At 37.9% G+C, this 144179-nt stretch overlaps 2 long non-coding RNA genes across 4 annotated transcripts; both read right to left on the bottom strand.

Annotated features, from left to right (window-relative positions):
* Nucleotides 1-72916: 72916 nt before the first annotated feature.
* On the bottom strand, nucleotides 72917-76336 carry LOC127016236 (uncharacterized). The gene is made up of 3 exons (XR_007766458.1): nucleotides 76275-76336; nucleotides 74445-74497; nucleotides 72917-73005 (listed from the first exon to the last, which is right to left on the bottom strand). It is a non-coding gene; the product is annotated as an uncharacterized LOC127016236 (long non-coding RNA).
* Nucleotides 76337-84582: 8246 nt separating this feature from the next.
* LOC127015785 (uncharacterized) lies at nucleotides 84583-142271 on the bottom strand. 3 transcript variants are annotated; one of them, XR_007766382.1, is made up of 4 exons: nucleotides 142182-142271; nucleotides 117181-117348; nucleotides 116110-116251; nucleotides 84583-84647 (listed from the first exon to the last, which is right to left on the bottom strand). It is a non-coding gene; the product is annotated as an uncharacterized LOC127015785 (long non-coding RNA). The 3 variants fall into 3 exon arrangements; XR_007766380.1 differs by lacking the exon at nucleotides 84583-84647 and having other exon boundaries at nucleotides 113906-116251; XR_007766381.1 differs by lacking the exons at nucleotides 84583-84647; nucleotides 142182-142271 and adding an exon at nucleotides 119599-119838 and having other exon boundaries at nucleotides 113906-116251.
* Nucleotides 142272-144179: the final 1908 nt, after the last annotated feature.

The raw sequence follows: 144179 nt of genomic DNA, 5'->3' as shown, positions 1-144179 counted from the left end.
TCACATTTGCATTATGAAGGAGCTTTAAAGGAATAGATAATTTATTCAGATAAGCAAACACATTTATTCTTTCAAAGAATGAAAGAATGGCTAATGAAATGAAATGAATGAAATACCAGATTTCTACCTGCAACTCCAAGCCCTTTGAAAAATAAAGGTAGGAGTGTCATGTTCAAATTAATTCTACAGTTATTTACAGGTTTGACCTTAACCTATGAATATCAGGTGTGGGGTGTATTTCCCACGAGCCATGTAGTTAGTTAAGTACTCCATCCCTCCCGTAAGACTCAACCCGCATGCCTTTCCACTCAGAATCAAAGGCTTTTATGCCACATAGCCCATCTGCCAGGCTCTGTCGGCAGGAATAAAGGGCTGTGATCAGCCGTGTGACAAGGACAACTGAAAGGGGCACCAGGCAGGAGGAAATGTGTGCAAACTACTGCTGCTCAGTAAAAGAGTCTGAGAAGGCAGCAGCAGCAGCAGGGTAAAACAGTGGCAGCCAACATAGGAGTTCAAAGGAAGGAGTTGCATGAATGCCAGTGGTGCCAGAATGCTTTTCTACACCACAAGCAGTCAGGCGTCTTTCTTAAAAAGAGTAAGACACAGCATAGACTCAAAACCCACCAAAACTTCTGGGATCACTGGATTCCTTCCTGTGCTTTTCCAATGTACAGAAGATATTAATTTATTTTACATATCATTCTCCATTTTCTCACAAAAATACTTTTGTGTTTCATGGGGCCACCTTGCTAAGATATATTCCTCATCAAAGAGGAATTTTTTAGGGAAGTGGCACTTAGAAAAGACAGAAAATAATTTATGCTGACAAACTGCAGTGGGAGTTTAAAAGCTCTGAAAAAGTCAGTACCTTCTAAAACTGCTCCTCACCTTATCAGCAGGCAAAGAAACAATCTGAAGCACAGATCAGTTCCTCCCACCACCTCTGCTGGGGAGGAAAAGTAAGGGCTCCACATATTTTGCACTTAGTGAAATAGCACACACATGTTATGGCCCAAGACTAAGACTATAATGTAAAATAGCAATTCTTGACTTCTCTTTTCTTACTATTTATTTGTCAGCTGTTATCTGACCATTGTGACAACGGATTATCAAAATATATTGGTGTGCTGGTTTTGTCTGGGATGGAGTTAATTTTCTTCATAGTAGCTAGTATGGGGCTATGTTTTGGATTTGTGCTGAAAACAGTGTTGATAATTTAGTGATGTTTTAGTTACTGCTGAGCAGTGCTTACACAGAGTCAGGGCCTTTTCTGCTTCTCACCCCACCCCACCAGCCAGTAGGCTGGGGGTGCACAAGAAGTTGGGAAGGGACACAGCTGGGACAGCTGACCCCAACTGACCAAAGGGTATTCCATACCATATGACATCATGCTCAGCATATAAGGCTGGGGGAAGAAGAAGGAAAGGGGGGATGTTCAGAGTGAAGGCGTTTTGTCTTCCCAAGTAACGGTTACGTGTGATGGAGCCCTGCTTTCCTGGAGATGGCTGAACACCTGCCTGCCGATGGGAAGTAGTGAATGAATTCCTTGTTTTGCTTTGCTTGCATGCACGGCTTTTGCTCTACTTATTAAACTGTCTTTATCACAACCCACGAGTTTTCTCACTTTCACTCTTCCAGTTCTCTCCCCCATCCCACTGTGGGGGCAGTGAGCGAGCGGCTGTGTGGTGCTTGGTTGGAGAGTGAGCGAGCGGCTGTGTGGTGCTTGGTTGCTGGCTGGGGTTAAACCACGACAGTCCTTTTTGGTGCCCAAATGGGGCTCGAAGGGTTTGAGATAACAACAGATTTGATTGGAAAGTGCTAGGTTGAATTTATAGCTGTTATTGCTGTTTAGCTGTTAATTGGCATGCTCCTGTGCTTGCCATGGGGCTTGCTTGCCTCACTGTATATTAGAGTCTAGTGCTCGTTAGTGGCTGCTGTTTGCTTTCGCTGCTTGCTGTACTGCTTATCGTCTTATTCTGCTGTGCCTGGGAACATTTTGATAACAGCAATGGCGATGCGCCTGGGCTGGCAGATGGCCAGGGCATTGCTGCTGTTTCTGTGCTGCTGTACTGGACAGGCTGGAACTCCAGTGTGAACTCGAGTCGAAGGGACTGTGACCTGTGGATGAGTCCACGCAGGAGCAGGACACCCTGAAGCATCTGTGGCTTTGGATAAGTCCACATCAGAGCAGGTACATCTTGAAGCATCTGTGGCTGTGGTTATGTCTGTGCTGCAGCAGGTATAGCTCTGAAGGGATTGTGGCCCAAGGATAAGTCCATGCTGGAGAAAGTACACCTTGAAGCATCAGTGGCTGTGCATGAGGTCATGCTGGAGCACCTCAAAGCTTGTGGCCGTGGATAAGCCCACAACAGAGCAGGTACAGCCCTGGAGGGACTGTAGCCATGGGTAAGGCCATGTTGGAGCAGGTTTACTTCTGAAGGGACTGTGGCTGTGGGTAAGGTCACAGTGGAGCAGGTATATCTCTGAAGGCATTGTGGCCCATGGAGAAGGCCACGCTGGAACAGGTTCACCTCAAAGCGACTGTGGCTGTGGATAAGTCTATGCCGCAGCAGGTATACCCCTGAAGAGACTGTGGCTCATAGATAAGGCTCACTTGGAGCAGGTACGCCCCTAGGGGACTGCAGTCTGTGGATAAGTCCAAGCTGGAGCAGGGGCAAGGGGAGATGTTCCTTGCAATGTTAAACACACATCTTCATGGGGCTTGTAGCTTGTGAATTATTGTTTTTCCTTTATTTAAAATAATAAAGTTGGTTTATCAGGTAAAAGCAGATGCTAAAACTAGATTGTCTAATTATCACATAAAATGGACCCATACATATGTATGACTTTATCAAGTAATAACAGGTACTGAATATTTATCCCCCCAGCCACAATGGCTACACATTACAAATTTATGACTGCACAGCATCTACTGTGCAGCCTCCTTCCAGCAGTCTCAAATGGACAAATCTCACTTATCTCTCCTGGAGCTGTGATGGTTTTTGGATTTGTTTTGTTTTTACTACCTTCAGCTTGTGTAAACACAACTGATCATGCCATTGTGGTGTCCTCAGAAAATGCATATGTATTAACACCCACCAAATTTCAGGTTTTGCTACCAAGGACCTGTGTAGGCTAGGAGGTTAATAAACACACAAATTAAAAGTATTAAACAGACAAGGGATTCTTCCAAATCAAATGGAGACATTTTCCAGGTCACCTTGAGATACAGCACTTTAAGCATCTCACAAATTTCCCATGATGATGGCCTGAGATGAAATCCCTATGGCACACTATGAAATTCAAATTTTTCTGTCCCTGGATAAGTATAGGATTATTTATGTTTCAGTGAGTGTAAAAATAGCTTTGTCCCTCCTTACTGAATGGAGAAACTTCACACTATGAAACTATGTAATTGTGTAAGCCAACCTGGTCACTACATAAAGAACTGAAAGTGAGGTATGCACATACTTTCTCACTTTATCATAATCACAGAGTACAGCACACTTGTAATACAGAACAGTTCAAGTTTCTGTTACCATGTTCTTATATAGCAGACCACCCTTGCTAGCACACAGCATACCTTCAGCTTCCTTTTTCCCTCCCTCTACCTCCTTGTGTCACTGCAGTGAGGAAGAATCAGCACATTCTGCAGCTGAGAGTAGCTAACTGAGTAGCTGACACATCTGTGCTGAGTAGCCAGCTGGCTACCATCAAGCAACATACAACAGCCGAAATTTGTGTGCCTTCCTTTTGTGGCAATGCTTCTGTTTCCATTTGTTACCAGTAGCTTCAGTTTTACCAAACCAGCATTCAGGCTGAAATTCTCTTGAAAATGTAATTGTCTGTGTTTCTGCTTCGGTGTTGCACCTGCACAGCTCCGCCTGAAGGTACAGGAGCTGGGCTTCGGGCTTCCCCAAAACATTTAGGACAAAACAAGGGAAGACAAGCCCTACATTTGTTAAACTGTTCAGTCACAATTTTAATGTATCCTTCTGACTGAATAGTTTCACATCTGTAAAATGGGAAAATATCATATTCCTTACTTCACAAAATGTTGTACAAATAAATTCATTTTTTGTGAAAAGGACAGTCTGGTGACAGAAAAAGTAAGAAATTCCTGGTTCTGTCTTCAAAGCATAGTTCAAACAAGTCTAATAAATCAGGAAAGGGTCATTCACAGAACTATGAGACAAAAAGCTGATCATTAAATGAGTGCCACGTATTTGTGTTCTTGTAAGCCAGGAGGCTTTGGAAAAATAATATATGAGCAAATAATTAAAGACTAAATTATGTTAGCATGGAGTATTTGTTTCCTGTTCCTAATGGAAACATTTTCCACATCATTTCAGTGAAGGCTGGCAATATCTGAAAATGGGCAAGCAAAACTGGCAGGCAATAAATAGCCTCAGCCACCAGAGAGAAACAAAGGGAAATCATTAACACTTGCAGCCACCTTCAGAATTTTTTTAATGCATTCATTCTCACTTGGCACTATAGACCATGAGCTGTCCTTCCCATTGCAAAGAAAAGGTGAGTCATACTGAGAGTGAAAAACTCACTCAGAATCAAAGATGAATGACAGCTTTCTATCCCTACACTGATTGCAAAAATAAAGCCCTCAATTAATTAAATATACATAAAAGCTTCCACAAAGAGTCTTCTTTGCACAGCATCCATTCCTCTAAAGCACCACATTTTTTTCTCTAGAAAGTAAGCAAAAAATAAAAGTTGAATCAGCTTTAAAGTGCTTAGGAATACCTAGAAATATGCTCACAATACAACCATATAGCCAGTCATTTCTCTGTCTCAAGGCTATCAGTTATTCTCCTTTAGCCTAGAAGACAGTATTCCAGATTTTCTAAATCAGGATTTTTCAGTAATGGATCAGGATTTTCCCGTCAGAAAATTAAAAGGCCATTCTGGTCCAAAGAGTGTTTGTTGATTCTCACCTGTTATCCTTATCTCTCTCTGTTCAAAATCCATTCTCTCGCGTTATGTTACAGTACAGAAATCCTTGGCTTTCCATCAAGAATGTAACGTCTCAGCTTTTGGAAGATTCTCAAAGTGATTATGCATGCATAATTAATTGTGAAGAGTGAGATCATCAGTCCTACAGAGATCATCAGTCCTACAGTATTCCCAGTTCCTCACTGGGATTAACAAGGCATCTTTTTGAATTGAACAAGGCAACCCTGTGAATGAACTCAGCATCCTTCTGCAGTCTACCACCTTCAAAATGCCAAACCATCTGCTTCTCCTAGATTTTTTAATTGTATTTAGCAAAGTGAAATGTGACATTTTTGCAGTGCATTAGATATCATGAAAAGGCGATTACAATAGACTTTTTAATTATTCAGGACACAAGCACTCTTGAACATAGGTATACAGAAAGAGGTTTTCCAGCTGAGAACTCTTCTATGAAATGACAGTATTATAAAACTGGAGAAAAAATTTGGCAAGCCCAGTTATTTTCATACTTACACAATGGGTATTGATGGCTTTTGCTCTTTATTAAATTTGATTGAAATGTCTCGTCTCCCTTTTTTGGATTTAAAGGAGAAAGGACAAATGACAGAAAACATATGACTGTCCCACCACCAGATACATGCAATTCTTTTTGATTTCACATGGCTATCCCTATCCTGTAGTACAAAACAGAGCGCAGGTAAAGAGAAGAAAGTTTGTTCATATTTGAATAACAGAACTTTAAACTTCAAAGCAAAATTGAGAGATTGACCTTTTGTTACTGAATGTCAAAGTTATTTGCTCAAATCAAAGTCGATACATAAATGTCATCTTCATAATATGACAATAATAAACAAGTGGATGTAATAAATTAAGTTAGCATTGTCTTATTATCAGTCAGTAACAATAGCCATTTTACTCAAGCTAGTATGGCACTACTCTAAAAATGTTTTCAATGTAAAAAGGGATGAGACTTGTTTCAGTCAATGGGTGCTCAATCTTTTCTTGGAAAGACAGCTTGGAGAGCTTACTGTTTTCATTTTATGCATAATAACCTGCTATCAGAGTATGCAGAAAGTCACAGACTTGCATCTGACTCTCATCTCAGCCTTAAACCTACAGATGCAGGAGAAATCTCTTATAACTCCAAGAGGAATCCTTCCCAAAGCTGAACACTGATTTGCAGAAAATCAGATCTTCAGGGCCACAGAAGATAAGACAGATTTGACCCTCTACCCATGTTCTGAGGAGTATACTCTGTTCCACAGACTGCATATTTTTCAATAAGGAGTCATTTCATAAAATACATAATGACATGACAGTCAGGGTGACAGTTAGGAAGAGCTTTATGATCTGCACACCCTGTCCTGATGCTGATAATTGGACCTTTGCAATATATAAAAGTGCATCATCATGTCAGGCGCCTTTTAAAATTCTGCAGTAATAATTTTCTTATTCATGTACATAACCCAATGTTTTTATTATTAATGGCCACGTTAAAATGCTAATAACTAAAGCTTAGTAATGAAATATGCATGTTGATACATGAAGATATCATTAAAACCAATCCACTTATAATATGTCATATAATTTGTGGCTTCGTATTTTATACCAGCGCTTGGCAGAGTAATTAAAGAACAGTCAAGCCCTTCTCACTATTTAACATTGTCAGTATGTCTGTATGATATGTAAAATGTGATAATGAGCTGAGAACATTCAGCATTTGGGATGACTTGTGTTTTTTTCTGTCCCCTGGAAGGAATTTAATAAAGAAATATCTGGAAGCGGGGGCATCGTTATATTTACTGGAAATCAAAGAAGGATAACGAATGGAACAAGACGTTAGAAATCAGGAGGCGTTAATTTATCTTCTTCATTTTGCTCCATTAACTGAATCCATGCTATCAAATAAAAATGATGATTTTGAGCGTCGATGTAAAATTTTTCATTCGTGTTTGAAATTATGAACTCCGAACAGCTATATTTACTTCTCAGCTCCAATATGTTTATGGCAGTAGTCTGGCTTTTCATGTCTTTTTAACTCAATTTGGACTGAAACCCCAGAGAGTAGTTAATATGGGTTAAGTATCTTTAATGAAGACATTTCAGAACTTTCCAGTAAAAGATTTTTTTTCCAAACAATTAAGATATATCAGCAATGACCTTTTGATAGGAACATAAAGTTTTGGTGAACTTTTACTAAGTCACAAGCAGGCTTCCATCAGAGACTATCTTAAGTTTTTATCATCCTGCCATGCACTATCCAGGTTCCCAGATTGGGTCTGTTATTTCAAAATAACTTCAGGAGGCAGACTAATCCATTCTTGGGAATTTACAGGCTTTCAAGTAGCCTCCTTCCAAAGAAGAGCAGATCAAAGGAAGCAAATAGCATTTGGGATCCCAAGACTACCAGCACCTGAAAGACTTTCTGTGCAGTCTGCCCTTGGGCTCCTGGCTGTCTGGCATAGCATCAGAAGGCTATGTCCTGAGCATTTCAGCTCCAAGCAGAACTTGGCGTCCAGCTTTACAGAAGCTGATCAGCATAAGTATCTGAGGTTTACCAAACCCTCAAGATCAGAGCCCCAAGCCAGGAACTCCTTGAACAAAAGAAGTGAGCAAGCTATTCAGGAAGAGAATAGAGAGAGTTTCAGATACCCAACAGCTAAACTTAAGCAGATTATCATTATAAATGTGATATCATACTGATATCTTCATTTCCTTCACAGGCAAGTAATTTAAGTACTTTATTTTTTCATCCAGATCTCTCCTGTAAGTAGCCCATATTGAAGAGTCCCTATTCCAAAGTCTACATGTCATGTTCCAGACCTTATGATCTGGGCATGTGAACCATAACTAGACTGCCCAAAGTATGTATCTATGCAAAAAAGATGTTTAGGAGGAACAGAGCTGGCTCCAAAAAAGGGATAACTGAGGGCACCTTTGTGGCAATGTAGAAGTTTGTACTAAACTAAGTCAGATGATAGATCAAAAATAATAATAAAAAAACAATGGTCAAGAAACAAGCCCAGAAAGATAAGCTTGAAAACACACAGACTGAGCATGAAGGGACAGTAGTCTTTTAAATGCCCACCTGTTGGCAAAATGTCTTCCCTTCAGGAATGGATGAATGTGAAAAATGCCTCTAGCAGCCTCTTATGTTCTGACATCTTTTATTTCAGTTTCCAGTGCAAAGAGAAATATCAACACTGTTCTTCCCTGACATCACCAGAAGATGAATGCTGCCATGTGGGAAAGGAGAAATCAGAAACCCATGATCCCTCTTCCCTACAGTGTCTGAAAACTAAAATGACACTGAACAGATGCATCTCATCTAGAGGAACAAACAGTATCTCCACTTCACTGTCACCAGACACTTTTGGGAGCTATTGCATTTTCGAGTGTTTTTTTTTTTTTTTAAAAACTTGAGTGCAAGTGGTGAAACTCAACATATAAATTGCAACACCTTGGGCTTGAGTATACCACACAGATAACACAGGTTCATAATTGTAATGGCAGTGCACTGTGGCAGCATAAATAATACAATGAGTCTCAAAACAATTAGCAATTTGCCATTATGAAGGCAGCTTTATTCTCTAAGTTCCCTACTTTTATTATATTTAGCTATGAGAAAAGGTTTCATGTTCTTCTTCACACATTCTTTCCTGTGGTTTGCATTATTATTTTCTAAATGTATAATGCTTTATTTACTCTATTTTATAGCCCAGAGGCCTTTTTGCAGTTTCTTCTTTTAATGTACTTTGCAGACAAGCCACTAGGATAGATCTATGGGTTTTTTCCCTGCCAATTAACACTAATTGTACTACTTTTGAAGATAAACAACTTTTTTGTGTGTGTTTAAATCATGTTCTTTACCACAGACACAAACAGCTGTAAAACCAGATAATCAAACATTCCTCCACTAGGGTCACAATTTTGCTTTGCTCAGGAGAGTATGCTCTGACTTTTTTTATGTTTGGATTGCCCATGCAACCTAATTTGGGTAGCTGGGTGAGTTATAACAGTAATTATATCTTTCTAACAACTACTAGGCTCTGAAATCATGTTACAGAAGCATAGGTATATAAAATGTAGTGTATTTCCTGAAGCGACATTCTAAAATCTGTAGTATCCAAATTAAACCCATGGAACATTTTAGGAATTTAACGTATGGAATTTTTGTTTGCCCCTTTTCCAAAGGAAAATGTCTAGTAATCTTCCCTGGAGAAGATGAACGGCTAATTAACAAGCTAAATGACAAATGGATGTTACAGCAGTATCAGAACAAGTCCTGCTAAAATTACTGTGTGATAGCAGTCATAAATTACCTCTCAAAGTGGCAGGTGAGTCTCAGTGTAGGACCTACCACCAATTCACTAAGCTCAGAAGTGTTTCTTAGGGAGTAGTGTTGAGAAGAACTGCGCTGCATTTCCAGATTCAGAAAGCTTCTGTTGTAAGCTTAAAACACCAAATATCTACAAGGAAAAAAAAAAAAACGACCATATGGCAAATGAAGCTGGTGTAACTTGGAAACTCTTGAGTATCTTCAGTCCAGCATGACTTGACTGCTGGGTACTTTCATACGTACTTCATAACAAATAGTTCTTGTCATACTGCAGTCCCTTATTTCACAATGTCAAGTATCTGAAACTCTGTCTTAAAAAGCAATACAGATCTTTCTATTCCCTGTGCTAGAATACCCAGACTGTTAAAAGCAAAAGAAACCCTGACAATTGGCCATATTACAGTACTGAATAATAGGTAAATGTGACTCATACTTTTCATTAGAGAGCTAGAGGACTGTGAGAGGGATTCATGGGTTACTGCACTGTTACTATGCACATTTGCTGAGGGCCTTGCAGAAGTGCTAGAAATTGCAGCTGAAGAAGGGCAGGGTTTTGTTTTTGTAGGATTAGTTCTTCCACCCAGGATTTAGGCAGATAGGACCAAATTTACATGCCTGTCAAAACTTTGATTATGTCAAAATAAACACCTAGTATAGAAATTTTTGAAATTCCTGAATTTTTGTTAATTTTAAAATAAACTAAGAATGCGAGAAAGCAGTAGGATGCAATGTGGAAAGCTACTGACACATTTTTGGAGAAGAAGGGTAGTATCTAGTGAACGAGGCAAGCGTCCAAAGAAGTTGAGGCTGGATAATGTGCAGGGAATGAGAAATGAAGCTTCACAGAGAACAGATTACATACAAAGAAGTGAGCAGTTGTCTTAACAAATGCATGTTATCTAACCTTCAGTCTAAGCAAGGCAAGGGTCTTTTTACAAACAAAAGCAAGTAGCTTAGCCTTTACAGGTAAATATCAGTGTCAATTTAATGTAGATCACTGATGACACATCTAATCTATAGCATTGCTTCACTGTGACACACAGGGAGGAAAACCAGCTTGCAGAGGCAATGTTCACTTTGGGAATTCTTTTCATACTGCTAATCTGCTTTAAAAATTAATTTGGACTTAAACTGTTAGTGTCCCGTGTCCCATTTGTAGTCAAATCTTATGAGATCCTATTGATACTATATTCATTTTCCTTACAATTCTATATTCATTTCCATTCAAGTTTCTGAAGAACTTTTATCTTCTAGATGAGCAGCATCCCCATTGTCCCAAGGTGCAAATGCTGTAATAGCCACCAAAAAACCAGCAACTCTTACCTGCCAGTCAAAAAGCTGGCATCAGGATCAGTAGTTATTAATTTGTGAAGTCTAAACTTGATTTCCAAGAGCACCTAGAAGCCTTTACTATCTGCCCAGAAAACATATTAAAGCCTTGAAAAAATTTGTTGTTTATCTATCAAAAACTGCAACTTGACAAGTCTGAAATCTGAACATACTACTTCTTTCTATAGCTGGATGACAAGATAAAATGAACTTTTCCTTTTCACCGTAATTAGTATGTACAAATGCAAGCACTGAAAAGGAGCACTTTTAAAACAGAAAAATAACAAATCTCTATGAAATCTGCCACCCTAAAAAGCTATGGCACTGATTTTATTCTGTCTACATTCCACAAGAAGAGTAAATGCCTGAATAGCTACTGCTGAATTCCTTGCTTTAAATGAACATAGCAAATCATCTAAACACTCTAGGGTTTTCTTTTTCATTATTAAAAAGTCAGATACATAGGCAATTTAATTATGTCAGTAAAAGCAGTGTGCATTTTCATGCATAAAGAGAATAATTTAGATCATATATTTTTGTCAAATCACTCTCTCATTGTTTCAGAAATGTTTCTGAATGCCAAATGTAAGCCCGTAGTATTCTACTCAAGTTGCTTTAAGCTGGTTAGATGGTCAAATATTACCTACTTAAATGAGATAATGACTATGAGATTAATCTAAGGCGAGGCAATATACCATAGATCAAAAACCAAAAGGCTGTGAGATGATTACATGTTACCAGGGCAATAAAATCAAGAGGAAAAAAGCATGTACCACTAGAGGTTTGCCAATGGGAGTGAAAGTTAAATTAGAGATAATTTAATGAAATATTTATTACTGACTGCAAGATATGGCTTTTGCATTTCCCAAATGAGGCTCCTTTGAAAGGTGTATTGATTAAACCATGTGCATTATCGTACTCATGTTCATAGCAAACTCAACTGGCTTATCAAAGTTTTTATATAATTATAGAGCCCCTACATATTTTTATAGTTATGATACACTCTTGAATGTGTTTTATTTATAAATGTGAAGCTTTAGTGCCTTACATGCAAAAAATGTCACCAAGGAAAGAAAAATATACCAAGGCATATTGAGAACATTTACAATAGAGCTTAGTTTAGTACCAATAAAGCATTTGGTAAGTATCTTTTTATGTGTATTTTGTGTATAGTAAGAGTTATATTGACTCAGTTGCTGGCGTAACTGCATCTTATTTTAGCAAAGCTCATGTTCACTTTCCTAGGATCCCCACAGACTGTTTTCCACCATAGACAGAGCCAGCTTCTGACACTCTTTCTACTTACATACTTATGTGAACAGGGGTGGATTTGCTGAGGACATGAGAAGCCCACAGTTGTATTAAGACCCTCATCACTGCAGTATCTGAGCATCACGCCAGGTGAATGCATCTATGCTCACAGGACCTTCATGCTGCTCTTCAGCATTTAAATGTAAGCTGAGACACAGTAAGCCAAATAAGTGCCTCTCTCAGATTTGCATTGCTGCTATGCATTTATACTTTTAGGAATAATACCAATAAGGGATTTAACGGAATCCATAAATTTTTTGGTACCTGACACAAAAAACTCCTCTGTGTTTAAGATGGAGAACCTCAAAAAGTGACATAAGCTGAGCTGTGTTCAGAATAGGTTCTCAGTAAACTAAAAAAATAGAAAGTTTTGTCAACAAGAATTTGTCTAAAACTTTGCCTCAATTCAAGTCTTAGATGCCTGACTTCAGTATGCAGGTCGGGGCATTCATCCACTTATGATTACAGCTCACTCTTCTGTACAAACAGGTAAGAGTTATTTTTTTTCCCAACCCAGAGCATGATGATGCCAATCTGCTAGGCAGCACACTGGTGACTAAGCTTGCTTTATGACCAGCGCATGACTCTGCAAACTAGCTGTTACATGATTTGAGGGAGAGGGAAGCCCTGGGATTGCTCATTTATTTATATCAAACATAAATCAGAATCCAAACCCTCCTTCCTTAGGCAGACAGGTGTATTGTGTCTAGCGGAGATGGAGTTAATTTTCCCCATAGCAGCCCTCCTAGTGCTGTGCTCTGTATCGGTAACTAGAAAGGTGTTGATTACACACCAGTGTTTTGGCTACTGCTGAGCAGTGCTCACACAGCATCAAGGCTGTCTCTCCAACATTGCCCCCCTCACCAGTAGGCTGGGGGTGGGCAAGATCTTGGGAGGGGACAGCCAGGACAGCTGACCCAAACTGACCAAAGGGATATTCCATACCATATGACATCTGCTCAGCAATAAAAGCTAGGAGAAGGAAGAGGAAGGGGGGCATTCGTTATTTATGTTTGTCTTCTGGAGCAACCACTACGCGTACTGAAGCCCTGCTTCCCAGGAAGTGGCCGGACATCGCCTGCTGATGGGAAGTAGAGAACAAAATCTTTTGTTTTTCTTTGCTTTCATGTGCAACCTTTGCTTTTGCTTTATTAAACTGCCCTTATCTCGACCCACGAGCCTTTCATTATATTTTCTCTCCCCTGTCCAGTTGAGGAGGGGGAGTGATAGAGCGCTTTGGTGGTCACCTGGCATCCAGCCAGGGTCAACCCATCACAACAAGCTATAGAGGTACATTTGCTTTTGCTTGCTCTTTCTGTTAAGTTTTTCTGCACTCTGATTAGGCAGCCCAATGTGCGGGAGTTTCTGGAATTCAGTTTTGGATCCACGTATCTGAAGTCTAAAGAAGTCCTACTTAAAGGCTCTTCAGTTCTTCTTTTCAGATCTGGGTGCCTAAATATCTTACTTTTTTTTGTCCTCGGTGACTTAGCAAAGAACACAATGAAGATTTGGAGTGAACTTGGAGATACAGGTAGTGCTTCCTGCATCTTAGCCTTGTCTTTAACACGTGGTCATTTTCCTGTTTTCACATTGAACTCTGAAATCTCACTGCCTTGAGTAGGGTTTTGTTTTTGGTGATGAACTATTGTACAGCACAATTAAGTTTAGTATAATCAAGTACTTGCTGGCAAAATGAAGAACAGTTTGTAGCCTGGTTTTATAAACAGCCACAAAGGGAGGTCTCAGGTTAGAACACTGTTGTTGGTCTAAAATAAAAGTATTCCATTAACAAAGCGTTACATAAAATGAACTCATGTTTAAACAACTGATATTCCCGAATAAATCAGCAATAACTGACAATAATGTTGGCCTGGGAATCTTTCAGAGTAAATCCCTCAAGAAATATCACCTAGAACAGTTATTTCTCCTTATGAATAGCAATAAAAAATTAGGACATCTCATGGGGCAGTGAAAATGCAGTGTTTTAATCACTTTCACCCATGACACAGCCCTACAAATTCCCTAGTGTTGCTTGCATTTAAAGTGATATGTAATCTGTTGATGGGTATGAATCCATACTCTTTCACCGTATTAGCACTATTTGTATGGTCACGTTAATTATCCTAAAATCTGATTGTACTGGGCACTGAACAAACATGGAATCTGTGTGTAAGACAGTACATAGAGGAAGACAGAATTGGAAACAACAGGCTTGTACTGGGCTCAGCCTAACACGTAGTGGAGAGATTGAGGAAGGTGGGGGGAGATGTGCAGATGTTTATGCGAAATCTTCAGGTTGCTCCTCCAAAGTGGGAAAGCAGTGCAGAAAAACTGAGACAGTGCTTGTTTGAAAACTTGGCAAACGGATGGTTCTACACAGAACAAGAGAAAACAAGTAGAACTGGAAGACTAAGAGCTGCAGAACTTAAAATAATCAACTTGTGTTTGAGGTGACAAAGAACCAGACAAGGGCATTGGGAGAGAGGTCAGAGGTTTGGAGGAGAGCAAACACAGTCTAGCTGAAGGTTGGAGTCCAGGCCTGTAGCAGAATTCTTCATGAAAACACATTTGCCAAGACTGAAGAAAACCCATGAGTGATGAGGTCCAGGAGACTTTAAACTTTGTGGATATCTTGGAAAGGAGATAACCTATGATACAACTCTACAATATTTTGCAAGCAGACAAGAATGATCCATGCTGGTCATTAATGAGGCACAGGTTAGAGAATAGTTTAGCAAACTGGACACAGAAATCCATGGGCCCTGATGGGATGCTCCCACGAGTGCTGAGGGAGTTGATGTCATTAAAAAGTCACTCTTGATTATCTTTGAATGATCAAAGCAATTGAGAGAGATGGTTGAGGACTGGAGGACTTCTATCTTCAAAAAGGGCAAGAAGGAGGACGCAGAGAACTACAGGCTGGTCAGCCTCACCTTGGTCCTTGGGAAGGTGATGGAGCAACTAATCCTGGAAATCATTTCTAGTCACATAAAGGACAAGGAAGTCATTAGGAGCAGTCAGCATGAATTTATCAAGGGGAAGTCATGCTTGACCAATCTGATAAACTTCTATGATGAAATGACTGGTTTGGTAGATGAGGGGAGAGCTGTGGATATTGTCTTCCTAGACTTCAGTAAGGCTTTTTTGATGGCGTGTCCCATAACATCCTCATACAATAGCCCTGCTTGAGCAGGGGGGTTGGACAAGATGACCTCCAGAGGTCCCTTTCAACCTCAACCATTTTGTGAGTCTGGGAAGTCAAAAGACTTTGATGAAGGACAGGATATATCGTCTGAGGCATAGCACTACACATCTTCTAAGATATGGCCACCTTTGATTCAGATAAAACTAAAACACAGCTGTCTGCAAACTACTGCATAGGTTACACAAAAAAACTTGTGAGATTAAATATAACCTCAGTCTCAAAAATCTACCATACATACCTCTACACTTGAAAAATGTCATTTGACAGCATAATAAAGTATGATAAATACAATTTTTTGTAAACCAAAGGCACATTTTTCTGAATTTGTTTTTCTTCTTTTTCTAGCATATTTAGAAGTGTGTTCCTTGAAAAGATTACCAAAATCAAACTGAATTCATTGCATTCTGAGAGGTGTATAAGACAACTTAATGATTAAATGCAAGCTCAGTACTAATTACCTCCTGAATGCATTCTGCTACATACCATGTTTCATCAGGTTTGAAAGGCTTTAGTCTAGAACACCGAATGCCATTTGTAAAGGTGAAATTTTAATTTTATCCATTTATATGTTCGTTTAGCCAGCCTACACTCACAATTGTGCTAATTAATACACCAAGGCAAAAAAATGGGGTTTGTCCCACACAAATGTCTGAGCAAATGAAAGTTTCTCAACACCAACAAAAACAAAAAGCTCTATTAATTTTCTTCTACAATATTTAAAATCCTTTTAAAAAATATTCAGCTCTAACAAAAAGTGTAATTTTTAATTACTTTTGCTGAAGTTGTACAGTATTTCTAAATAGCCCAAAAGTTCCAACAAATTATAATGATTACATATATACTTGCATCTTAACCTTTTTGCCCACATTTCTGCTACTTTCTTGGCATTTCAGGGCATTAATCAACAAATTTTCTCATTGAAAATGTCTGTCATGCTTTGTTGTTTCTTCCCCTCATGTTGTTGTCCCATTCTTTGCATAATCTTCAATGACTTCTGATGAGTTCCAATATAGGATCAAAATCTGCATTCATTTACAGAATGTAATTTTATTATATTTCTACTGCACAGTGAATGACTGCAGAGCAATGAGTCTAGGTTAGAGATGAAACTCTACTTGGGTTTGTAAAAGTCATTGGCTTTTCGTTCTGTGTTCAGAGTGGAATATAAATCCAAGATTCTTTACAAAGATGAGAATAAGAGAAGACTATTTAAATTTGTGAAGTATCATTGTATGATGGAACTGAAACATAGATTCACAATGTAGTTGTGTTAACAGCTGGGATTCAGTGATCTGGATCTGTGTATTGCTGATCTTCAAACTCCCAACATTTCTGCTATTTCTTAGGTGCAAACACTGTCTTCCAAAAGCTATGTTTCGCAGATATCATACTATCTATGTTATCTTATGTGCCACAGGATTACACTTTACTGTAAAACTTCCACTTAGCTTTAAAGGGTTAACAGATGTTTAATAGATGTTATATGGCACAGAGCCCAGCGGGTGAACAGCAGTGACCCTGAGTGCTGACATCCTCTAGTGCTGGATTCATGACAATTTATAATACAACCTATTCATGTCCATAATATGTTCATAGTAATTCTTTTACTAAGGCTCATTACCATTGACCAACATCCTTTTTTTTCCCAGACTCAGGATGTGGTAATTTAGGTATAACCATCTGTTTTCTCTCTTCTGAAATATGCTCCCATCTGGATACTTCTTGCTTCTTGTGCTGGAGATGTTTCATTCAATTTCTTAGGTATTATTTCCCTTTCCTCTGATGTTTCTCACTGCGTAAGACTGGCACGGCTGGCAGAAGACTCTTGAGCAGCATTTGGCTTGGAATATTTGTCAAATTCATATAGGCTGGTTCCTGGGTTTATGTTAGTGCAGCAGTATCAGTCAGTACAGACTGAACAGGTCAGACAACAAGAACAATTCAGCTTCCTGACGTTTACAGGAAAATTGGTAGGCAATGTGGCAAAACAGAAGTATCTACCTATTCACACTCAGCTAGTGGGAATAAGCAAGAGCAAGAGGCAGAGCGCTGGTTCCACCATCGTATTCTTACCAGTAGAATGTGCAGAGGCATATATAAGGAGATTACAAGATTCAGAGGAAAAGTTGCAATTCAGAGTTATTACCTCTCAGACACAATGTCTCCTGGCGTTACTCATAGATTTTCCTAGTTAAATCTAACCTCTTACTCATGACCATGTTTAAAATTTGAATCTACTCCGAAATACCTTGTATTTGTTCTTGTATGCCTGGTATTTTAACCTTTGACTTAACTCTAGATGTGGTTTGATGTTGATGAACAAATGGGATCTCTGATCACAGCCCAATCTACCTCCTTGTATTTGTAAATTCCTTTGCCTCCCACTTATTGACAGAAGAACTACATCAGGATCAGGAGTTTGCTGCTACCTCCATCATCATCCAGGATACTACTGGGAGCTGGTTCTTCTTTTATCCCATGGTACCCTCAGGCTGGAAGGATGACATATCATCACATCTCTCTTTTAAGTGGTGACAGTGTAATTCCATAGCAAGACAATACTCCATCACTCAGATTTTCAGAACAGTATCAGTGGAACTGCTGCCTTCCCACAGCCAAGTGTTCCAGAGGAACCCCTCTAAAACAGCTAGACTGGTGAGATCCCTAAATCTCAGGACTGATTTAGTTCTTGGTTTTAGCCTCTTCCAAGCAAGGTGTATAATATCAAGGCAAGCAGCTAAGGCAGAGACATTATTACCATCCATTCCCAAACTGAATAGTTGAGAGTTTCTGATGATCTGACCATCAGCATTTGGGAAAAGCACCAAGAAGGTGGCCCCATGTAATGCCCAGTATGTAGCTAAGTAGCCTACATAAGGCAAAGTCCTCGGACACTTTAGGGCCACCACTCAACGCCATTTCAGCCAGCCCAGGCCTTTAGTCTTACTGTCCTCACCCTCAGTCAGTGCCTGTATCAACAGTACTCACTGCTGCTGGGTGACCAGCACCAAGACGTTGTTGGGCCATAGTCACATATTAGTATTCCTGTTGTAATTCTCAGACAATGGCATGGCTGTGCTTGAGAAAGCTGAGCAGACCTTCCATAACCTTCAGCACAGAAGCAATGAGTTATCACACTTCGGGCTAATGTAGCAATGTAAAGGGATAACCTTTTCTAGTCAGGGCCATCCTGTCCCGGACCAGAAATTTGCCCACAGGCACTGCTACTGCCTGTTGTTTTTGACAAATACTGATCTTATTCCGTTTATGAGGCCTTCTTTGCAATTAACAGCTTTGAGAGAGGTTGTCTTTCTTTCCCTTGGTGAGTCTGCATGTGACCTCCTTAGGAACCCAATCTACTCACAGACTGGATTTTTCCAGATAGCTTTCTTCCCTTCCTAGTCTTCTGGCAGTACAGTATTCTGCAGATGGGTCCCTTTACAGCTTTACATTCCTAATTGCTGCTGGAGTTAATTCCTTCCCTGCTATACAGAGCTTATAGACCCATCATTCCAAAAAATGGTAATTTTACTGTAGACTGTATTAATCTACTTTGCTTACGAAGATATCAAGATCTATAACATCTATTATTTTTCTCTCTTTTACTAGACCAATTATTATGTCAAAGAAGAAAATCAGATGGATTTTTCAAAAACAAATCAATGCTGGCTTTTACTTATTTTCCAGATATTTGTAGGTTGCTTACTAATTTGTTCAAGTATCTTTTAAGTTAACAAAACAAAGAAGATGATTGATTCATAATTTTCAGAGACCTCTAACATTCCCTCCATCTGACCCCCAAAATCAGAGAGAAGTTCTACATTACAGCTGCTTTAGTTTTCTAGGATCTTATCTATTCTCCACTAGCTCCCCAAAATAATCACTAGAGGTTTTGGCAAGTTCCTTAAGTACTCTAGAGTGAATTTCATCAGGCTTTGCTAGCTTGAAGTCATATTTTCTAAATGTTCTTTCCCTGTTGAAGCCTATGTTTCCTCCTTATTGAAATGATCATGCTAATCTACGGGTCACAATTAGCCTTTTTTTAATGTATGCAGACAGATACAAAAAAAATCATTAAATACTACAGCCTTTCTTCTGCATTTCACTTTTCATCCTTTTTCCTTATTAACTAATGGGGCATTTCCCTTTGTTCTGGTTTCAGCTGGGATAGAGTTAATTTTCTTCTTAGTACCTAGTACAGTGCTGTGTTTTGGATTTAGTGTGAGAATAATGTTGATAACACTCTGATGTCTTAGTTGTTGCTAAGTAGCGCTTATCTTAAGCAAGGACTTTTCAGTTTCCCATGCTCTGCCAGCAAGCAGGTGTGCAAGAAGCTGGGAGGGAGCATGGCCAGGACAGCTGACCCGAACTAGCCAAAGGGATATTCCATACCATGGAACGTCATGCTCAGTATATAAATGGGAGGGAGTTGGCCAGGAGGGGTGGATTGCTGCTCGGGCATCCGTCAGTGGGTGGTGAGCAATTGCATTGTGCACCACTTGTCTTTTCTTGGGTTTTTTTCCTCTCTCTTTTTGTTACGTTCCTTTTCATTACAATTATTAATAAAATATTATTTTTATTGTTGTTGTTATTATTGTATTGTATTTTATTTTAGTTGTTAAACTGTTCTTATCTCAACCTACAAGTTTTACTTTTTTTTTGATTCTCCTCCCCATCCCACTGCGAGCGGGGAGGAGTAAGTGAGCAGCTGCGTGGTACTTAGTTGCTGGCTGGGGTTGAACCACGACACCCTTATACTAGTATAGACTTCCTTCTTGACTTTCGCATTTCTTAATAGCTGTAATCTATACATTCCCTACTTCCATAGGCTACCCCTTTATATTCACCCTTTAGTTATACATTATTGTTTATTTAATGGTCTTATTGTTTATATATAAATTACTGATCCAGCTGCAGATATCATCGGGCATATTTAGGTATAGTTTTCAGCTTAACGGAAAGATTAATTCCTTAAGAAGATGATCAAAATTTTCATATCTGTCCTTAGACCACACTGCCTTTTACTACTACGCCAGATCCTTGTGTGTTAATATCCTCCAGGGAAAGGGCCCCTACTGAGAATTACTAGATAAATACTTCCTTCTTTATCTAGTCTGAAACAGTTTATCTTTGTAAACTGTTTGATATTGTTGATTTTTTTATATTGGTTCTTTTGATAATTACCCTGCATTCCTGAGCTGCTTTCCCTGATCTGCTTTCCTGATCTCCCTTAATATTTATTCCCTAAAGATCCTGCACAAAAATTCCCTAAATAATTAATATATTCTATTGTCCTTATTCCTTGTTCTTCCTTCCTTGTGAAGACTGAGGTGTTTCTAAGACATGTTTTTGGATAAAGAGAAAATTAAGAAACTTTCATCACAGCTTGTAAGTATACATCGGATACCCAGTACTAAAGCATGATATTGCAACCTTCAGACACTTATAGCACGTGGCTTTTTAGAGAAAAAAAAAGCACAGTAGTGCAGTAAATGTTTGTTGTAGAGACCTACATAGCAGTATAAGTATTCTAATATCTTCAAACTGTTGGAGACCAACTTTTAATAAAAAGGAATTTTCCAGCTTTCTAGAGGTTCCTTCAAGCAGTCTTACCCATCTATCCATTACTGTCTTTGAAGACCATTACTCCTTTAGGATGCAATAAAAAAGACCAAAATTAAATATTTCCATTAAAGAAATTGTGCAATTATATATTATAAAGTGCTGTTTACATTCTTATTTACATTGATATACATTGTTTGGTTTTAAATGTTCTTTTAGTTTCCTTCCCACATTATAAATACCTAAAACCTCCTTCACCATAGTTTCAGATTATGCTGCAGGATGGGTGAACGTTGCAGCTCACATGGGTTTAAAGAGGTTTGTTTGCATTAGGATTTTTTCCCTTCCTTGCCTCAAAGCTTTTTATTACTCAAATCTCTGAAAATTTTAACAAAATAATAATTTAATCTTACATTTTACTCTAAGAAATAGCTTGGAACAGTTGTTTGTGGTGTTTTGTGGGTTTGTTTTAGTGAAATCTACAACTTCCACAGGCATCATAGATTTTGGGGTTTTGTTTACTGGCACGTTTTAGAAGATGGTATTTTTTTTAAGAAAAGTTTGAAATTTGTTTGCTATCATAGGTTCAAGTGATGTTCCATAATAAAAACAGATCTTTATGATCAACAAATGTATCTGGGATGGTCTTAACATAGTAAAAGACATCTTGTGAGAACTATGTGCTTTCAGGTACTTCTATTTAAAACAATTCCTGCACTGTAGCAGTTGAAAACTTCGATAATTAAAAGCACATCTTGTTTTGGCACAGCATCAATGAATGCCTTTCATTGGCTATAGAACAATTTTATCATCCTTGGCAGTGGAAGTTGTTGCATTGCCTTGATTAGTACTACTGAAGGTACCTTTGAGGAAAACAGAAGTAATTTGGCGCTGATTGGATTTTGAGTGGAACTACAGATGGAACTTTTTTCAGCATAAATACCGTTCCTTTTTAACTTTCTTTCCTTTGTTGTCACATAAAACTAAGCCACAGTTGGGGTGAGCGAAGGACTTAAGACTGGTTCATTAAGACTTTAGATTGTCTTCTGCTGGAACTATTTTAATGATGAAAATTTCAGAGAAGACAGTAGTGTAGTCATCTTCTTAGGACTGCCTAGAAAAATACTTCTCTGTTTCTTTATCAGTATATTTTTATGGCAAGACCTTGTACTCTGGTCAACAACTTCAGTATCAAATCATCAGAATCACAGTTTGTAGGTGCTTTAGGTACTAAAATTGTTATGTTAATTGGCATCTTCACTAGTAATATTATTGAGGACATCTGAAGTAAGCTTTGATAACATTACTTCCAGCACAGACACAGATGACTGAAGACATGAACATACCACCTTAGTTTAAAAAATGTTCTAAACTCTTGACGGTGCACATCCTACAGGTACCTTTTTTGTTTATGTGGCAAAATACAGTACAGTAAGCCCCAGAAAATAGACTTCTTTTTGGGATAGTTTCAAAGAATCCTCAGGACAGATCAACTTTTACCTTTCACTCACAAAAAGTAAAACAGAAGGTATATCAATCCTCCTTGGCTAGACCATGCTAGTCTACAAAGAAAGGGAAGAACGAGAAAGTAGAGAAAAAGAAGCAAACAGAAATGTACTAAAATGGTAAAGCCATAAATATTTAAGAAATCTATCTCTTTACTATCTTTTTTTATTATTTGTTTCTATACAAAAAGCTCTCTACTATTTTGGACCTTCTCAAGCAAGAAGAACCACAGCACACTTCAGTATTTAAACTGACTATGCAGCTTTGCTGTGTGTACTAAGCTGTATCTTCTCTGATGGACCTGTCAAGCTGGCAGAGGAGTATGTGAGGATAGTAGGTTAGCTATTATTGCAGATGAACTAACATATTACATGACTCATAAAATGCTTCTGAAGCAAGAATAAAAAGAATCATAAATGTATTGTCAGTATCATAGCATATATCTGAATTTATTCGTGTGGAGAAACATTTTCTGCTCCAAGAATTTGGTCCTATAATGTGTATGATACTGTGGTCATAATCCACTGATAGATCGGTGCTGGAAACTCCAGCTGGTTTCAACATCAGTTCACCTCTATTAAAGTGCAGGACTATGCTTGTTACAGAGCCTTAGTAGATCAAGACCTTTGGTTTAAGGAAGAAAACACGGAGAAATAAAGATAATGTGACCATGTAAACTGTCACTTTAAAGTCTCGTTCCTGACTCTCCTGGTTCAGACTTTACTAAATCTATCAGGCAGCTAGCTTTTGCTGAACCAAACACTATAACTGGAAGAAAGCAGGCTCTTGGCTGTGTCTACGCGGCTGCAGGAAGCCGGCCACGAGGTGCTGGGTGTGCAGCCTGCGCTAGCGACACGCGGGGCTGCCCGGCTGGGTTCCCAGGCAGAGCCCACCCAGCGCTGTTCACCGAGCCTCTCATTCACACCACATTCCTCTGAAAAGCTGTTTGGTTGTGTTTCAGACAGTTGCTGCTTTTATAAGATGTAGGCAGACTGCAGGATTGGTCCTGACTATAACTCTAACTGAAATATTTCTATACTTATGATTAAATATATATATGAATGCCTTTTTTGACAGGGTTATAAAGCCCTATACATTGTATGACTAAGGCCCAATCCCAGGATATTGGTTTTCAAATACATTTTGCACGTCCTCAAGAATCCAACAATAATATGCTATGCTAGTGACACCAGATATATATCATTCATTATTTCTCTTTCAACCTTATTTCATAAAAACACTTTTATGAAACACATCCTTCTAACCCCACAACTACAAGTCACATTTAATGTCTTCACTGTTGTGAAACAGAAAAAAATTGGTTTATGATCTGAAGAAATATCAGTTTTATAAAAGCTATACAGGGATATTTCTTAACAAATTTGCTTCTAAACGGCCACTGAAATGAATCAAGTACGCAGATTCTTGCCAGTTATTTCAATGAGTATATTTATAACTATTCAGTATAAAGAAGATAGAGTAGCTCCTTGACTTCAGCCTACAAAAGTTACATCTTTATCTAGCACTTATTACTGTAATAAAGCACTAATTTAATTTAATTGGCAGTGCTGGTAGGATGACTTCATAGTGTGATTCTTCAAGGCACAAAGCATTTTTAAAAGGTGGGTTTTTTTTTTCCTTGTTAAAAATGTGTAGCCCTTCAGACCTATGCATACAAAGTTTTGAGATCAAAAGTAGCAGTAAACTTAGTCTTTATGTTTTAATTCCAGTCTAACCAGTCTTCCAAAACTACATGACAGCCAGTTTCCTATATGATAACTATAAAACAGATAACAGAATTGTTTGGTTGAGTTTTTTTGCGAGGTGAAGAGCACCTCAGCTATATACATTACACGCACTGTGAATAAACAACTTCCATGTTCTCTAAACCCATAGAGAAACATAGGCTAATTCATTAACTGTGTAAGTTAATGAACATACTGCCTCTACTGGTTGTGAAGATGAGGAACACACACCACTCATAGACCAGCTTTTATATATATATAAAATTAAGATCAGGTCAAAAACTGCATGAAAGAGGATTTTTTTTACACGAAAATGGAAGTAGCTCATTGTTCCATGTATAGTAACTAGTGATCATACATAGAGATGACCGTATTTTACATAAAATGAAATCTTAATTTCAGCACTATGGTAAATAATGTCCTAGAAAAACAAATCTATGTATCAAAAATGTGTAATACTTTTTATCAAAAGGGTCACTCATATTTTTTAAAGAGGAAACATTTCCACTGTATCTGTTTGGGAAACATAATAAATTGTTTGGCATGTTTGTAAAACCATTTTTGTGGTTTTCATTCTAATTCACTTTAACAAAGACCACCATAGTTTGTTTTGTGAATCGTGTAATATGAAATGCATAAAAACCTAAAAGTATAAACATCAGAATAGCTTTTTGTGTTGTTGTTTTTCTTAAAGAGCATGTTTTCTAGTTAAATGGTACATTTATAAGCGAGTGAACATTTAGCCATCTTAATCCATTTGCATTCTGTTGAGATAAGTTATCAGTAGTTCAGTAATTGAATTTCTTTCTAATTCATACAGAGTCTGCCTGCAGGGGACACATTAACTGCTAGGCCCAAAATTACATAAACTTTACAACGTTCTGCTAGAAATCAAATAACAGAAAGCCAAAACAAACACACACACACCAGAGCTTTGAGACAACTGAATTTCAAAGTATTTTCAGGGTGGGGGAGGGGTGCCAGTGGCAAGTTTATTCTTGAGATTCAACTTACCCAGTTTACCAAACTGTGCTAAAAGCTGTTTAAAATCCCTGTCAGCATCAGTATAGACATGATGCTGACGGTATTCTAAATCAGAGGTAATTACTCTGTAGACCTGCACAACACCACTACTTTAATGGAGCGATGGGTCTGGAATACCACCCTTTCCGCTGTGGTTAGCTTGCCTAATGGCCAATAAAAGTGAGCCATCGAACATCTTGCGTGGGGAATGGATATATAAAAGGATAGGTACCTGCACAGACACAGTTCCACAGAAAATGCAGATTTCTACAGTACTACAGCCTAAGGGCACTATTTCTTAAGTGTAGCTATGTAAAACAGCTTAGACAGATAACATAAATTATAGACAAACCACGTCAGACTCTCAGCTGTATTGAACAGTGTTTACATGTCTCTCACCAGTACGATTGCATCAGTTAATGCTATTTGTGGATCCTGCCTTTTGAGCAAACCATCAGTGGAATTGTAAAAGAAATATGAATCCAGCTCCTCCTCTTCTCCTCCCCTCCACACCCACATCCAGGACTCTGTCAGGAGCACGCTGCACCAAGCAGAAGCTGTAATGTTCACGTGTGCATCCAAAAGCTACTACTTCCAGCTTAACTGTGCAATCATCACTTGTCCTCGCACTACAAGGGATTCAACTGACTTTACTCCTCCAGTGATGGCAATTCAACTTGTTTGACACTGGGCACAAGATGTTACTGCTGCTGATTTCAAACCCATGATAATGTATATGAAAGGTTGTTGTCTGTGAAGGTGATCATACTTGGATGGCATCCAACAGTTTACAAAGCTGACTTGGACCCACACTGTAATTGGGCGGGTAACTTATGATGGCTTATTGCTGGTATTTCCGTTTGTTTTTAAGATTTAGTGACAAAATACCACATTTAGGTTCACCAACCTAGAACTGGGAGTGACTACTGGGAAAATTTAGAAGCTACATTAATGAAAGCGTTCTCCAACCTGAAGAGTCAGAAAAGAGAGGGGTTATTTCCTGGCTTTGATAGCTCCTTCAAACCCACTGAGCACCAGGAAGAAGGGGTGGAGAGACTGTGGCCTTAATACATCTCCCAGATGAAATTTGACTGGACCTGATCAGTACTTTCACAGCAATAAGCTTTATTGCTTCTGGTAGAACAAAGCAGCTATGCTTAAATACATGGTATTGTCAGCATTTAATGTTACAGATCAGAGATGTGATACATCACTCTAGGATCACATGATGACCATCTGTCAACTTCAGTTTTTCTCATTAGCAGTTGTCTGTTGAGAAATACCGGACTCCCACTCCTACTATTCTCTCAAAATCCCTGGCTGAGGTATCTGGAAGTCATTCTCAGCCTGTGCTGCTGATGAATAGCGCTGTGATGCAGACAGTGTACACATCCGTGCATTGGCTGCAAAAGGGCTTAGGGATTTAAAGCCACGGATCTTTTAATAAAAGCTTCTTTCTCCCTACCTCCTCTGCCATCCCAAGCACTTTTGTCATATATAACAAAAGCAAGTTTCTTTATCTCTTGTAACAAAAGTATCAAAAAGTTATGGCTTTGCAAGAGCCCTAATGTATGACACCTGATTTTCTTTTTTTTATCCCAGTAAATATTTGCAAATGGGAATGTGAGTGATCTGATTCTTTACTTTCTTCTAATAAAAACAGGTGGTAAGCACAGATTCTTTAGATGTCAAATGCTGCCTTTCCTAAAGGGTTGCCAGTGCTCATCCTTACATCATGCAACAAATATTATTCAATGGACAAGTCACAGATTCAGTGAGAATAAACTGCAAAGGAAAGCACAAGGGATATGAAAAGCTCCAACAGTAATGAACATAATGCACTAAAGAAAAATGCTTTTGAAACTTTAAGTGTGTCGTTCCTGTGAACATCTTTCCTAGAATGTAAATCTCTATTGTTTTCCCACTTCTGTTGAAAAACGGAGCTGGAGCACACTGAACCTCAAGTTTGTAAGACAACAGTGTTATCTGTCCCTGAACCTAGACTGAAAACAAATGCTTCTCTAGAATGAGATTTCCATAGCCTCTACAGAGTAAATAGGCTGATCCATTGACCCTTCTGCAATGTTTTAACTACGTATTTGATGTTTATGGTTTAATTTCTCCAGCTCACTGTAACCCAAACTAAACAGTACGTCAAGAAATGAAAGATGAAAGGTACCCTTTAGAGTAGCAAAGGTTGTATCAGGGCCTCAGTACTAATCATTACAGCAGCAGAAATGTGAGATAAAAGTGAGTTGGTGTAAGGGATAGAAAAGCCTACAGAGATATAAGAAATCAGTAAACCATATTAAAGCTGGTAACTAGGTATTGATGAGCTGGTTTGTCAGTTATTGTTGAAGGATTTGGGGTGAAGAATCACTGAATAAGTTGCTATAACTGATAATGGGAAAATGAAGCTTGTGGTTTTTTATTGCCAGTGATACAAATCTACCTATTTACAGTTGATAAATTACACTGATTTGTTCTTTATATTTTCCTTAGTGGCAAAGCCCATAACTCAGACTGATTCATTTTAATGAATGGATTCTACATGACTACAAAGGACCCTAATTTTTTTTAGACTGATGGCCTGAGCATTACTCCTTATACTTGTTTGTTCAGTGTGGCTTTGTTTTTCACATCACTTGAAATACCATTCACTTAGATTGCTGCTAGAGTTAATCTACTGCATCTAGCAGGTTGCAGATCCATTTGAAATAATTACTCATCTATTTCTAGCCTTGCTATTTTCCTCTGAATTCCTTTAAAAAAAGAGACTGGGGCAGAGGGAGAGAGAGAGAGATCATAATTTCAGGTGAGTTGTTTAGTCTGAATAAAGTTGGAGACTAAGTGATCTGGATCAAGATGACAGTGACTGGAATATCAGTACTGATTCTCTTCTTGTTTACATTGACAAAACCAATGAAGACTGTGCAAAACTGGCAAGAGAAAAGCCTGAAAATCTTAATTTTATAGAGGATTTGAGAATATTTCTAGGGAAGTTAAAGGACAGGGATTGACCTCAGGAGCAATGGGAACCAGGTATAACATCACCCATAAGAAAGTGTAACTAGCAAAGATTCTTAAATCATGCTGGGTGGAAAACTATTAATATGACATATGGCTATACATTGTACGTACAGCCTTTTTGGTTTGAAGCTTACCTAAGCCAGGGATTCTCAGTACTGTGGTGGGTCACCCAAAACAGAACTACATGCACAACACAGCTTTGCAAGAAGTTATATAGAAAGGTCTCTCCAATTTAAAATATCTGCGTAATTCTATGGTGGACATTAAACAGCACAACACAAATCCAGAAAATTATGCAATTGGCAGGCTTTGGCTTGGAAGGCATTAATCAATTATTAGAAAAGGATACATGGAAAAAGCAAAGCACTGATCTCATCAGTACATAAGGTCTCAATGAGGAAAAGTAAGACAATATAAAAGACGTATTTTGTGCGGAACTTGAAAATGGGCTCTTCCGAATTTAAATTCTCAAAAACATGTCTTAGAAGTTGCCTATATGGACTTTAGTGATGACAGAGGAAAGGAAGATGTATGGAAATGAACAATAGGCACTGAATGGTTTCATAGTGTAACTAGCAACAGTAAAATTAGATTAATTAATTTCATCATCTATAAAGACTCTGTGAAGAGCACTATGTATTTTCATAACAACATATACAGGCATAATTGGATACTTACATCCAAGTTCACCAATTAGCTTAGCCATACTCTCATTAGTTCAAGACACATGAGTAATGTCCAAAATTATCATACTGTCAGAATCTAAGGAGGCTTAATTATGGTTAGGATTAATATCCTGTAAGAGCAACAGTATGCGTATGTGTTTCTGTAAGTCCTGTTATATTATAGAACAGAGTGAAACAGGTGAACCAAAGATAGAATATAGAATTTCTGAGGAATTCAAAATCTAATCAGAAATAACAATAATTAGAAATAGATTTGAGAGCATAGAAGATTGTCCTTCAGTGCTTAGGGAGAAAGTTAATACCAAGTGGAGATGATCAGAGACATGGCAAAGGTGGGATAACTTCAATAACTCAGAGTATAAACAACTAGACATTTCTTGATTGTAGGAAAACAATTACAAGTTAACTTGCAAAAGGACAGCACGCCTTCCACACCAAGCCTTTTGATGGAGAACAAAATTGTGAAGAAATCCAAAACCCCATATCAACACTCAGGATCCAAAAAGCAGGTATTGACAATTTTTTCAGGGAATTATTAAAAGAAGGAGAAATAAACAGAGTCAAAATCTTTTTACAAATTACTGTCGCTAATTTAGAGCTTCAGAAAAATTCCTGAAGTCATGACAGGAGGAAGTCCTGCAGCTGTTTTTGAGAAAAGGAGAGAAAAGTAAAATGTAACCATAGTGAAGTGTCCCATCTCATTATACTCTACAGAGTTTCAATCTCTCACTTTTTAAAGACTTACTCTTTGCTCAGCTAGTTTGGGAGAATATCTGTTGGATTCCACACAGAAAGCCTACCTGGGATCAAGTGTTTTCAGTTCCACAATTACCTGGTAGAAGATGGGAAGATATGTAAAGCGTATTTTCTCAAGACTTTTAAAAAAAGCTTATGATAACAGGTTGTAAGATGGTCTCCACGTTGAAGTGGCTTAATTTTAAATCATAGTAAAATTACTGGGAACATCTGTATGTCAATATAGAATGAAATCTCTTCCACTTCCTCTTTAAGTAATTTTAGAATAAGCACAGTGTCTGTGCTTTTCTTAGTATACCCTCACACAGACATGGAAAACTATTGTTATCAGCTTGTTAAGCAGTTTAAATACTAAAAAGTCTTGATTTCCGGTAACTATTTGATAAGAGAAGACAACAACTAATGGATATAAATCCATTTTTACTTACTTTGTAAGAAAAAGTTACTTTCTCTGAAGATTATTTTTTATCTGCAACACCTGAGAAAATCTAACTTCAGTTCAGAAAACATAAATCTGTTTCATGCTGGCGTGAGAATGGGGAAGTAATTATAAGGGGAGAAAAGTACCTGAAATTCTTATGAAAATGAAATATTAAGAAGAATTTTGTAGTAAAAAAGAATTATATGTGGACAAGAAAGGCATATAATAAATACAAGTGAGAGAATTTCAGTAGGATAGGTATGTACTTTTGACACTAGACAGATAAGGGAAAGAGATTTTATGCAAAATATGACCTAATAGCTCTGAATATGAACTAGTGTAAACAACAGTGAAAATCATATTAAAATAAACTAAGGCACGTTAGCCACAATATATTCTGTTAAGATTACCAACCTGCATCTGTTACAAAATGACAGACAGTCCTCTAGATAGCCAGGTTACACCTTCATTAAGATGTCTCCCTGGTCATTAAAACAAAATAACTTCACTGAAAAATACTAAAAGTAAACTAAAAAAAAATATATTCCAGTGTCAAAAACCATATTGTAACCAAGGGAAGAACCCTTACAAGGTTCTTTCTTTGCAAGTAACATTACCATTATTAGACAGATATTAACAGCATGTAGTCAAGGTAGTAATGTACACATACACATCTAAGAAATTGTTTCTGTGTCAAGTGAACTACCAGTGACTCTAAAATAAGATAGTGTGTAGAGTGAATGATTGCAGAATGATAGCAGAAGCCTTGGAAGCACAAAGCACAAACACAGGTTGAAACCAGAGGGGCTAGGACTATGAAGACAGATGGCCACTTATTGATCAATCTGAATGCAACCTGGGAAGGCAGTGGTTTTAGAGCAGAACAGAAGCAATGCCCGTGGCTTAATTGTGCTGATGAAGTTTATTAGCAGGCTCTCAGGAAGGTGTGTATCCTGAACAGTGGTGAGAGAAGATAGGAATCTCCAGCTGAAGCGGACTTTTTGGTTTGAAGAATGGTGAGGGAAATCAGGAACTTTCTCTTAAATTCTTTGTCAGCAACTGACCAGGGATCACATACCTTAATCACATCTAGAACTGTGTATCAGTCTGTGAAAACTGCCCATAACTGATCATCTGTACAAGTCCACAACAAAACCCACTGCTTGTGCTAGCTCCATACTTCAGAATCAGGTATCCAGAGCAGATGACTGCTAATCTGTACTGTATTACTACATAAGCAAGTGGCGTCTTATTATCATCAAAGGGAATTGCATTTTCATGTTTGGTCTAAGGTCTTGCTAATTGTGTTTGACTTGTCTGGTCACCCGCCTTTGAGGACTGGCTGTTAAATGTGGATGCAACAGTCAGGCTGTAATTTTTCTTTCTATTTTTCAGATGCTAGCTTTCAGTGCTCCAATAAACTGTAGGTATTGCAAGATTGAAAAGTCCAGCCTGCTATTTCACTGGAAATAAGAAATTACTGTATAACACTCTTTGGTAAAAATTGTATTAAGATGATACAGGAGTAGTTTTCAACACTAATGTTGGAAGTGTTTTATAAGCTGTATGAGTGTATTATAAGCTCAACTGTACCTTCTCCTTAAAACTCTCATTAAAAAGGTTATTTCTACTTCAGATATTGCCTCCTTGAACTGTGACAGCAAAATTTATTTTACCCACATTTAAAGTGATTTGGAAAAGCTATTTTTGATACAGAGGCCTCAAGAAAAGGTGCTGCTCATCTTGTTCAAAATTTCCTCTAAAACTTTTCTAACCTGGTCTAGCTCAAAAGCAGCTTATCTTAATAACTGGAAATGAAGGTTATTTGAAAAATGTGCTGACGTTTAGCATACAGGGCCATTCTTCAGAGGAAGGAATGTTTGTATAAGAAGTTATTCACTAGTAAACCAGAAATGTCAGAATAAAGTATCAGACACCAATATAGCATGTCAGTATTTGAACTTCCAAATTCAAAGAAAAAAGGCAATGTGTGCAGAGCAATGCCTCAGCTCTCACTGTGAGCTATGTCTAATCCCTCTGGCATTTTAGAAAGCTGATTTATTTGATTACCTAGATTACATACATGTTTTGCACCAGGAGATGCTGGTTCATTATGATCCCATTAAGAAAGGCACTCAGACCGTGTAGTAAAGTATCCCTTAAAATGCCATTTATCGGAGCTAAAACTATGAAGAAAACGAGGATAGTATAGACAATCCTATGTTCATTCACATGCTGGAAACCCTGAGCTGGGCAGCACTGAACAGACATCCAGCCAGGGCATGGCATGGTGTGCAGATCCCATCCATGGTAAGGCAAGCTCATTTTGGTCTTTTGAGCTCTTATAGGATTTTCTTAAGAGTAAAACATTCTAGTTGTCATTTCTACTGTCAAACAAAAAGCATTTCACACGATAACTTGTTGCTGCACTTTTAAAGGCAAAGACACGCAGGTGGCATAATCACCGGTACTGGGTGGGAGCTGCCTGCAGACTAAGTTTATCCTGCGGCCAAGGGATATGGACAGCACAACACTGCCTTGGGGGCCACTCTGGGCGTGCAGCACAGCACAGCGCAGTGCTGCACCTACACAGGCTCACTGTTATGGGGAACACTAGCTCCTCAATGTGCAATGGTCTCCTGGTCAGGATCACAGCAACACGAATTATTCATTTTGAATGCAAACAGAAAGGAGGAACAACCTTTTTGAACATGTGGTCTTTGCTGACTTGACCAAAGTCGGACAACTAGTCTTTGAAAAGTCCAAGTCTAGAAAACCAGTTCCTTGATTTCTGTTTTGCAAGAATATAGCAGAACTACAATTTTTTGCACCTATTGGAGCAACAGAGTTGTTTGACATTTAACTTGAGTAAAATGATATGTTCACAGGTATGTAAAAATCTACAAAAATCTTTGTCCTAGAAAGCAAGCTCTAGCACGCTTAGATTACTATTTTTTATCATGTTACCTTACTCAAGTTGATTCATGCTTAGTTAAGTGGACTTAAATAGGAACACAGACTATAGTCTGGGCAGGTACCAGCAGAATATTCCTTTTTCTATTTATTTTGCTATTATGTGATAATTTTTGAAAAAATACTCATAAAAGCAGTTTTACTACAACTTTGTACTTAGTTCACATGAAAATTAATCTTCAGGCTTTTTTTGTGATACATTATCTACTTGGGAAGGTGGGGGTTTTGTGGTTCTGGTTTGGTTTTCTCGGTTCGTTAAGTCACAAAATACTGAATAATTCTCTATACCCTGGCATGGCTCAAATCCTTGACTTAAAAGAGGTACTCTTTAGCTGTGCAACGTTGACATGAAAAGTGTCTTCTTGATTTTCTTGCTGAAATGTATTTGTGGTAGAGAGACTTTATATAGCTCTACAGTTTATGAATTACTGCACTGTTTCCATGGATACTTCTCTTCTCAATACAGGTACAAATAGTATCATTAAAGTTAAAGTTGAAATTCCCCAACAATATCACAACTAGACATTTTCGTACTCTGACACCCCATTATTAAATTTGAATAGGCTACTTTAAATGGAAAGGAAGTTTCCAGAATGTTAAATTAAAGCAGATAAAAAAAGCTACCCTTCTCCCCACCTCCAAAAAAATAATTTGCTTTAGCTTATGGTCTGTAGCAATCTTTAAATCATGGTCCTAACTAGGAAAGGTGATTCACTAAGGTAGCACTGTGTTATTGCACCTCTGTGATTTTTTTTATCTACCTGCTAAATGTACTTTGTATTATTTGTCATTAGCTATGTAATTGCATACACACTGAGCAGTGGAGCTGAACATTTCCCTAGTTTGGAATAATTCTTTGCTGCTATAAAATTTTCTTCATCACTTCTCTCTAAAGCCATCGGTGCCGGGAAGGAGCGCAGCCAGCAGACCTTTTAAGAAGAACATGATGCAATCTGCTGATCTCTGACATGGCAGAGCACTTCTGACTGGCACTGTTCAGGGCAGCCCTTCAAAGCTGTTGAGGGTATAAATATCTCAGACTTTCCCGTTTTTCTGCTGCCCAACAGAAGCTATTCACAAATGAGAAGGATGTCCCATGTGTATAAGTGTGTGTGGGAAGGGGGTTGGTTTTGTCTTCCAGCTGCCAGTCCTGCACACCCACCCCACACTCCAAGAATCAGCTAGTTTTTACCTCTTCCAGTACGTACATTTTGCAGCCCACGTTTTGCAGCCAGCCACATGTACACAAACCCTATATTGTTGTGATACCCGAATACTTTTATTGTCAGCAGCAAGCTTTCGTAGAGGAAAGAGGCTGGAGCACAATAAAGAATTGTGACTGCACACTAATGCAACACTGAGCTGGCCTGAAAAATAGGAAGTGTAACTGTTGCAACTGAAGTGATGGGTGCTAAAGAGGATGATTGATAAAATGCTAGATAATAGACTAATGAGCAACATGTGTATTAGCCGGCAGTGAATTAGCAAGGATCCACATAAAGACACCAGTCATATTGCACAATGAGGATGTGCATGATGGAAAACATTATTTATATAGCATTTGAAGATGTCTCACGTGAACTGAATGCCAAAGTGCTGCTAGCACCAAGAGCCTCAATATCTGTTTGGCTTTTGGCTAAATTAATTAATAAGTCAATAAAAGCATAAAAGTTTCGTGGCAGAAGACAACCTTTAGGAAATAAATGGTACAACATACAAAAGCCTGTTAAACTTAACTGATTAAAGATGCATAGGTACAAAGAACCTGTGGGCTCATTTCTTTGAGCTTGGTCTGCTGGAGAAATGGACCTTACCAAATGTTCTTTTGCCACTGGTATGTAGTGTTTTGCTTTTGTTTACCATTATTGCCTGAATAAAGATGCCTACATATAAAATTCAATCTTGGGTTGTAGTCCCTACAATACCCAGGTATAATTATGAATTCAGAGAGAGACAAGATCTGTTTAGAGTAATGCAACACATTTCAGAGGAAATTATAGAATACTTTTCAAAGGAAAGCTGTACAGGAAAATGTATTTTTATATTTTAATCGGGATTTCATCTTTGGTTTTGTTTCTTTTTGTTCTCTTCCTTATCAACCAAGCTTGATAATGACTCCCAATCTCTGATTGGACTGAAAACAATGCAAATATTTCTCTTCACTGCTGACTTGATACATCAGCCTTTCATTCTGTTTTTTCAAGTCTCTTTCAACTGAAAGCAAACTGGCTCCCTTTTCTCTGAGCATGAGGTAATGTTTTAGGAGCAATCTTCAGGCACTTACCCCTGCATATGCTAGGTCAGACATTCATCAGACTGCCTAGCTATATCAATTTCCATAGCACCATACTAACCTACCTTAACCACATACATGGTCTCACTGCATCACTGGAGAGAAGTATATAAACTTCATTCTCCAAGGGGTTGGTTGAAGGTGTGATACTAAAAAATTTTTTTGATTTGTGCTCTTCCAGCAAGCACACGACTGATGTTCTGCCTGACACTGCTGTGACCGTAATCTTTAATTCCTAGTGGTACATCACCTCCCTAAAACTAACAGAACTGGCTAACTTGACATGACAAGACATGGTCAAAGACGTGGTTCCAGCACCCTGGAATAAATAAGATCTAGCTAACTCATATGCAGCATTTGAGAGAGGCAAGTGTCTTTCCCTTGAGAAAAGTATCAGTGAAAGGAATCGGGGGGGGGGGGGGGGCGGGAAACAAACAATACCATGCTGTCTAACACTATTCTTCCCCTTCTTAATAATAGATTAAAATCTTGATTATCTCTTTAAGAGTACTCCCAGTTCAACCTCCACAATATTTCCTGCAACCTCTAATGCAATTTTGAATAGGTTTCTTTCTCTTCAAGGCATTTTTTTAACTTGCACTGTTACTTTGTCACTTTTTGAGATCCTTTGTATCCTCGGCAAAAGTCTGATCAAGTACCTGTTGAACATCTCCTCCCTCCCACAAACCAGAGTTGCAGCTGTTCTGTTCTCAGGTGTTTTCATTACTCCACAATTTATCAGTTATAAATTCAAAGAAAAGCTATTCTAAAATGAGTTAGTACAAAAAAAGGACTCGATACACAGCCAGAAGCTCTGAGAACACGTCTTCTTCTCTCATTCAGACTTCTGTTATTTTCCGAGAGAAAACCAAAGCTTTGAAAAATCAAATTTGAAAAGAAATAGTACAAGAAGCAGTTGTAGATTAATTTCATATAAAATGCCATTGGCAGGTATTTGCTTTGTTAATTTGTTATATAATACTTATGTCACCGGTATCATGACTTAGTATCACGAGTTGAATATGATTTCACCTGAGGATCCAGATTGATCCATTGATTTTTACCTGAAGATGATACATTCCTAGATACTCCATCTCTCTGTGTGCACCTGTACATCAGAGCTGTTGAAGGTTTTGTTTGTTGAGATTTACAAATATAGAAAACTAGATCTTCTCCTGCACCACTTGTTGTTTTGCTACTGGCTTTAACAGACTGTCAGTCACAAGGAATAAGCCTTACAGTCAGATGACTGTAAAAAGCTGTTTACCTATTCCTCCTTTTAACAAAGTGCAAACTGTACGTGATGTAACATAAAATCAAATCTCTCAGTAAATGAAACCGCAAAATAGAGATTGTATTACCTCCCGAAATGCAGGTAAATGAATCAACAATGCTCAACGGCCTCACAGGTGGTAGGATTATTCTGCTTCTTACCAGGTATCTTCCAGTCACTGCTAGGATCGCAGTGGATCATACGATCTTGGCTTCAGGTCAGTCCCATCTGGAGAATCCCCATTTCAACACAAACAACCCATATGCAGCTCTCATAAACTTACAGACAGATTTCAAAGCGCCAGAATGTTGAATGAGGACTACGATTTTCAGGGGATCCTGTGTAGATTTGGATCCTGTGTAGATCTGAAGTACAATGTAGATTCAAGTGCCTTTTTAGAGTTTAAGAAAATCCCATCCTGCATACTCAAGGAAGACTTCCAGGAAGCCTTTCAACAGCTTCACTTGACCATGACACCACTCTCCCCAGCAGGGTTTATGCAAAACAAAGCAAGTGCCAATGTCAGCTCTCAGAAATTTAAAGGAACTGTAATTAATAGCAATAATGCTTCCATGCTTTTAATAACTCAGAAGGGCTGAATTTACAGTGTTTACTCCAGCTTCGTTATAATCATGACATCTGTAAATAATAATTAGGCACTGAGTTTAGACCTGAATATTGCATCATATTTCTTTGCAACTTAACTATGTAATTATATTCTAAAATATGTATTATATTCAAATTGTGCTTTAATTTAGAGGATCTTTATACACTTGATAAAGTGATGATATATGAATACAATCCTCTCCACTAAGCCACCAGTTGGTCTTAATAAGGAGAGGTTTGAAAGCATCAAGTCTTCTCAACTACAGACATTCCAAATCCAGATTTCTCTCCTTTTTCCAAACTTCATCTTAGAGGTCAGGCTTCTGCTTCAGCTAAATTGAATGTTTTTCCGCTGCTACCAGCAGCATCATTTTCCCAGACATTATCAATGGATGCAAGAAAATGTTCCATATATTCTTATTCCTTTAACATACAATGTTTCCAAGGTAACTGTACCCAGGAGATCTACTAATCGCAAAAAGTGGAAAATAACGTAACTTCTATTTTAAAATTACTTTTCTAAAAGGAAGAGGAATTGCGTTCCCACAACCTTTTTCCTTCATAACTCTGTCAGTCTCTTTAACAAAATCAGAGAATTCAAAATGTAATGCTGAGGCTTTATATATAATCATGTTGGCAACAGATAGAGAGGATGTATTGTGAGGCATTGTATTATAGTGTTAAGCATTAGCTCAAAAGAAAGAAATTGGGTAAAATTTAGTTATGTTTTATGGATGGTCAAAATGTTTCAGATAAAATAGGATCCAGCACAAACTTCTGTCCAACTGTCAAATCAAACCTGCACGCACATTTTTTTATAAAGTTTAGTTTTTAATTGTTGTTAGAAATGGGTTTTAAAGTCCTAGAGAACATTTCAGTAAAACATTGAAAAGCAAGCTGGAAAATAAAACATGATTTAGAACTCTATCACTTAACTTTATGAAAGTTGGTGTTAGACTGCCTCATGAGAGCTTAAGACCATCACGTTGGCCAAGATTTCCAGCAGAGTTAACTCTCCTATGATACCTAAAGGCACATACAAACTAAACAACTGCAGATGCAATTACTTATGCAAACATTTACTCAATTGCTTTAGGGAAACATGACTTTTTATGCATACAATCACAGTGCTCATCTTATACCACAAGTCTATCAATACAGCCTACTGCAAATTCTTAATTTTGGTAAAACGACAAAAGTCCTCAGATTAGAGGGTTTTGAGGGATCCATGCTAGTAAGCAGCTTGACTTAATGGTACATAAAATGATCACACGTTTTAGTGAAATACTAACAGAGAATTAAAATAGACAAAGCATGCACTGCAAAATAAATGGTTTTTTAATAGCTTCTATGATAATGATTGACCACTTTGAAAAAAAAGATAAGAAAAAAATTAGTACCATCTGCAAAAGCAAGGCAGTAGAAATCCAACAGCTGAATCATTAGAAGTGCGCTAGACTAAACTTTATGCACATATTATAATAAGGACTATGGGGACTGAATGACTTTGGCAGAAGGAAGAAAATGATCTACTAGTCATTTATTGACTTGTCTGATTCTCTGATACACAATATTTAGGTATATTAAAAACGTGATATTTTAGTTGCTACATATTCACACATTTGCTGTTTGAAATATCCATCTGAAGCTGGTAACAGAATAAATTGGATTCAGCTTTCAATTTCAGCCAGAAACATCAAAACATAGCCTTAGATCTATAGGAGCTATACATACCTGTCATGTAATAAGAAGACACATTAGGTTGTTAAAAGAAATATTTAACAGCTAAGAAGATACTATGTTTTAGTTTTCCTCATTCCCTCTTCAGTCTGATCCACTGCTATTTACTATGTTTGCCTAAAATACAACTTTCCAACAGAGATCTTTACAGCTGATGAACACGAGCTAAGAGCAAGTGTCAGGTAGTCCGATGGTAAGCTGTGGCTCACACTTCACTGTAACACAGAGGAGGAAAACAAGCCACATTTTGCTGTCAGCCACTTTCAATTTCATTAATATCTCCACCGTGACATGACTCTATGCTGACTCACTTGGCACTGTTGAATTAAGTGCAGTGCAGTAGGTCTGTGATTTAAATACAGGAACAAACTGCTGAGTTTAAGCCACTGTGCAAGAAGAATTAATTTTTTTCAACTGAGATATTACACTTAACAGCCTAAACAGAAACTATACTCAAGCTAGACAGAAAATGATGCATTATAAAGCGTTTCCTACAAAAGGAGTTGAAACACACATCGGTTTTGCCTCATAAAGTTCCTTCTCGGTAGACTAGATTTTACTACTTTTGCCCTGGCTTCCTGGAGTCTGACAAATATTTATGATCCAGGCCTTTGCAAGAATATGTGATAAAAGTAGTGCAACAAATGTTCAAGAAAATGATGCAGTATTACATTTTTGAACCATGGAGACTTTCAGTGTAAATATCCTAAGAAAACAATATATCCAGTCAGACATGATAGATAGAGGAGGAAACTAATTGTACATAAGCTAGGGGGGCTAAATGTTTGCATCCCAGATTCTTACGAAAACATAGGTATTGCAAAAGCAATGTACAAGGGCAATCCAAGGCGATCAGAGCAGCAGTGAATAGGAGGGTTGCAGTGTTAGCTGTTCTTTGTTATGGTCTACAGAGACAATCATATGATTTACATTAACATCATAGGCTAGCAGGAGAATGAAACTTTTTTAGATAACAAAAAGGCTTAAATAACAAAAGGCAGTAACAAAGAGGCATGAATTAATTGGCAACCTGAGATTTTAGGCATAAGGCAAAAATAAATTTAAAGGCAGAAGGGAAAAAGGAAGCGGGAGAGACAGGAAGGCAGGAAGGACTAACTGACTTGAGGTTTGAGCTGGAACTTTACATACCCGTCCACCAAACTGGGACGTTCATGCATAGGCAGTGAAGTGATGTGTGCCAAATAAAGGCTACAGACTAGTGTATAGAAGATCTTCAGGGCATGTCTCATCAGGGATGCCGAGTCTCCATGATCAGAACGCTCCACAATCAGGACGTCCCCGCTGCAGCTGGCAATCAACTCCACAGGCAACTAATGCATCGTAAAAGCTCCTTTACCACTTTCAAGTGTGCAGCCATTCTCCTTGTTCTCAGATTAGGGAAAACTAAAGCTCTTGCTGTACATCTATAAGCCATACATTATTTTACTCACTCTGTCATGTTCCCTGCTTTTTCTGTCCTTCTTTCAAAGCCTGACTCCAAAACAGAACAGTGTCTCAACAAGTCCCCTCAGGATTTCATTGCCAAACTATGATGCCCTTGTGCACATGCATAATTTCACTAGAAGGGTAAGAACTGTTTGAGATGAATATACCAACAAGTCACCTGAGGCTGTAATAGCATATTATTGTATTATTTAAACATCATGATATCTAGCTTCCCTTCTCGTTGTAACTCAAATGAATAAAAGTTTACAATCCTTTATCCATACTGACTCTTACCATTTTTTTCTTGAGTTGCTACATATAATCTTGAGCCCAGCAGAGTTTCTAAGTAATTCCTAGCACTTTTTACAATGCACTTCACCATAAAAATCCATCTATCACTTGTTAATTTTTCTACATCTATCCCCCTTGAAGTTGTTCATGGTCTTCCCTAATCCTAACAATTAGCAGCTATCCTTTACCAGCTCTGTCATCTCTCCAGTTACTGTACTTTCCAGATAAATAATACACACCCTTAACCCCTTAAGCCTCATCAATCTCTAACAACAGGGTTGTATGCAAATAGCTTAACTTACTGCAGCCATCAGACTGCTTTAACACATGCTAGAAATGGGATCAGCAGGAAAATCATAATTGTTTGAAGATATATCTATATTCTATATCCCCCTTTGAGACTAAAATCCAAGCAAAATAATACAATGTTATAGATAATCACTGAAACATAATGATCTACTTAAAACTTCTTTGCACCAAGTTTCCACACCTTTTTCAGCTCTTTCACCTAGCACCTTACTTGAACTGACCCTACTGCCACTAGTACTCAGACCCTCCACCAAATCAGCAATGGTGGTGACAGCAGCAGTGACATGGAGTAAGGCATGGCCATGAGTCTCCTTCCTCAGAGAACCACTCAGAAAAAAAGTCCTTTCTAGAAAAAGTCCTGTGGACATTGTAGGTGATGGAAGAAACTGTCCATTACTGAAATCCAAAATGGTGTAATTCTATACACAGAAGATTCTTTTATACTATTTAAAGTCTGTTTTCACCACTTGTTACTGGTCTTTATCAGAGACTTGACATAAGGTCTTTCCACACAACTGTAAAAGATGGGGTTGCAGTAATACTATATTAGAAAGTAGATATAAATTGATTAGTTTCCCTGTTGTAATGGAGTTGTCAAGTAACTGGAGCATCCATATTGGTATCAGAGCTGACATTGAGCTTGTTATTACTCATAAGAGTATGTATAAATGTTTGGCTTTAATCAGACATGGACTTTTTTTTAATTACTTGATATCAAGTATCAATGAAATCACTAACATAGATCCTCAGCTTCTAGCTGAAAGGTTGGGCAAGTCTCCAGGACATATTATTCTCAGAGCAAAAAAGAAATTCAGCTGATCTAACACAAGAGGGAACATTTATTTATTTAAATTACAGATTTTTGGAGATGTTTCCCCTGCTACACATCAGCAACCTGTCAGCTAGCATGTCTATGCCTCACCAACCAAATGAACAGTGAAAGAAAAAAAAAATCAAAAGCTTTCACATTGAGAAAGTTAAGCATCCTTTAAAACCAGCTATTGTGTAAAACAGAAGCACTATAACGTACAAATAATATTAATGTATAAAATAATTTATCCACTTTGTAACCGAACATGATTCAATAGTTCTGCAATGGATCTTCATTAAGAACAGAAAATACATAGCATGGTATTTCACTCTTCTTCAAGCACTTTAAAATGAAGCTTCTCCACACTACCAGGTTAATGGGAGATCATTTGGAAATATCACTTACTCTTTGATGAAACTAGCAGCATTTTGCAAACTGGTCCTTAATTCAAAAATTGAACTCCCAGAACTTTAAAAGAGTAACGCAGAAAGCATATGGATGGGCATATGCACATGCTATTAAAAACAAAACCATATAATTCTACTTGTACTCAAAAACGGCAGAGAGCAAAAGTCTCCTGCAGAGATGTTTGTCCAGAATCATGACAAATAGAGCTAACGGGGCCCTCAAGAGGTCACCTAGTTTGTTCAGTTACTTCTTGTGTTTTGCAACTGTCTTTTGCATGCTCCAAACTCTCCCCTTGTGTTTCCTCATTCTCTTTTTTTTTTTCGTGGTTAAATTACGCCAGCTCTTCCACTCTCTGCACACAGTCTGCCCACTGTTTATTCTCTCTGCTCTCCCCTACACACTCTGTGGTGTGCTGCCTCAAACTGGATGCTCCACTCTTACTGATATCTCACCAAACTGGGTAGAGAAGAAAACAATTTTTTGTGTCACGGACATCCCTTTGGTTGTGCCCGTTGCTTATTGCAATGGCATGATGCTGTTGACTTACAGTCAGACTATCTAGAAACTCCATGTCCTTTCCGACAAAACTTACCACTTGTTCTCCAAAAAGAACTTGTGTAGTTGATTACCATTGCTTAAACGGAAGATTACACTTATCCATATTACATTAATCCAGTATCATCAATTTTTTTTCTTACGATTTTCCAAGAACATTTCTAATTCAAGTCCTGTCCTCTAATGTGTTTCTACCCTCAACAAGCATATTCTTTATTCCATTATTTATGTCTTTCTTATGGTCCCAAAAATGACCCTCCCAGAATGCACTGGATTTTTTTTTTTTTTTTTTACAATAAATCACTGGTAAGATCCTTTTGAGTACAGTTAATCAATGAGTTTTACATTTCCCTTCTAATAGTTTCATCCAGAATATGTTTCCCTAGCTTATTTATGCAAAAGTCAAAAGAGACAGATATCTCTTACTGCATTCAAGATGAATGACTTCTATGGCTTTGTAACTCACAACAAGGCCTGTTAATCTGTCAAAAGGAAATTAGCTGTTTTTTGACAAATCCATGTTGCCTGGTACTGATTTCTTTGCAATCTCCAGGTGCTTGCAAATAGTCTGATTATTTTTAGAGATTGAAGTTGAGTGGTTTGATCTAAAATTTCTTACCTTGGCTCTCCCTTTGACTCCTATATTTCCTTCCTCATGTTATTCCAGTACTTCCACTTTATTTCAGAAGATAAAAATCCTCAAATATAACAGCTGACAGTTCTGAGATGGCATCAGTCATTTCTTTCAGTTGATCATGTCCAATGTACAACATTTCACCAGCCTTTCCATTGTGTAGGATTTGTCATGCCTCATACTTTGGTAACAGCCGCTGACATAAAAATTAAAGATATTTTTGAAGTCACGCACGTTTTTGAACTCTGAATACACCAATATCAGTTCATAATGAATTCTTCATTTTGCGAAATAAAACCAAGTAATGTCATACTTTGAAATAAATCCTTCTCTTTCTGTTTAAAATTAATTAATCCCCCTACTGTCTTCATGTGTATGTAATAAAACAGGTACTCAGGGACACTAAGAATAAGATACAGGAGGCTGAATTTTCTAATCTTTAGGTCAATTTAGGGTGACGCAAGATATCTGAGATTTTTTTTCTGTACAATAAAAAAAAATTACTGCAGTAGTATCTTCCTTTGCTAGGGTAAAAGGCTGGAGTAAAAATGAGGTCAATAGCCCCCTGGGGCGGAGCACAGACAGAAAGGCAGAAGAACTATCCAAACAGAATAGTTACGCCTGATATGCTGAGACATAATTTTGGGGTTGACAGGGACCTTATAGTTCTTCCCACCTTCCTGATTCCCCAAGCGGAGGGAGACCAGCCCATGCACCTCCCACCTCTACAACCACCACCACAACAACCTGCCATTCTTTGTTTTCCACAGTATTGAGTCCTACGTACATGGAAAGGAAGCAACTCCTGGCATGACTGGATGCTTAGTAAAGCAGAACCATGGGAGGATGTACTCTCACACTCCCAAGACACATAAGAGATGAAGGAATATACATTTCGGCATTACATTTATGCAGAATTTATGAATATAGTTTGGGATTTCAGAGAGCTAATTTCAAAAGCAGAAGGATAAATAATCAGATAAAAAAGTACAGTCTGTGCTCCTTGCATGTTAGATTGTATCTTCATTTCTATTAAGACTGAGTATCTAATCAACAGGAGAACTTAACCCCACCAGAAGACCTCATGTATTTCATTATTCTTCAGAACTTTACAGAAGTATGGATGATACCTTCTAACTTTCTCACATTTAAAATGGTATATTAAGCATATTTTCAGAAGAGTATTTTTAATAAAACCAGAGGGGAAAAACCTATTGAGTTTTCTACATTACTGTTACACCTACCTTCCCTTTATATCTTCTTTAGATACCATATAAACTAAGAGTCCTGTAATTTCAACATTTCCATCTGTAGATAGTGGGAAGTAATTTCAACTTTTACACACATTCTGGTTCAGATATTCAGCACGAGCAAAGTTAGAATGATTTATTCCTGCTAAGATTCTTGTTTAATACGTTATTATATACAGAACACAAAATCAAACCCACACAAAATGATTGCTGGAGGGACTGGATGGAAGGCAGCATCCTGTCAGGAGTTATAAAAAAGGCTGAGTGTGACAATAAAGTAGGAGAGCAATAGAGAAAAAAAGACTGAAAAGGGAAGGGAACATTATTATTACTGCAAGATCTGGAGAGTACTGTGAGATTTGGAAGGTACTTTCTAGGACCTGTTAAATCTTTTCAATAAAAAGAAAGTGAGCAGGTCATACTTGTTAACCTGTTAGCTAAGCATATTATTGTGGTGAAGAAGTGTGAAGCAACAATCAATGAAATTCATCTGAATTATTCTTTCAGATTCCACTGAGGAACAAACAGCCACAGAGGTAATACAGAGTATGGTAAAGATGGTTGACAGCAGTATATTGCAGTTACAGATCATGCCACTGTCGTTTAAAATGAAAGCCTTAAAAGTCTATAGTTTAAAATGCTACACGGCCTGTAAAATACATGACTTGCCTCTTCTACAGACAGCACAGATACTTTTCACTCTTTCATAATACATAGCTCTGGCCTCACACAGGTTAATTACAACTTCCAAGGGCAGATAGAAAACATTTCTTTTAAAATATTACAGTAATCTTTTCTGCTTGCCATAGAGCTTATCCATCAGCTGCAAAGCTGCTTTATTTTCTAAGGAACTCACTCAACCCATATTGAAGGCAAAAGTCAGACTGGCAATGGGAACTAGCTTGGGGCCTTAACAACTTTTTGACCCTTGGCACCATCCCAGTTGATGATGGGCTTCAGGGGTCTAGACTTCTTAACACCGATTTCATTTTCCCCTCCTTTGAAAGAAGTGGGCAGGTAAAAGGTATTTTTTGACACGTTTGTCTAAAGCATAAGGACTATGGCTGACAGCTCCATTCCTGAAGCACAATGGCACATCTTCACTGCAGAAATAAAGCCTACCTGTGCATGACTTATTTTGAGCCAGCCTGAGGCTAAGGAGTGAACTTCTACAAGCACCAAGAAGTGACTCTAATCTTGCCAGCCTCCATCTTTCAAAAGAAAGACATTCTTCTAGAGCCTTGCCCCTGGGAACATGGTCTTCCAGAAATGCATATGTTAAAAAACCAGGCCCTTGTCACAACAAAGAATTACTCCAAAAACAAAGCTGCCCCACCTACCCCCTGCCATCTGGATGAAGATGGGAGAGAATGAGCAATTAGTAGAAAATATCAGATTCATCACTCATTAAGCCTCAATTACATTTACCTTCTTGAAAGGTAGAGGTTTGGAAGTGGGAGGGAAAAGCAGAATATGCAGTTGAGGAACAGAGGACAATGGGAAACAGAGGTACAAGGGCTGTGTCTTGTTTGGGAGACATGGGGTGAGTAGGTGGGGAGGGGAGGAGGAAAGAAGTGCAGAGCTGAGGAAGAGTGGGAAGGACACAGGCAGAAGGAATGAAAAATTATTTCTAGCATAAATTAGAGCTGCACCTATAAGCCCAAGACGAGCCTTGCCCAATTACCCTGCCTCCCCTCACACAATGTCCTGATCTGGAACTAGGAGAGCTGTAGGGAATAAGTGCAATAACTGTACAGGAGACTTTGCTTCAAGAAGTAAAACGTACCCATGAGTTCACCTTAAAAACATCACCCCAATGCACTGCTGTATTTGGAAGTTGTTTACTTAAGTGTTTCCTTTATGGTAAGTGGCTAATAAGTTCAAAAGACTCTAATGACAAAAAATTAACAGTGGATAAATAAACAGTGCATCAAAAAGCTATTTCTAGAACTCCAAAGCTGAGGGGTTGTGCAGTAGCATTACAGGTTTCTTCAGGTGAGCAGTGTAAGTTAGGAATAGGGTGGCTGCAAAAATTTTAAAAGGCAAATGATCTGTGGCAAGGATTTAGTGATTTTCATTACAGAAAAAAATTACACTGTGTGTACAGCATGCAGACTATTGCTAAACTGTCTATAACAATACACAAATTGATAAAGTAACTGAAAAGAGCTGAAAAGAACAAGAAATCGTAACTGAACTTCAGGTAACAACTTCAAAGATGCAAATTCTGCAAGATCCCAAACTCCCTTAACTGTTTAGCCAAGTGATACTGTAACCAAATGCTACGTCAATCTGCAAGTGTTGTATATATCTCAACGAACAGGCTAGAGAGCTTGCACACTATGTAAAATGTCTGGCAGACTTAAGAAGTCTGCCCTTCCTTTGTACATCAAACCACAGGAGAGGAAAGGTGCAAATGTCTAGGACCTCATAAGAGATAATGAAATGACTCATAGATTATGAAATCAAATACAAGAATTTTTAAAAAATTCTTTGAGAGTGATTCAAAACATATCAAATAACAACCAGCACAAATTAAATAGTCCTCAGACTAGAAACTTGAACAGCTTGTGAAGAATGAGAAAGCAAAGCTGAAAATCCCTATTAATATCACAGTTAACAAAACAGCTATAATGTCCTTTCCTCTTTGCCATTAAATTACTGCAGTCAGGGTAAATGCATGCTGTGTAGAGAAATGTCTTATGGTACAATTTTTGAAAGATGTTTAATTTTCATTCACAAAAATGCCATTTCCACAAAAAGGAGAGAGAGACGTTTGCTTCACAAACGGAGGGTCATTTCTTCAAACATGGAAATTATCTTAATATCATTTACCCATTTTCTTCCTGCAAAATATGGGCTGAATAACTGTTGTATAAACTAAATGTGTAAATATGAAATAGTTAAAAGGCTAATTCATACCTAGTCATATCAGTCTGAAATAAATGATTCTCTTACTGCTTCTTTCTGCAAACAGAGAAAAAGTAAAACCATTCTTTTTTCTCTCAATTAAAAGGTCTCTGGAAGTAATGAAAAGGCTTGGGAGTGGGAGAATAGTGGGTTTTTTTCTTTTAACTAGCATTAAATAAAACAAATTATCTTAACTGAGATCTACTCAAAGATGAAAAAAAATCCTTCACAAATTATTAGCACTTCCATCTAACTCTCAAGTGTCATTTCCACACACTAAACAAAATATTCCATGCAATCCAGTAGGAAGTATCACAGAATTGGAGACATTTCCTCTGATGGCAAGCTGGATGAGCCTATCAGTGAGACTTGTGAGCTTAGTTTAATAAAGCAATACATTTGGATACTTGTCCAAAGACTACCCAAATTTATTGAAAGAGACACTGGGCTTCTATTGAGTGCAAGGAGATACCACAAGCATATACATTCAGACACTAAAACAGAATATGTGCAGACTGTATACCAACAGCAACGCAATTGAAGTCTGTATGTCAGTAACTATAGGTAGGTTCTTGCCTCAAAAAAATGCCAAGTATATATGTGTGATGTTCTTTATCGTGGCCATGTCAGGAAAGGCGTTTTTTAAAATGGACTTGAGTAGAATATAGAGGCACTGCAAAATGTACTACTTCCAATCCTAATTTCCAGACTTTGCATATAAATCATTTCTGTGTGGCATTAACCAAAAGAACCAAACTTCAAACGGTAGAAAGGACACTTTGTTTAAATCAGCATAAAGGATTTTGAACAAATACAGTTTATAAACACTTATCTGGTAAACTTGGTATATGATGCCTTGATCAAATATATATAAAATTCAGGCCTGTTCAAGTCAAATATTTCCCTCTGGTCTACCTCTAAAAGAAAGAAGATGAGGAACAAACTGGTTTGGGCAAAATATGAACCTTCTGGAATCTTCACCTACTTTCAGGAATGAGCTTTAGCGGAAATACTTTTGAAGAGATGAAGTGTGCTTCTTACTGCTCATTTTCAGCTGAGCCAAGACAAGAACTGCAGAAACACCAGGAAGTGGCTGTTCTCAAAATATTTCTATGTTTCCACGTTTGAAAGAAAAAAAGCAAAAATTCTCATTTAGAAAGCTTTTCTCAAGAAGACTGTGCCAGACCTGTCCTGGAAATACACAACATGCATGCAGCTCAGGCACATATTCAGATTCCTCAGTGTTTATCTCAACTCGTAAAGCAACCCAAAGTGCTGGGAAAGTTAGAAAACTGCATTCCCTGAAACAAAATCTGTAGCACATTAGAACTACTTTTTGATGACACAACCATCATGCCTTCACTGCACAGTTGATTGGGATAAAACTCAGAGAAAAGCCTTAATTAGCTGGACAGTTAGAGCACCTAAAATCTGTGCCTTCTCCCCCGTTTCTGATCAGTGTCACTGATGTCACCCAGCAAGTGAAACTATCACAGGTTTTCACTTCAACACCAGCAACATGGAACTGGCCAGAAGTACAAAGGAGCTGCTAAAATTATACACTCTGAATGTTTCAGGAAACAAAAAACGTGAATAAAGAAAGCTAAGGTAAACACAGACAGGTCCACATGCAAAAGAGGAGTTGTACAAGCAGAGGAAATCAGAGCCAACAAGAATATTTTAAAATGCAGCATTGCATTGTTCAGTGCAATGATCTTGACGCGCATTATTAAGAAGAACTAATTTTTCTTTCATATACCTTCTTTTGTAGACAACTACTAGTATTCCCAATTTCTAAATAAGAACTAAAATAGTAATGAGCCTGATCCAAAGTCCACCAGAGTCAGTAAAGCTCTCTGTCAAGATGAAGGTAATCGATGTGGTTTGCCCTGCAACAGAGATGTAGGATACTGACACTCGCGTCTATGACTCCAGACTTAGGGAAAAAAGTTGTCTCTCTAACTATCACGGATGTAATTTTTATGCCTACAACAGAGAAATATATCAAGCCTTACTTCAGAGAAAATAGTGTCTATGCAACAGATTGTAGTCAGGCCATGAGGCATCACTTCTATTAATAAGTTACACGAAGACCTACCAGACTTTGCCTATTTTTGAGCATAAAAGTTCGAAATGTAAAAAAAAAAATTATGTGATTGCTTTTCTATCTAATCCTAGCTATAGTCAGTTTAAGCAGAAAAATTATGAAAGCAGCAATTCAAGCTACCTGATCTATTAATAGCTGATCTATTAAATCCTAGCCAATACAGTGTCATCATTAAACCACAAAGGTTTATCCCTGAAATTGCTTCAGAGAAATCATTCAGAGAGCTATCTGATGTAACACAGCAAGTTAAAATCATATTCTTAAACAGTGATATGACTTGGGGAGCTTACCAGAGACCTATATAAGTAATCTGAAATGCAGGGCACGAGAAGAAATAGCCCACAGAGTGTAGTCACAGAATGAAAACGCGATCATCAGTAGCAGTGAGCTCCCGTCAGTCACGCTTGTCTATGATTGCTGCAAGAGAGAGAGTATTTGCTCAGATTCTCGTATTTATTTGCCTGCCGTGCTTGTTTTGATATCCACCTGACAATCTGTGCAGGGTGAGCGGCACAGGCAAATGCTGAGGAGTGTCAGCGCTGAGATGAGATGAGGGCTGACTGTATTACCATTTTAAATGGTCTGCCTGCTGAGTGCTGTGATTTCGTTCCTCCCTTACCTGTCACGCTTCATTAACCGGCTCTCACCGCAGCCCTGTGCTGCTGAGAGCCCCGCTCAGCCCCTTGTTCTGGATGACAGCTGTGGTTACCTCCTCCTACAGCAGCAGATTCCCCATTTTCCTTTCCTCCCTGCGCCCTAAGCCGAGGACGCTGGTGCCCGCGTGTGCGCAAAGGCATGTACACACGCTGCAATACATTGCACGACTGAACGTGCCTGGGCTGTGGGAGGTTGTTTGCTCTTTTCAGCCTATTAAGCAAGAAAGCCTCGAGTGCTTTGAGGACCGCTCCTAGGCTAGGGCGCAGGAGAGAAATACTTCGTTCCTCGCTGTGCCTTCGACAACGCCTCTGAGGCGAGAGAGACAGGTCGTAATACATCTAGCCTGCAATTCACATCAGGGTTTAGACAGCAGGCTTGCAATAGCAAAACACTGCCTGCAGAAAAAGCAAAGCAGTTCTCTCTCGTTACATTTAAAATTTATATAACGACAGAAAAATTAAACAGTGCCATCAAACAGGTAATAGAAAACCTGATAGTTTAGATACACAGTGACATAACAACTCCTTTTTTTCCAGTTTAACATTCAGTAGTTGGATTAGCTTTGCCAAAACACAAGCAATTCTCTGAGATGAGAGCAAAGGCCTATTTTTGAAGGGTGCCACTTAGGAGAACAGTGATGTTTCATTTCTAGATGAACATTCACAAATACTTCATCTGACTCCTTGCATAAAATAAGCCTGATCCTACACTATACCGAGCAAATACTTAGTTTTCCTGGTCTTGTGTGCCATAGTCTTAATCTTTTGAACTATTAACACTCAGTGAGCTGGCCATTTGGGAAAGAGTGGACAGGAGAAGGGAGGCAGTCATTTCTGAGTGACCCTCTCTCCCTGAACATAATGACAATAATTAGGAATAAATTCAGTGGTCATATGTGGCCTTAAAACATACTTGTTTGGAATCTATTTCACTGCAGAGTATTACAGTGCATTTTGGAGTGTAAATTTATCATTCTTTGAAATTATTTAGACTGTTTTTTTCCCAATAGTGGGCAGTAGAGGTTTAAGGTTTTCTTTCTTTCTTTTTTGTTTTTTTCCTAAACAATATGTAGACACTAAAAGTGATAACTAGGATAACTAGTAACATTTGGAACAGCTAACTACAGCTCCAGTCCTGTAGCAGAAACTGTTTACATGTCTGTGAAAATCCCCATTTGGCAAATTTTTAAAGTGTGCTTAAATAGATTTCAGCTACTGTTACTATCACCTTCTTCTGAGCTTCAAATGTTTGAATTTATTCTAGTTAGGTTCATAAACCCTTACATAACAATGCAGTTATACCACAGAGTGTAAACAAATACATCTGAGAAAAATGAAGATTTAAAAATTAGAACTTTTTTTTTAAATGTCAGGAAAGAATTAACAATTTTAATTTAGAAAATCTCCAGTATACTAACAATATAGTTAAAATGTAAGCAACATATAATTGACCGCAGCAAATCAAAAATATCGTCCAAGATGGAAGGACAAAAAATCTACCATTTTCTTTGAAATTTTAATTTGCTAGCTACAAAGACAATCGAAAGTTTAAAAATTCAATGTATTAGCATTTCAGAAATCTGACCAACTCTACAACTGCAAGCCAGACCAACATAACAGCAGCTAGTTCACTTTCAACTATAGTCAGGATGAGAAGAATTCATATATTGGACAATTATGGAATACTTAATCACTAAAGAAAGTTCCCTCAATTTTCTCTCACTTATTAACTGTTTTTTGTTCTGAAATACAAAAATCTTTATACCATAAAAAAACTTGTACACAGTGTTATGTACTGTGTAAAGGTGGATTTACTTCTAATAGTTTAGGCTTTGTTATATCTTTTGTTTTAATTAATATTATTTTTCTTGTATGCAGAAAATGTATATCAGAAAGAGTTCCTAATGAATCAGGCAATTAGATAAGATGCATGGTTTAAAAAACTGAATTTTAGAATGAGATCTTGGTTTTCCTTGAAATGAAACACTTGGGCAGAGTGCGCGGTGCAAGTTCAGATGGAGGTGGCAGAGCTGTTATCTGTGACCTTCCCGTGCTGGAACAGGTTTCTGCAGGTTTTAGAGTGTTGCAAGGTTGTTTCAGCAAAGGCACTGCCTTAAAGAACATGTATTCCCTTCTTCATTTGCCTTCCTTTGACACAATTCCCCAGGCCCCTACTTGAGAATAAGGCTTTCAGGAAAATGTCAATATCAGAATGTCATTTATTTATAGCTATTAATTCAGCTTTTCTGAACAATAACCAGCATCACAAAAACTGGAGATTCCTAAACCTATGAGGAATCTGTACTTGCTCTGTTTGGTCAGCTTTGTAACTGCTTCAACTAATAATCAGTAGAAAAAGCAACACTGGGAAAATCCTTTTGAATAAGCAGTAAACCTTCATTTGTACTTTCCTAATAAGGAGCTAAAAAGTAACCACAGCACTAGAACATTGCTTAAATAGGAGTCAAACCTATGAACAGAGGATGGTACACAACATGCTACAAAAAAATTATAAAAAAAGCAACATGTCCACTTTAATGATAACCCAACCAGACCTTATACAGTCTCATTTCCATGCTTATGGTCTTCATTAATTCCTTTGCTGCAGCTGTATATATTTATGCAACAACACAGTCTTCCACGAGGAGTGGATTTAAATAGGAGGAAAAGTGGAATATAATTAAAAGATACAGGTAGTTCATTCAGGCTTATAGAGTTGATATAAAATTCAGAGATAGTGCTTGATACAGTGCCACGAATATCCACTATAACGGCTCTGCATAATGATGGTCCTTTCGATAAATATGAGATGCACTGTAACATTTACACCATAAAGAATGTTTTAGCCCTTGCCTTTCTATAGTTTATGAATGCCATCCTTTAAGATCAAATAACAGTTACTGACTTTGAGTTGGTTAAGGCTTAAGCCTTTTTTTCAATATGAGTGATAAAAAGCTCTTTTTTCTTCTACAGTGAAATATTAAAATGCTGGTAAAAGCATAAATTGTATTAAAATGGAACATTCTGTGAATAACTTAACAGCATCACAAAAAGGCAAGAAAATAATGCATTCATTTTCTCATTCACTTATAAAATCTATAAACTATAGACCCCTTCAGGGAGCATTAGATATCATTTACAGTATGAAAAGGAATGGCTTTCAGATAAGGAAATTAATCAGCATGAATTCTGTGGATCTGTTAACTACAGATAATAGTTACTGAATGTTTTTTAGTCACCGAAATCAATAACCTGCAGCCACTCTCCCTTTGCAACCTCTCCAGACATTGTAAGACATAGCAGTGCTCTCTTTAATTAGAATTCGGGTCATTGTAAAAAGTAACACTCCAAAGAGCTGTTCAAAAAGAAAAGCTTAAATTTAAATTTTACTACCAAATTTGAATCAATTCTAATTAATGTATATTTTAAAAGCCCTACCCCCCACCAAAACAAAACAACCACCTCTGCAAGCTTCCAGTGTCTGCATCTATTCAATCAAATACATACTCTTATCACCGTTAGCCCTAACAACAGAGTATCAATTTTACTGGTCAGCTTTCAGGCACTAACACAATTAGTGTACCTGGTCGCACATGTCACCGAGCTGCCCTCAGACCCTTCAACTTCTAGGTCTCTGCCTCTGGAAGACACTGCTGACAGCCCAGAAGGTGATAGCAGGATACCAGAGTTTCTACCATCTCTGATTCAGAGCCAGATCCAAACAGTTTCAAACTGTGAGATCACATTTTCTAGCATCTCTGGCCGTAGGACTAGCACAAAGGAAGCTCTTGCACTCTACCATCTGAATATCGAACCAATAGCTCAGGCTGTGGGCTCATGCACTTAGTTCGGAGTGATCTTGCTCATTTTTATTCCCTAAATGATTCACTTTTCACACAGATGTACTGTCCTGTCACTTCAGTGGCTTAAAATTATTTATTATCCCTAGAACTGGAATTATAAAATACAGTCATTTACCCTAAAGGAATAAAATTCATAGCATTTAAGCAAGAAAGAGATCCATTCCCCTCATTCTGAGTCTCTTTCACACATTATGTTCCACATTGGGCCTTGGCAGGATGAGATATGTCTGTGCTGCTGGAGATGCTGTCTTTCAGATAATGAGACATAAGGCCAAAACTGTCACTTACGTCACTAAAATACCTCATAGCACTTCTTTAGATGCTTTTCCAGGACATAACAAGATATAATAAAGAATGATACCATGCAGAGAAAGAAAAACCAAACAAATAGTCCTTAAACTGTAAAATTATTCTTAGTAGTCTGCAATAGTGGAAAACAACAAAGATCATATAATCACTAACTTGAATAACTCAAAGAAAAGATAAGGCTCTGAAATAAAAATAAGTGAGGAAAAGAGCTTTGATTTTCAGAGGCTTCCACAGTAAAAACAGTGAACAGAATTTAGTGTAACTTTTTGTCAATTTCTCAAAGGGAAAGCAATCTCTCTTGGGTTAGCCAAGCGGATCCCTCAGTAGGCTCTGATTTAAAAACTAACTAAAGACTCAGAATGAATACTAGAGACAGGTCTGACAAAGTTAGCTGTTCAGGTAACTTGTTAAGGTTCCCAAGCAGATGAAATATTAATTTATAAAAAGATTTTTTCCAGAAGTAACTGATCACAAATGAGAGAGGTGCCAACGAAAAGGCACAGTCACAGAGAAAGACAGATTACTGCACATCATTTTTGTCCCTCACAGATCTGAATCTACTTTAGGAGCTTTATTGATATGAGACAACTTTGCCTACAACTGCCGAAAGTTGTCATCAGCCCACAAATTCTGGAATTAAGTGTTCCAGCTGCACAATCTTCCTCAACACTATATAGTCTCTCATCACAGAGTTTGCCTAGTGTGACTGCCTGTGGGTACAGGAGTCTTCTGGAAGGAGAAGGTGTCTCTTTTCTCTACTTAAGGAGTCCCTAGCATGGGGCAATACTGGACTGTCATTCCAAATAGCAGAGAGGTCACCTTGCAGCAATGGCAGTGTAATATAGACGAAAATAAGCATTAACAACAGGATTTCCATGAAAGGACAGTAACCTATATGTCATCAGAAAAGGCATTGAGAAAATTGTACTGTCTCTGCTGTAAAAAAACACTCATGCCCCAATTCTCTGTAGCTTTTTTATGTTTGTTAATAACTGCAGATTATGGTGATGCACTAATCTTGTCTCTATTCACATTGCCTTCTAATAGGAGCAATCCTCTTCTTCAGTCAAAAAACGTATACTAAGCACTTGATTCTGTGACAGTACGAAGTCTTAACAACAGTTAATCACACAAACAAGTCAAACATTGAATGCCTGAATTAATACAAAATGATGAACATCAATATGTCTAAATATTCTTTTAGATGCACTGAGAGCCTGGCAGGTTTCTCTGAACAATTTGTGATGCTACTAGAAATGCCTTCTTGACAAGACTGTAAAATGACACAACCATGTAACTATATATTGCAGTGACTACCACCATAAAATCATCAGTTGCTGCAAGCCAGCAAGATTTCACGGAGTTCCTACAGGGTTACATCAGAATACAACAGCTGAACTACCAGATCTATGAGCTACAATTTGCTTTCTGTTACATTTATGATAGCAAATCCTGATAGAAATTTTTGGGTTTTGTGATAAACTGTGCAAGTGAAGGGAAGCAAGTATCAAGTCTTTAATTAGAAGATGTGAACCTCTGCTGATTTAACACAGAAAAGACAGACATTGTAGCATTCTCTCCATTTTCTAGAACATCCACACTTGAAAATGGTAATTCACAGAATGCTTGCTGTGCTCCTATGGCAGGCAGGGAGCTAACAGAGCACAGATGAGCTTCTTCAGAAGGAGACCTACATGTAAATTCCTAGATACACATAGGAAAACGTAGAACATTTTCCCCAGGTGGAAAAAGATTATTATTCCTAATCATTACTGTTTTTCTGTGAAACCACAATGTCCCTTCCTGTCCCTGAACATTCAACGCATTTCTCTCAGTTGGGAGAACTGCATAGTCACAAGGAATAACAGTAACTTCATATAAAATAATTCTCTGACAGAAGGCCCCATCTTAGAAAACGGATTTCCTGATGGCTTGTTTGACTAGCATATGCTAAAAGCAACTGCACAGTAAGGTCAAGCACAATATTGACAACCCCACCTATATGGAAAGTACAGACACACACACAGAGTCTATAAATGTATTCAGCAAGGCTTCTGAAAACAGATACTCCCAAAACTATCGTGGAAAGCCTGCAGGCTTCATATATTTGCTTTAGATTTGCAGATATTTCTCACATCATTAACAGAGGCCCCAGCCAGCAAGGCTTGGGCCCATATTTTCAAATCACCGGGGAATTTATTTTTCATACCACACCAAGCCAGTTCCTCAGCTAGCATAAATTATTACAATGCATTTAAAGTCATGCATGCATGACAGTCTGGATATGTGCAGTGTACCCACTTTACTATGGATATGCTACAATTACCACAGATACAAAGTACACTTCCCTGCTTTATCAGGCCTTCTCTGAATGCACTATAATGTTTTTACTTAGATGTCCTACCTAGGATTCCAGCAGCTAAACAGTCATCTGTTGTATTAGGATGCTTCTTACTTTGCTATTCACAGAGTTAGTGAATCAATATTTGAAAGCACACCCTTTTAATTTGGCTATTAATTCTGGACATTTTTACAGTGAAGAATCCTCATCCACAAAAAAGGCCAAGGCACCTGAAACGTCTGGCTGATAGGAGTGGTGAAGACATCAGTAGATATTGCTAGTGGAATGAATTGGGGTCATGAAGATTATGCACAGACGCACTGGCATTACCTTTGGCACATCTAAGTCTCTTTTATCCATGGTGTTCACTGAAGATGTGCTGCAGCTGGTGCACGTGGACCTGGAAATCATCCGTGTGTCGCTGATGCTTGCTGAGAGACTTAGCTATTTTAGCTCTCAAATGCAAACACTGATGATCTGGTAAACGAGATGAAGACTGAATATAAAATTAGCATCACAGTGACAAAGGAACATGTCAAAAATATTTCAGAAGTCACTGAAGTTGCTAATTTGTGCTAACACATCTCCTTTTGCTATTCTACTGGAACAAATACAGGATTAATATTTGTAAGTTCATATTTGATTTGGAAAAGAGAAGTACGAGCTGTCAGCTTAGTATTTATGTGCTGTAGCTGATAGATCCACGTGAAATACATATATGACAATGCTGTAATTTCCTTGTTCCTCATGAAAGTGTGTTTTGTCCACATACAGTATACCCCTGCTATTTATTATCTTTGCAGACAGTTCATTATTTCTTGCCCTCTCACTCCCTCTTCCTCCATCATCATTGCTACATATTTCTGAAAATTTATACGAACAGTGTCCAATTAATGTGTATGGTTTTCTGCTGAAGATGAGTGACTCTACCAAAAGTTTGATAGAACGTAGGAAGTTTAAAGCAAAGCCTTTCTACACTGTTACCTAATGACAAGGTTCAGGCACAACCTTTTCTGTGCATCAATCTTCATCCTTTAGAAGTCCCAGCAAAGTGACTTAGGACTACTTATGAAAGTGAGATGCGATCAATCCGAGGGAAGAAGTGGGAAAAGGAACACATTTCTGAAGCTTACTCCATCACCAATCTCAGTGGAAATAACTGTCAAATCTGACAAAACTGCGGGAGCCATTTTTGCCGTGGAAACAGGCAGCACATGGCAGATGGCAAGGTATAAGAGTGTCTTTTAGTGAGAGACAGTGTCTGAGTATGGACAGATTCTGCGACTGAATGTGTGGTGAGGAACAGCCGGCTTGAGCAGTCAGCTTGAGGGAAGTGCGCTGTGTTTTGCCTGCTAAAAGGGTCTAATTGCCTTTTTAAATTATTTTTTTCTTTTTTTGGTACATATCTCAACCAAATCAAAGATCCAAAGTGCTATATGGGATGAGAAGGAATATTCTGAATAGCTGATCCACCATGGAGAATTCTGGGTCTGTAAACTATTTAACCACTACCAAAAAATGATTATGCTTCCCAGGCCAGTCCTTTAGGTGATAAAACATACTTATCAGCATCAGTGAAGCTGTATCCATTTAACACAAGTGAACACATGGATTTTTTTACTTGGGAATCAATAACTGTTTTTTGATTTCTTATCAGTTAACAGCACAGAGCCCCCAACAATAGGGGATTATTACAACTGCAAAGAGTACATCATATTCACCACCAAGTGTCATTAATTCTTTAAATCTTCATGTCCTGGTTTCGGCTGGCACAGAGTTAACTTTCTTCTTAGTAGCTGGTACAGTGCTGTGTTTTGGATTTAGTGTGAGAATAATGTTGATAACACTCTGATGTTTTAGTTGTTGCTAAGTAGCGCTTATCTTAAGCCAAGGACTTCTCAGTTTCCCATGCTCTGCCAGCAAGCAGGTGTGCAAGAAGCTGGGAGGGAGCAGAGCCGGGGCAGCTAACCTGAACTAGCCAAAGGGGTATTCCATACCATGGAACTTCATGCCCAGTATATAAACAGGGGGGAGTTGGCCGGGAGGCATGGATCACAGCTCGGGAACTAACTGGGCATTGGTCAGCGGGTGGTGAGCAATTGCATTGTGCATCACTAGTTTTTTTTCTTCCCCCCCCCCTTCCTTTTTTTGTTATATTCCTTTTCATTACTATTATTATTATTATATTTCATTATTACTATTGTTAGTATTATATTTTTCTTTAGTTATTAAACCGTTCTTATCTCAACCCACGAGTTTTACTTTTTTTCCCCCTCTTTCCTCCTCCTCACCCCACTGGGAGGGGGAGGGGGAAGCGGCTGCGTGGTGCTTAGTTGCTGACTGGGGTTAAACCACGACACTTCAAAATGTAAAAAGGTCAATATTTTTGTTTAAAATTTTTTAGCTATATGAATAGCAAGTGACCTCTAGGTCACACCTTCCCTTTCAGTGAATGGCCAGTGAGATTATGGCCTCTGCTTTGTATAAGGGCTTCATTTTAATCAGATGGTCATCATCTTCCAAAGAAAGCAGCTTTTGCCCATTATGATTACACTTGTATCTATGTCCCGCAGTGAAAGAATCCTCTTCCCATACTATGCAGTCGCCAAACCTTCATGAAAGGAATTGGTGATGGATTCACAGAAATACATATCCACTGTCCTCACAGCCCTCACCAAGCTGTGCCAAATCTTGCTGCTATGTGAGTAAATCAGAACTTAGCTGAAACCCCCAGCAGCAGGAAATTTATTTTCAATGGAAGGATGGACACTAAGCATAACTCATGAAGTATAAATCTCTAGTTCATTACAGTCTTTACTTAACCTGTTCTTTCAAAGCGTCATCTGGGAGAGTGCTCAATAGAAAGGTGAAGGACCAACTGCAAACTTAAATGCTTTGACAAGCTGCGCATGTACAGTCAGAACTGAAACTTCATGAGATTGGCAACGATTTTGTCATGTTTCTCCCTTGTCCACATTCTCTAAGATGTGTATCTAAAATATACCTCAATTTATACAAAATTTGAGCAATCAGGTTAACTGCATGTCCTTTTCCTGTCTTTGGTTTGCATTCTATGATTAAATGTTGCAGCCATTCTAGCAAATATGCCTCTTCTATTAAGTCGAAATTGCCAGAATTTCTCCCCACAGTCCTGGTTTGTCAGAATTCCCAGTAATTTCAGAAGAATTTTGACTAAACATAGACTACAGGCCATGTATAAATTTACAGAAATTTGGCCACTTTCCATTTCCTGCAGCATTTACAAAGCATTTTGTTAAACAATATGCTTTCTGATTCTTAATTAAATTATTTGCTATTTTTTTCAGTTTTAAACATTCAGCCTCAATGAATATATATATAAATATTTTTGTATATGTGACACACAAATATATTTTATATGAAATCCAGACAATAAATTACAGATCTCTTGATAAATATACTTTGTATGCACCTCTCCCTCTCAAAATATTACACACTGAAAAAAACAGAGTAAGTGACACCAAGTGGATTGCTAGTAAAAGAAAACATATCATCAGAGCAACAGAACTGATTATTCCTATTTTGTTTCAGAAAATTTATAAAAGTTGTCCATACACATATACTTGGAATTGGCAACACTATTTCACAATGACATAGTCAAATACCAGTGTCAGAATAGTTCAACTGGTGCATATAATCGCAGGCTTCACCATTTTTCTCTACCCCTACTTTTTTTTTTCTTACAAGAGTCTAGTACTAATGGAGGAAGTCAGAGCATCTCCAATTTTTCACACATCCTTCACGTTATTCAAATAGATTTTCTTCTGCCACAGTTGTCCTTGTTAATTGTTCTTTAGCTATGCTATTAACAGTGCAACAGATTGCTTTAATTTGCTCATTCTTACTATCTTTCATAAGATGCCTACAGGGTCCCATAAGACATGTCTTCCAGAGAGCATCTCTGGCCAACCCAGCAGGCTGAGATTCTAATACCTGCACTGTAGCATTACAGTAGATGATCTACAGAAAGTATTAGGATATAGATCTGTCCTGGTTTCTGCTGGCACAGAGTTAACTCTCTTCTTAGTAGCTGGTACAGTGCTGTGTTTTGGATTTAGTGTGAGAATAATGTTGATAACACTCTGATGTTTTAGTTGTTGCTAAGTAGTGCTTATCTTAAGCCAAGGACTTTTCAGTTTCCCATGCTCTGCCAGCAAGCAGGTGTGCAAGAAGCTGGGAGGGAGCATAGCCGGGGCAGCTGACCCGAACTAGCCAAAGGGATATTCCATACCATAGAACATCATGCCCAGTATATAAACAGGGGGGAGCTGGCCGGGAGGGGCGGATTGCAGCTCTGGCATCGGTCAGCAGGTGGTGAGCAATTGCATCGTGCATCACTGGGTCCCCCCCCCTTTTTTTTGTGGTATTCCTTTTCATTACTATTATTATTATATTTCATTATTATTATTGTTAGTATTATATTTTACTTTAGTTAGTAAACTGTTCTTATTTCAACCCACGAGTTCTGCCTTCTTTCCCGATTCTCCTCCCCATCCCACGGGTGGCAAGGGGGGGAGGGACCGGGAGCGAGGGAGCGGCTGTGTGGTGTTTGGCTGCTGACTGGGGTTAAACCACGACAAGATCAACATTGGATCTTACAGAAATGTTGGGATTAATATGAAGATGTAATGTGTAGAGGTCAGAAGTCTGTTTAAAGCATAACATCAACTTCATTATATATTTTCACCTGTTAAGAGAGCAAAGGTCTTTATATCTGAGATCTACTCAACAGAACTTAAAGTTGGAATCTACCCTTAAAATATAAATAATTTTAGAGCTAAAAGGAATCAAATATGGCACAGAAGAAAAACAAACACTCGATATCATCGACCAAAGGTAAATCACTTAAGTCATATAAATACACACATTCTCAATTAATGGGTTACTTAGCGGTATCCAAGAAAAAAGCCTGAAGTTACCCTTCCTCGTCAGCAATAAAACGATTCCAGCATCACACTTGATCTAAGGACAAAATGTGGTCTTTTCATTTTCTCCAATTAAAAGAAAGAAAAAAAAATTCTTTGATTTTGTCCTGACAAACTTTATTTCCTGACCACATTCCTCAAATCCACAGTGACTCCAGCTACAACTGAGCACTGTGTAGGGCTTAAAAAAAGTAGAACTTCTGTCATTAAACCTAATTAAGCAGTTCCCTGCACTGTACAGCTCCCATATCAGTACAGTCCCGACATCTGTTCCTTCCCATTAGCTCCACATAGCAATTTTATCCTCCCAAGGCCGGGTGGGGAGAAGTTGTCATGGGCTCTTCACCCACCTGCCCTCTTTTCGGTCCCCATTGTAAAGGAGAGAGGAAATGAGCAGGGGAGGTGCTCTTCATCTCAGATGGAAAGACAGACAGAGGGACTGCAGGAAAAGAGAAAGAAAGAGAACTACCTGGATTCTTCCACTTACTAATGACAGGATGTAAAGAAAGAAACTTTTTTGCCTCCCACAGCAGCAGTTATGAGCTGTTTGCTGGGTGTGTCAGATGGGTCAGTCAGCCTTCCAGGAAGGGTTTTCATCCTGGAAGCACGTGACTTTGCCCACCTACATGCTTTTAAGATGCATTATTTGTCATTCTGAAACCTGGCACATACCTGAGCACTGGTAATGCCTTGCTTGTCAGCCTCAACCTTCTCACAGCGAAAGGAGGCGAGAGGGAAGGAAAAGAAAAAACATCAAAAACAAAGATGCCAGCTACAGCTTAGCAAATGTGCTGCAGTTATTTAAGTCATTAGGCATGAATAGAGAAGCAATATCGCAAGTCGTTACTCATTAGTACCAATAAATGTTACTTGGTTTTGTTTTCCAAGTAAACTGAGGTGAAACCTGCATAATAGAGGGCTAATTGACAGAGGTGCAGATGTATAAAGCCACTAAGCTCAGAGAAGAGCTTGCTCAAGAGGCTAAATGTCATTGATGCGGCTGTTCAGAGCAGACGTCTGCTATTGAGTGGTTCATGTTTGCCCTGAGGGTCTGCTTTTGTTTTCTGAGGCTCCCTAAAGCTCAGGCTGAAGTCAGCAGGGATCCAGGGCATGCCCAAAGCACAGGAACTGTAAGATGCGACATACTCACTGTCAGTTCTCTCCCAAGGAAATTTACGTAGGGATTTTAGAGGAGACGGGGTAGCTGCACAGGAGAAGACCTGGGTGACCTGATCAGGGCAGGCATCTCTGCCATGGCTGTGATCTGCGCTGAAGTGGATCCAAAGGCAATGGCAGACACAGGTGGCAAGGGTGGGTCAGCTGGACGCTGTCTGGGACCTCTGCATTCTAGGTTAATGATTGTCCTGCAATTTTCTACAGCCCTGCTTAGTGCACGCGTGTTCATAAAATCTGTGGAGTACTTTCCTGTGTCGGGTTTATTCATAAAATCTGTGGAGTACTGTCCCGGGTGTACGGATAATGGAGGGGCAAAGAAGGTTTAAACTTGAGCTTCCCAAAAAAGAAGTTTTCTGAGGCACAAATGGAGTTATATAAACAGAGTCTATGTATTAAAGGTACACAGAACTTGTTTTCTGGGAGATAAGAAACAGTTCTGCCTTGCTTAAGGGACAGGCCCCACTGTCTCTTTCGTTGAGGTAGAGTTGCCTTGCAGAACTGGGGGGCCTTAGTGGTAAAGAACAAGCTGACAGGGCACACGAGAGGATCCATCTGAACCCAAGGTGCTAAATCCTACCTAAAGAGCACACAGCAAGAGCAGAGAGAGCACTTAAGAGCATTTGAGTCCTGAGAGAAAAAGTGAGGAGGTAGCTGTGCTTCAAATATCACCTCCACCTGCCTCAGAGGAGTGCTTCCTTGCTACCCCGGTGGCTTGCTCAGTCCAAGCTACAGTTTTGGCCTTAGCTCCTAGGACTCAGGGGTTCCAAACGGTCTGACGATGCATGTTTCAGCTTTTGCATCCAGGTCATGTTCCCAAAACTATCAGCAGTGGGGAGAGGAACCATCTCTCTCACCAACACTGAGGTTCTGCATGCAGAGGAGGCCAGATCCCTACCCATAACTGGCAAGTGGCTGAATGGATCTGTCAAGCACTGCCCTCTGGTAGCCCTCTGCTAAGTTACAGAAGAATACCTATTAAATTATATACTACTTCTTTATCAAAAGACAGCAAAATCCTTCTTCTGAATACAAAAAGAATTCGTTATAACATGTCACTTACTATAGAGTCTTTTCTTTCCTTTTTTGTAACAGACATGAAAATGAAACAAAAATGCTAATTTCATGTACTTTTCTTCACAATACTTTATAATTAAAAAATGAATTGCAAATGTCATATAATTTAATATAATTGTCACAAATTGCACTATAAATGCTTTAAAATTAAATAATCACTGCTAAATGTCATATGATTACATACATTTCTCATCTACCAAATTTATACCACATTTCTTAAGCAACTATCTTCTTATGCTAATATAGAAGTGTATATATTTACCCAAATTTCTAACTATTCCCTTTCATACCACATTTCTTAAGCATCTATCCTCTTATACTAACATAGAAGTGTATATATTTACCCAAATTTCTAATTATTCACTTTTATCTACCTTCTGGTTTGAAATTATTAACTCAAGTAAAAACAAATATTGGACATTGGAATAATAATTTCAAAGGGCATAAGCGATTCAGAAGCCAATGTGCTATTTTCAGAGTTTAAACCCAGAACTTCAGAGAGACGCTTCCCTTCCTAATTGAAATATCTTTGTAAAATGGGCATAAAGATAAGGGGAACAATATTCCCTTTGCCAAATGCTTGGAAGTCTATATTAGAATGGGAGAGTACCACTACATTTTAAAAAATTCAGATTTTACTGGGTACAAGCAGATGTTCAGGTAATCACAAAATAGACCTTGCAAACTTGAATGTAGACAATCATAGCAAGAGGAATCACAGCCATTACACATGCTGCTGTATAAACCATGGCACAATATATCCCCCACATCTTAAATGAGCTGCTGAAAATACAGACTCTCATTTTATGAGTGATCTATCGCATTTTAATAGCTGTACACAGTAGTTCATTTTGTACATTATATGCAACTCTGTATGAAAACTAATCTGTGTTTCTTCTGTGTTTATGAATCAGATTGCCATTTCTGTTAACACCCAGTGAAAATGATGCAAAAGATCTTACAAATTTTTGAGTTTCATTGAAAGCTCATCTTCACTGGAATATATGTGTAAAAATAATAGCAGAAAAGTAGAAGAAAAAAGGTCATCATATACAAGAAAATTATTGAAAATGAACCTTTCTGCCTGCTTTTATGCGGTGCTGTAGTATAAAATGACAAGCTGTAAACACAATCCCTGTACACAGCATGCATGTCTATCCCTCCTGACACCAGACAGGCTGTCAGGAGGAACAGGGCAGAGAGGCTCTCTTTTGCTCATGCAGAACTTGGCTCATGAATGAGCAAACCATCTAAATGTATGTCCAACAGTTAATACACACGTACTTACGGTCTATGAGACAGGGTAAACACATACTGAATCTTGATTATCTCCATAGTTTAGTAGCATCCGTAACTCAAACCACTCGGAGGTTAGCATATATAAATGGCTCATTTGAGCAGTTTGGCTTTGAATTTGGGGGAATTTTTCTTGGTTTGGCTGGATACTCCAGGTAGAGGAGCTATACACATCAGTACAATAGCAAACATGTAATTTTTAAAATTTGAATAGTACCGTTGGGACTCCTCACTGATTAAACTTAGCAGATTGATACCCCATCATTTTGAATCCTGATCTGTCACAGAGGGTTTATGCCGATGTCAAGAATGCTGACGTAAATTCAGCACTTTTATGCTTTGTACTTTCAGAAAAAAGTTTTATTTTACGTTCCCCTGTAAAAAGATAGGTGCAGAGACTACCATTTAGAGCATCTACCTTACAAATAGATTTACTACGACAGCAAAAATAAGCTTACTAATGTTCTGGCTTTACGACTTTCATCAGAACATTATTGCATGAATAACAAAATGTAATGCTGAACAGTCTGCCAGAATCAAAAAGAAAACAAATCGATAGCAAGTAAATTAATTACCTCCTCATGCATGTATATACATGTAAATAAATGCATACTATTTATACTACTCTAAAGATCAATAACAAATTTAGCACTCATGAATTGTGGAATATGTATGTAATAATAGCATTGTCAAAGGGAAATAATTGATCACATCTATAGACACTGAAATCCAAGGACAATCGTTTGAAACATCACAGAAAAATAAGGGCATCCTGAGGTCTATTCTGGCCTGCATATAAGTCAAATAAAATATCAAAAGTAATACTCTCAATGTACTAAATATAGTACTGTGAGTCCGGAAACGTTGCAGCAATTTAAATACATGCACTATTAAAGCTAACTTTTAAAAAAAAGAAGAAAAAAATATAGATTTAAAATTTCTGTAAATGATCATATAGGTTAATTGCTAACCTTATAAATCCCTAATAATTATTATAGGTGGATTTAGACCAGGTCTTTAGACCAGGTTTCCAGGTTATCCTGGCATCCTTCCTTCCACTGCTTCCCCTCCCTGCTTGGCCATGTCATTGTGCTGACAATGCCAGCACACTCTGCTACTCCCCTTCCAAGGACCAGTGTCATTTAACCCTTCCAACCTAATCATTCCCTGTTATGTCATTAAATTACATATTTCTTTTGTTACAAATCTAGCACGCTTTCTACCTTCTCATTTTATCTCTGACTCCATCACAGAAATTGAAAGACAACAGTGTCCTTACAGCTTAACAGAAACTCAAGCACAATCTAGGAACAAAGGAGTACCTTGCTGCAAGCAATGACATCTCTATATCAAATGCTAACCTGGATGCGTTGAGCTTGCTGTCCAAAGAAGGGAAAGAGTCCAGGGGAGGAGAAGCGCAGCGCCCGACAGGTCTCTGCTCAGGAGGAGGAGAGGAGAATCTGGGTTTGTCTGGCTCCTGTCCTAGAGGATTTCCCCAGCCCAGAGAACCTGCTACATGCTATAGCTACTGCCCACTATCAGCACTGCTGTCCGTGATGCCAGGCATGAAGAAGCTTTTTTTATTCATATACTTGTGCCAGTAGCTTTGTTGACCAGTCTTACCCATCACTCTAACCAAACCTGTGACTTTTCTAAGCTGCTCATGTTGGGTGATCTCCCAGATACCCCTCTTCATCCAAATCCTACCAGCAAGCGCAGATAAAGAAAAAAACGAAATATCCACAGAGGCTTGCTATAACTCTGCTAATACCCATCTTCATCCTAATGACAGCCTACTGTGCCTTCAAACCCTCACGATGTTTTCCTTAGATGCACATTAAGTAATTTGAGGTAAAAAGTCAAGTAAGTAAAGTAAATAATCAGCTATACTTAAACAACGTGTAAGAATAGTTGGGTTAATGTATTCATGATCAAAAAGTGATTCTAGTAAGTATTTATGAGTGATGTATAATGTAATAGACCCATCTGGCAATTCTGCATGGGAAATTCCTCTTTGATTTACAAATCCAGTTCAAGTTTACATTCATTTTAATGATTTCATCAATTTCCCTTTTCATAATGATTCCTCTGCACATTTGTGAAGGAGCATATCATCACCCTAATTGTCCTAACATCTCATCAGATTTATTGTTGAATTCATAACAATGATGAACCCTCTCAGCCAGCAGATCATTGGCTCATGTCTTTAGCTAAATAACTGGCAGTCCTAATGTCTGGCACATTCAGGCTATATAAAACACAGTGACCTTCTCCTGGAAAATAACTTCCTAATTATCTGTGTGCCAACATGTCCCAAGGCATCAGCGTGGATAGATGATTTGCTTATTTTGTCAGTGTATAAGTTGGAGGAGATGGATACAGATCAACTGTTACTACACTACTTTGAGTTTATATTTCCAACACTGGTTTTGGAGGAATATTAGTCCAATCACTTCTTTAAAGAAAGAAAAATCTATCTTTTCTTCTGTTTCAGAATAAGAATCACATTTAGCCAAATACTCTGTTGGCATGGTTTAAATATAGTGGGGTAGGAAAACAAAACCAAAAGTAAAAAAAACCCGAAAGAATTAGGGTGGGGATAGGCATAATACAAGTAGGTGGCTTTGGGTTGTTGGGTTTGGGGTTTTTTTTCAGGGAGGGTGGTGGGTTTTTTGTTGTGGGTTGGGGGGTGTTGCTTTTTATTAACTTTTAAATATACTTGATGTATTTATATTCTATCTTAAATTTTGCCAGGCATCTTCCAGTGTTGGAAACAGAAGGGTATAATGGAGCAGTTAAAAGAGATTGTAAGTACAAAAAAGAAAATTGGGAAAAGGCTGGGAGAAGCACAAAAGAGACAAAAGAAGGGTAAAAACCCCATATAGAATATGGATATTAAGAAAACATAGGAAAGATTCAGGCTGAAAAACTAGCATTCACCCACAAAAGGTCAACAGCTAGGTTTCCAATTGTTAAATCAAGTTAAATTCCCACTTAGTACTGCAAATCCAGCTTGGATTCCTCTGGAATGAGTTATTATAAATGCTTGAAGAACACAGCAAAAGGATAGTAACTATCATAGAAACAAGACATGTCCCAAGCTTCTTTCTAATTGAGTAAGCACACCCAGAACTGTGCAAGGAGAGCCTGTTCATTCTGGTCTGCACAGATGATGAGAAGTGCAAAACTGCAGAGCAGCAAGTTCTTCTCTATCAGATTTGCTGACATCTGATGGTCTCTCTCTCCATGAGAACACAGGGCTTTGCACATGAGAAAAGCTGGGAAGAGGGAAACCTGATAGTGACTCCACACACTCCCTCCTCCTTTAAACTCCCTGAACGCAGGAGCATGCCACGTCAGTTGCAAGCAGCTGCCAGCAAAGATGAGGAAGTCTGCAACAGCACTTGTGGCATGTTCTGTCTGCAGCACAGAACCTGCCTTCAGGGAGGATTTTTAGAGGCTGTAGAAGCCTAGCAAGAGTTTAGCCTTTTGTTCAGGAAAGCACTTGAGCACATACTAACTCTTACCGAATTCAGCAGTACCCAAGCTTGTGCTGAGCCTTTAATGAGTTGGGTGGGGTTCAGAATGTCCTCAAATTTAAGAATATGGCTTAAGTACATCACTGAAACAAGGGCTTAACTGTTGTGAAATGGTTTTGTTTAGTTTGGGGGCTCTGCATGCAAGTAGTTTTCAAACTATGGAAATAGACACTGCAATAAATAATCCTACATACATTCAAGAAATGCCAACAGTCCCTAAAATATGTTTACTCTGAATATTAAAGGATTTCATAGTAACAGATGTAAAAAGAAACGTGCATGAGTTATTTATTTCTGTTATTAAAGTATTTTTGAGCTACTGGAGTCACCCACCTAAGCAATAATCATTCTTTTTGTAAATAATTTATATTTTAGAAGTTGTTACAAAATGTGTGATGACTTGTTTGTGTAAAACCTGATGGGGGATCATTGTTAGGATGGCATAACTGAAAGCCATTACCTACATGGGGAAAATAGCTATTTAGCAAGTTCCGTATACTTACAAGCTAGAAAGAGTTCAAATATTAATGTTCCCATAACAAAAAAATACCCAGGTTTTGTTTATATACTTGTCTGCATACATGCAAAAGTGCACATACGTATCTATAAATAAATACATACCCATATATAACTGTGCAGGGAGGCTGATTTGCCTATTAGCACATTTTGACATGATTGATATTCTGAATCACTGTTAATATTGTCCTTCTTGATACAAGACTCACTTGGATATTGAAACTCTTGCCTGGTTTTTCCTTTAATTTTCAAAACATCTCTCCAGAATCCCTTCAGGATATACTTTTGAACCTTCTCTTTAAATGTGGAAAGAACTTCAAAGTTCTGTTAGTAATTTATGTATAGCATGATGGACTGGGGTCAGTTCACAACTGAATTCCCAAGGCAAGAAAATTAGATGATGGAAAAGACAATTTAATATAAAATGCCTCCTCGCTCAAAAGTTCACACAGAGGCAGGTCCTGCATGCCTTGTTCATGCAGGCAGTCCCCTTTGAAACCAGAGCCCTCATTGCCTTGTGATTTTTATAGTCGTTCACACCAAGGTGGATAAATGTTAAAGATGCCAGACCCCTAACCTAGCAGCAATTTATCACACTGCGTTCACTGAACCTCCAATCAGACATGGTTCAACGGAGACCGTTTCCAGTTATAATTAGATGGCAGCGTAAGAGTAGCCCCAAAGCTAAGCTGGCCAGCTGCCTGTGCGGCGTACATCCTGAAGCATTCCTCACCATTTAGGTCCAGGGTGATGCAGTAGCTGATGCACCACGGGGAGTGCCCCGCATGCCGGAGCCTATTTATCCACCCTGCACATCTGGCTTAACCACTCAATCCTGTCTGCCCTTGCAGCTGAACCACATGACAGACCACTGAGAGAACAAGACAGAACGGTCTCCTTAGCAAATGGTCCTGTTGTTGTCTGAGGCAAGTGCAGAACAGGCTTGTGGGCACGGTGAATTCAGGCTGTCCATAAAGACAATACGGTTCAGTCTCCGCAACGTTCCCGTCTACCAGTCACTGCTGGAACCAGCCATCTCAGGCAAGTTTATGTTTTGCCCATGTATAAATAATGGCATCAAGATTTTCTTTTGTTAAATCTTTCACTTTAGCACTTTGAAACCTAAAACCAGCTTTTTGGTATAGCACTTTAGTGGATTAAACTTGATCCAGGATGTCATGGCTGATTCATCTGGCTCAAAATCCTATACTGATCAAAACATAATATTCAGGAGTACTTGCCCCTGCAACCACCTTTGTCTTCCCCAAAAATATTTTTTGGAGCTATACAAAAATACTAATGAAACTTTTAATTACATTCCTAAACCTATACTGTGATATCTAAACCAGCTTGACAGAGCTGAAAATCAGGCCACCTATTTAAAGTGTTAAATAAATTATTCAGAGAGACCATCTTCAAAATTGTAACCTGTTTCTTCTTTCCTATCTTTTGTTTTTAAGTATTCCTCCCACCAGCATTTTGACTCTTTTTCTATCTCTACATTTTTTAAGCACCTAGCCAGTATTAACACCAAAGAATAACACCATACATCTATTCTGGAATAATACAAAATTTTTGGTATCAACTGTACATAAAATGTGTGCTCTGGGGTAAGAAATATATATGCCTTTCTACACTGGCCCACACAAGCCAGTGAATTGGCTAAGTAAAATGAAAGATACTAAAAATGTAGGCAAAGAAGCGTGCATGTCTACTTGCCTATACATAGCAGCTGTTGTCCACTTGAAAATGTGGCACAAAGGGCCCGATTCTGTCCAGAAGAAAGTCTTGTTACCAGTAATTTTCTTGAATTATCAAGATGATCATCAATGATGATTCGCTAATGATAATGATATTTTTTAAATGTAAGTTATGCTTAGATCCAAATAATGATTTAATGACATAAAACTCAGTATTAATGCTGTAATTACTTCCTCTGTGTGCTGATAAGCAGATATTCATCATGGGATGCTCACAACCGCATGTCAGCCTCTCATGCCATAAAACAAGCCATGGAAATACCAACATATAAAAGAACCTTCAAGAGAGAATTATTAAAACTCATCCATAAATTTCATGGCTTTTCTGAGCTTAAGATCTATCCTCTTACATTAACATAGTTTCCTCTGATCTGCACTGCTTTTAACTGGAAGTGTCTCCAGCTTATTATTCAAAAGAGAAATTTGCGAGGAGTATAGAATGGGAAGCACAATTAGAAAACAGCTGCTGTTTAGCATTTGCCATAAAACTTCAAGATTCCTAGTAGGTGTTCTTTAGAAAAAGTCAATTAGTAATTTAGAGCAGAACAGAGCTCATCACAATTTCTGTCCTCAGTAGCACCAGGGGAGTTCTCCTTTGATTAGAATACTTGCAGTGGGGGCTTCCTTTGTATCCTTCATAATGGAGTTTACATTATAAAGGCATTTTTTTAAAAACACTACAAAACTCAGAACGCCGATAGACAGCTCTGTGTCTCTCATCTTTATCTCAAAGGACACAGATAAAGTCTGTTGTCAAATTAGTCAGTGAGGAGGGAGGATAATCCCTAGCAGAGAGGCTGTTAGGCAGATCAAGGATGAAAGAGTGTCTAAACACAGGGCTCACCTATGTAATTAATTGCGCTCATGCAGAAGCACTGCACCACTAGCGCAGTCCCTCCAGCCTAGGATATTGATCTCCAGGAAACAAACTATATCCTGTCTGGCAATTGCCCAGAGATTACTTCTTAATATCTCAGCTGGGCATCCAGGGGAGTGGAAAAGCACAGTGAGTATGTACTGAATATATCCGTAGTCCCTGCAAAGAGCAGCCCCCGCTGGTTCCACTAGTGCTGACCTCGATCAGATTGCAGGCACGAGGATCAGGTGCAAAAGGGCTGCCGCTTGCTTTCAGGTGAGATGTATTTGAAGGCATTCACCATCCCCCATGTACTGCTCCTGCTTTGCCAGGAGAAATCTAAGAGTAAAACTCTCTGATTATGCACCATTGCTTGAGCAGCAGAGTATAGCAATGCAACAATATGAAATCTGGCCTACGTAGGCTCTGTATTAATAAACAAGAGAATCGGATTTGTAGGCAAAAGATACTAGGCACACTGCGCTCCACATTAGAGGCTGCTAGAAAACAATACTGATTACAAATATTAATAAATCAACCGTATTATACTAATCAATTAAAAGGGCTGCTTCTGTACATTTCACAGACTAGAGATTGTTTCACTTGTACTGATACAAGTACAGTCAGAGATACTGTTCTAATTTCTGTCTGCTTTAAACAATTTTTTTTGTTTAATTATGTACCAAAATAAGACATATTATAGCTAACATACACTAAAGCAGTGACAGCATGCACTCATATTCAGAATATTTGTAACATCATACAGTACAAGCCACACCAGATTTTAAGATACTTGAATTCACAACAGTTGGTCTCACCAAACTATTCTTGACTGCAAGCTGTGATCTAAATCTTCCCACGGTTTCCTGTTGGAGTTTACATTCAAGCTGATGAACAGCGGTGTAGAATAGGACTGAGAGGCCCTCTGCAAAGTTCAGAGGTTGCCCTACACTTAAGGCCACGAGTTGTAGAGGATACTCACCACCACTCTGGCTGCCTTTCCCAGGTGCCGGACACAGCGAGGATGGCTCTGCCGGTGCCTGCAGAAGAGGCGGTCATGCTCAGCACGATGGGCAGAGACCAGGCTCCTCTACAAATGCCTTACACTTCTTCGTTGTTCTTCCACTGTGTCAATTATAAGGCCTTTATATCTCCTGTATGGCTCCTGCAAGGGATGAGAGAAGTCATTCTAAGCTAGCTCCTTCTCTTTGTCTTGGCAAAGACAGTAGAGGTTTGCTTTTGGTGCTTGATCATCTTCTTTGAGACACACAGTGTCCCACTGAGCTTATTTCAATGTTTTTGCATTTCCTGTTCAACACATATGTGAGGCTGCAAGAGAAGACCATGAACTGACTTGGTGTGCAGTTAAATAACAGCTTCAATGCAAGAGAGAGAGAGTTTCTTTCCCAGAAGTAGTGTTACAGAGAATCTGACATGAATTTTTATTTGAGTGTTGGGGCTTTTTTTATAGATATGATGATGAATTAATAATTTGCTGTTGAATGTTTGGAGTGTGCTAGCAGAACTACTTCACTTGCAAATAAACTTATTTCTTACCATATTTAAAAGGTGTAGAGAATAAGGAATATCCTATGGATTTCTCATTTATTAGCTGAGCAAGACACACATGCAAGTAGGAATGTAACTGAAAAATAGACAGCTAAATAGTAATGTTGTTCCTTTATTTATTTACTCAGCACTTACTATCTGTGCCTGTGATTTAATTTGCAAAGATATAATGGGGCATATATAAATACTGACCAGCAGCTCTTCAGGAGATTGTCTAATATGAATTGATAATGTAAGGAGTTAATAATATCTGTCCACAGGATTGTTAAGGCACACTGAACCGTGCATGTTTTCCTTCATTTGTAGCCTGAAGCTCCAACCTAAGTGAAACTTTTTAAATGCTTAATTAGTGGTAATCAGGCACCAATACAGCCTCAATCTAATTGAGGAGATGGGACAGCTCTCCAGCTTGGCAGCTACTGCCGGAGGCAGAAGAACGTGCTTCTCTAATATTCAGCAATTCATCTTTATTTTCTTGTATCAGAATTTTCTGCTGTTTTTCTATAAGCTTTGCTAAACAAAATTGAACAAATCAAGTGTTATCAGCTGAACAAAGTAACAGTTTGATACACTGAGAAACTGGGTATGAAGAGTTAGTAAGGTATCTTTATAAAATAATGTCATAGAAAGCACTTTATGTATTGCTGCATAACAATATAACACTTTGAAAGTGTTTCTATGTCACAGCACAATGTTGTTTTGCAAGACTTAACTCCTGCAGATTAAAAAGAACCATGTTAACATCAGAATGTGGATTTTAGGAAAACAAGCTTGTCATGTTTTTTGATCTTCTCAGATTTCGGTTGCTTTCTAATATCTCCTCTGTATTTTCCTCAGCCAAGATATAATTTTGCTTGTAAAGGAAATCAAAAGCCAAATTAGAAGTATGAACAGGAGGGACTATGTTTTCAGCTGCTTGAGTATCTTCTGCTCTTTTTATAAGCATTGCCTTATTTCCACAGTTGGAGAAAGAGAACATGGCAGGAGGAAGCCTAGCTTTTAATGAAAAGCACCTACATTATGAAGAAAACTCACCAGCACTTCATCCTGATGAGGTGTAATTTCTTCCTTTGTCATAGCTACTGGACCTGTTTAAGATGCAAAAGCTGAAACTGGTAGAACAAGCTGAAAAAATACATGCAACTTCAGGTAGAAATAGCCACCACAGAAGCAACCCAGTGAGATCTACAGCCATAAAAAACCAGCATGAGTCTGAATGAAACCCTTGGAGTGTAATATGCTATAAATTTATCTCCAGTCACATAGCATATTCAAAAAATACTAGACACACTATTCCACAAAGTGTGTTTTCTTTCTTTTCTAAAACAAATGGAAGATTTTTCTATCGTGGTTCTTGCATTCAGAAACCCCACAACAATTTACCAGTTGAAAAATATTTTAGTAAACTACAGCTGGGGGCTACAGTAACTTCAGATTTCTTACAAAACAAAATGTAAAACAGGAGATTTAGACGGAATTACAAAGCAAGCTTTTAATAATTTGGAAACTTTACATACTCTGCCTAGAAAATAAAACACGGCTGCTTAGTTTTTTTGTACCAGGCAACAATTCTATACAATATTTTATGATATTTTATAAGTTGTTCTTATCCTCATTGAGAGGATAAGACATACGAGAAATGCTTACAGAGAATGGCTTCATTTAACTGACCATTTCAAAAATTTATTGCAGCAGTGCCACATGTGAAATTTCCACTGATTAAGAAAGTTTTATGGAGGCATAACCAGAGAAAAATGGAATTGTATGAGCTCTATTCATAAATACTGTCAGGACTGACAATCATTTCAAGACTGTTGGTTAAGTAAAATACCACTTTTCATACAGACTACTATATTCTAGTCAAGGCTTTATGATTCTTACTCAACACTCTTTCACACGTACAATTGTCAAATTGTTGAATTTCTGTTCTGCCCAAAATCCTTCTTTCCTTTCTCTGTTCTGAATATTTTTTGTTTGTTTGTTTGTTTCCTTTTTTTGGGGGGGCGGGAGGGCAGCGGGGAGGATTTGCAGAGGTTTTCTTTGCAATGATAGAAGAATCCTAGTAAACTTTCCCCCATCTGAATAACAAAAGAAAAGGAAATCTGAAAGAACCTTGACTATTCCGCATTGTAATTCTTTCAAGTGATTAATAACAGGGTTTTATCTCCTTTCTTGTTTAAAATCAATCACACAAAGGAAAATCTTCCAAGAAACAGTCCAGAAGTACCAGAAGGTCTCTGGTTTGGAAAACATATTATGTTATATACCATAATTTATAATATGAAGTATCTGGGATGTGAACAATCAATGCAGAGAAGGTATTCTAGTAAACATCTCTAGCAAATTGGGTAATTCTACTCTAAAATATTATTTGTTTCACATCATTTTGTGTCATCTTTATGATACATCTCACAGCAGCTCGTATTTTATTATGTCATTTTCAGATTTTGCTGCTGTATATTGATGTGCGATTTGATATTAAGTACCGTAAAATAGTAGGCTGTAAAGTAAATTACATCAATATCAAACAAGTAAGACATTACAAAATACATTTATTGCCTCATCATGTGCTATGATATGCCAGAGAAGTACACTCGGCATTGACGGTTGTCCTGCTTACTTTTGGATATGCCTCTAAGCAAACTTCTGTTAATGTGAGTTTTTGCAGTAGCCAAATGTTAATTACTTCTCAACCACCTGTGAAACTGCTTTTCTTAATGCATCCCATTAAAATTACATTAAAGCAGATGTACTCCCTCTTTAAGTTAAAAAGCCCATGTTGAAGGCATGGGTTTTCAAGGAGGACCTACAGCTCATCGTTCCACCAAAAAAGGCTCTCAGAAATAAGATCACATTTTACTTTACCTGAGTACAAAATGCAGAAAGATGCTTAGGCCATTTTTTTCAGCCTCCCTTGGCCCAACATAACGAATCCTCTGAAATGAGAAAACCCTCTGGTAGCACTGCCATTCAACTTGCTGCACAAGCTCAATAGGGTTTGAATCCAGGTCTGTGACCATTAATTGCCTCAGCACCTTGCTCTGAAAGATTACTACAGACAGACAGTCTTAATTAAGGAACTTAGATGAGTGAACCAGCACCTATCCCATATTCACATCGCATTACACTAACACCTCTTGTCATGCAAAGAATGGGAACTCCTGGTTTCTGCAACCTCCTGCCTCAGGCACGATACACTCAGGAACGCGCACCGAGCTGTGCGGCTGCAGATCACCAGCTGTATGGCTAGCACAAAAAGGATCAACCAGCTTGCAAGTTGATTTGAAAAACCTGGAAGTTATGTACAACAATCAGTTCTTTGAAAGGCTTGAATTTATATGAAAAATGTATGAAGAACAAACTGAGAGTGAACATATGCAAAGAAACTGCTTGCTGAGTTAAAACATAATCTTTGAATTAGCTCAAGATGGCTATGACCGTAATTTGTTTTGTGACCTCTTTCTTTAGTTTCCATAGCTCTGAAAGTGGGACAATGTAATTTTCTCATAATTTGGTTGTTTAGGGCCAGTTTGTGGCTTACATCAGTGTCCAGGTAAGAAGGTAAGTAATAATAAAAACTTGGTTTTACTACATCTTAAATGCAGAAATTATTGGGAGAGGGTCACAAACATGTGCAGTTTTGGAAGAATGGTGGCCCCATCAGCAAGAAGGACAAAAAGTTTCACTGTTCATATAGATATGTGGTTAGTCATTATTACCTTGAACCTACACGGAAACAAGGAGAGGTATGACTTTCTGCAACAGAGCACCATCCTCTAGATATTCACACAGTCATCTAGGCTTTGGCTTAAGCTTTTACAAAAGCATGAAGATGACAAGGTGCTGTAACAGTCCTAGAGGTAAACAGAAGAATAAAAATACGCATTTTCAGAAAGGTCAATCCTTTACTATAATTGTTCGTATTTTTATATTAGAATGCTGCATCCAACTTTCTTGGTAAAGTTTCATAAGATCCCTCAGACCCCTCCGTTCTGTCATGCCCATACTTCAGAATGAGAGTGATGTGTTTGTTGCTGGGATAGTTTTTGACCCTTAATTTTTTCTTTTTTTCAAGTTAAGTGAAAGAAGAGAGGAAAACTGTTAATATGCAAGGCGTGGGAAGTAAAATGTAAGTACCTAACGAGTACATCCCCAGGTGTGGGCTATTCATGCTTGAAGGCAACATAACTATTTTGGTCCTTCCTTGGAGGCTCCATCTCACAAATGCATTCAGAGTACAAAGATCAAGTAGTCAAAAGGATAAAATGCACTTCTGCCTTTGTCTGTTTAGAGGCAACAAATACTACAAGAGCCAACTTCAGAAGCCAAGTACTTATCTAAAACAATGAATAATGTTGTAAACAAAGCAGTCCTTGAAGAGACAGAAGAGATTTGTGTCCAGATATTGAAAGAAAACACATAAATGTAGCACTGGATTTTTCTCTCCGAGAGCTGAATCTCCAATGTTTTGCTGGAGTTCATATAAAGAATAGATAAATACAAGTTTTGTTACACTTGAGCAAGTAAAGTTGCAAAACTGAGATGGGAAAATAAAGGATGAAAGAAGGAGCAGGATATTCAAAAGCTGAAATTTCTGTTCAGCTTGCCTTTCCCACATCTATTGTTTCCTTCTTATTCCCCAGCTCAGATACGGTGAAAAGTTGCTCAGATGAGCAGGCAAGAATTGCTTAGACACAAGCATAGATTAAAATGGCAAACTGCCACATTCTTTAGCACAGGGGCACAGTACTATAATCTTACTAGGCCTAAAATGAATCCAAGGCAGGTTTATAGGATAACACAGCTAAGGAGAAGGGGTGAAACCAAAATCTTTTTGTCCACTCAGCTTATGTGTTGTGCCAAGAGCTAGGAGTTGTCTTCCCTAGGACCAAAGGTCTGCCCTTTACACAAAGCTCACCCATCCAGAAACCTGTTGAGAGACACCTCCTGGCACAGTGGTGATAGGCTTGCTGTCCTTTATTTTACTTCGGCTGACTGCCTCCACATTGGACCTCACCTCCTCACCCCCTCTTCAGGTGAGCAGCAATAGAGATGAAACAGCATCCTTTTTATCCTGATTCTATTGAAAGAGCAAACATAGCTAGCCCTGGCCAATGTAGCCTGTATTGTTACCACAGAGGATCATTTTTCTTCAAATCACTATCTTCTAGGCCAACTTATATGAGGACTAATAAAAGAATCGCTAATGAATCTCTAAGAAATGAACAGAGCTAGCTCCCCTTCTCCTATCCAACAGGAGGGCGGCAATGAGTCTCAATAAACCAATAGCTCTGAGGTCAAAATTCATTAGTTTTAGTGATAACTCAAACACCAATATACCTTAAAGCTCCACTGCTTACCCATGGCTGCAACAAAAGAGGAATTGTCATATTATGAAGGTCTGCACTACCTTTTTTCAAGTATTTCTCTGCTGTGAATAAAGGACTACTAGAAAAGGTGTACAGGAGAAGCGTACATGGGGCTATAATGTCTGATAAAGACCAGGTTGCTGAAACTGATGTTGTTTTCTAGAACACCTAGCTTTTAAAAAGTTCAGGAAACACTGTGATAGTCTTTGAGTGAGGTGAGTGAACTGATCTAGAAGGTATGTATTGGTAGAGAGTATTGGTAGAGAAATCAATGTTAAAGATTGTTAGTCACTTTTTAGACACTACTGAGGATGGAAAATTGCTTACAAGTGTTTGCAAGAAATGTTTATTTTTTCCACACTAAATATCATGTCCTGATAAAGTGTCTGATGCTTCATGGAAAACATTTCAGTGGAATAATTCTGTCCACTGTCTTGTTACTATTTTCTCCCTCTGTTTATAGCAGAAGTGACACTTATATGAAAACAGGATCTTTGTGTCATGACAATTACTCTGCTTCAACTGCTTATTCCCCACTTGAGGATGCAGTTATTTCTATACATATCAAATGCATTCTCACCCAGGAACTGGTCCAAAGACCAATGAGGTCAGTTATACACTTTCCATTCATTCTTTGGGCACCAGGTGATATTAAGAATTCCAACATTGCACAGAAAACAAATGTCTCAGAAATAGATTTTTTTAATGTCTTTTACTCACTAATAAATTTATGAATGAGAAAGAAAGGAAAATACTTCTTAAATTATAGGTAAGATGAACTATCTTTAAAGTATTTTGTTCCAGAAACCTGACCTGTTCTCACAAATTAGTGAAGTTTCCAATAAAGCATTGTGGTGTAAGCCCTACAACTTTTAATTCTAATGCAGAACTGGAGGATTTTTTAAAAAAAATAAGGAAGAGACGGAAAGAGAAAAAGAGAAAGAGAAGTAAGACACTGTAACTGTTGTCTTGTCCTGCAGCCCTTCACAGGTCTACTTGCTGCCTCTACCATTGGGGCTTTTCAGATGGGTTGGATTTTTTTTCCCAAATACCTCTTCTGGGTTTTTTTTTTTTTTTTCTGCCATACAACTGCTTAGCTGCCTCTTTTTCCATGCTGTGCTTTCCTGCTTCACAAAACTTCATAATTTTCTGACATTCTCTACAACATGATGCATCTTCTTGTGGGGACAAATTTAAAGGGATAGATCTGAAAAACAGAGATGCAGATGCAGGTTAAATGGTAGACACGGTCTTTAAAAACAATGCTGTGGCAAAATCCTTGGATGCAGATAGAACAGAACACCAATAAAAAAGAAAAGAGAATCTTTGTTGTATGTCTTCTGCTAGAGTATTTCCTCTTTTTCTGGTTTCCAAAGTTCCAGGAAGACACAGAAATAGCTGACAGATTTCAAAAGAGGGAAAGATTTTCAACAAAATCAGGAAGAGATTTTCAAATAAAAGATCTGCAAGTTGTGAAACAAGATTTAAGGCTCACCTTACTAACAGCTTACTTTAAGACAAATTGGAGAGATGACATGATGACGTGCTGTAAAAACTCAAGCATCAAAATGAAGCCTGATAAGTGGGACACCAGGCAACTAGGAACAGGTTCACTGGATACAAGTTACTGCTAGACAAATTCAGTTGTGAAATACATGTAATTTCCTCTTAGGCAGGATGATCAAAGGAATGACTTAACAGTGACTTATGATTGATGAGCATCTTCAAAATGAAATTCATTTTCTTACTAAAATACATCTTTGATCCATCTTTGGGTGTAAATTCTTTGCCCTGCAGTGGGTGAAAGAAGGGCTGGGAAGGATCTGTAATCATTCTCTCAGCCTCAGAATTCATAAATTGAGGTCCTTCCATTCCTCCTCCTTCATGGATCCTTTCAAGAAAAGAATTGCTTGAATGGCCTTTAGTATAATCATAATGTTGGTAGTTTTGAATTAAAACAATGATTAAACTCCAATTCCAGGCCTTAGGTCTTCTGCTAGTCAACCTTTTTATTTGGAAATTTATTTTCCCCTTCACTACCTCCTTGACTGCTTCCACTGTACTCTAATATATCAGCAATATATTATGGCTAGAGGTAGCACACTGAGAAATGGATCATTCTCTACAAAAATCTGGTCTGGTATGCACAGCTCAGATACACGGTATCATACTGTTAATGAGGCTTTTGGTTGGGAAGAAAATTTTCTCCAGCTGAAACTAGGGGGTATTTGGGGCATTTTATTTGCATGCAGAGGGAGGAACTGTTGGATATATACTGCCTGAGTGATCCTCTGACATTGTAGGGATCTCGGGCAATGACAAATTGATGTCTTTATTGATGGCATAAATTTTAAAGCTAGTTTGAATGCTGAATTATCTGGCCTAAAGTCTTCAGTATGAGTGTGAAACAGCCTGTAACATAGAAAAGTCCAGTTAAAAGATCAGATGGAACTTCATTGTCATGATTTCTATGAAACACTTATCTTCATTTGATCTGCTCTCTCTTATTTTTCCCCAGTCCTTTGCTTCTTGTTCCTTTAGCATCTAAAAATTGCAACCCCTAGTACCTATGTGCCAGCCCCAGTGGTGAACAGAACTGTGCCAGTCTTTAAATCCACACAGAAGCCAAATGGAAATAAGCATACATATTTTTCCATATTCTTGCAGGGTATTACTTTTCAGAGACAACTACCCAGCACTGTAGCATAGAAACTGCTACTTTTAACAAACCTGAGCCCCAAGACTGTCACCCTTCTTTACCGTGAGTAGCAAAACTGTGTGTTAACACATTTCACAGTCTGAGAATTCTGGAAATGAACTATGAGACTGCACTGATAATGAAAATGAGTACAGCTTTCCTTTTAAGGGGATCTTAATATTGTCTTAATAAATTGTAACTGTTTTGCAACTGTCTTGTTTCCCTTCAACGTGAATCACATTATAATGCAGGTGTCAATGCAGCAGTATCACCCTCTTCTCTGAATGAAAAAGAAAAAACTAGTTCTCTTCTTTTAAAGAATTTTTTTAAAGCAAAGCAGACTGAGTTGCAGCATTTTTTGCAAACCTTGCTTTATGTGAGCTGAAAAGAAACCTACCAGTATAGATTTCCCTACCAACAAATAACACTGCAATACTGACATAGTTCCGCTGAGTATTGGAATGTGCCTGTTCTGTACATTGTTTAAGGATAGCTTTCATTTATTTACTGAATGATTAGCCAAAGAAATGAAGCCGTTGTAGATTCTCCAGCCTTTTAATGCAAAAGCAGTCATTCTGTTCTTGTGGATCTTCTTTCTCTGTATGGTCCAAGACCTCAACAATAATACAAACCCATTCTATGTGATATTATGAGGTACCATATATAGTAAGAATTTCCTTTTTTTACACAGAAATCAGAGGATATCCATACCATCCCTGTTAATATTCTTTAAGTCAAAGGAGAAGTCCTCAAAAAGGCAAATGCTGCATCTGTTGTTGTCAACCATATGATTCCCTTGTCTCTTTTCATTACTTCGCTGAGGATGAAAAACTACTTTGAATGGCAAGATGAATATGGTGATACAGTGCTTGTGGATGCACATATCCAAGAAATTGAAGCTGACATTTTATTCTGCACTATGTTAACCATAAAACATTATTGTTTGTCCTCACTCCAGTCCAATGTCAGACAGCGACACCTTATGCTGCTGGGTAACAACCTTGAACGTTTATGCAGAGCCAGGAAAAAAGTGTTGGTGTTTGGGAACTGATTTGACAGCATAAAATCAAGAGGCATTCTGGGAAAGGAGCAGGTAGCTGAAGTGACATCTTTGATGTGGTCAGCTCATGCATACCTGTGTCTCAATCTAAAGTCAGTCATTTCAGTACTAGTATATCTGAAGCTCTTCAGTGATACACAATGAGTTTTTGTCATGCAAAACAAGCAAGCAATACCTCAGCCAAAACCCTGAATGCAAAAAGATAAATCAACAGTCAATGTATGACTCGATAATTACCTAATACCCGATCACCTCATTAGTGCCTCCTTTCTTGTATTATGAGAAACAGCAAGCATATGTTCTTTTTTTTCCCCTTTTCCATTAAAGTCATAATTTTATAGACTTATAATATCCTTCCTTATTTATATTTTTTTCCAGACTGATAAGTCTTGTGCAATTTATCCTCTTCACATACAGAATATGTCCCAAACATCAATGATCTGCTGCTTCGCGATAGTACTAGATGTGGGAAATCTGGATTTGAGGTTTTAATTTTATAAGACAAAGCCAGTGGTGGAATGACATGACTTTTGTTTAAGCGAATACATAATTAACAGGTTTCTGAATAAAATTACATATGCTTGTTCAGTACAAGTCTGATCCAATCCAAACCTGGTCTCAACCAATTTTGAGCGTTAACTGGCACTTAGGCATGAGCTGTGGCATTTCAGTTACTTCAGACTTGGTTTATGCTGCATATTAGCAGCAGGAATCTGGTGTTAGACAGCAGATGATGGGGCAACTGGAGATTTCAATGCAGGCTAAATCTGGCTTTTCTAATGTGCGCTATCCTTGGCTAATGTGTCACTCACTGACTAAACAGGTAGGGTCTCAGGGGTTCTATCTGTGGAATAAAATTATATGTCTAAAGGTGGCAAAATATAGCCCATAATTAATAGTTAGCAACTTATTTTTTAAATAGTTTTAATTTTAAACAGGTATACATCTACCTGTCTGGTTTAGTTACATAGCAGAACTAAAAATTTCCTGAAATGACAATCTTTCTAAAAGACACTTTCTCTCTTTTTATTTACTTTTCTTTTTATTCGTCATCTCAGCCTGTTTCTTATCATGAGAAGGAAGAATATTCTTTTCTTTTTCCTTTTAGAGAGACCCTTCATCATTTGGGATGGACTTTATGCCTCTGTCCTGTCTCCAGGGAAGGTCTTCCCCTCCAAGGCTGTGCAGTCAATGGATTAGGGTTATTATTTTCTTTTTTCTTTCGGCCAGAACCAAACTAATGACAAATGCTTCTCCATCCAGTTCCTGTAGCTTCACTGAAGTGTCTGAAGTTTAATTTTCCTTGCTTGCCATGGTAATCAAATTAGCTGGTTGTAGCGTAGCACACGAAAGTTTTATATTCTCTCTGAGAATAGAAGTGCCACATTAATCCATTCATTTAGGCCAGGAAGAATTAAAAGACTCATCATTAGCCTCACTTTCAGGACTCATCTCAAGGCGGTAGGGACTAGTGCAGTCCCCAGGGCTCTAGGCTTTGGCTATGCTTCCGAACCGCAGCCCTAGGACTTGATGCTACTGGTAGGCGTGCGAGAAACAGTTGCAGAAAAGATCTGTGATCAGATCATCCCTGAGAGTGGTCTAACCTCTTCCTCCTGTCCATCCCTTCAACGGACATCATGATAGCTCTCTTCCTTCCACTGACATTAGACAAAATAGTTTAACTGCTGTTAGTGTTAAGAACTGACAAATTCAACAGCATGGCGATCTCCATGCTGAGACTACGATATGAAATCCCCAGGGCAGATATATTTGATCTGTAAATAGTCTTCTGCAGCTCAAGCTGCCTCTCTGCCTTTTTCAAGAAGTGTCTCAATCCCATACACAAGGCATCCTGCTAGAGTTTTGTTTTTACTTATTCCAGATACTATACCACCACACAGGCGTAGTGATATTGTATTCAGTGCATACTCTATACTTGCAAAATCACATCTGGGCAAACTAAAGCAGAGATGCTGCTTAGAATTGTCTATATTGTGAAACTGTAGACAGACAAGTACTGGTTGAAAAAAAATTATCATTAACTTACCTTTACTTATCATTAATTCTTCAATGTTCACCACTCACTCCTTCTCCTGTCCCTCAGACTTTGTCTGTATTGAAGTAAATGAAAGAAAAGTGGTATATGGTGTTTTGGGTCCAGAGAACAAGACATACAAGGATTGGCTGAGGGAACTGGTGTTGTTTAGCCTGGAGAAAAGGAGGCTCAGGGGAGACCCTATCACTCTCTACGACTACCTGAAAGGAGGTTGTAGCAAGGTGGGTGTCAGTCTCTTCTCCCAAGTAACAAGCGATAGCATGAGAGGAAATGACCTCAAGTTGCACCAGGGGAGGTTTAGATTGGATATTAGGAAAAATTTCTTCACCGAAAGGGTTGTCAAGCATTGGAACAGGCTGCCCAGGGAAGCGGTTGAGTCACCATCCCTGGAGGTATTTAAAAGACATGTAGACGTGGCGCTTAGGGACATGGTTTAAGTGGTGGACTTGGCAGTGTTAGGTTTACGGTTGGACTCGGGGATATTAAGGGTGTTTTTCAACCTAAATGATTCTATGATTCTATACGTTCCTTGAGGAACTTGAAGAGCAGCAGGTGTGGGCACCACAAATATATGGTTTTCCCTGAGCTACAGCATTATAGCAAACACATGCGTGCTGACGCTGTGAATGTGCACATGAACAGCTCAGCTCCAAAACTCCACTTCTACTTCACAGAAAAGAATCATAGGAAAGCTTAGGTTGGATCCCTGGAGATCACAAACTGAGTAACTCAGCAGTTAATCAGTTTGCCCAGGATCTTATCAGGTCAAGTATCGAAAATCCTCTAAGACAGACATTCCACAATCTCTTGGGCAACCTGTTTCAGGGCTTAACCCTCCCATGGTTCCCAGCACTTCTGTGAAATTATGTTCATTGCTACAAAGATTCAGAAATAAATATATGTGAAAAATAGTTGGGCACTTCATCTATACCTACATCTATTTTGATCTCAGTCACAATATGGCCACAACATTATATATTGTACCTAAAGTAGTTACCATAATGCCATAAAAATAGGAAGCCAGTTCTGAAAAATCATTTTTGTCACATCCTTTAATCTCTGCTTGATATTTTAAAGACCAAATTTCTTAGAGAAAAGGATACTCATTCTCTGCTATCCCTTTCTGATCTCTTGACTAGAGCCCTGTACACTCAGTAGTAGAATGATTCTTAAGGCTCCAGATAAATAACTGCTTTCATGATATTTTTCTGAAATATACTATAAAGTCCATTTGCAGAAGCTGGTATTAGCCACAGAGGCTTTTGAGTCTCCTTTCACAAATTAATATTCTGAAGACAATCACCATTATGAATAAAATAATAATGCATGCTTACCCCTAGATGCAAGGGTTTGTGCCTAAACACTGTCCTTTTTGCATGGCAGCTTTTAATTGCAGAAAGTAGTTCACTGAATTGATTGGCATTGTTTAGACAGTGTGCTGTTCTCTGTGCTAAAGGCACTAGGATAGGTCCTTATGTGTTTGTTTATTTTTGCACTTTTTCCAAATTGGATAATAAAATTCCTTCTGGCATTTCACTTTTCATTAACAATTTTTTTAACATTTGCACATTCTGGTTATTCTGGTATAATAGCAAATTGCTATAACAATAGGGCTAGAAATACTGGGGAATAAAAACGTCCTTTTTGCTGTCAGGACCTAATATTTGTTTATTATTTGTAATATAACAAGACTGAATAGCCTTACTACAGGTTTGCAAATGCATTATGTTGGCATTACAGACCACATATTCAGAAAGTGATGCTTGTTCCAAAGAACAAGTCTAATAATATGTTTAATATGTTTTAAGTCTAAAACATATTAAAGCAAAACCTAAAATTTAAGGCCAAATTTAGCAGATGTTGGTTTTTTAAAGCTCAATTCTATATATATAGCCATTCCAAAACCTTAAAGTAAATACTTTTGTTCCGTTAGAAATTACCATTTTATTTTTTTATTGTCCCCTACTATTGCAACACTGTAATTATTGTCTCATTATTACTGCGTATTCTCTGAGCCCTAATCATGGACAACAATCCCATTGTGTCAGGCTTTGCAGTAATATTAAGTAGATGGTCACAAAAGCATTCATTGCTGACTTTGGTTCACAGAGGTGACATATCGTCAATCAATTCCCATCACAAGACTTCACAAGAAGTCCATCCCATACCCATTATTTTTTAAGCTCTCCTTATTATGTCCTTAGGAGGCATAATGAGGATGCAGATTTGGACTGGGGAGTCTGAGTTTCTTATAGGTTCAGAGACTTTTTTGGATGTAACATCCAAACCAAGAGCAATTACAACCCTTTTCCCTCTGTGTCTATTTTCACATGACAGTTCAGTCCCACAGTTGTCCTTACTCCAGCCTACTTGTTTAGAGACGTGAGGACAAATTATGTAACACTCAATTAACCTTCTTCCTCTTAGTCTTAGTATTAAGGACAATCCAGCTTACAGACCAGAACAAAGTTTGGACTTCACTTCCCATTATTATGAAGATAAACAAGTTCACAAGAGTTTCCCCACATTTCAGTGAATGATCACCATGATTTCACAAAGTGACCTACACACTTTGTAAGACTTTTTCCTTTTTTGGCTGGAGGACTCCCTCTTAATATCACACCTCTTCCACTTTCAATTTTGGTGGGAGCACTGAAACCCAAAAAAGCAAAGGAGCACAGCTGAACACCATCACACGTCAAAAAGCAAGGAAAATAAAATAGAAACTGAAACAGAAAATAAAGTAAGATAGGATATGATACAATACTCTGGACTGAGTATGTTTGGTACCTAAGTACTATATAGTACAGCCTACCCTTTACAACTTAATAGAGAATTGAGAATCACTGAATTCTGTAGATTTTCTGAACATGTTGTTGGAGATTCAGTATGTTGCTTTAGAGACCTAACTTTGCCCAACTACTTGAAAGTTTGCAGAATGTCCAATAATCTTTAGAGTTTCTGATTTATTTTTGTGGTGGAGAAAGCTAATGATTTCATGTTGCACGATCATATAGAGAACATTCAAGTACTGGTTCAATAACTGAGAGAAAAGTTTTGTTATTTCTGTTGTTGCTTACATTACCATTAATACTTATATCAATACTTAAATGGGTATTTATTTGATACTGAATTCCCATCTTTCATTGAGATGAAGAGGAAAAAGATACGCCTTAGTTAAAAGGAGGATGGACTGATGTGAAAATGGTGGGCCTTCAGTTATTACTGTGCAGGGATATGAATTGCACTCATTAAAAAGGGATGCTGTTAAGGACATGCTATAAATCTGAAAACAGGTTGCCCCCAAGATCCGCAGTGGGTTTGAGAAGGGATTTTGCATGTAAAGCAAAGAACTGACAATAAAAACAGTGACAGTATTGCTTTTCACAGTGTACAGGAGGAGGAGATGTTTCTTTACAAGACAAGAGCCGCCTTCTTTACAGCATATATATACCTAGATTTAGAAATACCTGCATTTCAAACGTTATCAGAGAAAGCAAGTATCATTAAACAGATAGTATAGTTTGATTATAGCATGAATATGGCAAGATGGAAAAGGACAGAAACGATTGCTGAGAATATGAAAGATAAAAAAGGGTAACTTTCAGAAATAGTGCTTGTTGTATTTGAAAATTGAGTAGTTTGAGCTCATCTTGCATAAAACAAAGGCTCAAAATGAAAGCGTATAGCAGATCCACTCATTAGGCACTCTTTTCTTGGTTCAGCATTGTGTGGCACTATTAGGAGAGCTGTAAAGCAAAGCCTCTTTCAGAAGTTCTTCCTGAAGGTGAGAGTGAAGTAATGACCCTCAACCGGACAAGCTCACATTTTAGTCTAGACTGAGGGAACAACCTAGTGTTATATCAGAAGTCATCAGAGACCTAACCAAGACGGAAAAGACTACAAACTTCTCTGCCTGTACACATCAGAGGGCTGTAGGCTGTACTGCACGTAGACAAGTGGATGGATTCAGAGCAGGTTTTGCTGGGAAAAACAAAGCTTCAGAAACTCTCTAATGTAAAGGGAGGAAGAACTGGAGGAGGGCACAAAATTAAGAAGAAAGAAAAAGGGAAGAACTGAAAGTAGAGCTAAGGAGGCCATAATACAAAGGAATGTGGTATCCAGATGAGCAATTTTGCTGTCAGTGGCAGAGAAGGGAGGCAAGTACTGAAGAGGAGAGGGAAGGAGAATCCAATTAGCATGCTGGTTTTGACAAAACATTCCAGCATCCTAAAGAATATGTTTCTCTCGAATAAGTCTTTTTTTTGCGCAGCCTTACAACTGAAGAAGGAAGTGAGGAGGAAAATAATATACACTTCAGTGAAAGAAAAAAAGAGGAACAGGAAACATCAGATAAAACAAAACTGCAATTACATGTGCTGCACTCAGGTTTAAATCTTTTTAAAATAATCAATAGAATCAATAGTTATTTTAATAGCCTCCATAACTACTAATTACATAACTTCAAGAACTCTAGTAATGATGCTGATAGTAATTGCAGTAGCATTACAGACAGACGTAATGGAGGGGATGTCTTTACTGATTCTATTGTAATGCAAAGTAACACCTGCCATTTCTGTTCAGCAGAATCAATTCCATCGGAGATTATTTGTTCCTCTGAGCACAATATTATATAGTCATAATAATTTTACAAACACTAAATAAGAAAGCATATCATTGAAAAAAACCACCAGCTTCTGCAAAACTATTGAAGATGTAGTCCAGAAGCGATAAAATAGTACTACACATTTGCCACCATATTACTAGATCAAGTTGTTCCATCTTGGATCGCTTTAATGTTTTGATTATTTAAATACATGGTAATTTTTGATGCAAAGAATGTTTTCTTTTCCTCCAAATTTGGCAGTAATATTACTGTGACTTTTAAAAATGACCCCAAACAGTTATTTGGCTAAGTAATTGCTGCTTTGAAATACATGCAAACCCGAGAGTTGCATAGTAGAAGAATGACCCAATTATTGCTCTTTGGAACATGAAAGCAAAGCTGCACAATCATTACTTTTTCCAGGTTTTTACGGTTACCCCTGTTGACAATGTGGCCAGTGTAAATATTTCTGCTCAATTGTTACTCAGTTTTGCCCTTCTGTCTAAAACAGTTTGGAAATGTATTATTGGTTCATGGTGAATGAAGAATGAGAATTTCTTGCTGTTATGGTTACAAGAATCAAGGTGACCCAAAGTTCATGACCAAACTGCATGGTCAAATTTTAATCTATAAAGAATACCATAAAAGTAGCTAGGGAAAAAGAAGAGCCCTTCAAACAAATTTCATGCAACTAAATACAAAAATTCACCCAATTAATTAAATTTTCTTAAGTTCTTTATTTATTTGTTTATTTTGTTTGCAACCTTTTTTTTTGTACAAATATCGTATCTGGCAATAAATAAACAGAATGGTACCAATGTATACTGGAGCAGAAAAACTACACCAGAAACAAAGATTTTTCTGTGATCAAACTACACGTTACGCTAATAAAGCATGTTAGCCATACGTTACTCCTGACTACTAGTCTGCTCATCTGGGGGGGTGGGGGGGGGGGGTACCTATGGCAGGAAGAGGTGATGCAAATATCCTGACAAAAAGACCGAGACCAAAGATGTACTTGGGCTCGGACACTTCTGTTCAGGGGTTGTGATGCACTCCAGCTAAAGCAGACTTTCTTCCTGTTCTGCAAATACCTTTCTTGTCCAACAATATGTCTGAATATTATTCAACACTCCCACTATAAACCACACTTCTCAGTTCTACATAAGGTCTCAGAATGAAGCGATATTCACTGTAAGCAGATATACAGTAAAGAAAGGAACTTGCAAAGATAATAAAGAGCCAAGTTGCAAGTTCCTTCTTCTGGGAAAAAGATTATGTGGAAACCTGCACGTATAAAAACTGTTTTAATTTTATCATATATTACTTTCCACAGAAATATTTGGAAAACATTAATAAAATTCATTAAATCATTTTCTCGTGAAGTCAGCAATGGTTAATGAAAGATTTTAAATGTATGATGAGCAATGTAGGTCAGCAGAAATTCACTTTTCCCCTGGAATAAAAGTGACCTATGTGTAAAGGTGCAGAGCGATACTTCCATTTAACCCAGCTGAATACATGGGTTCTTTTGGAAAATCTGTGCAAACTTGCAAATTCTTGGAAGGAAAAGAAAGAAAAGACACAACATCTGGAATTATTCAGAGTAAAACTGAACTGCTATCACCAAAGAGCTGACCAAAATATTTAAATATCATAGCTTTTCCCAATCTAGGGCATTTTGTCCTGAACAGTCTACATTCAAACTACAATAAAAGACAGAAATCATACTTGAAAATGCATAAAATGGCAGCCACTTTTTGATTTCTTCTAAAGGAAATTTTTAACGATGAAAGCATAGCTCAATGAGGAGAACCCAAGTAGATTGCAAACACAGGTAATTACTTTCACGCCCAGCCTTGAAATTTTGCATCTCTGGAAGTCATTCACAGTCGGATCTTTTAGCAACGGCTTGTGAAAGTTGTGGGTTGCCCCATGCAGATCACAGCTTCGTCCGTCTTCCAGTCTGCTCTCCACATAATCACGACCGTGAGTTGTCCACTCCAGCTTCTTTACTCAGCACTACTACTGCAGAGCCAATTATTCTTTTCATTTTTCTTAGTAACCTGTTCACATCCGTGTTCTGCTGTTTGCCTACCTCTCCTGCACAGAAAGTGGGGAGGCAACACCGGCAGCCAAACAGATGCACAGGAGATGGCATTTGCCTGTTCAGGCTTGTTCACAAACTTCTTCTCAGTAACTTGGGTATTACGAGCTATATAGATACCACATTTTGGAACAATTAATATGGGGTATCATAAATTCTTTGTGTGGTTGCCTCTCATCAGGATTTGGGATTGTACTGCTGTTCTCCTACTGCAGAAGGCTTTATCATTTTCTCAAAGCAGTATCTTTTTAAGCTTTACAAATGTATTTCATGTTTCTTAAAGAAATATATAGTTTAAATTTAGCTAATTAAAGAAAGAGACACATATAAAATACTCTCAGTGGGTAAAAGATTCCCACTCTGCTCCATAGCACAAAGAGACTGTACAGAACATCAATTATAAAATGTGAGATTCTAAAAAAAAATCATTTAATTAAACAATATAAAATACTCATTGCTGCTCTATTTTCATTTGCATGTTTCCTTGGGAAAAACACTACTGATTTTTTCAGTGCCTCAGATTTCTGTGTACTTAAAAATGTATCCCATCTTGTCAACGTGCACATTCATTCATCCAGTTTTTCCCAGGTGAAGCTGAATGCAAAACACACCTTTCCCTGCAGTGCTGAGCTTGGCAAAAAGTACATCCATTAACCTGGTGGCTAAGAATATTTGCAATTTCTTTTGTTTCTGTTGACAGCTTCTTAGCAGTTTTTCTGTCAGAGATTCTTTGCAAAGTACTGTTTGTTCTGCTCAGTTTTGATTTCTCCTTTAAACTCTAGTATTATTGCTTTCCTGACAGCTAATCTCCATTTTCCTTTAAGTGCAAGGATCCATCCGTTTGCTGTCAGAGAATTCTCCTCTACAGCTTGTTACACCTTCCCATTTAGCATCTTCTAATATACACACCAAAATCTGATTTTTATTCTTTTAACTATTGCCTTCATCTACGCTTTGGATGACTTGTTTTACAGACTGGTGATCAAAAGCCAACGTGGATGTCTGGCTAACTCCCTGCTCCAGCAGCTCAATTAGCACTGACTGTGTACCTAATGCATAGCCTGCAAACCAAAGAGAGGAAAAAACATCCTTCTATATACTGGGGGCACTCACCAAACAGTTCAGCAAGTAAACGCAGTCAGACAGAACCAGACTTTCACACTGCAGACATATTCCTTACCCTGCACAACATTGCAGGTGCCACAGGTGAGGCAATAAAAAAAAATTATAAAAGAAGACAAAAGCAGAACTGGGAATATGAACCAAATTTCTTGAACTCCAGTTCACTTTTCTAGCTACCAGCAAACATTTCTCCTTTCCTTTTTCCTCTACTAAAGTATTCAAGTACTCCTGTGCACAGTCCCAAGAAATGACTCAGAAACAATAACTGTTATTGTTTTGCTGCTCTGATAGAAGAACGGGCACAGACAAAGTTATTCTTGAAGGGGTGAGACCACAACAACTGTAATTTGCATTCACTGTGAAACAATACAACGTTATGAATGTTCTTTCAGTAGCACATCAGGCCATTTCTGACCCTTGATTGTCTGTGAGTCTCCCTGTGCTTGTTAAAATCACAGCACTGAGCTAAGTATACTGTGCTTTTACCATCTGGCACTATAGCAGGAAAGCTACATTAGCATAACCTGTCTTGCCATCGATTTTAGGTGGCATGCTGATTTCTTCAAAACAAATAATGTCTGTCTTTCGTCAAACATTTTATATCCTTATATTTCTAACAGCACAGGAAAAAAAATTGCTACCAACCCCTTGTTGATATTTGATATCTATCTTTGTTGATATTTTCATCTATGCTAAGCTCATGTTGTCCCATCTTTGTAGACAAAATAATAAACGACTCATCACAGATTTTCAGTTAATTTTTTTGTCCGATGATACATAAAGACAGTGATATTGATGGCTTATTTAGCAAAACCATATGGTTTGCTTATTGTTATTACTGCCATTTAATAATAACTTCCCAGTTTTAAAGACATTTCTGTTACCTTGTATTTCAAACAATTATTTCATTACACACCTGTTAATGCAAGAATAAGAGTAGAATATTAATGTTAACAAATACTTTGAGTTGAAGTTTCCATAGTAACTTCCATCCATTGCCTTGTGTGCTTATGTGCTCTAATTTACGCATGCTTAACATCCTCTCTCTGCTATTTTATCTACTGACAGCAAGTAAATAAAAAGAGAAAAATTATAATTTTTTCTATATTCAGGCACTCAAAAATGTGGCAGGAAAGCTGAATACACATATACACATATCTTGAGATAAACAGAATCTCTCATTATTATCTTACATACTCAGTATACAGCATTAAAATACACTATTTTGCTGAAAGCCAGATTAAGACAATGGTTTCTGCTGTTGCTGGCATGATGTCTTATTGCAACTCTAGGTTCTTAAAAAGAGTACAGAATATTTCCTCTTATCAGCCTTCAGCAGAACTGAAGTGTTACACTGCAGGGGACATGCTACACTTTCTCTTTTTTTCTCTGAGAAGTGGGAGGGTAAAAGACAAGAGGATATGGTTCAGTATGCAGGAAGAGGCATGGACAAGGCTTTTTGGGGCTTTCAGACTGCTTTGGTATCCAAGGAAGGGCCAGCAAGGTTTTATCCCACATGAGTATCTAAGACTTCAGGCACACAACTGTTTGTTAGATCCTGGTCAACAGCAAACTTATGCCCATTTGCATAACTTCAGTGGGATTAATCTAAAGTTAAGAAAATGCATAAAACACTGAAAGACCAAGGCTTCTAGTGCAAGGGAAGAACTATTTCAGCATGTGCTTACACAGTGATAGTACAGTGCGACTCTAATCCTAATTTTCTGGGTGTTCCCATCATAAAAATTGCTATAATGTTTCTATTACTTAATCAGCTAACACCCAATTGACTTACACGGTATTTAAGGAATGACAAAGATTCACCTGTTTGCTAAAAGAAAGTATAGATCTATGTATCTTGAGATACAGAAAAACTTGAAGGAATTTTTAAGTGTCTGTTCCTCCGAGGATATGACATTTGCTGAATAGTATATCTACCCTATTAGTCTTATGTGGTCATTAACAAGAGAGAAAGGAAAGAAAAACAGGCATGTAAGAAAAAGAGGAAAAAGAGTGAATGAGAAAAAAGAAAAATTAGCCTGGTAGAAATGAGTACCCCATATTCTAAGTCCACACAACAATTGAAAGGGAAAAGAAACAAAGACGAAAAAAAGAGAGGGTAATCAACAGCCTTTCTGTATTTGCATAAGTGCCGAGTTAATATTCTACTGAAAGAAATAACATTATTTTCTGATTTTAGAAATTAAAGTCTTTTCACTAACGTTGTCTAATTTTTATATACTCTGAGAAAAAAAAGAAAGCAGGCAGAAAATATTTGAAGGAAATACAGAAAATTCGAAACACGGACAAGTTAACAGTACCACAGGACAAGCAGTCTAGGGGACACAGAAGCAAGTATTCCACACTTTCGGTTTCCCTTGGAGTCATACCCAGCACTGACCAGAACCAGCTCCGCTTAGCAGATGAGACCTGACGAGATCACAGCTTACAGAAAAACACTACAACCTGCCGAGTTCTTGTTGCTGAGGTTAGTGAATCCCAAAAGGAGAAAAACAAAAGTAGGAACCAAAATAACTCGCCCTTGAGCAGTACCACAATGGAATATAAGAATCTAGACCTTTCTCAGTGTTTATAAACCACTAAGCGCAATTCTTTGCAACAATACTTTTCGGTTCTTGGGCAATGTGACAAAACTTAATAGGGATCATACTCAGGTATACAAAACATAAAGGCCAGCCTTGATTTGAGTTTTGTAATCAGAACAGTTCTAGAGGTATACAAGTCTATTTACATTACTTCAAGCACCGCTATTTTACTGCTTCAAAGTCAGTTATGATTTACAGTAATTGTGTCATTATTCAGCCATTTGGGTTAGTGCCTAAGTACCAGCCACTCTTTAAGATCCATGCATTCCTCATGTGCCAATTAGTTTGCTCTGAGGGGCAAGGCAAATAGTCATGGTTACCTATCAAAGCAAGTCTTCTCATTACATATACGTGCAAATTATTTGATGTATGATTTCAGTTAGGTTCTAAGAATAAATCAGTAGTATTTCCATACTCCAGTGCTGACCACATAGATTTGGGCATATTATCAAAATTAGGCAAGTTCTTATGTAACTTGCCCAAATTAATCCTGCATTATTAAAACAGAGCTACAGGTGTCTGAGTTGTGCGTGAGAGCAACAAAATGAGTTATTTTAATTTATTTCTGAAGTGTTTTATTTTGTTTTATTTCATTTTATTTCCTGCTTTCTGGGCTTCCCAGTGTATCCCATGATCTTTGTACCTGTCTTGTAGACAGGTTCTCTTCAGCTTGTAAAATAGCTTAAATACTATCACTGTTCAATAAAGAATTATTAATAGAATGTATTTATTCATCATGGTAATGATGAATGCAGTAAAACTTTCACTTCATCTTCTGTCTCATCAGCAAACTGGGTAATGTTCTATCAGCTCCCCATGTTCCTTTTATATGAATCTACGTGGGACAAGTAATGGAAGAGATGCCCTCTTTAAAAAGTACTTCTCTTTCCTCTCCATCTTCCCTCTTCTCCCACAGTGGGTAGAAGCAGATTTTTTTTTTAATCTTATTGGCCAGTATTAATTAAAAATCTGAACAGAAGCAGCTGAGAGACAGCATCAATGAACAGAAGACTGGAATAAAATATGAGAATGAATGGATAAGCTAGAAATTAGAGAAACAGAAATGGAAAACAATTCAACAGTGCAAAATGAAAGTGTTTAATAACTATATTCTTTAACGGACGATGATCAGTTTGAGAGGGAAAAGGAGAAAGATAATATGTTACTATAAATGATGCATTTATTAAAAATAATTTACATTTCTGGTAAAGACAAACAAGTATTAATGTTACTGTATCATTGAGATATCTTTCCAAACACCCCCTGGTATGGCTCCAATTATCTACATTCCACTAATGTGAATCAACAACTGCCAGAACAGAGGTGGAGAGGCTAATATTTTTTCTAGTTACAATCATGGTAGTAAAACACCAAATGATTAGAAGAGCTATTTAAACAAAAAGGTAAAGGTCATGACCATACGGTTATAGATTAATCATAAATAAGGCTGGGCTTGAAACTAGAAAAATTTAATCCTTAAAAGAGTGAAGTTCTGGAACAAGATTTTAGAAGGAGCCCTTGTTGCTTTACGTGATGTCAGTTGCACAATAAGCAATACTTACTGACTCCTATTTCTTTCTTTTAAGAAAGAAAAAAGGAGGGTTGTAATTAAAAAAAAAAAAAAAAAAAAGAAAAAAGACTTTACTGAAAGAGGTTGAAATATTTTCCAAAAGAGAAAAAACTACTAATCAAACAGCTGTTTAAAAATTAAGATAATCATTAACAATGATATTTCTTTGAACATATATAGAAAGGAACCAAAGAAAAAAGGACTGTATATCCTGTAGGATTAGGTATTCTGTATCCAACTGTAGATACACGCTGAAGAGAAAATCAAGATTGGTAAAATCATCTCTTTATTTTAGTAAAAGCAGCATTTAAAATTCAAAGTTGATTTCTTAAATCTACTTTTTCTCACTTCAGTAACAGTGGCTCAATTTTCAAAACATTTTAGGCATACAAAAATCATGCATCAGAACTACCTCTAAGGAATGAATGATTACCTCAAAGTGAATTACTTCAAAGGGAAAGCAGAGCATTTCAGTAACAGGTTACTATATTCCATTGGTGTGGGCCATAAACAGAGATTAAGGACTGTGACTACAGCTTGGGAAAATTAATGCAGAAGTCACTGGAGTCATAAGAAATTTACACTAGTGACTACATGGCTGACTACATAGCCTGATCTATACAGATGGAAAACTTGATGATGTCTAACAGCACTCATTCTCTCATACTGTTACAAGATTTCATAACCGACAATCAGAGGTGGAGCAGATTATGAAACAGTAGGGTTATAACAAAAAAACCAACACTAGTTATGTTCCCAAATGATATGCTGGAATAACAGTGCATTGAACAGAGATAGGCAAAATACGACAGGTCTCTGAAAATGCATGATAATCTTGTACCAGGTCCACAAGCAGTTTAAGAAAAATAAATGTTTCCTTAGCCCTTATCCCACTGTATTAGATCTGTTCTAGGAAATGTCTGGGAGTTCCTGTAGACTTTGCAAGAAAAAAAGTCAAATACTGTTTATATCCTTTCTTGTTCTCAGTTGAGAGTTGTTTTGTACTTGCATCTGAGGAAAAGGTGCCGTGATAGCATACTACATTATTGTGAATCTAATGATCATAGACTAGAATGATAAAAGTCCTACCAACTCTCAGGTATGTTCAAAACTATTTACTAATCCTTCATTACCACAGCTACTAAAAGATCAGCTCAAACACTCTGTCTTTACTTTATAGACCTTCATGAATATATTACACTTGAAGGTCTTATCCTGCATCCTTTTAAGTCAGCTATAAAGCTTTTATCTATTTCAATGGCATGCTTTGTGAACATCTCCATGCTAACCAGAGCATAAGAGGTGTATTTTTCAGGGGTTCTTAAGTGACTTTTGCACCTCAGTGAAAATTTCATTTGCAAAATAACTTTAAAGAGTAGGAAAAAAAAAGAGTCCTGAACAATTTGAAGCATGCATTCATTTCTTAAACCAGAATTGTTCTCTCAAGCAAACATCTGGAAGAGAAAAAAAATTTTGAATTTTCAGGAAGTTATAGTAATGGTCAGCACTATTGATTTGCCGTACTTTAAGGTACCACCCATTTCCAGTGACTATACTGAAAACTAATTTCTGCCTTTCATAGTACAATAAGTATAGCAGCACATTTTATGATTGCTTGGTACAAAAGGTTCCCCTCTTCAAGTGTACCAGTGAACTAAATGTAGTTGACATTCCAATACATTGTGTATTTCTTTAATGACAGTGATCCACTAGCGCAGTTACAGCATCATAGCATAAATGGAAAAAATGTAAGTTAGTTACAGTATGACATATGTGCCTATGTTTCTGACTCTAGCCTTCTTTATGTCCACCAAGGTACACTTGAACGACCTGTTGTTTATTATAATAAATTGTCTGAATTCACAAGACTGGATCTACTGGATCTGAATTTTTACTTACAGTTCTCCTAGAAAAACGACAAGGCGAACAGTAATAAATTGATTTTTAATGGTATAATCAAGATCTGTAACAAAAAAAGCTTGCTTCTTCATACTGTTTTGAATTGCATAGTTGATATACAGCCAAATCTTCTTCAATCAAAAGGATGTTGATTTTGTAGAGGGGCACACAGATGAGCTCATGAGTGAAGAGTTATCAGACACCATTTTCAATCAAGCGATGATGAGGGCAATCCAGCCCGCAGACTTTCTATTACAAACTTTCTATAACTTTTTGGACCGTTTTCCCGAAAAATGAATATCTCATCATTAAGGATGTGCTTCATAGCAGGTGCGTTATTAGGAGGGAAGTGTGTTTCCAGTTCAGAGTATGACAGGCATGATGACACACGCAGCTGTGTGTCATGGATGACAGCAGGCAAAAGTAACAATGCCCAGATGAAGAACATCCCTTAGGTGAAGCAAAAGTGCAAAATTTAACATTAATCTTATAAATTACTTCTGTCAGGAAGTTTGGTTCAGAAAAAGAACCTTAAAAGTTAGTTATAAATTGTTGGGTTTATACCTGCTTTCAATAAATTGATACAAAATGAATTTGAAAAGACTATAGTCCAAGAGAACTTTCAGTTAAAAAGGTTATCTCTAAGTTTTCACATTTTACAATTTAATGCTAATGAAATAAAATTGTATTTTCTTAACAGAAGTAGAGTGGTCTGTTTACAGTATGACACAGGGATTCATTGCTTAACCCTATATATTTTTCAAAGTATTTCTTTAAGAAAAGTTTTTGAAAGGGCCTATTGTTTGGAGAAGTATCTTCTGGCACAAATCACTGCAGCAAAAGAGCTTGTCAAAACAGAAAAGATGGGCATTTCTGAAAAGATCCATACATTTTGTAAATAAGCAAATGTTGAATTTGCACAGAAAAATGTTGATATTAATTTGCCTTTTGTTTAGTTCCAGAATGTCATAACTTGCATGACAAGAAAGCAGAGAGAAAAATATTATCGCATTTTATGTTTTCCTTTTCAGAAATTGAGGCAGTGGGAGAAACAAACTATTTTCCCTGCTACTTTCACAGGCTGTACACATTTTTGCGTAATACCAATCATTATCTCCTAGACTGCTGATCACATGAAAGCATCTTTCCTCCTGCCAAGCGTTTGCATCTTTCAGAACTGTCACCTGATTCTGTGCTCCATCCAAAGCATTCAACAATTATTTGCCAAACTTCCCCACAACTTTCTGCCTCTACACTGATCACACAACAATCATTTTCTTCCAATAACCCCATGGATGCAGTCATCATAAAGTTCCTAAATAAATATCATCATATTGAACAAATTCCAGTCTTTTCCACCTGATAATGCTACAGTTTGCATACCAAGTATTCACAGCTAAGTACCACAGATAATTAAATGAGCTCTGCTGATGTATGTGAGCTGCTTGGCTTTAAGTATAAATCCCTTTTTAAAATATTTAATAAAACTCTTATGAAGATTTATTGCATGCAAAGTATAATATTTACAGACAAAATGCAAAAGATTTAGTTGGAGACCTACTAGTATCTATCTATTCCTGAAAGAGTACTCGTGAACATATTTTCTTTTTTTTTACCTAATTAAAAGTGTACGAAGAAATATAAACTATGATGTAACCATAAATCAGCATGTTTTAACCTTGAATACGTGGCCTTATACATGTGCCCTCCTTTTATATAATGTAAAAAAAAAAATTACAAACTCTAATACTCTAATACAAATACTGAATGCAAACAGTGGGAAATATCTGATTACGTATCATTTTTATGGTTCTAGAGTCAGCTGTCCTGTAGGGTAAGATGATGATGACAATAACAATGATTGTGATGACAATAACAATGATTGTGATGACAATACATGTATGAATGATAGTGCAATCTCAGAAAAGAGGAAGACCAGGCTCTACAGTTTTTCACAGGTGTTATTATTTCTCTGTCCTCATTGGTATTCAATACCGATGCAACTCAGACTTGAAGTTAGGTATATGCTTAAGTAATCTGCTGAATGGCCTTCATACTATATACTTGTTTGAATTCACTTGTACTTTTCTTTATCTTACGTCAGACAGAAAGTGGACAGAACCAAGAGACAGAACAACATGCCATGTTTGCCCACATCTTGTTTTGAAGAACCATTTGTAAAGAGCTTATAGAAGTTTAATGAAACCTTAATCTTTAAAAGTTCAAACACTATGGATTGTTACATAATCTATTATGTCAATAAGTTGTTTGCAACCAGAGGTATTTTTGTAAAAGGACAATCAGAATGTCATTACAGAACATGAGATAAATTTTATATGCATTAGATGCTCTTTCAGTATAAAATTAGTCCTGCTTGTTTCTTGTAGTCATCTGACTCCTCTGTGCAGATATGGTAAAGCCAGTCATGCAATAATTTAATCTGTAATGAGATTTCAACATAGCACAAAGTATAATCCTGCAGAAAGATGCAAATTTCAGAAGATCTGCATAGCTACATTAGTTTGGCATTCTGCCTAGGTTTCTCAGCAATATAAGCAGCCCAGGAGAAACGCTGCTACACTGTTACTATCACTCAAATTACTCATTCTTCATTAATACCCATTAACCCTTTTAGAACTTTATAAATGTACTCCCAACATAAAGCAGCAATGAACAGACCAGGTGACTGTTTAATACCACCACACTTTTGAATGACTGGTGCAGGGATGGGTAGGAAACCAATATGCTATATAGTGCCATTTCCTCTTTTACTTTGCATTGTTCTTCATCTGATGGCACCAGCTTCCTAAAAAATACCGAGACACTAATGCTTGCAGTCTACAGAAGTTCACAGGCCTATCAATATATTATCTTTCACAGATGCAACATATGGTATGCAATATAAAGAAACTCTACCTGCAGCTCTGCCAGAGAGCACCCATTAGGACAAGAGAGACAGACAGACTTTTCCGATTTAGCCTTGATATTCACTGTGGTTGGTTTGGGGTTTGGGGTTTTTTTGGGGGGGGGGGGGGGGGGGGGGACACGTTTGGGGTTTTTTTTTAAGCAATATCATAGAATCATAGAATGGTTTGGGTTGGAAGGGACCTTAAAGATCACCTAGATCACCTCGCCATGGGCAGGGACACCTTCCACTAGATCAGGTTGCTCAAAGCCCCATCCAACCTGGCCTTGAACACTTCCAGGGATGGGGCATCCACAACTTCTCTGGGCAACCTGTTCCAGTGCCTCACCACCCTCACAGTGAAGAACTTCTTCCTCACTTCTAATCTAAATCTACCCTCTTTCAGTTTAAAGTCATTACCCCTTGTCCTATCACTACATGTCCTTGTGAAAAGTCCCTATCACTACATGCCTTTGTAAAAAGCCCCTCTCCGGCTTTCTTGCAGGCCCCCTTTAGGTACTGGAAGGCTGCCGTAAGGTCTCCCCGGAGCCTTCTCTTCTCCAGGCTGAACAACCCCAACTCTCGCAGCCTGTCTTCATAGGAGAGGTGCTCCAGCCCTCTGATCCTCTTCGTGGCCCTCCTCTGCACTCACTCCAACAGGTCCATGTCCTTCTTATGTTGGGGGCCCCAGAGCTGAACGCAGTACTCCAGGTGGGGTCTCACGAGAGCGGAGTAGAGGAGCAGAATCACCTCCCTCGACCTGCTGGTCACGCTTCTTTTGATGCAGCCCAGGATACGGTTGGCTTTCTGGGCTGCAAGCACACTTTGCCGCATCATGTTGGGCTTCTTGGCAACCAACACCCCCAAGTTCTTCTCCTCAGGGCTGCTCTCAATCCACTCGTCGCCCAGCCTGTATTTGTGCTTGGGACTGCCCTGACCCATGGGCAGGACCTTGCACTTGGCCTTGTTGAACTTCATGAGGTTTGCATGGGCCCACCTCTCAAGCCTGCCAAGGTCCCTCTGGATGGCATCCCTTCCCTCCAGCGTGTTGACCACACCACACAGCTTGATGTCGTCAGCAAACTTGCTGAGGGTGCACTCGATCCCACTGTCCATGTCGCCAACAAAGATGTTAAACAGTGCTGGTCCCAATACTGACCCCTGAGGAACGCCACTCGCCACTGGTCTCCTATATCCTTTACAGATTACCTACTGTAGATGTGGGGGATAAGTCTTTGCTTTCTTTGTTTAGAGATACATTTCAGCTTAGCCTGAACTGCATGAAGAACAGTTTTGAGGCATTCCTCACCCACAGCATGTGTTAAATCTGTAAACTGCAATGCTAGGATTGCAAGAAATGAAGGTCCACAGCAGATTCCCCAGTAAATGCTGAGGACAGCACATAGGTGGAAAGCCTTTCTCACAGTAGTCAGGGGAGGCAGACATGTTTTCAGACAGACAGAGGAAAAAAATTTCTAACCTACATCAAAAAAATTGGGGTTTATTCTTGAAACGAGAGCCCTCAGGGAACTTATCACAATGCTTCCACTCTTTTATCCTTTTTCATAGCACAAAAACATAAAAGAACAAATTATGTTCGTAAGCTAGTAAACCAATGAAATGAGAAGACATGAGGAAAGAGTGTTGGAAAATTATTCTGGCAGCAAGCTGACTCCTTCAGAGGTCTCTTTTGTGCTGCACTAAGTCTAAAGAGAAAACTCATTGAGTTGTTGTGAGATTTTATTCTGTGTACACTAGCTTTTTATGCATATTTTAGAGGTCCCCAGGGGAAAGTTATCTGCCAATTCCAAAAGCATTTCTAATTAATTAAAAAGCTTTTGTTTCTATGTTCTTCTTCCACTTTCTGTAGCATTTTCATACTAAGGCTTCTTGAATTATATTTAAAAGCCATTAATCATAAGAAACTTTGATGAGGATTTTCAACACAAGACTTCCAAGTTTAGGTGCCGTCGTCTCCCTTTAGACAACCAAACAGCTCGCTTAATTTTAAAAGATGCTGAGCATCAAGAAGTTTCAAACTACTTCCTAAGGACTGCCTTACTAAAGGTCTATCTAACCCTGCAACCTGTTGTTCACAGCAACAAGTAGCAGATGCTGAGGAAAGTATGAGTGAAGCACAGCACAAGCATACAGGGATACCCTCCTGAATGCCCTCAAGGTATCCAGCAGCTGCAGCTCAAGGCATTTCAGGAAGCAAATTCCCCCAGAAGACTGGAAAAGTGAAGATCCCATTTTACTGTGTTTCAAAGGGATGAGAGAAATGAATGTTTCCTGGGAAGACTGTATCAATCACTCCCATGTGTGCATCTCCTCTAACATCACATGCACATCCTCTCTTTTTTTCAGCTTTCTTAAAGATTTAGTTTCAGTTTATAAGCATTGTACCAAATCTTTTCACTTACTAAAGTGATTGAAGAACACATCTTTTTTTAACCACCTCCATAACTTTTCAACCCTGCCTAACCTATGAAACAGCATAAACAATGAAAGTCCCGTCAAATTATGACAGTGAAAGTTACATTACATAAAATAACACCTATGATGTATGGTCCAGAGACCTAGGTGTAAGCACATTTTGACATGAACAATGAATCTACCTGAACAATAAATAATCCTAATAATAAAAAAATTCTTAAAGAAAAGAATGAACATTTTTTTACATTACAAATAAGGGAGTTCAGCCATGCCTGAGATAAAATGGCAACTTGCGCTGTTTGGCAATATAAATACTATTATCTAAGAGGAAAGAATACTCCAAGCCAAGAGAATTATGAGACAGAACTGACGGACATGGAGAGAGGATTCATACTTCATGTTTCCACTCACATAACTTCCCAAACAGTATATGTTGCAGGAAAAAATGTAATAAAAGGGGGAAGCAGCAGGTTGTTTTTCAGTCTATGGTTTCTGTAGTAACTTATTTCTCTTTCACTCCTCTTCACTGTCTCCTCCAAAATGGTCTGGTATCTTCAATGGCAAAGAGGAGCTAAAATGCCAAAACCAAGAATACTTGCAGCTTTCTGGAGCTATTCCCTGACTACATGCATTTTCATTTACTGCAATTAAAATATAATCTGTGAAATATAATTGGAATTATTTTATTATGTGCAACAATGTGGGTCAAGAAGCAAGAACAAATCTTTGTAGTTCCACTTCGTGATTCAGATTGATTGCAGCTTGAAACACATTCACAAATCTCATGGGAATTTTTACAACGCTGCTAAGATTAAAATACAGTTTAGAATTAAGGCTGATGAGTACTGAATCCGTATTAGTGAACCTAAGGAGGGATTACATAGCACATACCACAGTGGCACACATGTAAGGCCTAGTTCAGGAAAAGCCCCCTGGATTAATTCCAATAAATTCTCTTCTGTCCTAACAAATTTGTTTTCTAAAAGAACAGACCTTAATTAATTCCATAGAGGATTTTTCAACCATTGAAAAAGTAGTCCAGTTTCAGAAGGGCAATATAATACAATCATATCAAGACAGTAGTAAGAAGTTCAAACAAGCAAAGCTTGTTTTTTTTCCTCACACCAGCATCCATCCAATAGCACTGTATCTTAGTTTCTATCCTGAAGTTGTGAGCTCTCAAGATACCCTTTCATATCCTAGCCCAGATTAACAATCATGGGAAATGTTTTCACTTTTTTAAAACAAATTTGGTCACTAGCTTGAAGATAGCTATGCTTGTCACTTGATCAAAAAGTCTGGGTAGTGTTTTTATTGTTTTAAACACTTGAATTGGTCTTCTCAGTTTAATTACGTGTTCACAAAAGTGTACTACTACAGTAAAGATGCTAGAAGAGCTGAGTTCATATCCATAGTAAACATTTTTCTTTAATCTATCAAATAAAATCTAATTATTTTAGCTAAATACTAACACAGGTCATTCAAACCTAAAATTCCAGTTCTGGAAGTGACATCATATTGCCTCATTATAATGGTAGTAATGTTTCACGCTTCTTGATGTCACTTTCATGAAACCCTCTGTCCAAACATCATAATGTCCTCTTCTTGAAGGGTCATACAATAACATGCATGCGAGTTCATGGTTGCCGAATTTCACATGAGAAGAAATCCACTGAGGGGAGCTTGTTCCATCGAAGATAGCAAGAATATTCACAACTAATACCATTTTTATAAGACACATGGAAGTTATATCAGAATAAAATACACTTCAGCTAGCAAGCTTTTGTTTATCTGGGAACCTGTGAATTACCAACATGTGCAATACAAACTTTAAAAAGTTACTTTTTCTGCAGACAGCAACTGTTTTCCATGAAAATCTTTCAGAAACCAACCACTCCCACTGTACCTAACCTACAGTTACATTTGACTATAGGGAACATCTTAGCAGGGTGATCAAGGCTGCAGAGCTGAAACACAAACTTCTTTCACTCCAGTTAACCATTTAAATAGCTCAGCCTTCGTAGAATAAAGTGACCAAAATTCCACACGTTCATTTTGAATTAAAACCAAGCCATGTCACTAGGAGATATTTCACACAAATTTCTTAGAATTTTTTTTGCAAGTGAATTAATTTTTTTAAATCAAGCTTTTTCCATCAACTGTTTTTGAGAAACTAGATTCTATAATAATTTTTAAAAAAAAAAATTAAAAAAATACACCACAGAAAAATTGTCCATTGTCTTTGTAACTAGGGGCACACATGCAAGGTTCTTTTGTGACTTTTAAGCAAACACAAATCTGGCAACATAGCACAAATAAGTGGTCTGTGCTTCTAGTTCTGTATTATTCTATTATATTTCAGCTTTATCTGAAGTCCAGAGGATTTCAGTCAGGATGGAAGATAGAAGAGGTTAGTTGTTTTTCTTTTCAATTAAACCTATTCATCCAGAAGTCTTAAAATACATTGCAAAGGAAGATGCAACTTATACATAATGTAAGGCAGGCAAGTATCAGTATCTCTATTAAAAATTAAGGAAGCTGAGAGGAGATATCTTAAGAGACTTTCTCAAGGTCACACACAGTGAGAAACAGCCTGCCAGTAGATTGCCTACCAAGCCCAGACAGACAGACAAACAATACACAGACATGCATACATACCCATACATCTATATAAGTTTTCAAAAGACCTTACTTATGTATTTCTTTTGCTTCCAGAACAATCCAACATTTGCAGCCATAATGCTAAAGATAAATAATCAGTTTGCAGGCTGATGACTGAACTGGGTTTGAATGCTGAACTCGTTAAGGCTTGGGAGAAGCACGCAAACCACCCTACATAGGTGGTCTGTCACTAAGATTTGCAGTCTGGTGCATTGCATAGCATGATCCGTAGGTATTGACGCTGATATAGGAAAAACATTTTGCCTCAAACACCATCTCCCACACAGCTAAATAATCAGAGATGATATCTTTAACTTTCCATCATCTATTTCTGACATTCAACAGCTTTGGAGGAAGGTACGGTGAGAAGTTCATAGGTATTTTATTTGCCTTTTACAAACAAAAAGTAAGTAACAAGGATAACTTCTTAAATGTAGGACACAGTACAAGGTAATGTTAATTATTGATTAATATAAAAGCATATTTTTAAGACACAAGATATGATTGAGGTCATACAATACAATGATAAATGACTGCTTTCCAGAAAGCATCCGCTGTGCTTGTAAAATTATGTTCATCTAAGAATTAATTAATCTAAAAGCTTTACGAAAACATAAAAGGACAATAATCAGGAAATTGGGTTAGCAGTTTGCTCTAATTTGTAAAAAGAAAATTTGTATAATTGATTAGTCTGAGAGCAATTACAGAGCTGGCAAAGCCTTCAAACAAGAACCAACTTAAGAATGGCATATTTGTAATTGGGTTGTATTCATCTTTCCAGCACACTTATTTGCAAAATAATAGCCAAATTTCCAGTTCCATTTTCTGGTATACGAAGGAAAAAATATTATGCATGTGCAAAAATGCGTGCTCTGAACACACCCAGAGTCCAGGCTCTCTGTGACTAATGCTGAGACAACTTCAACCACATCAGTTAAACAGACTTGGTTTATAGGCAGTCTGAAAAAGGCCTCAGATAATATTCTGCATCAAACTCTCTTTTATCTTTCAGAAATCATCTGCCTTTTTATTCTGTGATCTTCAGAGGTGTGATGCAGGGGATTTGGGGTGTTTTTTTCCTCCAGAAGTTGCAGTGATGACCAGATGTCATCAGAGTGACTACTTGCAAGGAGCAAGTCCGCTACATCATCTGCAATTGAATTTGCAACAGTACTGCCTTCCACATGTGGGAGGCTGGAAAGAAAATTTACTTGTAATACTACGTAAAATACTTGATGGGCCACATCTGGCCTGCAGCATCTCAGATGTGAATTTACCCAGCATATAGGGCTTGGAGCAGCAAGTGAGAAAGAACATTTAAGGGACTTTTGCCACTCTTAGCATTATCTCTGGCCATGGAAGCGTAATGTATTCCCACTTCGTATAACTTGACCACAGCTGCACATCACCCTTTCTATCCTATTGAAGGAGAAAAATGAAGTTTCTGACCTGCTAAACAGTCTTGAAACAGCAGTGTCTTAATCACACAACAAATTCAATCTCTGTAATTAGCACCATCCAGCAACTAACCATACTCACTCCCCATACAACAGAATTTCTTCCATCCAGACTTTGTGACCATGTTATCTTGGTCCCTCCATCTTACATAATCTCTTGCATTTTTGAAACTAAATATGGAACACCACTTCCCTGATGTATGCATGAGGTTAGTACGCTGTAAATCACTAAAACGGAAAGCAAAGCAAACATAAACCATCCCCAGGTCTCTCTACATCCTCATAATAGACAGCTGAATTTACATCCAAGACAATGCTGTGGAAGCCAACAGGATCCTCAACAGGATTTTCCTTTGCAACATCAGCACAGAATTGTCGTCATACATTACTCTGGACACAGTCAATTTATAATTGAGAGTGTTTCATAACAGTGACTGCTGCTTAATGATAAGTGTTTATTTCACCTTTTTGTGTCATAGAAAGAGCTACAGATGATCAAAACCGGAGTGAGATTTTGGATGAAGATACAGTGAATAACTGAGAAAAGAAAACACTGTAATTCAAGATGTGTGTTGTTTCTTTGAGGTTACTGCTATGACAGGGCACCAAATATACTATAGCATAAAATCCAGAATATCAAAAGCACCTAAGGCAGAGTTGTTCATATATAGTCTATGAATACTAAGTCCTTTTGTATCAGCAAACTTTGTAACTGAAAATGACAGAGGACTTGTACATAAAAGTGATCTGACCTCTGACCAGCAACATGAGAATATTACTATTTAAGAACTTGCTGAATCAGGCAAGTTCAGAGTTAGCTCTAAACACATGCTTCAATACCTTTTGGCTTTCAGTACGTGCTTAAGTTTAAGCTGGTATATACAGAGTTTTTCTTCAATCAGGAGTTGGTATGATATATCAATAGTAAGCAGATGTAGGTGAAGAAAGGAAAAAAATTAATTTCTTGGGGGGGGAACACTATGAGCAATTGGAGTAAAAGTGGAGTGTTTTCCCTCCAGACAAATGAATAACCTATGGAAAATCAATGGTAAGAGTTTTCAAATACCTAGAGCTGTAATATAATATACCAGCACTAAAACCTGTATAGACTTTTATCAACCCTAAGAAAAATTGCAGGAGAAAACGCATTAGCAGAAACTTTAATAGGCTATTCCATATGTAGGGCACACCTTACAAGCATAAAGCAAAGTCTTCAGAAGGAGGAGCTTTCAAAGGTAAACCTGGAGTCTTTTACTACGTTGTTTTGTTCTGTATAGATGCAGTAAGACATTATCCTAAATAAAGGCATTTAAAGATGGGGAAATACAAATTCATAATACTTCAACAATTCTTCTAGCTACTGCTTAACCAAATCTGGGATTGTAACTCTGCAGGCTCTGTAAACAAGGATTAGTAGTGGAAAACTCCCATACAGAGTCAGTATGAATAAATACATTGAGGACTTCCCTATGTCCTGGATATACGTCTCCCACATTCTTGTGCAAGAGTCCATATTTTATACCAATTCCTAGCTTCCTAGGGAGGAGCTGCAGCATTGTCCTTCAGTTCCCAACCCAGACAACACTGAGCTAGAGTCAGCCTGGCAGGGGGAAACCAAGGTACTGCTTCTTCAATACAATTACCCAGATGCCCGTGAAAGCAGCCCTACGTGGAAAACCAGGTCATAGCTGTAAACAGATTTTCATGTCATCACTCCACCAGTTCTACGTAGGACAGTTACGTTTACAAAATGCAGGTAAAGACTTTCTAGGAAACACCATTCTCAGTGCAAAATTGGCTTATTTTGATATATGCTTATAAGAACATAAAATACAGGTGCTGTTGGCCCTACCAGTTGCACAAAGTAGCAGTACAATAGAATCCACAGAAGATCATTACACTATTAGTCTACCACAGTAGACATTCCTGAAGAGATCCTAATTAGTTCACTGATCATTCTCTAAATAGAGTGAATATTCTCACATTTAAAATCAGTTACTTCATCTGTTTTCATATCATTTATGCATCCACTTTCTACAAATAGTCCGAGTTCAACATGAAAATGTAGGCAAGAAGGAAAAGGTAGGAGATGAAATACAGATTTGACAAACACAAGGTAATGCATATTAAACAAAGTAATATGAACTACTGAGTCATACTGCTTGAATTTAAATGTACTACATCAAACTCAGGAAAAAAAAAACAAAACAAGGCTTCAGTGTAGACAACCGAGTTAGAAGAGTGTCAAGTTCAATGTCAATGAAGACAGCAAAGACTGGAAGCATGCACAGTTGGTGGAAACACCATAAGTATGTTGGTGGGTTTTTGTATGCATTCAGATGGACCATTATTCTGGTCAGTCTGGGAATGAATTTTACAAGCAACAAAATCATTCAGAGATAAAGACAACATCCAAAACAAATTTGGGAACAGAAAAACTATTCAAGAGGAAATAATTAATAAGGAAATGCTGCTAAGAAGAAATCATCATTATACATGTCCACAGTGGATAAGAATAGAAGAGAGCTGTACTGGGTCTGGCTGGGACGGAGTTAATTTTCTTCATAGGAGCCCATGTGGTGCTGTGCTTTGGATTTGTGACTAAAACAGTGTTGGTAACACCAACGTTCGGCTATTGCTGAACCATGCTTGCACAGCTCAAGGCTTTCTCAGTTCCTTACTCTGTCCCTGCCATCAAGTAGGCTGGGAGTGGGCAAGAAGTTGGGAGGGGACACAGCTGGCTCAAACTGGCCAAAGGGATATTTCATGCCATATAATATCATGTTCAACAATAAAAATTGGGGTTTTGTCTTCCAAAGTAGCCATTGCTCAGAGACTGGCTGGGCATCAGTCTGTTTGTGGGAGGTGGTGAGTGATTGCCTTTGCATCACTTGGGTTTTTCCCCTGAGCTTTTAAAAAAAAGAAAAAAAGCCCCAAAACAAAACACACAACCACAAACACCACAAAAAAGCAAATAAAAAAACCACTAAACTTCTAGTGACATACATTTCTTCCTTCCACTATACTGATTATCAATGTGGAACATTTATTACAGGGAAAGACTTCTCTTTTATTAAGATCAAAGTATTCCTAAATATTCTGAAGAAAAATTTTACTTCAAATTTCTGAGGTCACTTTTATTAGATAACCAGTTTTAGTTAGCATAGTGGTTGATCACTAGGAACAAACTTTGCTGCATACAAAAATAAACAGTAGGAAAATACTGACAGCATTAGTTTAAAATAGAACACATATGAACAGTTATATTATCATATACAATACATACGTATACACACAATACACAAATGTGTGTGTACACACAAAACTTATTTTGGAAGACTAGGTTCTCAGCTGCTTTTTATATAATCAGTCTCTTGATATTACTACATTTAGTTCAACAGAAGTGATCATTTCTTACTAAAATTGAAAGGACACAGTAAATTTGAGTATTAGTCATTAGACAAAATTTAAAAGTCAAATCATTCTTAACAGTAGAGTGGCTAGAAGTCAGACAGTCTGCAAATACTGCAAGCTTCAGCTAGGGAAAGTGTATCTTAAACTGGAAACTGCTATAAGGAATCAATTTGCTTATACAGACATGGTGACAATATGTTTGTTGTTTTTTTTAAAATCAGTGTTAGCACAAAATATAACTTATTTGCAAACTTATGAACTGGCAGTGAGCATACTTTTACTCTGCAAAACAATAAATCATTTTTCTTTTTTACCACATGTTGTCCTGCATCAGGTTATTAACATTACATATTATTTCCAAAGGTCAAAATCCCATGAGTCAGAGGCAGGTTTATGTCACCTTCCCTCTCCCTGTTTGCACAAATTGATATATCATGCCATGCTGTAGAATCCTTGTGGGCCAGATCCAAAGTAAGTTTGGGGAAAAAAAATTGCATTCACTTCAAGAGGCTTTGGAACAGACTACAATTTTGATTAGCAATTGGAAATGCAAGTTTTAAGATGCACTTGATTTTTTTTCTCAGCAGAACACTCACATGATTTTGGTCTGGTAAAACAGATTAAATAACCCATGAGAGTCACTGATAGACTACATCTGTAACTTTGTTGATATGTTAGAAGATATTTTGAGTAGCATTACCATGCAACCAGGAGCTGGGAAATATGTGTATAAATACACATGCAAGTGTCCAGGGGCTGGGAGATATATACATACACTTACATGTATATTTACACACATATATGTGTATGAATACGAACATTGTAAAAAAGTGTAATTTTCCTCATTATATTTTTATTGTTGCATTTGCTCAGTTCAACATTGTTGAAATCATCCTGAAGGAGTTGGTCCCCAAATTGCCATAATTACCTTTCTTCATCTCTGCAATAGAGTTCTGCCTTCCTTGATTTTACAGTTACATGTATCAGGGGAGCCTCCAATATGCTTACTCGTTACTTTAAGAACATAGGCACATAGGTAAATCCAAAACTTATCTCTGGCAAAAAAATGCTTTTCTTAGTTGTTCGTGGCTTTGTCACTATGCAGAATGAAGTGTCCATAGGAGTGTACATCTAATTTTTCCAAACCTTAAGGTTAACCCAACTGCTTGGGCTTTGGCCTAGCCATTCCTGTTAAAACAGCATTGCAGTCACTCAAATTCAGACTAAGTTTCACCCACCGGACTTAGAACCGCTGTATGACTCCAGTTGTAAGAAAACACTACTTGTAAGTAACTTTGTAAGTCATATTCTATGCCCAGATGCACCTGAATACTGCCATTAAGAACACAAGGTCAGAATACACTGATGATGTTAACAGTCTCCCCTTTTGGGGTTCGGTGGTTTGTTTTTTGGCATTTATTTCACCCAGTGACAAGAAATCAGGAAAGTGTTACCTTAAGGACAACCTTAGGGATTCCAGCCTCTTAAGGAATCAATGTCAATTTTCCTTTAGCTTACTGTCCTAAATTTGAGACCCATGTTTCCTCTTGCTTACCCTTTATCTGTTTCATAAATCACTATGACGTTCAAACTTTTCAACCTGATGAATAGTTTCCTTCCTACCTTTCTCATACAGTATGTTACCAGATTCTGATTTACACTCTTCCATGATCTTACAATTTCTCAGTCATTTATCTTAAAGTCTAATTCTTATTAATTACTTCCCTGTGTAGCTTCATGAGCACTTAAAAGCTAAAGTTACTGCCTTTCTAGATTATTTCCTACATCAATCAATTTCCTATCAAATAGTTTACTCTGAATGGTCTCCAGAAGCATTGGCTGTTCTTTCACATATGAAAAAAAAATATGAATAATAGAAAAATATATTCATGATTTTTCAGAACAGTTTTCTCCATTGAAACTACAGTTAGCCTTTATTAGGGCTGGTGGAAAATGGAAAGATTAGGCATTCAGGAAAAATATCTTTTCTTCCTCCTTTTCAGTTTGTTTGGATACAGGAATTTAGCTCATAGGACTGATGTCACGTGGTAAGGTGAATAAACAGCTCTTGTTCAGTACCCATTACTACAGGCATAAATATATGATTTGTATTTTAAAATTCTCATTCCATGTGCTCGTTCATTTTGCAAACAAATCATCAAGGCTAAACAAAACAAAAACAAAATAAAAATAGTGCCTCTAAACCATACAGGTACTCCTAGAATTTTAACTTTTCCATGGCAGAGTCTTCCTAGGAAATATTTTCTATGCAAGGCAACCCTAATTTAAGAATTGAATTTTGTCAATCAACATTTTAAATTAACAGTGGGCAAGATGGTGAGAAGAGAGGTAGTCTATCTTCCAAGAGAACTGGTGCTAGAATAACTGTGCAACACCATGTCTGAGTAAAGGGAAATAAACTATCAAAGAAACTTAGGCTGGTATCTTGGGACAAAGGAAAAAAGGGGGAGAGAGATGATTTATCCATTATTTTACAAACACGACAGATGTTTTAACTCAACACAGACAATTGTGCTCAACACATTTATACTCAGTAACAGAAGGGAAGATATGGCAAAGCCTGAAGATGCTGAATAATATTCTGGATGATTCATTCATTGACATCTCATTCATTATTAATAATAAAAAATGAAATTCTGTAGCAGCACCAGCCTATAAAACTTTAAGTCCTCCACAATTCAGTTCACTGGGGTTGAAGAGACATGCTGTGATCTAGTCAAGCTTTGATTATTACTGTTGTACTGGTTCTGAACTGATTTTCAGAATCCCAGAATTCAAGGAAAAACATTACATAAGTTTACCTGTGAACTCAAAGCTATTTTTTTGCTTACAACTTCTGGCAATTACAAGATCAGTTCTGCATCAGGTATGCTGCAACTCTTCCCACCTTGCTGCAGATCACTTGCTGACAGTTTGTGGTAACATATACAATATATACATTGGTTCTTTTATCATTAAAGTCTCTTAAATTAAGTCTTTTCAAAAGAAGATGAAGTCACACTTGTTTCATACCTCATTTACTCTGCTAGCACATGTACCTAACATAACTACTACAATTTGTTCCATATTTTGTTAAGATTTTATTATTTTTTAAAAGAAAATTCATTTATTTGTTCATTTGAACTAGTATCTCTTTGGATGTATTTAGCCAAACTGAATTTTAGAAACTGAAACTCCTGCAAAAAAAAAAAGAAAAAAACCTCTTCCATTTGAGATCAGTTTTTATGTAATTCTATGTAATTCTGAACAACGCATTAAGATCAGAGATATGAAACAAATTTTTATATTAAACACACCAGTTATATAGCTTTCATGCTCTATCTTATTTATCATCACTCTTTTGAAACACTCCATAAATATTAGAGCATGTATTTTCAGATCTTTTCCAAGAGAGAGAGATATGGGTCTATTATTGTCCAGATAAGAAAACCAAGTTAGATATGGTTTACAAACAAGACTTTCTCTTCAGAAGTTTTATGACAGAACATGAAGAACTTAAAACTACTAAAATGATAGCTGCTTAACTGTAAAACTATTCATCTGTCTGTTTTTGTTCTGAAGAGCCATTCTTAATACTGCATTTGACTATGCACTTTTGTATGCCAGAATCTACTAAACAAATTCTATCAGGTTTCCATAGATGAAAGAGATTGAGATGAAACAACTTCTCACACACAATTTAGTCTCTTTGATTACATTTACAGGCCCTTCAGTGACTCCAAAACCCCACCAGTCTTTTACTACACCTTTCAAGCTGTGACAATTTAGATAAGTGAAATGTTAAATAGCTCATTATAAGTCCACTTCTGTGCCGTAGGAATTGATGGCAGCATTGCCATAGACTTCACCAGGAGCTGGATTACAGTTCGAAACACATCACGTATACATTCATCAGAAAAATTTAAAATTCAGAGACTTTCAAAACTTCTTCAAATCAGTTTATACTGAACCAGCCTTACTATAAATCAGGAAGAGGTGGCAGGCCAGTTTTGTACAATACTACAAAAAGCTATTGAAATGCAGCTTTTCTCATTCTGCCATTTTCATCCAAATCTCTTGTTATGACTTATGTGACAAACAATCATCAGGGAGTGAAAAGCCATTTCCAACAAACATAACATAATAGAATAAAAAGAGCAGGGGACAAACAACTTTCAAAATTGTCTTCTGAGACAGGCAAAATATTTATCTGCCAGAAACTGAGCCTACTATGAAGTAGCAACAAGAATGCACATAATTTAGGGTTCCAGCTTATAAGAAATCACACAGGCAAAGAGCTTTGGTAATTTACAGTACAAGATAACAGTCCTGTGTAGTTGGAATAATGCATATTCCAAGTGGGTATGCATTTCATTCTCTCTTACATGAAACCAAAGAGGCAAAGTGTAACCAGCCTCCCAAATTCTGTATTCTACAGACTGTTTCTGTTGTCCTGGCAACAAGAAACTGCTAATAAATCTCCCTGTGATAAAGAATTAAATACCAGTAATACTGAATAGCTATAAAAATATTCAGAGATGAGATCACCTTCTATCTTAATGCACTGTTTATGACAAATATAAACATATCAATCTGCCCACTCAGCATGGTGTCTCTTAGGCAGGGAGTGAAAGTCCAAAGCTTTAGCAACCTTCCCACAAGTCTTGCTGACATCATTTTCAGGATTCATTACATTTAAAGCCCCTTTAAAAAGGTAGGAATAAAATACTGTACCAGTGAAATGGGAATATAGCTCCTTTTCTCAGCGTTCCCATAGGGCATGGAGCAGTATGGACGGAATAGAAGGTGGCGGATAATTCCTCAGTGACCCAGGTAAAGAGGAAAGTTGACAGCTCTCTTCCTTGAAAATCCTGTCCTGAACAGAAAGGAGAAAGGTACTCAGGAAATTCCCTGCAGGCAACTACATGAGCAAGGCTTAGATGTCTGACTTTTAACTCTTTTCCTAAAAATGCAGCGGTGAAGACACAGACATTGTAAACAGGTGCATTTTTTCCATACGGAGAAGTTTGTGTTTCAAACTTCTTCCCACTGTTGCTACAGATCTCTCGTGTTGACAGAGGTGTCATGGTAGAAAAGGCTACCGTTTTCTAGGTGACTGTCTCTTACCCTTTATTACTGTAACTTAGTCGTCTTTTCTTCAAAACTCCTTTTTGCACACGCTACAGGGTATTTGGAAGGTCAGGAATTAGTATTTTGGGACTATATATTTCTTCCTTTTTTGATTGCTCACTTTTTATATCCACCGAGTTTTTCCCCTTTTGTAGGTAAGACATTCAGGAGGGTAGTTTACTACATTCAGCAGATTGTCTCCTTTTAACACTCCCCTGGCGATAGCTAGAGCTCAGGTACCATATCATCTTAGAGGTACAATTCTTTCTAGATGACAAAAAAGGAGCTACCTCAAAATAACATGCCTAGAGTGCTGAAAATTGCAGCCACGCCTTAACATCAGTTTGAGGAACAGTACAATATTTTTAAGAAAATGCATGTCAGCTAACCGAGGTCTTAATACCTTCTTTTGCTCTACTGAGGAATATTCTCATTTAGAGCTCATTTGTTCAAACACACATAACGGAGGGTTCTTTCAGTGATGCATGACAGTGATTAAATAGTCACTTTAAATGTTGTCTTTCTTGTAAAGTGTATAGCCTTAATGAATCAAACATCAGCTATTTCTTTACAATTATATTTTTGTAAGCCCCATATTAATAATGCAGCACTCCCCTCATGATACAGAGTGGATCTTACGTAGATCATATAAAATAGCATAGCAAACTCGTGTACCTATTTGGTGTCAGCAGCCATTGAATCAGCGTCAAGTCTTCATATAAGCCTCCGAATCCAACATCGCAGTTGTACAGGAACAGTACCAAATGTCCCACAGATGTTTGCAAATTACATCCAGAATATCTTCTCAGATAGCACTGTACTTGCACATGTCACCTCGATTAGCTAAAAGGAATTAAGGTTCAACAATCATGACTATAACTCCAGGTCTTTTCTTTGTATTTAAGTATTATATTACTATATAGTTCAACTTTTTTTGTTCAGCTGTGTTTTAGTCTAGCAAAGGAAGTAGACTAAAAATAAAAGCACACTGTGCATTTAAAATTCTGATCAGTAGCCTGCAAAATATTTCAGTTCTTGAATGAAATATGGCCAAGGAACTTTGATTAACAATACCTCCCCTGTATCAAGACTTTAAGACCATGTGTAGTCAAGGTTTGGTTCTTGGTTTCCAGTTACTGTTTCCATCCTGCTCATGACCTTGAGCTGTGGTGTTGATAAAAACCATTCTTATGGCATTCCAGATACCAGAGCAGAAGTAGATATTAATGTTTGGATGGACAAAATTAATATTCAAAGATTATTTCAAAGGCAATTTGATTTCTGGGAAACTGAAAAAAATAATCAGGTATCTTCACAATAAAGTTGATTGTATTTTAAATATAGCGGACCTCCACTAAACTTCTATCTGTTTTGTTTCAAATTTCCATTTATTAATTCAGTATATCATTTTATATTAGGTTTGTTCAGGAAAGCTTTGCATATAATAATATTTTCAGGGGTTAGAGCCTGGAGGTGGAGGGGAATTAAACCCACACCCATAGCTGTCTGCATTTATGGGAAACAGGAGGGTTTACTTTATACAAACAAGTATATTCTATTTTACACAAACATTTGGCCTCCAATATGTTCTTTTTTCAGATTATTAAGCACACATTGCATTTCTTATCTGAGATCTAATCAGCTACTTTTCTCAGTGACAGAAAGGCTAATTATTTCTCAGGCCAAAAGCAACTCCTGTGGTTTCCAAAACAAAAATTACTGTTTCCTCAAAGTCAAAATAGCCCTAGAACACCAAAGCATGTGATATTTCTTCTAAATACTAACTCAAATTATCTTCAGAATATAATTAACTCCTTTTAGAGTCAGTTCCTTAAAAAAAAAAAATTAAAAATATCAGCGAATAGATGTGAAATTCTGACATTTGTTTTTCAGCTCTTGCCACATGTGGGGCTAAATGCTAAGTTTGCAGGTCAAGCAGCATTTGATTAGACTAGCTGTGGTTATTCTAGGATGTCAGTGAATGAAACAGCAATAGTCAGGAGCAGGAATTATTATTCCTTTTCAATTTCATATCTTGAAAATGCTGGTAGGATATTCCTTGGAATTAACTTTAAGAAAATAACTAAAATAGCCATCAAATGAAAATATACAGGAAAACTGACTTTAGGCGATCAATGGAAGATACTAGGCTACTGTTGAGGATGGTGGTATCAGATACAATTTATCTTTCATTCACGGGTTTAAAATTGAAATCTAAACCCTCAAATGCAACACTTTCTAGTAACAATACATAGTCACGCTTCACGTCCCTGTGACGTTTCAGAACGTCAGGGCATTGAAATGCTCAGAGCTTGGTGTAATCTGTTTTCACCATATGTTATCGCCCTCTAGTGACTAGCCAAGTACTTCAAGACTACAGGGTTTCATGCTGCAATAAAGCCAAGGGCCAAATCTAGACTTACGGACAGTGGATGTTGATCAGCTAAATGTGCAAAAGATCTAGTGTCACTGCTTTTAAGACATTCCATAAAGATTGTGTGTTTACACTGCACAAAAGAAGAAAAAATACTTTTAAAAGTACAAACCCAGTAGACAAGCAGTGTGTGCTAGTAAATGCGAGACTTGTAACAACTCTGGCCTCTCTACTTACAGATGCCCTCAAAAAAAGAGCACAGGGCCAATTCTACCCTAAAACCACTCATGGGAGTTAACCCGTGTGCTAAATTCACTCTAGAATCTTAGTAATATTGAAGGCATCATACCTCTTTTCCTTTGCCCCTAGTCACACAGGTTAAGTAACATAAAATCTTAACTTGTAAGACACAGACTAAATCCGGGAATAAGTCAATTTCTGCAACACTATTTAAAATTTTAAAGGCGATACTGCAGGCAGCATAAGCCTCGCTGTAGCTCTAAAATTTGGCCTCTTGTGCGAGTTTAAAAAAAATGCAGCGGAATGTACTCAGCTGATTTGAGGCAGAATGAGAATTCCTGGGACAACCTATGGAATTGGTGACTATGAACTTTACTCTCCTGAGACTGGTAATCTTCCTTAATATTTCCCAGCAGACAAAAAGATGCAACTGCAATTGTTTCCATTAGGTTTGTTGGAACAGATTTGCATTAACTCACACTTCTCCTTGTTACTGCAAACTGTGAAAGCAGGCTCTGTGAGCACCCAGGGGTTTTCATATCACTGTCATTTTCCACAAGTGAACTTGGCTCTGTCTGGAAGTGCCAGCCTGCAGCACTGTACCTCCTGCATTCTTCTTGCAGACTTTTACATCCTTTCACCCCGCTGCTGGTTTTTCACTGCTGTTGCTTTCTCTCATCGTCTGTCTTTATGTGAGTGTGATCACTGCTACTTTGATGTTTAGGGTCTTGCCTTAATCAGTGTAAAATATGAACACAATAGATAAACAGATTCTAGAAGAACAAAACTCTTCCAGAAAAAGGCTCTATACCTCTGTTGCATACACAACAGCTCTTCTACCTGCCAAGAAGTTGGTTACTATATATGAGAAAGGCCTTAACTCCAGATACCTTTCATTATACCCTAACACTACCATCCGACATATGTAAGGAACCTATTCATTACTTTTTATAGGGGGGGGTAATAACGCATCATTGCCAAATATGAAACAAAGGCCACTGTAAAGTTCAGAAAAAATATGAAAAGCTTGTGAAAAATGAAATATCATCACTTTCTATAGTTTATTCTCAACCCTGCTTAAGACAAGGATACTGATCTGAATTCCTTGAAAAATCTGGGAGAGAGAAGCTTTATGAAGTTCCCCCCATATCTGCCAACTTTTATATTAAGTAAGCTGGAATCACTTCTTTAAAACAACAATTTAACAGCTCAGATGAGAGCACTAGGAAAGCAAGCAGTAGAAGTACAGTTTCAAGGGAAAGAACGTGACATATATTCTTTCTTTCATTTGTCCTGGAACTGTGAGGAAATGGCCAATGTTAGAGTCCCTCGTGAGACATGGTGGTTTTGCTGTTTAAATAAAACAGAATGTTACAGTTTTGTTTTAATGTTTATTGAAATAGCTGCTATATATTCAAAGGCTTAATTTTTTTATGTGTGACAGAAATATTCAGAAATAAGCCTCAAACATTATTTTTAAGGCCTGTCAAACAATTTGATTGCTCTTGTAAAAGAAGTATGCTGGAGCACATACCCTGACCACAGCCCAGCTGCATGCCAGGATAAGATATGAATGTGTACTTTAGTTTCCTACAGCAGAAAATCCAGACATGTGGAAAAGCAGCAAGTTTCTGTGCACCTCCCTGTAGTCCTCCTTTTCCAGGTTCGTCAGGGAATGAGGACTGAGCATTACTGTGTCGTCTGTACCTGTCCTTAAGTGTAGGGCAGCCATTTTCCACATACTACCTAAAGCAAAGTCAGAGAAAACAGCGCTCTGGTACAAACTACATTTAGAACAGTTCAAAACTGAATCAGCAACTGATGCAACATAAGTTGATTAATGACATGTATGTAGCACAGGTTTAAGCTTCTGTCTCAATTATAGGCTAAAGTTCCAAACTCAGTTACATTAGAGAATGGACATTTGGAAAAACTGCAGAAGACATCTGGCCTTGAAATGTTGAATATGTTTTGCGTATATAGCTTCTGGTTTAAAGTCTCATTTTGAAATTAATTTAGTTCAACCAACACTTTTGGTAAAGCAACTGACACAATCTTATTTCTTATAGATGCTCAGGCAGCATACTTCACTGGAGGGATGAAAGTATATTACTAATATTATACCTTCTAAAACAAATCCCTTTTGGGCAGTACAAATGCCAATTCATAACAACAGACAAAAATAAATGAAGTTTAGGTTTACATATTCGTGAGTGTATATGCATAAAAAGACACACAAAAAAAGACTGAATAAGTTAAGAGACAAGTGTTAAGGCACTTTATTACATTCAAATGTCAGTTTAGCACTTTCAAGGTTAAAGATTTTTTCATGTATCATTTTCAAATAATCTCTAAGGACTTGAGAATTTTGCACAGCCTTGGTTGTATTTGAAGTACTCTGCATATTAAAGGTGCAGTTAATTCTGAAGTGCACCAATGCCAGCACAGAACATTCAGTTTAAGGTTCAATTTGGATGATTATCAAATTTTCACAAAAGCAAAACTCTGAGGCTGATTAAGCTGTTACAGTCATTTTAAGAGGATGCAAGTTCACTAATTTACTCTGATGTCAACGGAAGCTGATTCAGGCACCTTACACTTGAAAAGATGAGGCATTCCCACTGTTGCAGGCATGCTGTACTACTGGTCCAGAACCGTCCCATTGTGACAAGCCCATGAAGTCAAAACAATTAATAAAAAAGTTTTGATTTTTTTCCCCCCTGCCAAATGTGAAGATTAATCTTCTTTGACTATGTCTAATAGAGCACATGTCATTTGGCATATTGCTATAAATGGCAATGAACCATGTCTGTAGAGATTCATTCTTTCCAAAGTCCCCAAAATACATTCAAAGCTTGACAGATAAGATGATGATGATAATAAACAATTTATCAAATTGAAATGCAGTCACCTCTGGGGTGAACTGCGTTAATATTTTCTCCTGTGAATGCATCATTGTACTCCTTAGAGATTAGCATTATCTGATTGGAGCTCGGCTATAAAAATTGCTTCAGGATCCCTTTCAACAGCTGGAAGAATTTATCCTGATTTGTGGTGGCTAAAAATGAAGGTATAAATGTTGCTTTGAGTCTGAGTGTCTGAACTGCAGATAATACAGATTTTCAGCATAGCATGGTGCAGCACTAAGAATGTAACTTGGTGTCTGGAAGACAAGGTCCTATCAGTCAGTTACAATGCTAACACTGAGAAAGCTGCTGACCAATGTCATCACATCTCATGAAAGCTTTTTTTCACCTGGTTAGATGAACTCCAAATTACATTGTCTCCTTTTCAAAATGAGATGATGATCTCTTGCTTTAGAGACTCTAGCCAGGTTTTCCTTTGTTGTCTTTTTTTTTTTTTTTTAAATAAAGTTATGCCCATTGCATGCAGGTTTTTTTACTTTCTTGTGAGGTTTAAAGAAGTTTTGTAGGGAATTGGGAACAGAAGTTTCATTGCTCAATTTCTTACTATTTAAAAAAATATGATAAACTATTTCTTCTAAGAGTACTTCACAGTATAAAGCATTACTTCAAGCATATTACTTTACAAAAAGAGATGTATCTCAACACACACAAGGCCCGATAGCCAAAGGGACTTTATATTATATATAAAAAAGTACAGTAAATCTTGATAATAATTTTTTTCCTTTGCAAAAAAATCTTAGCTTTTTGAAGCACTGATATTAGAGGAGATATGTCATCCTCTGCTTATTTTAAGTACTCTATTTGCTAAGAAATTGGGATGTTGATTACCTCATGTTGTACTCTTAAAGAAATGTACAATTGTAAGAGCAATAAGTGGTTCATTAATTCCTGAAAATCCAAATTGACTGTTCCCTTTTTAACCAAGGAAACTAATATGATAACAAGCCACTATTTCTTCTAAAGAATATTTTGACAGGAAGAAATGTTTTTAATTGTGTTTGCATTTTTTTTTTTTTTAGAAACAGAAATTGAAAATAAGCCAATAAATATTTAAGTCTAGATTATTCTGTTATAAGACCTAAATGCAGTAGAACATCAAAGCCAGCAACATTTCACTGAAACATTTGTGCACTTTGCTCATTGTAACTTATGACCACTCACCCCTACACCGACACTCAAACACGGGAGAATAAATTATGTGGAGAACATCATTGCTTTCTCCCAGTAGGCATCTCTTGCCACATCTCTTTTGCTCCACTTGTCCCATTAATAACTCAAGTTTTGAAATAATTCAAATACAAGATTGAGAATTAGACAGAGCTTTTTTATCGCCTTACTACTATCAGCTACAGTCTGTTGAAAAGCAAGATTACTAGCATAATGCAATGAAACCATTTAACAGATGTGCCTCCGAGGTGTGATCAGGGTTAGTGCTAGATGCTGTACAGAATGACTAAAATGATATGCTCCTTCCCGTAAAGGGCACAAGTCTTCACTTCCTTTTTCTCCACTAACAAAATTTTGCTACGAGTTACTAATAACCATATGCAATTATGCTCTTGCTATGCCCAAAACACTAACTGATGTTTTGCATATTTTAGTACTTTCTACATATTGCAATTTTCCACAAACTAATACGTCAATATAAGCAAAATACCCTGCACATACTGACACATCCCTGCATATCGAGTAATAAGTAAAATAAAAAAATCCAACTCATCTCTCTCCTCAGATGTACTATTCACTGCTTGAAACTAGGTAATTACCAAGTTCTGGTCTAGATTTTATCTGGATCAGATTCATTTGATCTAAAAAATAAAACCCTGTTTCCTGAAAGTATGCCAACCAGTGCAGGCATTCCCTCAAGCCCATAAAATTGGAATAATATCAGCATCAGAGATATTAAAATATGAACATAGAAATGGAACATTGAAAGGATTCGGGTTGTTTGGGTTCAGGTTATAAATTCTACAAATGTAATTCCAACTGCTTACTTTATAGCAATATTACCGTAGTGGATATCCCTCCTTAGAAATAGAGTCAGTTTTCATCCAGCTTTAGTGGGAACATTAATGCTGTAATTTCTTACCACTTTGCAGCTTTGAAGGATGACAGAAATGAAATACAGAGGCAATTATTTTAGTTTCTATTGGAATACCAGTTTTCTTTTATGTGCATTTTAAAAACTCCAGTCTGATATATCCAGAACTTTCTTCTCAACAATTTTTATACTGCCAAGGCTAACCACCAACTTCTCGGTGATGGCTTTTTTTTGTGCAGTAGATATGGCTACCTACTCTGCTGAAGAAGCTACCTACTAAAGTCTCAGGTTGCCTCTCCTCCACATAAGCTCTACATTTCCCATTTCATTCCCATTCTCTTCTTGTCCGTTCTAACATTAGGAGTCACCCTACGGCAGGGAGGAAGAGCTGTTTGGTGGTGAAAGCACGCACCTCAAACACTATGGATGCAGGTTCCCTTCCCCTCCACCAGCTTCCTCTGTTCCCTGGGGTGAATTCCCTCCTACTTCTTCATCTGTTAAAGCGTAACACTAGCATTTCCCATCTGTAAGAAGACTGTAACACGTAGATTTGAGATACTGGGAAGTGCTCAGATAACCCAGCCAAATAAAACTGACCAGGCTATACCATATTGCCCTACCTGAGGGACTGTATGATCCCACCTCTTCCAGAAACGCTGTCTGCAGAGGTCCAAGTATCTACTGCAGTCTTCTTTCACAGTATTTTTTCAACTTTTATACTATGTAATTTGCACAGGTGACAGGTGCTAAAATGCCAGTTGTGTAGGATTGCAGCCTGGCAACAAGCTCTATTTTATGAAATAAACAAACACCAAGGGCTTCCAACCTTTTCATCTTAAATCATTATCTGAACCAACAGCATTTGAACAAAGCACAAGAAAAGTTGTATTTGTGCTGATGGGAACAAAAAAAATTATGAAGTCCACTTATACTGTAGACCATTGGTGCTGTGATGATATAAATAACCATGACTGTCAAATATTTTTCCTTCTTTAGGCTTCTTCTGGCAAGCTACAATAGTAATAGCTCCTTAAACCAGAAGAAAAAAAAAAAATCATGTCTCCACATATTATTAGCACAATGGTCTGTTTCACTGTAATGGACCCAGTATTACGCATGAAAAAGTTTATGGCATTAATTTGATCCAAAAATAAAACCACTCAGTCAAAAAATATCGGTATTTAATTTTTTTTTTTTTAAATTGCAACGCTATGTATGTTTAGCAGCCTAGCCTTCTAGTAGTTGCTTCGCACAGCAGCTGAACGGAGCCTAGATTTGAGACCTATAGCAGTAATCCTTCCTATCTCTTGCAAGCCAACAATAATTTTCAAGTGAGTGTCTTCCTTTGATATAACGAGGAAGGAAGTATACATAGGCTTTTTACCATATGAGACAGGAAAAGTCAGCTCCAGAACGTAATAAAATCTTTTCCACACTTAGCTGCTATTTCTCTAGATAGGATGCTAATTTTTCCCTACTGGTAAGGAGCTGCACTTCATGTGATGAAAAAAGTATCCTTGATAAAGGTCATTCTCTGTATATTGTCTATAATTTCCTTTCCAAATTTCCCCACTGTTTTAATCGTACCACACTTGGTAGGAAATGATTCAGTGACACATACCGCACACACCCCAAGCAGAAAGATAATCATTTAAGGGTCTGCTGTGTCAATATCTATTATGTCAAAAAATGACCCATTTTCCTGTTCCCCTTCCACACATTTTGCTGCTTTCTATCGTTTACTTCCCAGGTTACTCATTATCAGTTTTATCTCGTGTTCTTTTGACGTCCTGTCACAGTTTGTTCTTTAGGTTCTCATTAGCTACTTTTTAAAAACACAGATGATAACCACTAGAAACCATCACCATCCCAGTTGCCTTCCCTCTCTTCTTGCTAGAGTTATTCCCATTTTAATCACTTCCTAAAGATGTGATAAGTGCTAGTTGAAGTGTAGATGTGTTTGTACATAAGCAATGCAATTTCAAGGTGGGGAGGAGGGGAAATAATAGGAGAATGCCTGCTCAGTCACCAAGGATCTGCATAAACCAATCTGCCAGAAATACATGCCTCTCTTCCTGAAGGAACTGTACTGAACCAAACATCATCTATGCACATGCCAAACACCAAATCTATTGTGCCTCCTCTGGAAGGGTGTGAAAATCTTTCAGTGCAAGCATTACAAGTAAAGGGAGCAAACCAGTGGAGCACAGAGTCTAGAGGCTGTTTTTCTGAACCAGGACTCTCACCACTTCTTTTAGTGTCAAAGCTGATCAAAGAGAAAAGCCAAGTAGGAACAAGGCAGCACAAGCCTCCCTGTCCTGAACTGAGGTGAATACAGAGATGCCAGTGTCTACACTTTGCTTTAGCACAATGGAAGGGACTGTATAGGTACTACTGCCTTCGCTGCTTCTCCAGTTACTAGTGCCCAGTCTGAAAAGCTGGGAATAGCTCCTCCACTACCCATTGTGTCATTTATTTACTGAGGTATTGCTGTGTTGCCTTACAAGAGTTAACAAATTGGCGGGGGGGGGGGGGGGGGGGGGGGGGGGGGGGGGGGGGGGGGGGGGGGGGGGGGGGGGGGGGGGGGGGGGGGGGGGGGGGGAACAAACAACTAGAGGATTGGGTTTGGTTTTTTTGTTTTAATGGAGTGATGAAGTTTTCTCCAGCAACGGAAAGATAACGTGGTCACATTAATATTATCTTTGTAACCTCTTGGTTCAGCTGCTGCAAGATAGCCCTCCTTGTTTAACAGGGAGGAGGGCAACAGTGGCAGCTCATTTATGACTTTTGTATAGCGCTGTTGAATGTGCAAAAAGCTTCCACTTTCTGAATGTATGTATATTCTTATCAGGTAAGTTTAATTGTTCTATTTTCCATCCTCCCTTCTCTTTTCTACTTATGCCCTCTGCTCAGTGCCACACAGGAGCTCCATCAATGCAGTTTCTGCAGTTCCATTCTATTTCCCCCCCTCCTCTTACTGTGAACAAATCGTGCTGTTATCTTAATTTTGACTTCTTAATTCACTAACTCGTCTTTTACCCTCCACTGCTTTTCTCCATTCTATTTCAAGGCTATTAAGATTAGATTTAATTTCTGTTGATTTCCTGGTTTTGTTTGATCTGTGGAGTTTATCAGCTCCAATCTTTTTTTCTCAGTATTTCTGCAACCACATTTATAGATTGCAATCAACTTGTCATTCTTCTACCTAAACAATTTCTGACAATGCTAATGTTATATATTTTTTACAGGCTTGTTATATACCTGTCTCATTCCTTTGAAACACTGACTAATGGTTGTTTCTCCCATTTCCACTCTTTTTGCTTAAGACAGCTGAACATCTGCAGCAGGGCAAGTCTGAGTATTTTAAGCAAGTCTTCAGCAGTTCCGAATTTTGTCTCAGTAAGTGTATTCATTATCCAAGAATTGCCTGCATGGTCTGGTTCTGACTTTTTTTTTTCCTTTAATTTGGACAAGTTTATAATTTAGGTTTGATTTACCAAAGTTGTTCCAACCTACTTCCACACTAGCTGCGCTATACTAGCCCTTTTATTTTGGGGCAGTTGAAATTTAATTATGGTCTGAAGGTATTTTTCTATAGCTTCTATAGAGCTTTTCCTATTCCTGTGGCAGCATCAAAAGGCAAACAGACAGCATGACTTTATTACGCCAACACCTTACAGGCAAAATCGGAGACAATCCTGACCCTGCAAACTTAACTCTCTGGATAGACAAGAGCAGGATGGCGAGGTGAAGAACAGAAAAGAAGAGAGCAAAGGAGAAGATCAGCAGTTCATTTGGGACAGAGAGAGTGGATCAGAAGATTGGTCAGAATGGAAAATGTAGAAAGAAAGCTCAAGCAGTTTTGCCCTGGCTTATAAGCAGGAGCAGACTAGAGTGGAAAAAACCGTTGTATGAGAATCTTTTTGTTGTCATAGGCGATTTCGCACTGCTTAGTTGAAGGTACAGTGATAAATAACAACAGCTGTAGCTGCATATGATGTCTCCCTCTCCAGATCACACTGAAAGCAGGGAGAATAAAGTAGGAAAAATCAGATGTGGTTGCTCTGGCTTTGCATCCAATGTTGGCCTCTGTCAGAGGCAGAGTATCAACGTATCTCTGGGTTTTGCTTTCCTATCTCATTAAGAAAGTAGTTCAGAAGGCTATCTCCCCAATATCTCATTTTCTTGTTTTTCCTTCTTTTCCCCCTCCTTCCTAAAGCAGGAAATAGCAAAGGCAGAGAGCCATGCTGTCTTTGAGATTCCTCAAAAAATAAATTGATGAGAGCTTGTTTGAAAAGATAAGCTGATCTAGAAAGAGGATTCTTCTGGACAATCAGCTGCAGGTAAAAGAATATGAAACCTTCACAGTAGAATACCAATCTGACATCCAACAAATTAAATAAGTTAAAAAGTAGTTTGTCATTGTCTGGTGAAGATATGCTTATTTCCCCCCACCACTATGCCTTCACAGGGTGAAATGAAACCTCTGTGCAATATTTTGCCTTGAATATGTTGCTATCACTAGTCTTTAAAATTATGTTTAGAAATGAAAGAAAATTTATTATTTCCCTTACAGAAAGGGACCATCTCCTTTCAATAACTTTGAAATATTTTTGGAATCCAAGCTTACAATCTAGAGCTAACATTTACCATATGCTAAATAAATAAGATCATACTAAGTTCAAGAATTTTGCATGTTCTTTGAAGCATTAAAGTTAGTGGTATATATCAGGAAGACTGAAATATCTAACCGAATCTTTTACATTAAACTGGAAGTTTGTATTTTATATACTGTATACGTAGAGAACAGGATGACATTGTTCACAACTACATCTGTGAAAAAAAAAAAAAATCAAGTGTTTTTAAAGTTAACAGAAGCTCTTTTCTAAAAGTAATATCCTCTAGGTGTCCCTACAGAACTTATTCACGATATCCTTTCAGATACACATATACCAATGTATATATCTGGTGAATTACAGAAGCAGTTTGACAATACCCAGCACACTGGAGACAGGATGTCAGGTCTAGCAAATCACTGGTTTGACCCATTATGACAAGAATCTTTCTCCCCTATATCTAAACAACTTCCTGACCTTTCTTGCTCAAACCTATAACCTAAATTTTTATTTATGTTTTGGTGACAAGTGTTTTCCAAGTGCTTTGAAAAAAACTATTAAAGTTTTCTGTAAGCAAAATGATTTTAACTTGATTTAGAAAACTTTTTCATACTATTTCCAGTTTGTGAAAGGAATATACAGCCTTGAATATCATCTTTAAATTTTGCATTTCTGGTGAGAGATCTCATAATACTGAAAAAATTAGTTCAACCATTACAACAGCATTTTTTCCTTAAAAAATAAAAATCAAGCAGTTACTCATTTTTCCTTTAAGTTCATCTATCCAACTCTAACATGGACATAATTCCTACCTGCAGGCCTTGTTCAAATTTTGAAAAGGTGTCAGCATTCTGGGATAAAAACACCACTAAAACATTGTTATGGTCATGGAAGCTGTCCACTATAAATCTCCACTTAAAATTATCTTTTGAAGTTACATCAGAGTTCATTTACGGTCAGCTTATGGGAAAAGGACCTCTATCAAGAGTGTTTGGGAAAATATTGACTGTAAGTATTTGTAAGTAATAGAAAAGTTCTGAAGTGTGTGATTACTGTATGTTCTAACATTTTCGTAAATTTAAATAGAATAAGCATTTAGGAAGTAGGATTTCTGTTCTTCATTACCTGAGTCAACTGATTTATGATATAAGAGCTTCCTAGTCTTACTATATTTGAAGTCATGAAGTGTGTTTAAATCTTACATTACAGAAGCATAATTTGTTTCTTAGGACAACTCCAGAGGACTTACGCACTCAAGCAGAAACTCTGATTTTTTTTTTTTTTTTCCTAGTCTTTAGATTGCATATGCACTCCCCTTCTTGGTCAGAAAATACTATAGCTGGATCTCAGACACAGGCTGCTCAGGCTTGAAAGTCATAACCTACTCATTTGCTCTTGAATACTTCAGGAAGTTCAGGAAGAATGAGCATCCTTCACACTTGCTGGGTTTTCTTAGGGACCACATAACAGTTAAAGCGAGCAAAGAGAAGATTTTTTTATTATTAAAAAATAGTCTCACTTTTATTGCAGAGATCAATGAAAAAATAAAAATAAGTAATAAAACAAAAAGCTACCTGCGAAGTCCTGCCCATATTTCATCATCATTCAGATTTCTTTAGATTTCTACACACCCAAAGTCCTTTTCTTGTCTGCTTTTTTCTCCTTGTCTTTTCTCTCATTTCTAAAATTACTGATAAAAAATGAAGTCCTTTGTTCACTCCAAATGTTGGCCCCATGAATGAAAAAGTTATTTACAAAGACATATTGCAGCAGACATCATGTTGTCTTCTGTTCAATTCACTGATACTACTGATGCCATATCACCTACCAAGTTACATCACAGTATCATTTGTAGCGAATGGTTTTAAGAAAGAGTAATATTACTATAAAATTATCAAAAGTAGCATCTATGTCCCTTTTCCTTGCCTGCTAAATGAACTATAGGTTGTTATTCAAGCTGCTAAAAAACCATAAGCTTTAAAGAAAATGTTAAGCATCACGAAGCATTCGTCACTAATCATTATGCTGTAGAAATAGTTTCTATTTCCTGAATTTTAGCCAAAGCAATCTACCATTCAGTTGTCCACCTGAAACAGTCTCTAAGCTGAGGGGGGGACGACTACAAACCAAACCTTTTGAGCATGGAGCCTTCAGGAACAACTGCCAACCTAGAATATACGAATGGCAATTAATGGTGCAGCACTGAGTGAGGTCTGATCTGATTCTACAGATATTTTCCAAAATTCTAAAAGCTGACATCTGAAGAACAGTGTATAAAAAAGCCAAGTCATAAAATCCCATTGGATAAGTCATACTCCAGAAAATCCCTACACTGCTTTCATCTCTTATTGCCAGCAAGACGTTCAGGCATGACCCTTTCAGCTTTGAAAGAAAGATCAGACTACAGCTTTTGTACCTAGACAGGTTTATTGGAAGATTAATGTAATATCTGTGCATCCAACACCATCATTATGCTAATGACTGCCCTAATGGTGAGCAAATTTTAAGTCAGATGGTCAGTCTGCCCTAGTGGAAACTGGATTCACAGTTCCTTTCTTCTGTGCTCCTTCTAGATGCCATGCAGGCCAGTCTCACAGTAGAGAAAAATGTTCTACACCTATCAATAAGCGCATTTCAAAGTGGGGTATGTTTCCATTTTAAACACCCTCTTGTGTTGTCTGAGCACAGGCTCATGTCTGTCTAAGGGTGATACCCTATACCATGTTCCAAACAATCATCCTTTTCAGGGAAAAAAAAAAGGGGGGGGTGGGGGGGGAGGGAGGTGTCTTGAAACCTCTTTCAAGGTGTACTATGGGGAAGCTATCTGCATTCTCTGTTTCAAATTACTTCCACAGACTGACGCTAACTCCAGAAACAGAGGCTTTCAAGTAGAGCAAGCACAGCGGAGACTGTACGAATAAACCACTTGATTGCAAACACTTAAAAACTTATCCTACTTAAGGTTGGCTATAAATGGGGAACTACTAATTGTGTGTATCAAGAGCTTCTGGCATACTGTTAATGAAGAGCTTAGTAGCAGTTCAGGATGCCCTTGTCTGTGTAGAAGTCTCCAGCAGCATACAGAGAGCGACTAGAAGAACTTAAACAGCCCAGATATCCTGCTTCAGGATCTAAATCTATTCTCTATTCACCAGTCACACCTAAAGAGCTGTTAGGAGTCCACTCGTGCCCACCATAAATCAAAACTAGAAGCAATATCTGAACTCCTCTGACATCCAGTTGACCTGGAAACACTGAAGCCCACTGTTGGGATCCACTCACGGCCAGCTATTAACTGTTCTCTGGTACCTGGCCAATCTACATTTATAACTTGTTTAGGATCACTGACAACTGGGCATTTCTTTGGGTTCATACATACTTGATAAAAATAGCCCATGACCACGCTACCAATCATCTCCTATGTCTGTGCCTAGAGATGACTGAAGAAAAGCCACACATCACAGATGTATCTAACAGGTCTCTTTCCAAGGGAGCTCTCACTCAGCTGATTGTAAGGCGCTCTATTTCATTCTGCCCTCGAGACTAGAACAGAGGCTGAAATACTTCCCAGTGTGTTTGTACTTAAATGTGGTCTACTTCCAGATTCTGGTCTTTTTACTTATGTTCAACTTTGTTGATTTCACCTCTTTGCACAATACCTTGGAGTTTAATTCAGATCAATAGTAAATGATACAGCATGTTGCAGTTATTTTACAGAAGGCAAGTTGAAAAAGTTTGAGAAAAATCCATAGAAATTAAAAAGCAGCTTGTTTCTTGTTTCGGTTGTCTTGTTTTGACAGTACCTCCAGCATTTGCAGGTTTAATTTCTCTTTGAAGCTAGAGGCACAAAGCAAAATGCCAAAGAAAAACATTTTGTCCAGCCTCAGCTAGTAATTTTGAGGTAATTACAGTGCTGAATGTTCAGCCTGAAGTTTTCCAGATAATGAGAGGTTTAGGTTAGCTGCCTTTCTTTAGTAAGCATTTCAATTCCAACTCATCTCTGTTAAAATAACCCCCCAAACCACCCAGAGAATGACATTCCCTGGGTTAGAGTAAACAGATTTTGTCATATAGCCTAGTACACTTATAGCTTTCCTAGAAATCTAGGTAAACTAGTTGTTCTGGGTTAGAGAATGGCTCTGTATGATAAAGCATAGCATTAAAGTATTTCTGAGGACACAGTAATCAGTTATTCTATTTATTTATTTTAAACGATGACATCAGCACCAGAGAGGCAGTCACAGTTCATCTTATCAGGTGCTTCTACATTAACTACCGGTGTGGTGTACAGAGAGAATGGCCAAGGTTAATTTTGTTGTGATGTGTTACAGTCCTAGGCTCTATCACATCACTGTTAACCAGCAGTCAGGTTTGCATCAACTGCTAGTCTTCGGTTGCAAACACTAGTGCACAGAGAGAGCAGCCACTGGAGAATCTGGCACCCCCTTCCACATAGGGTGCACTGAATGGGATCCCAAAGCATGATTTCAGACTTGGTTTCAAATGGAGCACCCCACTGATGCACTTGAGTGCATGCTGCATGAATCCAGGTACAAAGACCAGGCAACTTTGCTCCTAAAAAGACCCTTTCCAAAGCACTGAACCATTCAAGTATGTGCTCACTGTGCTTGCTAGCAAGCCAATGTTTAATATCGTTCCAGAGTGAAATCAATGACACGAGCAGGACTTTAACTTCTGGTCTCCATCCCGATACTTTCATTTTCCATGACCTGCATATAGGAAGGATTCTATGCATCTGTTATGCATACAGATAAAAGTGACCTTCCACATACTCAAACTTCAGCAAGGTATCAGAGCAACAGGAAGAATATGCAGAGATCAGGGTAGAACTGAGAATCATTTTGTTTGTTTCATACAATACCATTTATTCACCCGAAGTCCCTTGCTCAACCAAAATGAAGTACTCTGTTAGCTTTTGAGCTCTTTCAAATAAATGCTTTAAATAACACTGAAATAAACATTTTCAACTACAAACATTTTGTGTGTTTTAAAAAACAAAGACAAAGTATTTCAAATATTTCAATTATTCGGGACTTAAAAAAAGCAATCCACTAAACAGACACAAACTTGCAGACTGCTTCAGATTACTTAAATGTATTCCCCCCTGCTTTAAAATACCTGCTAAAAATTTCACCTAGACCTCAGTGAGAATAATGTCAAAAAGTGTATGGCTCACATATTTATGTGGCAACTATATATACCCTTGAATAGGTGGAATCAAGTCAGTAATTTTAGAAATTCAATTACATATTGTAAATAAACACAAATATTGTTAAAAAGGCAGTTGCTAAAGTTTGTTATCTGTCTTGAACACAGAGAAGACCAAGAAAATTATCTTAACCATTAACAATGGTAAATCTACACTTGAGCCATGGATTAATTCTGGAGTGCTATTTATCACTTTCGTATAGCACTTAGAGCCAGGAATATGGCTTAAAGGATTAAGTTTTGCACTTTGTCAAAACACTGAACTCGCTATCAAAGTATCGCCACTGTGACTAGTAGAGGAGGCTACAAAAAGGCAGCAGTGCAGCAGCTACCTAGTTCTAAGTTTGTTTTTATGAAATTAAGAGCCCAGCGCTGCACCACTGATTTAATGAATACTTTCATCTCTTACATTAATGGCATCTTTTCAACTCTCTGAAGAAACAATAATATATTATGGATTCATGATCAAGAAACGCATTGTGACTGCAAATTCTATTTCATATATCCCTCTGTATATAATTAAGAATTAAATTCCTTGCACTGTATTTGAGCTATAAGCAACCCTCTGAGGGTTTTTAAATGAGCTTTAATGATCGCTCCACATAAGGATTTTGAATACTAACGTTATCAATAAAAACGGCTGTACAAAATATGCCAGCTCCACAGATCTGTTTCTCATAATATAATGTTATTGGTATCATTGTGAAGAGCTACATCGTCCTATGGGCAGAGGTAGGTAGGATAGTATCCATTATAAAAAGCAAACATTATATTGAAAACAAAATTGCAAGGCTCATTAGTATTTTCTGCTGATATACCACTAAGGCTGGAGTCCAGCAGCCCTTTCCTTGTTTACTTTACACCAAGAGATGTATATCAGATACCACTGAACATCCAACTAGCATTTTCATAGTACTCTAGTCTGCCCGTGCTCAAGGACAGCTATTCCCTTTCCACCTACGGGCGTATCGCCCACAAGAATTGTTCCCTATAGCAGTAACACTCTGTACTGGTTAGGTATCAGCATCCACAGTTCCTCACCACTGTAGCTGCAGTAACAGTGCTCCCCCTCTCAAAACAAAAACCCAAAACCGTTTCACAATGGCTATAACACCACCAGCTATCTGAATACTCTTGATTATTCACCATGCTAGTTTTCATAACATTGCATTGCTTTCAGTCTACTCTTTACAAAACACAAGAATGTCTTTCAAGCGAAAGCTTGTGAAAATAAAAAATGGACGCACATTGGAATAGTTCATTTAATTCACAATGATATTTATACCAATTTAGCTCTAACTGTGGTCCCGCTCCACTTCTCCTCCAAGAGGCAGCCAAGACAGTCCTGGGCAGAGCTGCCACCCAGAGGGCCCCAGGGCGGCTGGGGGAACAGACCAACGGGAACCTTATGAAGTTCAACAAAGGCAAACGCAAGGCCCTGCACCTGGGAAGAGCAAGACAAGCCAGGTGCCATCAGGCTGGGGAGTAGCTCTGTGGAGAAGTCCCTGCGGGCTGCCAAGCCTCCCAAACCTCCTGGGCACACCCAGGCAGTGGGGCTTACTGACTACCTTGGGCTTCTCCAGTCATCCCAACCTCCACACACATCCACCCATCAGGCTTCAGGGCTCACCAGGCCAGGCATCCTGGCCTCAAAGGCTGCTGCATGCACTCCTGCTGCACCAGCCCTTCCTCAGAGCAAGGTTCTGCAGCCACCCCAGCCCCTGAGAGCCTAACGGCTGTCCTCCCCACATTACAGATACCCATGAGCTCTGTAACTGTTCAAGACCAAAATCAGATTTCTGAATGAAATTCGTGCTGGGGAGAGGACCATCAGAGACCTCTATAATCCCAATTTCATTCTCAAAATCAGGTTTATGTAGAAGTATTTTCAACCTCTTGCTACCTCATGGTGCAAGACAATGTGGCATCCATAGAGTTTAATAATTTTGAGTGCTGAAGTTGACTTAAGTTCCCTACAATTTCATGATCAACTTAACATACTTCCACTTTTTTTCCCCTCATAAGAATTTACAACAGAATTGAGTAATATCAGTAAGACTTTCACTAGCCTAGTGCTTTGGATTTTATCATCAAGACCACAACTGATACAATGAAACTGTTTGATACAAAACAACATCCAATGGCATGTAGTTCCCTAAAATTATTTTTATAAAACATAAGGAAAACAGAAGTGTGTTACTTTGAATAAAGTATATTCTCATGTATTTAAGGTATTACAGAACTTGCCTACTAAAAAATAATTTACACAAAACATATTGAAGTCTTGGTTTAAAAAAAATATGTCCAATAAAATATGCAACCATATTTTATAAAGAAGGCTTTTCTTCACTAGAAAAGGAGTTTGTTCCGTGAAAGCACATTGGAGGCAAAGATGTCACCATCACATCAATTTAAATTGTGTTCCTTACAAGCTCTGCACCTCTAAAAGGTCATTTTGCTTTGTTGCGACACTTTCCTCATTAGCTTTTATACACTGGCTATCTAACACATTAAAAAAATAGAAAAAAATACGTGGAGTCTTGAGTTGATTTTAAAAATCGATAGAGGCCTTCGAAGTCAATGAAGATGAACACCCCCAGAAAGAGCCAGCCCTTTATCTTCAATTTTGCAAACAAAATTCCTAACCAATTTTACTTTTGGTCAGTGCTGGCACACTCCGGGCACCAAGTGAAGGGCAGGGAAGCAAGACAGCATTACTTGAAGAACCACTGCTGCCACAGTCTCCTGCACGCCAGAAAGGCAGGACTTGGACACAGCACAGCATAGCAGCAGCCAATTTTTGGGACTTGGTTATACTGAAAACCCTGAAACACATCAATATCTGAAACTCTGTCTAAAACAATACACTCCACCTCTGATTTTATAGCTCTCTATACCATTTATTCTTCTTTATAAAAAAATAGGTTTTCTTCTGAGGGCACTTGCATCCAAACAGGAGTCAAATTTTAACATAATCCAAATTGAAATGTAGTGAATGCAGCACGCCCACAAAAATCAATATTCAGTCACCAGGATGTTTAGCTTTACATTGGGCTGAATGCAATATGAGCTAGGCAAAAGTGCACATCTCGCAAGTTCGCGGGAATATACGTATAGGTCAGACTAGTTCAGAACAGACGTAATGAACTTGAGCATATTTAATAGAAGTAATACTGCTTTGACTAAACCAGTACTTTTAAGTGTTTTAGACAGTATTAGAAAGCATTCTTCATTTAGAAGGTGATATGTTTAAGATTGTCTTCACACTTTACATTATACTAAAATTAATGTACACATCTTTGAACGATTTTTCCTCATTATCAAGGGCATAGAAGCAGTCTTCTGCTTCAGCTTATTCCAGAAAAGTTCTTCAAAGGCATTTGAATTCCCCAATAAGTTATTTTACAGCATCTTAGATACAGAATCCAACCTCAAGGATCCAGTCCAGAAAACAATGTCTAGAGTCATAACACTTGTTCTTTTCTTTCCCCTCAAGCGCAATCTTCAGTTTTCTATACTGAAACGTACATAAACTCCAGACTGTCTTCCTGCTTGCTCAGTAGGCTGCAGTGTCCAGTAGTAAGGAAAAATGGAAGCAGCAGTTTAACTAGCATTCAAAGTGGTGACAAGATGATCTTCTGGGTAATTAAACTGATGCCAGCCTCCTCTATACTCAGAAGTAGCAGCTAGCAAGATGTACACAATCTCACAAAAAAAAGTGCTTTCCAATCATTGTCATCATACTTTTCTTCCCCTAGCATCACACTTGACTTTCTTTTCTGTCACAATTGGCTGAAAGTTACAATCTGTGATTAAAGTCACTAATATATCAGAAAAGTGATGCTATAGCTACCAGCAGTAAAATTACTTAATATATTTTTCATTCAGAATATTCATTCTGGCACATAGGATATTAAGATTAATTTCATTTTCCCATGGTGGATGGAAGGGAGCTTATTTACACAAACTGATATATGTAGCATTTGTTACAGAAGAATTTACAAATATCCCCTTAAACAGTATTATGTTCTTTTTCTGTAAAGCTAAAGCCAAGTAGATCATGTAACTGCAAGACAGTTCCTACTAATGAAGAGAAGACTAGAAGAGGCCTTCTGGATCACGAACACAATGTCCCTGCTGCAGAAGTTAATTATAACATACCCTCTAGATTTATGAAGGCTCCTGTCCGGAAACCAGTTAAGATTTTTTTTCTCCCACTCCTGTCTAGGTATGTACAATAATCACTTTCCTCTTACAACTAGACTCTGTCTCCTAATTTGTAGCTTAAGTGAGTCCATTGTCTGCTTATACAAATTTGTCCTCGCTGTCTACCTCCCTCTCTGTTCCTTTTATTTAACCCTGCTACGTATTAACAAAGAGCAATGGCATGCCTAGATAGGCTCAATTTTGCTAGGATAAACAAAATCTCTGGGTCCTAAGATGGCTTCAGAAATGGGGGATGAAAAACAGCTTTGACTTTGTAATTTCAATAGCATACACATTACTGCAAAGACTTCACCTTTTGTGCTGGCATTAGTATTTCAACCTCTCCTGCCAGATTTCTCACTCAACACATCTTAGGATCAGTTGCCTCTTCCGCAACGTCTATAGCATTAGTAGTACATACTTTTCCTATGATTTACCAGTGCAACAAGGTGACAAGCGACATAAGAATAAAGTTTTCTTTATTCTTAAGGGAACAACATTGCACTCTATACTGTTAAATTTCACCTGGCTGTACTAATATAGTCCTTTTTCTAAACACCAGTGCTCTGTAAAACCAACAGCTGTTCTGGAGACCAACAGCTTTGTGTCAGCAGTAAATGCCCTCCAACCTATCCCATTTTTCAGCCCAGGTCATCTGTAAAGACAGGTGAGACCCAAAACCACTACAAGAATAGTGTGGCAGAACAGAAACCATTTTAGACCTCCCTAGACTTCTTGAGCATCTCCATATTAGCTTATCTAGAGGATCTATCATATTTGTCAAAAATCAAACTGAAGCATTAAACATTTCCCAATGCTACTGATTTTTAATTAGCAATCCAAGACTGAAGTCTTTTTTTTCTGTTGGCTCTTCTAAACCCCTAGGGCAAAGTCTATTATCCCAAATGGATTTTCCACAATGCTAAATTGAGCATCTCAAATTTGAAGTACGTTAATTTAACTCAGTTTGATAAGCATTTTTGATCAGCAAGCCTCAAAGTGCTTGAACAGGAGAAACATGGGGATATTCAACATGAGTTTAACTCTGTAGGTTTCATATTTGAGAACAATACATGAACTGGATTTCTCCTGTAAGGGTTATTACTCTCATGTAAGAAAAGGACATCACTAACAGGAGTGAAGGGAACATGAAAGCTGATCCAGACCAAACTGCACATACATCTACTCTGGAATACTGGGAATGAGGGGGTTGCCAGCACAAAGCCCAGAAGTTAATTTCTCACACCTCTAACTTCTTCATTCGTCATCTCGTAGGAGTGGAAGTTGAAAGCAAACATGAAATGTAGGTATTGTTAAAGTATTAGTCACACTACTTACTACACCTATCTAGAGCAAAGTACATTTTATCTGAAATATTTTCAACCAGAATCAAAATGCTACATACTGTTTCCCCCATGCAGTAAAAATAAGCAAGTTGATCGGGGTTAGACTAGACAAGCCCAACAGCCTCTCCCCGCTTAAACGAAGCATGATTTATCATCAGTGATTAAATAAAAATCTATTAGCAGCTTACCCACAAAAGGTGGATTCAACAGCATTTAAAGCCCTGATTTCAGCTGCAGCCTCTTGCACCAACTGCTTTAAAAAACCAAACAAACAAAAAAACCAGACAACCCCCAAAACACTACAACACTCAAGAATCATTGCTGTCCAAAGCAACTGCTGTTCCAAGTTACATAGGAATTTTGTGCATTCAGTTCGAGTCTCTCACAATCAATAGCTTTAACTCCAAAACATCATTACCCTCTACTGCTTTTTAAGGTGACCCAGTGTTCCAGAAGGGTATTTTGAATGCAATGAGGTGCTACCCTTGTGAGCCCCTTACATGTCTCACCTGCCAATGCTGCTGTTTCAGAATCAGATCCACCTGTTAGGAGCCACATGTTACTATTCACTTGCTGTGGCAGAGTTAATCAAACAAAGAGCATAAAGTTAAATCACAGATTTTGCATTAAATTCTTTAAAACTTGCAGTCTGAACCAACTGATGTCGGTCTTCGAGAGATTTTCAGCCTGTGCTCTGGAAATAATAGGTGCACAAGACATTATGGAAGGCTTGAATGAGGGAAGACTCATGCTGCCAGCCATTAGGACTGGCTCCCCTAAGTAAATCATTACCCCAGATGCCTCCGAGAGCTCTTTCTTCACAGTGACTGTCAGGGTTGGTACACAACATGGTATCTCTTGTTGAACAGAGGATTTTGAGTGACTTGTTTTAAATACACAAAAAAGCACACAGTTCTGAGTCTCACACCTAGACATCCAAAGGCTTACATGCTGTACCTTCACCAACTAAAGTAAAAATTGGCATTTTCCCTCTATATGTTGCTGTAGTTGTTACTTTTCTCCATACCTTCATCTTTGTGGAATAACAAATTCTTCCCTGATGTCTCACACGCATCTGAGAAGAGCAAGTATTTACTACATAACTATGAACTTTCAGGTATAGGAAAAGAGCATCTTAGTTCATCTGATAGCTATCCTAGCTATTTCTATTTCATACACACTTAAAACAGTCCTACTTACTGTCAGCATAAGGACTGTTGTGACAAACAGCAGTGTTGTGCCAGAGGGTTGTGCAACCCACCTGGTTCCTTTCACTAGTGTTAGTAGTTATTGTCAGTAAAATAAGTTTATTCTACAATTATTCAGAAATGGTAGCATTCTGAACTTACATCTGCTCTTCTCCCCAAATATGTATGTACAGAATAGTATATAACAAAGATCGACATCTATGCATAGCACATTGAAACACAGGAGGGCTTTTTGTTGTTAAGATGACACTACTCTTTATCACTTCCAGAAGTGATGAGAAAGCAATTTTCCAAGTCTTTAACTTGCTTTCATTGTCAGGAAGGATACCGAGTCTGAGGCTGGGGGGTTACTCAAAAACAGTGAAGAGCTCAGGTATGGGCAACTATTAAAGCCCTTGAATCCCGGGGACAGCTGTGTCAGCCAACCTGCAGCCCAGGCTTGTCGGTATTCATCATGCTGTTCCCACAGCAGAAAAGAGCTTAAATGCTCATTAAACCTGGAACCCTTCCAGACATTAAAGTGGTATGCAGACTTGTCTAGCCTTTCAGATATGCCAGCATCATACCACCCTCTGTTTTTTATGATTTTATAACCTCCTATACTGAAAAGCCCCACATCTAGGCCACTTCTTTAATTTTTCAAAAATAAATAACATCTGCTATGCTGTTACTACTTATGGTTAGTCACACATAAATATATGGGGCATATTATAAGAATTAAGCAATCTTTATGATAGCGCTGCTTGATCATTTAAACACAGATGTTCTCCAATGACAGTTCTTCATACTGACTGATCTTATGATACTAGCTCATAATTTCCAGCAGCTAAATTGCAAGGGAAGACAGCTAAAATTCATTTAGTACTTTCTCAATATTCCTTAGTCATATAAGCAATTGCTGTTTTACCCTAGCCACCCAGCACGATAGTAAACGAAAGGAGATTGCAGTCAGATTCTCCAATCTGCTCCTGCCTCACCGCATCAATACACTGCGACTTACCCTCGGCAGAGTGCCGAGGCAGGCTCCAGCTCTAACTAATATTGCTCCCCCTTGGTTTAGGGGTTACTTTTTCCTCAATGAATCCCTGCACTCTATAAAGAAAAACAAATGTCTTGTATTTCATCTTATTCAGGGCTCATTTTCTTAGCATAGCACAACAAAACCCACCAACTGTAACTTGCCTTCCCGTATTTTATGTTACTTTTTGATGGACATCATTTACAAATGAACAGACAGGCAACTAAAACCAAAGAGCAGACACAGGAGAAGGTTTCCTAAATCAATATTTGGTTGCTGAATTGGAACAACTTACAAAACTTATAGGACTCATAGGAGCAGCTCTCAGTGACTTAGTCTGAGTTATTAGTTTACAGACATGGAAGGGTGTTAACAAAGCTCAAAGTGAAACTTATATCAAGAGAGGAATGCATAATGGGGAGAAATCTCTGCAACAAAATACAAACTATGAAATAAAATTAAAATCCTTACCTACATAGGTCCTTTGAATCACAGGCACCATCATGCCAGCTAAGATAGCCATGAAAAAAACCACAAGAAAAAAGAAACCCCTATCACTATTTTTCTCCTACAGTAGGCATAAAACTGTGAGGAACTTTCTCTTCTTCACTCAGTCAAAAATAACCCATCCTCACACCACACCCCATTCTCCTCCCCGCCCCCCTTACATATTTCAGAAAGCATAACCACCTGGTAGTCAGGTCAGATAATTATTCCTACTGCCACCTCTTTATGCATTGCAATAGCTTCACCTGCTCCCTTTAACCTTCCCTGGAACACCTGATATGGCCTGAACCTGTCTGGGAGATTAACCCTTTCCTTTCCAAGCTTTTGTGTTATACATGATCTTGAATTAGCAAAATTACATTCTGAGTCTGTAAAAGAAAATACAGCTATTTGCAAGTGACAACTCCAAGTTCAGACTGGATAAGGATAACATCCTTATCTTGGGTAAGGATGTTGGACAAAATACAGTATAACCATGTAATAAAGCACAGGAATAATATTCAGAGGCCTTTGGTTTGGGGGTTTTTTTGTTGTTAGTTTCATTGCACCCACAATCAACCATGAAATTTAGAAAGTATATGGGATAATGTCACAAAACAGTATTTTGAAGTCAAGGAATAATGCTGTTCACTGAGCCACGGCATGTTCTGGCCACGTTCTCAGTCTAGAGTGCATCTGCCAGGCAGGTGGCTGAGCTAGAAACAGCAGCTTCATTAAGTCAGGTTAATGTATGATACAAAACTGAAGACCCCCTCATCTCGCCCCTCCAAATTAAGCTTGAACTCACAGAAATACCCATATATATGTGCCAACAGATGTCTATTTTTTAAATAAAAGTAGTGGAGAACATTGGTGCAATTGGTTGGCAGCAAACACAATTAGCTATGGAAGACTAAAGACTCAAAACTGAAAGATGTAGAGTTGCTAACTAAAATAGATTTCTTCTGTTATAAAATACTGAAAACAGCACAATACATACTACACAGTCCTTAAAAAAGACTCCATACATCTTAGAGGAACCATAATACAAACAAAATATGAAATAGCAGCTAACAGAACTGAGAGGCAAATGAAACAGAAATAAATTGTCAGTATTTATATATCACAAACTACAGCAACCTGTCAGAAGTTTGCCATTGGTTTTTGTTGTTTTCTTCCTTACATTTGCCTACTAATTTCTTTACCTTTTACATCTCTTCTATAACTGATTAACAAATTTTACTTGAGCTGGTTGGTCTGTTCTTAAAAACGGGATTCATTTGTGCAAACAAACCATAAATTAAACAGACATCACGCAATGTCCTTTCATGTGGGTTAGCAAAATGAAAGCATGTGCCATTGCACCATATTGCGTGCCTTTACAGAAAAGATTCCCCGTCACTGAAAGACAAAGGACCTAGAGCTGAGAGGGAGCCAGAGCCACAGGGCTCCATTTCCCTGTGTGAAGTGGAAATGGATCCGTGCCCGGCTGCCCTGTGGCATGCTGTAAATTTTCCTGTAAGGATCACAGAGGCACAATACAAGGCTGTTTGAGAGTCACCATCATAAAATTTTCCTGAGCCACGGGCACTCGGGAAGCATATGAATTCCAGCAATTGCGTATCAGACAATTCTCATCCCAGATATCTCCCACTCTTCTCCTCAATACTCAGTATTTTATGTTGTATAGTAGCTTTCACATGTCACTAATCACATTTATAAAAGCATGTTTATGTAGTGCATGAGTTCATCTCCCCGTAAGCTCTTTTATCAGTGACCAGCTGACATACTGCTTTTTTCATTTTATGACCAGCAACACATTTGTCAGCATTTTCTTAATTAAGACCATTGCTTACCTTGATATATTTTTAGAGTGAAAAATGAGCCTAGAGAATACCATACCTGGGAAATGGATCCCTCTGCAAGCTATGAAATAAACACTGTGCCTTCCCCATGCCACTGCAGAGGAGAGTGCTGGCCCGT

The sequence above is a fragment of the Gymnogyps californianus genome, chromosome 4, assembly GCF_018139145.2.
Source record: "Gymnogyps californianus isolate 813 chromosome 4, ASM1813914v2, whole genome shotgun sequence".
NCBI lineage: Eukaryota > Metazoa > Chordata > Aves > Accipitriformes > Cathartidae > Gymnogyps > Gymnogyps californianus.
Note: the sequence above shows the minus strand (reverse complement) of the source record. Positions and strands in the feature narration are given on the sequence as shown.